The sequence below is a fragment of the Coturnix japonica genome, chromosome 2, assembly GCF_001577835.2.
Source record: "Coturnix japonica isolate 7356 chromosome 2, Coturnix japonica 2.1, whole genome shotgun sequence".
Taxonomy (NCBI): domain Eukaryota; kingdom Metazoa; phylum Chordata; class Aves; order Galliformes; family Phasianidae; genus Coturnix; species Coturnix japonica.
In genome coordinates this window covers 42,772,940-42,902,997 of record NC_029517.1, presented here as the reverse complement: position 1 = coordinate 42,902,997, position 130,058 = coordinate 42,772,940, and the positions used below count along the sequence as shown (strand labels likewise).

The 130,058-nt window shown below is 40.6% G+C and overlaps 2 protein-coding genes and 2 long non-coding RNA genes across 8 annotated transcripts; 3 read left to right on the top strand and 1 right to left on the bottom strand.

Moving 5' to 3' along the window:
* Positions 1-10,088: 10,088 nt before the first annotated feature.
* Positions 10,089-20,863, bottom strand: PDIA4 (protein disulfide isomerase family A member 4). Its single transcript, XM_015854211.2, has 10 exons — positions 20,652-20,863; positions 16,417-16,588; positions 14,432-14,637; positions 13,779-13,917; positions 13,385-13,590; positions 12,662-12,820; positions 12,055-12,206; positions 11,759-11,915; positions 11,435-11,668; positions 10,089-10,852 (listed from the first exon to the last, which is right to left on the bottom strand). The coding sequence occupies exons 1-10, from the start codon at positions 20,731-20,733 to the stop codon at positions 10,437-10,439; spliced, it is 1,923 nt and encodes a 640-aa protein (XP_015709697.1). The 5' UTR covers positions 20,734-20,863; the 3' UTR covers positions 10,089-10,436.
* Positions 20,864-21,013: 150 nt separating this feature from the next.
* Positions 21,014-57,169, top strand: LOC107309419. 2 transcript variants are annotated; one of them, XR_001553174.2, is made up of 3 exons: positions 21,014-21,250; positions 54,948-55,006; positions 56,193-57,169. It is a non-coding gene; the product is annotated as an uncharacterized LOC107309419 (long non-coding RNA). The 2 variants fall into 2 exon arrangements; XR_004306077.1 differs by lacking the exon at positions 21,014-21,250 and having other exon boundaries at positions 53,006-55,006.
* LOC107309420 lies at positions 29,052-30,497 on the top strand. Its single transcript, XR_001553175.2, has 2 exons — positions 29,052-29,196; positions 30,055-30,497. It is a non-coding gene; the product is annotated as an uncharacterized LOC107309420 (long non-coding RNA).
* A 10,449-nt stretch (positions 57,170-67,618) lies between the features above and the next one.
* RAMP3 (receptor activity modifying protein 3) lies at positions 67,619-107,016 on the top strand. 4 transcript variants are annotated; one of them, XM_015854239.2, is made up of 5 exons: positions 67,654-67,872; positions 83,565-83,809; positions 88,658-88,687; positions 90,803-90,935; positions 105,581-107,016. In XM_015854239.2, the coding sequence occupies exons 3-5, from the start codon at positions 88,669-88,671 to the stop codon at positions 105,834-105,836; spliced, it is 408 nt and encodes a 135-aa protein (XP_015709725.1). In that variant the 5' UTR covers positions 67,654-67,872; positions 83,565-83,809; positions 88,658-88,668; the 3' UTR covers positions 105,837-107,016. The 4 variants fall into 4 exon arrangements, with proteins under 4 accessions (XP_015709723.1, XP_015709724.1, XP_015709725.1 ...); XM_015854237.2 differs by lacking the exon at positions 83,565-83,809 and having other exon boundaries at positions 67,619-67,872; XM_015854240.2 differs by lacking the exons at positions 67,654-67,872; positions 83,565-83,809 and adding an exon at positions 85,288-87,049.
* Positions 107,017-130,058: the final 23,042 nt, after the last annotated feature.

The window sequence follows — 130,058 nt, the reverse complement described above, 5'->3', positions numbered from 1 at the left end:
CCCCACATTTAAGGACCCCCCCGTTATTTAAGGACCACCCTCCCCAACCTGCCTCCTCCAGGTCCTTTATGGCCATTGACTCCCCATTTACAGGCCACCCCCAATTTAAGGACCCCCCACATTTTATGGACCCCCCCATTTTAACAATCCCCACCATTATAGGGTCCCACATTTTAACCCCCCCTCCTTATTTAAGGACCCTCACCCCCATTTAAGACCCCTCCCCATTTTAAAGATCCCCACCCCCATTTTTAGGAACCACCGGCTACTGTGGTTGAAAGGGGATCTCTCAGCACAAACAACATACCCATTATTTTATTTTTGTTATTGACAATAAATCTTTTTCTTGCATTCACCTTAGTTACTGACACACTTGGCCTCATACATTCAACCTTGAAGGTTACCTACTGTCTCATTTCTTAGTACGCTTAGCATTGCAGCTTTTATTTCAAAACAAAAAGTCAAAGCATTGCTACTAATAACCTATTCAAAGAAAGAAGTATTTCACCCTCTCGCTATATATCTGCTCAAGAGATGGGTACTTTTAGTATTAAAGAAAAGAAAAAACATCTATCTTATGATTCCAGACCAACTACAGAAAAGGTAGCCTTTCTTCTTTATCACCTTCTGTGTTTCAGGTTTTGCTCCTGCTGAGAAAACAGAGCCCCTCAAAAATAAAGTGTATTTTGCCTACTGCCCAGCTCTCTTTCTGCTTAGGAGTTGAGGAGAGTTGCCTTTCCTGTCATAGTCAGTTTTGCCCATCTCATACTTCTGCTCAGAAATAAGTGCCACTCAACTGCTGAGGGGTCTGGAGCACAAGTCTTGTGAGGAGCAGCTGAGGGAGCTGGGATTGTTTAGCCTGGAGAAGAGGAGGCTCAGGGGAGACCTCATTGCACTCTACAGCTTCCTGAAAGCAGGCTGTGATGAGGAGGGGCTTGGCCTGTTCTCCCAGGCAAAAAACAGGACCCGAGGAAATGGCCACAAGTTGTACCAGATGAGGTTTAGATTAGACATAAGGAAAAACTTTTTCTCTCAGAGAGTGGTCAGGCACTGGAATGGCTGCCCAGGTGGTGGAGTCACCATCCCTGGCAGTGTTCAAGAGGCATCAAGATAGGGAGCTATGTATGAGATATGGTTTAGTGGCTTGTGGTAGCAATGGTAATGGGAGGATGGTTGGACTCGGTGATCTTGTAGGTCCTTTCCAACCTTATGACTCTATGAATCTATGTTTTGTTTTGTTTTTAATATACTATTTTTATTTATTTATTTTTAAATGAGTTTTTCTGGACTTATACTGCATTTATTTTCAAGTTATTTTCCATGGAGGACCACTAGAGGATTTTTAACAAGAAAAATAACATTTACAGTCAAAAAAACCCCACATAAACTACATTGCATTTATATGATCCAGGAAGCCATTTTTGTGGAAAAACTGCCCTGCTTGGATTAAAATTTGCCAGAGTTGATATTGCGAATAAAAAGGTCAAGTGAGAAAGGGTAACGAGGAACGAAGGGGCGCGGCCAGAAGCAGCGCTGCGCGCTGTCAGCGGCTGCACCCCCCGCGCCGCCAACCCGAGCAAAAAGCGCGGGAAGGCAGCTCTAGATTTGCATACTGGCTTCCCAGAGTGCAGCGCGGCAGCGGACAGCCCGGAATGGAGGGGTTTTTCTCCTGTGCTTACAAGAAATCGCGGATTTTATTCGAAGTAAGGGAATAGAAACATGGGCATTGCTAGTGAAGGAGCGGTGGAAAACAGGATGTATATTTATCAATAGCAAGGTAGCACCACCATTATATAAAAGTAGTAAAATGTATGAGCTACAAATACAAATGTGGTGAAGAGAGCCGTTTGGCTGGTCCGAAAGTAGTGGGGTCTCTCAATTGATTGTTCACAGTCAGTTACAGATTGATCTCCTTGTTCTCTCTTTCCCCCCTTCCCCCTACTACATTTGACTAGTCTTTTAGCCTCAGGTTGTAGTTTGATTGTTGTGCGTGTTGCAGGCGCTCTTGGTGCTTGCTAAAAAGCCCGCATCGCCAATGCAGACTCTTTAAATCTGTATTTAATGCGCCCATTACCTGCTTTCACTGTTTTGTGCGCTAGAAGAGCGTGTGCAGCACAGCCCGTTTGCCCCCGTGTGCAGGCAGGTTCTCCGTGATTGCTCATCCAGCATTTCCTGCACACTCCGTAGCACAGACAGCAAAGTGATAAGCAGGTGCTGCAGCTTTAAACGTGTCTGTCCTGCTGCCGGTGGCTGACACGGCCTCTGGGGCAAGACAGAAAGGGGGTCGTGAGTTTGACCCCACGGGGATAGAAGATCCCACCTCAGAAGCACAGTAGGTCTGCAGATGTCAGGACTTTTGTGGTGAGATGAAAAAAGAATGGATAAAGTGTCTTTGCAAACTAAAACCTGAGAGGAAGAAGTGGTTAAATAAATTATCTTATAGAAATGTGTCAGGAGATGCTGGCTTGCCAATTATTTCTAATTCTGCTTTCTTGACAGGACAAAGAGCTCTATCCACTACTTGCAAATCTTGCTTGCTTGATAGAACAGATGGGGGATAACTCTGGTTGGACAAAGCAACAAACTGAATCTGGATTACAAAGATCATATAAATGAAGGAAACAAACGTGGGTACCTACCAGGAGGGGGGAGTTCATGATAAGCAACTAAGAAGAATGCGAACCCTGAGTACCTTTGATATCATAAGATGGTCAATCAGGAACTTTAAGACTGAAGCTGGAGTGTTAGAAAGTACACATTCTTTGCTAGAGCTGGATGCATGGGAGCAATCCTCCTATCACGGATACCTTACACAAAAGTTCTTTAGTTCATACACATGTTATATATGCAGAAGCTTTCCAAGAGGTCTGTTACATATGCAGAAGTTTCCCAGAAGTATGTTACATATTCAGTGACTGATTCCAAGCAGGATCTCCTATTTCCTTGGTACAAAGACTCAGCAGAACTTCCTTATCTCTTTGGTTCAGAAGCACAGCTCTTTCTGTTATATAAACAAAAATTGCAGGGCAGGGGTATCCATCAATGAACACTAGCAAGCTTAACAATATTATTGTAACTTGTATCACCTTAGCCAATGAGAAAGGGGAAAGAGCTCACTAGCTTTGGGGTGCAGGGGTTCTGTCTATGAATACTTTGAGAGACCCCACAGGGGCATGTGCCAGTGGACTCTCCCTTTATTCAAATAAAGACCCAAACTCCTTTGTTTGATCATTTGAGTAAAATTTTCACAACAACTTGAGAGCTCCTTCAAAGTTTCCCCTTGTCCTGTCTCCACACACTGCTGAAAAGAGTCTGGCCTTACCTCTCTGCCCCACACACCTCAGATATTTATAGACATGAATCAGGTCCCCTCTCAGTCTTCTTTTCTCAAAGCTAAACAGACCCAGTTCACTTAGACTTTCTTCATAAGGTTAATACTCCAGGCCCTTCACCATCTTTGTGACCCTCCGCTGGACTCTTTCCAAGAGGTCCCTGTCCTTTTTGTACTGGGGAGCCCAGAACTGGACACAGTATTCCAGATGAGGCCTTACCAGGGCAGAGTAGAGGGGAAGGATCGCCTCCCTCAACCTGCTGGACATGCTCTTTTTTAATGCACCCCAGTATGCCATTGGCCTTTTTGGCCACGAGGGCACACTGCTGGCTCATGGCCAACCTGTTGTCCACCAGGACACACAGGTCCTTCTCTGCAGAGCTTCTCTCCAGCAGATCTTCCCCCAGCCTGTACTGGTGCATGCAATTATTCCTCTCTGGGTGCAAGACTCTACACTTGCTTTTGTTAAACCTCATCTGGTTCCTTACTGCCCAGCTCTCCAGCCTGTCCAGGTCTCGCTGAATGGCAGCACAGCATTCAGGCGTGTCAGCCAATCCTCCCAACTTCATATCACCAGCAAACTTGCTGAGGGTGGCCATTTTCCCCTCATCAAGATTATGATTATGAAGTTGAACAAGACTGGACCCAGCACCAACCCCTGTTGAACATCACTATTTACAGGTCTCCAACCAGACTGCACCACCAGTGACAACCCTGTGTGCTCTGCCAGTCATCCAGTTCTCAGCCCACATCACTGTCCAGTCATCTATCCCATGCTTCCTCATCTTTGTTATAAGGATGTCGTGGGAGACAGTATCAAATGTCTTGCTGAAATCAAGGTAGACAACATCCATCATCCTCCCCCCCACCCTCCCAGCCAGTGACAAGATCATAGAGGGCTACCAGGTTGGTCGAGCATGACCTCCCCCTGGTGAGCACATGCTGAGTACTCCTGATAACCTCCTTTTCTTCCAATTGTCTGGAGATGGCATCCAGCACAAGCTGTTCCATCACCTTTCCAGGGACAGAGGTGAGGCTGACTGGCCTGTAGTTTCCCAGATCTTCCTTCTTGCCCTTTTTGAAGACTGAAGTGACATTGGCTATCCTCCAGTCTTCAGGCACCTCCCCCATTCTCCAAGACCTCTCAGAGATGATAGAGAGTGGTTCAGCAATCACCTCTGCCAGCTCCCTCAGCACCCATGGATGCACCCCATCGGGTCCCATGGATTTATGAACATTGGTGTTGCCTAGTCGGTCACAGACCACCTCTTCCCTGACTAAAGGGAAGTCTTCCATTCCCCAGACCCTCTCACTAACCTCTGGGGTCTGGGATTCCTGAGGGAGAGCTTTTCCACTGAAGACAGAAGCAAAGAACATGTTCAGTATCTCTGCCTTCTTAGCATCCCCTGTTACCAGAACCCCCCACCAATTAGTAGGAGACCCACATTCTTCCAAGTCTTCCTTTTACTGTTAACATACTTTTAAAAAGCCTTTTTTATTATCTTTTATCACTTTTGCCAGATTCAATTCCAGGTGGGCTTTAGCATTCCTCATTGCATCTCTGCAGGCCCTGACTACATTTCTATATTCTTCCCAAGTGGTCAGACCTTTTTTCCACTTTTCATGGACCTTCTTCTTCCATTTGAATTTGCGCATGAGCTCCTTGCTCAACCACACAGGTGCCTGCTACCCTTTCCCAATTTCTTGCTCACAGGGACGCACTGATCCTGAACTTGGAAGAAGAGCTGTTTAAATGCTGACCAGCTCTCACAGGTCCCCTTACCTTCTAACGCCCTGGCCCACGGGATAGCTCCAAGTAGGTCCCAGAAGAGATCAAATTTGGCTGTCCTAAAGTCCAAGGTAGCAATCCTACTTTTTGCTTTGCTTATTCCACTCAAGACCTTGAAGTTCACCATCTCGTGGTCACTACAATCCAAGCTGCCCCTGACGTTAAGGAAGTAAAGAAGAGTTAAGAGTTAAGATAAGAGTTTTCTTTGTGTTAAATGAAGCTGTATGTCCTCCACTTCTTTTTAATTTTTAATATCAAGGACATACAGGTTGGGATTTGAATGAACAGCAAAGTGATTCTCCCACCTTGCTTATGCACAGATTTGTGGTAATTCATAGACAGACTCCTTCTACCTACCCGCAGGACTGAAACTGGAATGGCTGCATCCTTCCCAACCCATGTACTTCCCAACATGGGCAGTCCTACCCCAGCTCCCACCAAGAAGTTTGCCCCAGAAGCCACGCTAGGATGGCCATGTATATCAGCTGCTCATGGCACACTTAACTATTGATGTTGAAGTGACAGTAGTCTGTGGCTCTGGCCTCTGAAATTAGGCACAGCAGTGTCTACAGCAGTTGCTTCTGAGCCAAATGACCTCTTTAGTTGAACAAGCTGCCTTGCATGCTCTATGAGATCCTGGACACTGACAACAAGCAAGATTTTGCACGCCTGGTTTTTTCCTGCTTGTGTCTTTCTGCAGCCTACTACAGATTCAAGCAGCAGAGGGCACCAGGGAAACTCACTGATGTAAGGACCACTGAGATGTGCAGCAATTCATGCAACAGCCCACACGTCATGCTTATGTCCCAGAAATACCTGGTAGCTAGGGTAAGGTACTATAGCATTACAGTGCCAGCTAAGGTTGCTCACAGATCACTGCTCTGCACCAGAAAGGGAGATAAGGAGAAACTCACAATGGCTTCTGTCCTTTCCTGTGAGCTAGGGCTGAAATCAAACCTCTAGGCTAATGCTACTTTCTGAAGAGCCTTTGACCCTTTATCATACACACTAATTACACACTAATTCACATTCCACTTTTCAGGAGCCTGCTGCCTGAACACAGTCATATAAGAACAAAGACAGAGTTTGTGGACCAGTTTCCTGCTTTGCTCAGATCACTATAATGAACAGTTTAAAGTAACAAAATTATTTGAAATAGAAACCATATAACAACTTACTACAGAGACATATCCTACTGTAGTTCTCAGTACAAAAAAAGCTAGTATTTAACACATCAATATCCCAGGCCAGCATTTACTGTGGCCTTGACTGCTTTGCAGTTAGTATAGATACTAATACCTTATAAAGCACAGGCTATGCTGATGTTGCTGCTTACCCTTGTCCTTGTTCTTGCTCTGAATGCACAGCTCTACCTAAACTGTACTAGGTTATGGGTCAATTTCTATTTTCTCTAAGCTGACACTAGAATCACACACTAGAAGAGATTTATACAAGGCCAAGATCCTTGGAGCCCATCTGAGAACTGACTACTACTTGCTACTGAAGGATGAGAGAAGTAAAAGACTCCACAGTAAAAGAGAAAGGGATTTCACAGAAAGTAGGACAGGGGTAGTGAAGAGATAGTTTATGTAAAAGCTGTTAGAAGAATAGGGATTGAAGACACTGGACCTGGATTAACAAGGGGGATGGAGGCCATAAAGACAAGGATTTGAAAGACAGCTCTAGGTGCAAAAACAGTGTGGTGATTAGATGTCCACAGGGCAAACTGGAACTGGTTTGGGGGGGTACCCCTCCCACAGGGCTGAAAGTTTACAGTGAGGAAGACTATGAGCCTTCAGGAGGAAGATGATAAGCCTTCATCCCATGACCACACCCAGAACTCACTATGTACATGCAAACGGGGAGGGACTGCATACTATTGAGTCTCAGGAAAGTAATGAATTTGTATCCAAATTCCTGCAAACTATTGATTATGTATTAGTTCAGCCTTTATCTATAGCACGCTTTCTCCTAACAGTGTGCAAGTTAAGTGGAGCTATCACCCTTGCACCGGGGTATATGCGTATTGCTAATAATACATACCTGCTCTATATCCTTACAGGGTATGGGGTTTGATTTCCACACATTACTACAAAAACCTGTGCTGAGGCCTAAACAGTTGTTTGTAGCTCCACTTCTAACTACAAGCCAAGATGGCACAGCATGGTCATGTTGTCATGGGTAAGAGCAAATGAGCCCTGTTGACAGTCCCTCTTCCTTTTATTCACTGCTTTCATTTTTTCCCCCATTCTGTAGAACGGGAATGGTATGTAGGTAATACCTTACTGTAGGTAAGGAAACCATCCTAATGCACTAGAAAATTAAAAGCAGACAAGCATGACACATTTGATAAAAACTCCAAAAGATGGTATGACTTGCACTCCTTAAAAGACATGAAGCACATTAAATTATTATTATTAAAAAAACACCCTTCACAAAGATAGTTCTATGCAGCGGGGATCTGATAATGAAGCATCCCAGTGGGACCACTGGCACAGGACTGAGTATCACAAAGTCTGTTATTGACAGCAGAGGACACAATACTGGACTTGAGGAATTCAGTTTGCTTTCCAGTGTGGCTGTTCTCAAAGTCAAGGGCCAACACTATTCTCTAATTTAGTGAAAAGCACTCAAGATAAATATAACAGTTATGGGATGCAGATGCCAAGTTAGCACAGATAAACAGTTGTAGAAAATACAGCCAAATGATGCTAAAACAAGGAAAAGAATCCCTCATTCTCCCTGATACTTACAACCCATAACCCACTCATGGTAACAGTGCCTGCTCTTCCAGCTCACAGATGTGAAGAAATTAAATTAGTAATGTTATAAGCAGGTTTACTCCTCTGAGACACATAGTTAAGTTCTGCCACCCCAGAAAAAAAATTCAGGCCCTGAAGAAACTGTGACCCTCGACATTTCCACACGCAGAAGTTAGGGAAAGCATGAAGGAGCTCTGTGCCAGCACACTTTGTATTGCTGCAAAGACTTTCCGCAGGTTGGTGAACTTTGTTTCAACATATGGTGGCTTCTGCCCACACCACCTCCTGTGGGATGCAAAGATCTACAGCAGTAACATAGCACCAGCAGTACGTCCGCAGCTGAAAGAAGAGGTGGGAATTCGTCTGCTTTGACACAGCCCCAAGAAATTTGCATCAGCCCTAGCGGTAGTACTCATTACCAGTAAGGGACTTTTTCCCCTCCCTTCTGTATGTTCTTCATTTATCCATGCTCTTCTATTGGTCAGGTATCTATTTTGGAATAAATCTCTGCAAGCCTGTAACTAATCTATGGCAAGAACAAGTGCAATTTAGCTTCCTAAAGGCAAGGTATCTACTTCAAGACAAAAACTGAACCATGCTTCAAAAAGGTGTTTTTACTTCTTTGAAATATTGATAGCAACAAGTAGACATAGGACAGAACGTGTTATTTTACTTACAAATGTTCTTTGAAGCTGAAAAAATTGTCCCTAACATAAGTCAATGTTCAGCTAAGTCTGATCTCAGTCCTGTTGCCAACGCAAAAGAGACACTAATCAAAGATCATAGCTTTTGAAGGTTCTGCAGAAAAGCTGTAAACAGAAACAGCTGATCTTCAAAGAACCCTTCCAGATCTTAAGGATTCTGTGATTCCATGGCCCAAGATAAATGACTACACCACTTTAACACAGAGCAGTAATGAGGCCTAATCCTGAATAGGTGCTCAATGCTTCTCAGCTGCTAATAAACAACATAAGTCTAATAGCAATCTAACTGCAGCACTGTACAGAGACTTGATACCATCTCCTTCATTCATTATGTGTCAGTGAGCTGGAGTTTTAGTTTAGTTTTTAAGGAAGAGAAAGCCTTCAAGCAGTCCCAAACACCTCTGCAAGAACCACCCAGTCATGCTTTGCTGAGAAGTTTGTTAACAAGCAGTGAGAATGCAGCAAGCAGAGGATCTTCAATAGGGATGCAGAGTGAACCAGAACAAGACAAAGATTACAAGTTGCCTTGCCAGCCTCCTTGAACTTTCAGGCCATATGTTAATGGCTACATTCAGGAAATGTGTTTAGTCTTCCTACAGAGAAGATATCATCTCACCAAATGAAAAAAGACTGTGGTGTAGTATTTGATTTGCACATCCTCTGAGATGTTGGAAACTAATGGAAAAAGGACACAGTGAAGGAAGACTGATTATATTGGTCTTCTGTAAGACAGAAAAGAATGCTGCTAGGAGAAGAGAATTATCTCTGTATAATTGTGAAGTTAAATCTACAGCAAATTTGTTGCAGCTACACTCAAGTGGCACACACTTAGGTATCAGAGCTCTGGGAAACAATGGTCTGCCTCTGGGATGCAAGTCTGCCACCCCAATGTGACCTATAAACTCTTATGGACATATGTAGATGAGATATTTAACATCAAAATCCACTTTTAAATACATATGCCAAATTAAGTACGAAGTAGATGCTTCTATCCTTCATACATACAGTAGCTGTGACAGGAATAAAATATACAAAAAGGTCCCAGCCTGTTTTCTTTAAGAATCAGCAGTGAACACTTTCCTCCCTGAAAAAGGAGGCATCGATGCATAGAGATAGTAAAATCCAAGCACTATTTCTACTAGACATTATTTTGAGAAGACTACATTGGTTAATGTGAACTTGAAATTAGAATTCAATTAGGAAAAAAAAAATAAAAATGGTATTATAGCATCATCCTCTCTTCAGAGATGCACAAAAGTAGTCAAGGCCTAGAATGTATTTAGTTAGCAACTCACTTTGTCTTATCTAAGTAACATTTAATAGTTTATCCAGTATTAAAAAAAAACCAAAAAAAAAAAACAACCAACCAGCACCTTTTCTTAATCTCAGCACCTTATACAATAATAGGCACCTGAACAGATACACAAATACAGCAAAAGAACTCATCTGACTCGCACCCCTGCGAAGCCCACCAAAATAACCAGACCAAAATAAGACATCCATTCGGCAGAAGGACTTGGTTCTCTTTTTGGCAGTTTCTTTTAACTTCAAAACAAACAAACAAAAGAGGAAGAGCTGTATGGGAATCAAAGAATCAAGCTCAAGATAGTCACAAAAAATAAATGATGTATTTTTCCTCCATAGATCAAAACCATAACAAAAGCAAGACAATTGTATCAAAGTTCAGTGTCCAGACTTTTTTTTCTGTAATACAAAAAGAGATATTGCAACTACTTTACTGCTCAAGAACTTCCTTGTTCAAGCTGCTGAATTCTTCTCTCACTGAAGTTTTGTCAGTAACTTTCTTTAAACCACAACGTACAAAGAATTCTTTATCACCCTCCTCTTATCTAAAGCTCTTCTTTTGTTCTAGAACGTTTTGTTGCATGCTCCTCTATAAATTCACTCAAATGCTCTAAATCTCTATCACCGCCTTCAAATTTAATAGGATTGTTCTTCTTGTCCCTTGGAGCGAAGTAGATGGTAGGGAATCCTTCCACTTTGTAGTGATCATTTGTCACATCGTTGGCAGTAGCATCCATCTTGGCTATGACTAGATTTTTCTCATTCTTGTATTTTTTGCCTAGCTCAGTATACACTGGTTCTAGTTTCTTGCAGTGTCCACACCACGGGGCATAGAACTCTATGAGAACATCATTCTTTGGATCCATTACTATGGTATCAAAAGTTTTACCCACTACCACCTTCACAGGCCCTTTGTTATTTTTTGGCACTGGCTGTGACTTCACAATATGCTTCAGTTTTCCTAGGAGAAAGGATAACACACACCATTGTTAACTACAGTAAGAGCAATCCTTGTGTTTTCACTAAGAAAAAAAAAAGGTAGAAATACATCCTCACAACAAAGAAAAGCACTGCATTAGTAATCAATCTCAGCTCTGCAGGAAACACTGGCTAGCTTGCTGATGACATTTGATACCATAATCTTCTGAAAAAGGGTTAAGTTGCTTCACATTACCCTAGAAGCTTTCTCCCTCTGCTCATGAGTATCCAGCCATAATGTGATCAACAGTGATTTATGTATTACACTAGCCATGAATACAAACAATCACCTGACACTTCAAAGGTGAAAGAATGTTTTAGGCTTGCCACACACATTTGGTGTTAAAATACTGCTAAATGCCACAGCGCTGTTTAAACAGCAAACTTAATGAAGGTAAAGAAAAAAAAAAGGAGGGGAGATGAGGGAGGAAAAGAACATCCAGGAAGATTCAAGCCATAGAGCATTATAAGATTTCACATCAGCCGTAACATCAGAAGAATATGCACTGAAGGAAGAAGCAAAGCAAATGGTTTTTAGAAAAAGAAAATAAAAAAAATCCTTTACCTTTTTTGAATGCCAGCACAAACTGCCTGAGGACATCAGAGTCAAACTCTTCTGGCTCCATGGCATATTTCTTGCCACCTTCATCCAGAATGGCAACATTTACATCCTCTCCACTCTCAAGCAGACCTAGATCTTTTATTTCAGAAGAATAATCTTCCTCATCAGAAACAGCAAACACATATTCAGGGAAGTCCTTGGCTACTTCTAGGACTTTGCCTCTCCAGTACTGGGTAGCTGAAGAACCATAATGCAGCAGGATTAGTAAATTCTAGTTACTTATTTCTTGTTTCCTTCTAAAACAGAGGAACAGTAAACTTAACTTACCAACACGATAGTCAAAACTAAAGTCAACAGTATAATAGACCACCACTAGAGGACGCTTAGCATATCTTCTAGCATCATTGGAAGGCTTGCGATGACCAACTAGAGGTAAAGCATGTTTCACTACATGCTCTTTGATCTCCGATTCATCTGTAGAATGCTTTAAAACAACAAAAAACAAAAAAAGTGGGGACATCATGTAAGCAGTAATTCTGTTACACAGTACTGGAAACTACTATCGGTACATACATGAATAAGTAAGGGACAATAAGCAATGCCTGCATGATATTCTTACTCACTTTAATATCCAAAACATGCATCTTGGGCTCGTGCTTTGATTGAAACTTTTCCGGCTGCATGACAACCAGTTTTCCAGGAGATACTTTTAATAGTTTTGCAATCTCATTACTGAAGGTGTGATGGAACTTGTAATCTTCTCTTAGACTGTGAGCTAAAAGATTAAAATTAAGGAGAATTAAAAGTCACTAAGAACTGAATTGATGGCTTTCAACCAAAACCTTGGTGCTGCAAGGACAGTAACTCATGCAGGCACAGAACAATTCAGGGTCTTAGAGAACAGCTCTTGCCCCCAAACAGGGTGAGAAAACATAGTTTGAGAAATACTATTTGAATGCTACTCAACTGTGTACCTACTTAATGATTTAGAATTATTTAAATATTTATGTATATTATCTACTGTGACTTCAGTTACACATGCAAGATCTAGTAGAAGGGTATTTCCCCCCTGAGTAGAAATGGAAGATCACCCTTCAGTCTCTTTCTCTCTTTTCCCTTTTTAAAGCCTCCTTGCTGAATTCCGAGAATAAATAAAGGAACTTTCCATGCCCAAAGCTTTGAATAACAAGGCTCAACAAAACACACTTCTAATTTTAAACCATGCATTACCTGCTTCCTGATAGAGCTGATAAGCTTCATCAGTTTCTCCACTAAAAACACCAATGATAATGACATCATCTCCATCCTTCAGAAATTCCTGTACCTGTTTCGTAGCCTGAATCTGTTTAGATGGAGGACCAGCCTGTTCAATCATGTAGTCAACAATACCTGTTAGACAGAACAACACCCAAGAAGTTACTTAAATAATTATTGAACTGAAAGGTTTAGGCACTTCCTCTATAGAGAAGCTTAACAGTATTTTTCACATTGACACCTTCATTTTTGTGTAATCTTTTCAAAATAACCAACAAAGTTAACAAGAAAGTGGCCATAGTCTTCAAATGCTCCAGTTCTGGGTATTCTCTTTAAGGCTGGTTTCAAGAATTCTACATCTGTCAGCTGACCTTTCAAGTAACCCACCTTTCTGAAGTTTTAGACCCTTCACTGTCTCATAACCCTGCTATAAGACAGCATTCCACTTGGTTATTCATTATTTTTCTCTTATATTGCAAGCTAGTATTGAGCAATTCATCAATCCTTATGAGGCATTCAAGTGCAACTAACGAATGCCCGTTTACTCACACTGCCTGATTGCATATTTAAATTATTTTTATACTAAAGGGGCATAGGGTGATATTACAAAAATGAGAACTTTATACTGATGGCATATGTATACTCTATACAACTGTACATTTGAAATCAAGCCTTTAAAAAGATCAGGAGTCACAATACCGTATTTCTCTCGTGGACCACTGTAGTCGTAAGGTTTGCCTTTGCGAAAGATTTTCAGAGTTGGATAGCCAGTAACATCAAACTTCTTTGCAAGCTCAGTTTCAGCAGTGGCATCGACTTTAGCCAGAGGAATGGGAGGTGTGCGCTTGCTGAGCTCCTGGGCAGCCTTCTCATATTCTGGAGCAAGTCTTTTGCAGTGTCCACACCTAAGGAAGTAGGAGGGTGGAGGGCAGTTTTAGTAAGCCAGGTCCTGCTAGCTACCTTCTACCCCTGCAGTGGATGAGCTGCAAGTCTCTTCTGAAGATTCAGAAGAGGCATAATAGCAAAAAAGCTTCATCAATTGTATTCAGAACAGGTGCACTAGGAAAGCAGAGGCAACTGCCTTCTTGCTTACCATGGAGCATAGAATTCCACCAGAATTATGTCAGCATTATTCACAACATCATCAAAATTATCCTGGGTCAATACCAGAGTAGCTTCTGGTGGAGGGGTCCAATTGGGGTCAGAAATCTCCTTGACTTTGGCTACAATTGCTGAAAAACAGTTCAATAGCTCAGTTATGAAGTTTGATATACTACAGAAATGATAGTGCAAACACAACAATTTATATCAAATTATTAAACAAATTATTAGCAAATTACTACACAAATTCCATTCTAAGCAGACAGAAAAGGGAGTCTTTCTCACTGAAATGAAGCTGGACATATTCATTAAGTGAAAAATATGTGCTTTTATGTCCACTGACAATTTATAGATGTGGTGTTTCCTACAGTTCAATCCCTCAACAAGCACAATACCACCTCCTTTAATCAGGCCATTGTTCAGGAAGTCTTCCATGACTAAGAGCTACTTAGCTCTACTACCAACAAAACTGTGTCCTCTAGCACACAGGCTTTAGATGATCAGGCAAAATTTTAGCCTTCATAATATTATTCTACTTAAGATAACAGAACTTGAAGACGTAGCCCTTGATAATAATTTCCTCAAGCAGGAAGACCAGACATTTCTTTGCTTTGTTACAATGAACTGCAAAGCACCAGTGCTTACCGTCTTCTGTTCGAGAACCATCATAGTCAACAGGCTGGCCTTTTTTCAGGATTTTAATGGTTGGGTAACCACTGACATCAAAACGACTTGCTAGTGCAGTGGCCGCAGTAGCATCAATTTTGGCAACTGGAATAGGAGGGTCATTTTCCTTCAGGGTTTTGGCTATCTTTTCATACTCGGGAGCAAACTGCTTGCAATGCCCGCACCTGTCAAAGGAATACATACATAGAAATACAAATGCAAGACAGGCATGGAGGAATATTTTGCTACTCTGCATTTCCAGAAGGCCTTCTGCCAGATGTTCACATCAACAACCTGACACTATTTGTCCTGCTTTATTTTCAGATCTGGGAAGAAGTGGGGGCGGGAGGAAGAGGGGAAGGTCAGGGAGGGACAATGCTGGGCAAGAGAAACTATAGCCAGGTACTGTTTGCACAAATCCCAACCTTTTCTTTTTCCACTCCCCATTCAAAAGATTCTAAGTTTCAAAGCCAAAGTAAAAAAGTTTAGTAATTACTTTTACAAAGTTGCAAACCTTGTACTGTGCTTCTCCTCCCTTCCCCCAGATACCATGTCACTCACTTCAGCTTCTCCCTAGTCTGGGTTCATCTTCTCTACATGGTATCCTAAATTCAAACTAAAGAGAAAAGTGAACCAGAAGTTAATTGGGCCTTATTGAATTTCACCTCAAACCCATATTTGTATCAGAGGACCTGCTCTACTCAGAATTCTCTGGGAAGAACAGAAGCTACTGCTGAAGAAGCTGGCACAACAGGGGTATCAGCATACAAAAAAAATGAGTACAGTATGATAAACTAAAGACAAAGGAAAACAAAGATAGAAACTAGCATGTAGCAGCCTGTATTCTTTAGTCTCTCAACTGGGAGGAGGGAGCATAGAAGAAGAAAAAAAAAGATGCTAGTCTGTGGTGGTTACACATTCTTATGCTAAGTTTCACATTCAGTTTTCATGCTAGCAAACTACAACTACCAAACAGGGACAGTTTTAATTAATACCAGTCTCATCACTCAAAGCCTACTTCAAGCAACAACATATTCCTCCCCTCTTCCATTCCAACACTAGCACAAACTAATCACCTTGATTGCAAACATTTACTCTTGCTTTTCCCTTTAATACTCCTATTACTTTTGCCCATAAGAACACAAGAGAAAATGCATTCTGCCTAAAGGACTTTGTATCCATGATAGCACCCCATAGTACTCTGGTGTTATTCAGTGTACATCAGTACCACAGCAATACACAAGGCATTATTCAAACTAGTAATATGAAAGAGTGATGTCCTCACATCATAACATCCTTCGAACAAGGACACAGACACCAACTTCTGAAGGACAACTTCTAGCCAGGGAAGTTTTCTCCATTTATGCGAGCACAAGTTCTTGGTAGGCCAACAGGTCAAGATAGAACGCTGCCAAGCCACATCATATGACCTTTCTGGGGCTGACTGAGATCATCTCTGCTCTCCAACAGGTGCAGAGCAGAGATAGAGCCAGGATAGTGCTGCCCTTGGCACAGGAGCCCTCAGCACAAGTGATGCAAGTCTTTTCCAGCCTTGGTGATTCTATGACTCTGAATGATCTCTGTGACACTTGTGACAGACGTGTGCTCTTATGCTACAAAAGCAAAGGGACCTCCAGAACCATTTCCTGCCCTGGAAAACAGCACAGTACAGCACTATCCCCATAGTTTAAAACCAGTCACGATCCAAATACCTGCTTTTAACACAGCAGTTGACTTGTGAAAAAATGCCATCAAGTCTTTCTCACTCCTAAGAACCATTCCAATAAAGACAGCTGGGAAAAAAAAAAATTAAAAAAAATAGAAACAAACAAGCAACTACTTCTACCTCAAAATCAACAACCTCCCAAGCTCACTTTCTAGGATTGCATATTGACAAAGAAGCTCCTAGCACCCATCTCACTCTGCACTTAAGGAGGTATTGTGATACCTCCATGCAAACCCACCATGGTGCGTAGAACTCCAGGAGCACAGTGTCCTTGTCTGCAGTAAAGATGTCAAAGTTTGCATCATTCAAGACTAACACACCATTTTCTTCTTTAACTTCATAATTATCGTCATCATCATCATCTTCTTCTTCATCATCATCACCATCATCAACTTCTTGTATAACAGATTCTAGAAAAGTAAAATGTAAAAAAAAAAAAAATAAATCAGTATTGATTAGGTTGTGTTAAGTTTAATGTTAAAATAAGTCTATCAATTTAATAACAGATTAAGTACACCTTACCACTTGAAGTATAAAAACAGGTTAATTCATTCCTCCTTTACATAGGAGAGCTGCCCAAGTTTACAAAGTAACTGGACTCAGGTGTTTGACCTGCTCCATTCCATTTCCACAAAGGCTGTGTCAGCATTACCCAAGTCTCAGTACATACTTTGCTCTCCAAAGCAAGTTAGAAGAGACACAGGGAGAATTAACACATTCCAACCTATGCATCAACTGCTAATAAAGCATGTTGGTATTTTGCTGATACATAGGGAAGCAGGACACCAGATATGCTTCCTTGAGCAAGACTGCCACAGAGTTGATATCCAATTTCAGACTTGTTGAGTGAGTGCAAGATAACAACATCATCACAGAGCATCCCCAAAACTCCAACCCATCATGTGTGGAGATGTGAGGCACCCTCCTGAAATAAATGGAGTCAGAACTGCCTTCAAGAAATTCAGGGGAGGCCTCTGGCTTAGGACCTCCAATTCAAAACAGGTCTTTGGAGAAGACACTTGCTAAATTAGAAAAGCAGGGTTTACACATGAAATCTGGAGCCAAGACACATCAACCAGTTCAGTCTGCCTTGACTTGGAAGTTGAGACTGCTTCTCTAACATTTGATCGTTCACATCTTCTAAAGATTTTAGTCATAACTGCTATAATTCTAGTCAAATCTTACTGAGTGGCTTAAAGGAATTTCAGTCAGAGCAAAACTGATGAAAATACCTTATCCCTCATATAAATCACATGCCATTGAAACTAAGGACCTTCTTACCACTGGAAGCTCCAGCAATCAAAAAAAAAAAAAAAAAAACAATGAAAATTGAAGTTTCGTTCTTCAAAACAGCATACTATGTACATAAGTTTAGCTGGCTTTTGACTAAGTTGACTGCAGTAGGCAGTAGACAATGTACATGCAGTTCACTTGTTCAGGACAAGAATGCTGAAAATACTCCTCAGTTCACCTGGAATTTGAAATAAAAGAATTAGAAGTGTGTAATATCCAGTGGGAGGATACAAGCAATAAAAAGGAAGAATTCCCAGCCTATTCTTAGGACAAGTGCAAACCATAGACATTAAACATCTATATGGGAAACTGTTGATCACAGCCTGAACCTCTGATTAACCACCTGATGCAAGCAATGAGTCAGCTGCAGCGACACAGCTGAATTACCTTTTCAGCTGTGCTACCAGAAGGAGTGGAGCCTGGCTGCACCTCTCCTAGACCCCATTTAAGGGCTGACTACCACTAAGGTGGGATCTCTTTCTCTGGAGATTGCTCCTTTGTGGAGTTTACTGTGAACCTTCAACATCAGTGAGCATTTTCCATTTATCATAGATTATCTTTCTATCACAATAATCTTCTATATGAAACATCTGTTTAACATCTGTTTACCTATTGACTATACAATTGTACAATTGTATAACTGTACAACATCACATGCCATTAAACAGCAGCAATCATTTTTCCATGAGGAAAAAAAAAAAAGAAGTGCATAAGCTCTCACAAAACAATACACTCCTGCTAAAGATATGCTTAATTGGAATGCAACTTTGTATGATACTAAAATATTCAAGCCTGATGAGGTGAGAGATCACAGGAGATAATTTACCACACAACAAAAGTCACTTGGGATCAAGTTTCTCAGCAACTACTATTGCTTTATCTGATTGAAGCTAAACTTTACAACTGGACAACAGCTTCAGTGTTGCTGCCAGAACAGTTGCAGGGAAGTACTAAGCTTCCAGAGAGAACTACCAGGGCATTCATTTACACTAGGGAACACTATAGTGGGAAAGCCAGTTTTTCACAGAGCTCAGCAGTCAGAACTTCTAACAGTGCTCCGTAGTTCTGAGGGACATTTCACCACAGGATGTCCAAGGTTGGTCTGTGCCTGAACTCTCTCGCAGTGAGCTGTACCGTGCCTGTTGCTTTTCAAAGGAAAGCATGTCAGACTTGATTTGTACTGACAAAAAAATCTTAGCAAAATTTGTTAGTCAATTCTGCTCATGCAGCTCTGAACCTAACTATCAGGCTGCTACTCTTGCTTCTGCTCACAATGCTAACCTTCCTTCCTCAGTGAGAAGGCCTGGGCTGCCCTAACAGCAACACACTCAAGAGTCTGGAAAAGCAACAAAGATTCTGTACAAGTGAAGCACTAAACCACAAGATCAAACATATACCACTGAAGTAATTTTTCTATCTTTCACTGGAAGTAGCTGCATGCACGCCAACATGAAGCTTTTCTGACACGAATGTATTTAGGTCACTACACACAATACACACAAGCACTTCATCCTCCCAAAGGGGGGAAGTCATGAAACAGCTGGACTGCTGTCTGCCTCTTGCTGAAGCAGAGCACACATTTCTGGGAAGCCTACAAACTCATCCCCCTGGAATCCACAGCTTCACCAACACCTACCTACCTCTAATGCCAGTGCCAGGACTGAAGCTCTGCTTGAACTACTTGTCGTAAGGGACACTGAGACACCATTAAGAAATTTTACTCAGCATTAATGATATTTTAGGAGAACACTCATTGAATGAGGAACTGACACCTGATATGGCAGAAGTAGTAGTGCGCTAACACTCATTTTAAAACTTCACATATGTGGTGCTGACTGTCAGGCCTTTTTCAGGATGACAGGTTACTCTGAAACTAACCCACATGCTGGGCTTCACTGAACATGTGTATGCAAAGGGAGTAGCAGTCATGACCAGTCCACCATCAGCTCCAGCCTAGTCTTTCTGTAAGCAGGTTACTGCACTGCCCTAGTCAAAGTTCACACCCCAAGATTACAATGTAACAAGCTTGGCTGCATCTGAATTTTCAAACTCCTGAGAAATCAGTTCACATAAAGTTACTGCTTCACACAAAGTAAACGCGTTGTTGTCTCACACAAACCTGCGTTCCAAATGCAAACATCAGAACTGATAACCACGTGTTTTAACATCAAGACATTTAAAGTCCAGCTCAGGATTTGTACGCAACTGATACACAGCACAGAAATACAAAAACGACTCCAGTCGTGCAATGATTTGCGATCAGATTGAGCAAAGGAACGAATCCTCGCGCCTGCAATCCCTGGGGAGGGATTGTAGCCGGCTGGCAGCACGCAGGACAGCCCTGCCCGAGGAGCGGTGGCACTGGCCAGCGGCCCACTCTAACTGCGCAGGGCACAAAGGGACAGAAGAGCGGTGCAGCTTACAGGGAAGAAACAAGCACACAATTGATTCCGGAGAATAGCTTTTCTTGCTATAGTCCCAAGCCAGAAAGCTCAGCGCGCTGCTGCGGATGCAGTACCATGGACAAGCTTTTAGCCCTCATATACCAGGCTAGGCCTGGAAGCGCACCGCACAGGAGAGAAACCCGATACGAACGTTCTCCTGCAGGCTCCTGGCTGCCCGCTGACAACCGGCAGGAGAGCACAGCCCGGCCTTCCTACTGTGCTCACACTACGGCCGGCGCGGGAAGCACAGCGGAAATAAGCCCCTCACAGCTCATGGGAGGGATGCTTCATGCAAAACCCTCCTCCAAGTACGTCTCTTCCGCACACTGGCACTCAGCTAAAGCCGGAGGAGCTTCCTTTCAGCTAGTTTTGGGCAAGAAGAAACAAACCTCGGCGAAATCCAAAGACAACACGGAGAAACATAAAAACATCACTACCACACACCGACAGAAGAGCAAAGCCTTCTAGAGTGGCACAGAGCCGCTCTGCAAGGGGGTGAGACAGACGCTACTTCAGACGAGGCAACATGGACTAGCAGCCTGAACGTCCTGCACTCAGAGATGTGCAGGGCAGGCTGTGCGGCAAGGCCAGGCCGCACCCCGCCAGCATTAGCTCTTCCAAGGAAGGCAGCCAAGCGCTGGGCTACACCGAGTGATAGCGGCTCCGGCGCGCACGGCGGCCTCCGCCCTACGCAGCTCCCGGCTGGACCCCAGCGCCGCTCCCGCTGCTCGCTCACCTCCGCCGTCCTCCTGAGCCGCCAGCACAGCCAGCTGGGCTAACCCCAACAGCAGCAGCAGCCACAGCCCCTGCCGCCTCATATCGCCACACACAAAACAACACGACTCGGCTCCGCTCCGACCCTCCACAACTTTACGCACGCCGATTCACGGCAGGCTCCGCATAAAGACAAGCGCCTGCTCTGAGGTGCCTTCTCCTCATTGGCTGCCCGCGGACCTCCAACCACTGTCCGCCACGAGCAGCGGGCGCAGCCGCGCTCCAAGAGGCGACCGGGGAGGGGAGGGACTTCGCGGGGCCGGGACACAGCACCGATGCTCGGGATTGGCGAGTACTGCAAGGGGGTGGAAGCAAAGGGACAGGGGAGTGGAGAAGAGGAGAGTCAGCCAGTGAGGGTCCGCGGCGTGGGTGCTGCCTAAGGGAAGAAGGGTGGTGGAGCAGCTGGGTGATGGGTCGGTCAGTTTAGCAACGTGCTTGGACAAATCAGTGCTGTTTTGGAGTTATTATTTTCATTATCATAGCTTCTGATCCTTGAGCAGGTGGCGTAGGCTAAATTTGGTATGCAGCAGTTGTACTGTGAAGTAGTAATAGAATATTGTGGTAAGTAATTGTCTTCAACAGCTCAAAGTGCAGGCTTGTAAAATGAATGCTGTGATGTTAAGGATTGAGCAGATGTTGTGTTACTCTGAAGGATTACTGATGCATCTAGGTTGTCATTCAGCGTTTGTCTGTAGCAAACAGTTTGAGAAAAGACACTAATACCCTACTTTGTTCTCCATTAATCAGTTACAGTACAGGGGTCAGTTTTGACCCTCAACCCAGCGGCCAAACAAGTTTCTTCAGAAATACTGTAACTGATGCAAAAGCAACTTTTCAAATTACCAGTGAATTGCTACAGTCAGGAGGGGATCTTCTGTGAAACCTGGTCTGAAGAACTTGTTGATTTTATTTATTTAATTTAATATAGACATGCAGTGATATGATAGTCAGATTGGGCAATGTTTTGTTTAGGAAAAACTAAGATAATGGGAAGCCATTATTTAGAGGATGCTTACTGTTTGGTTAATGCAACCATTGAACTGAATGTTGTGTCTGTGTGTGAAATATTTATTGCCTTCTTCATCTGGGTTTGTAGGAAAAAGAGTGGCTATTGTAATCTGTTTATCCCAATGCAGTGGATGTTATCCACTGGGACAGTTGACCTGAGGTGTTCTGTCAGGCCTGATGTTGTTTAGACAGTCAGGAGACAAGTAAAAAAAGCTTGCAGAAAAGATGTGTGAACTGGAGAAGTGGTGATACTATCTCTTTAGACTGTTAGCATGTGAAATACAGGATTATAAAATATTTTAATTAGTTATAAATAGTTAAAAATAGTTTAACTTAAATAGCTAATAGTTATATTTCTTCTGTGATGGCTGAGTTTTACGGTGATTGCATTTTATCTCTATGCTTGTTAAACGAGTTGAAATATGAAATCAGTAAGTTTGCTGGACACTCAAGATGTGAAACACCATCATCCAGCTAGACAGTGAAAAAGGCAGTGCAGATAGTACAAATGTGGTGTTGGGGTTTGTTTGAACTGTATCTGCAAGACAGAAACCCTGTAACCCTTGTTCACATGAGGGCAGCCTGATTATCTGTCTGAGAGATTTGTGAAGATGTGGGTTAGTGTGTTACGGAAACTGGGATCTTGGGCAAGTCCTGTTAGATGAACAGGACCTTGGCAAAAAAGCACAATCTGATTGGTCTTCTAGGCTGGGGCAACAGAATTACACAGTGGGTCATAAGTAAGACACCAAGCAGAAACTTAATTATTCAGAGACCATCTGTGGTCTAGCTTGATGAAACTGTAAACTTTGTATAAGTGTACAGTACACTGAGCACTTGGAAAGAGTGTACTGGCTGTGTAGTTTTTCCAAAGGATACTTTTCTGTTCCCTAAAGGCTTGCATGCATGTAGGGGTGAGCAGAGGAGGCCAGAAATCCTGGACTAACTTGTACTGATCACAGCTCTGTGGCCTTTTGACAAGTACTTGTTCTTTGTCTGAATTAGCCACAAAACACAAACAAACAAACAAACAAAAAACAAACCCCAAACCCTCTTGTCAAGAGGGTCTCCAGGTGGAACAGATCCTTTAACAAGTGGGTAAGTACAAGGTGATCTATAGGTTAGGTGTGTGGATCATTGAATGGCACATGTCCACAGCATCATATCTGATGTGAGAAAATGGCCAAACTTGCAGGTCACTTCTGCTTCATACATCACTAGGGAACAAAGCACTGAAAATGTATGATCTCAGAATACCTATGGAGCAGTTCTGGATAAAATATATTTTTTTCTGATATAGTTGCTGTGCTGCAGAAAACTCCACATGTTAGCACACTTTGGCTATTTGAAAATGGACTACATTTTGTGATTATGTGTTTCTTATAACTTCTTAGTTTCTACCATTGCCAGACCAAGGTGATTCAGGATGAGACTGAATACTTCTAATCAATAATCTAAATTGTGTTAGCCTTCTTTTAGCCATTAGGGTTCAGAATAATCTGTATATCTGCCCCTAGCAAATAGCATTATAGATAGAGTTTACAGCAATGACATACTGAAGGGAGATACTTTGTTAATGCAAAACAGAAAAATATTATCTTGCAAGTTCATTTCAACATTGCAATGTTGAAAATCATAAGCAGGATCACTTTTGCATATGCTGTCAAGTTCCACAGAAATATGAGTTATTTCTGGATGTTTGGATGTTTTTCTCTTTCATTAACTGGAATAAATCAGTCTGCATAGATTTGTATCCTCAGAAACAAGCAGTCAGTCATACTCCTTAAACATATTTTCTTTAGGAATGTCTAGAGAGTGTCTTTCCTGTTGTTTTAAGTTGTCAATGTCTACCTTAAAATCTTCACAGAAGGTATCAGTGTTTTCCAGCACTAGTCAGTGGTGTACTGGCTTTATGCTGTACTGAAATTTTCCCCTTCAAAAGGCGATCTTGGAGCAAGTCACTGTGTGTACATTGTTCTGCAAATTCCATGGGGTGCTGTCATTGATATTTGTGGAAGAGATGTGCAGCAGTAAGTGACAAAGAAGAAAATGCCAGTATTCTTCTCCAGAAGTCATGAAAATTGACAAACTAATCTACATCAATCTAGCTTTTGCTATTAAACTCTATTACAATCTCAAAAATGGATTTGTACCTACTTGGCTTTTCACAGCCTAATAAATAAGAGTGGTGACTTACAAGGATACTGAGTAGTTACAGCAGTCCCATTTATGTGATAGCTGCTTTAAGTCATAATTCTTAATATCACAAAGTGATACTGATTGATACTGGCCTGAGTAGAGGTGCAAGAAATTAAGTTACTGTTTTCAAATATGAAGGCTGCTCTGAAGGTATTGCCTTCTATTTTATTATGTTGAACTACTACATCAGGGTGGAAGTTAGAGGCATGTCAGTAGAGGTTAAACCTTCCCACCAATATTCTGTTACATTTTGTTGCAGTGTGATAGATGACAGTAGAGAATCATTCTAACAAAATGATGTCTGATATGGAAGCATGTATGAAGCAAAAATGCTTGTGTTTCTTATTGTGGAAAAATGTCACACAGTGATATTTGTGGATGCTTTCTGAACATTTCTGGAGACCAGACAGTGAATATTAGCACAGTGAGGTAGTGGATGATGCATTTCAGCAGTAGCAAGAGTGGGTCACCTTTGCTGGTTCGCAAAGCACAGCATGCAGGCTCTTATTCGTTGCTGCTGAAAATGCATAGCTAATGGTGGTGACTTTGCTGAAAATAGTATTTTGTAAGCGAAAATTTGCTCTATCAAATATTGTTATTGTGCTCTTTGTATCTGTTATAGTTTCCATGTAAATAAATAGGAGGCATTACTTTTGGAGAGGCCTACATACAAATGTTATACTTTGGTGCTATAGTAAATATCTGATCATTCTTAAAGGATTGGAAAAATCCTTGTAATACAATATGTGCAACTGAAGTACTGTGTTGGACCGTGATGCACAGCATTTTCAGTAGGACTGGGGAAGTCCAGTTATTCTTCCTGTGCTTTATTTGAATAAAGTGTTTGTTCCTTACAGTGTGAGCTGAAGGTGCTGTTAATCCCACCCACTGGAAGTCTAAACTAGGGATCAAAATGCTACAAATGCACACCTGACATTGCAATATATGTATATTTCTGAATCATTTGAAGAGAATGCTCTTAAAACTTGTTTAAAACACACACACACACAAAGCAGGTTGAGTTGTGAAATCTCACTTATTTGATCATAGAATCATCGAATGGCTTGGGTTAGAAGGCACCTCAGAGGCTGTCTTGTTCCAAAGTGTGAGCAGGGTTGCCAGCTGACAGATCATGTTGCCCTGGGCATCATTCAACTTGGCCTGGCATGTTTCCAGGAATGGGGCATCACAGCCTCTTTGCACAGCCGGTTCCAGCAATTAACCATGCTCTTAATGAAAAATTTCCCCCAACATCTAATCTAAATCTCCTCTCCTTTAGTTTAAAACCATTCCCCCTTGTCCTATCACTATCTACCCATGTAACAAGTCGATTTCTTTCCTGTTTATAAGCTCCCAGCTTGTCTTTGTAGGAGAGATGCTCCAGTCCTGTGATAATCTTCATAGCCTTCCTCTGGACCCATTCTAGAAGCTTCTCATCTTGTGTTGGGGCCCCTTGACCTGGACGCAGTATTCCAAGGGGGTCTCACAAGGTTAGAATAGAGAGGGACAATCACCTCCCTTTCTCTGCTAGTCTCCCCTCTTTTAATGCAGCCTAGCAATACTGTTAGCCTTCTGGGCTGTAAGTGTGCAATGTTGGCTCATGTCACATTTTGCATCTAGCAGGACCCCTAAGTTCTTTTCTGCAGGGCTGCTCTCAATGACTTCTTCTCCCAGTCTGTGCATGTATGTGGGATTGCCCTGACCCAAGTACAGCACCTTGCTCTTGGTCTTATTGAACCTTATCATGTTCTTGTGGACTTGCTTGTCAGGTCTGTCCAGCCCCCTGTGGATGGCACACTTTCTATGATATCAACTGTACCACCCAGCTCGGTGTCATCCACAAACTGGCTGAGGCTGCAGTCAGTCCCTTGGTCTATGTCACTAATAAAGAAGCTCAAGTGTTCCCAAAGCCAACCCCTGAAGGACAGCACTGATCACTGGCTTCCACCTGAACACAGAGAAATTGACAACATCCAACCAATTCCTTATCCACTAAATAGTCCCTCTTACAAAGTCATATCACTCCAATTTAGAGATGAGGAGGTGTTGTGATACCACGTCAAAGGCCTTGCAGAAGTCCAGGTTCCCCTTTTTTTCTATTCTCCATCATAGAAGACCACCAGACTGGTCAGGTATGACCTTCCCTTGATGAAGCCAAGCCAGCTATCTCAGAGCACTTTCTTGTCCCTCAGGTACCTGATATACAATTGTAATCTCAAGTTGGAACAATAAATACTCTTCTGTTCCCTGCCCCTGAGAACTTCAAACCTGGAACCCAGAACATAATATGGCTATGGGAAGTATAAGTGAGGCCAAAATGGTGCAGCCTACTTGAACCATGGGGGATGATTATTAGAAGGGTGACAGATTGTAAACTATAAGCAATTGGAGCATAGTCATCAGAAATTGTAATACGCACCCTAACTTTCAATGTGAAGGAACTATAATAATATCTCTATGGCAGGTCAGAACCTCCCCTTTGGTGCCTGATAGAGTTACTCAAACTAACTGGGCCAAAGAGCATGGTATAAAATGCCTGGACGTGGCCCCACCCAAAGCAGAAATTTTGATGCAGAACAGGAATATGGCATGTATTTATCATGGAGGACAGACCTGCCTCTCTTAGTTCCAGTTGAACATCTATTCTACTCCCCTGAGACTTGTGACTCACGAGGATGATCAACAGAGGCAGAAGCAGAAAGAATTCCAGTGTTACTGAAGAATTACCATAGTATCTTGTTCTTCAGTGATATTTAATGACAGCCTTCTTGAACACCTCTTGCAAAATAAGCCAGAAGAATATATAATAGAAAACTATGAACTCTCTAGGTTGTGTACAATTTACACAAATGTTTAGTAAAAAAAATTATCACAACAGAAGAATAAATGGAAAATGCTCACCAATGTTGAAGGTTCACAGTAAACTCTACAAAAGAACAACCTCCAGAGAAAGAAAGCCTGCCCTAGAGGTGGACAGCCCTTAAATGAGTTCTGGGAAAGGTGAAGCCAAGCTCCACCCCTTCTGGTAGCACAGCTGAATTATCTTCACTGGTGCTCCCGCAGCTGACTCATTGCTTGCCTCAGATGGTTAATCAGAGGTTCAGGCTGTGATCAACGATTTCCTATACGGGTTGCAAAGTGAAAAGTTGTATCAACATCACATCAGAAAATAACATCAGCACAGCAGCAAATTTTATCTCCTTGCAACTGCAATTGTGAACAGACTGTAACAAATAGCTTGACTCCAATATTCTCAATCATTGGTTTACACTGTGAAGGGGTGGAGCATATGAGAACTGTTAGGTCATGGCCTGAATCTGTGATTGAGGATGTGGTGGCATGTAGCCAGGCCAGGGAGCACAGGTGGAAGCAATTCACTATGTGACTGGAAGGGAGAGGAGCTAGCTAAGGTCCCCTAACTTTATTTAAGGGCTGACAGCTACCTCCTCTGGAGTGTTTGGTTAGTCCTGATCCTGAGGAAGGGGTAAGCTATTCCTTCTTTCTTACAGGATGGTGACCTGCTTATCTTGAGTGATCTAAACTGGTTTAAAGCAGATGTATCCGCTTTCTCCTGTCTGCATATGCTAGTTTACTGTAGACTAGACTGAGGTAAGGAAGACAGATTATTTGTGATTTTCTTACTGAATTTAATGATCTCTAAATTTATAATATCTCTTCTCTTTGTAAAGTCAATCTTTGAGGTGTTTTTATCATTCTTATATCTGACTTTTGTTCTCCTACTTTATTCTATGTTAATCCTATATTTTTCTACATTGTTTGGTGTAAACATAATTTTCAGTTAAAAGGGTTGATAACAGAGCTTTTTAAAAAATTCAGTACATTTCTAGATCATATGAGTAACAGTAATGCAGTTATTAAGATATTACTGGAAGTAAATCACATTTAAAACTAAGGAATAGTTCTGTCTGATTAGACACCATATGATTATAACTTGTCTTCTAGAAGAACTGTCTAAAAAAGAAAAGTATATTATTTAGGCTTCAGAAACATGCCTCAGCAGTATTTATTTTCAGTCTGTTACTTCAATAACTGAAATAACAGAATTCATTGCATTTAAAGGTGCTGCCACACTTTCTGCCAATGGAATTTGTTAACTGGTTTGGAGTAGTCAAGTTTTACAGTTAGACCTGTTTCTAAGAGCTCAGTCGTTGAATTCATTAAATGAAATGATTGAGTTTAGATAAACTGAATTTGATGAAGTGTATTTGGATGGTCTAGTTGTAATGGAAACTAATAGAATGGCTTGCAAAATCAAGTATTTAAGAGAGCGTAAATGGGAAGACATGAGAAAAAATTATTTTTTTCCCCTTTAGGAAGATAAAGTGGATTATCTGTATGAGCTGGACCTGTGTGTCATACAACACACAATTACATGAGATAATGTTTTATATTCTGGCAGCTATGCAGGTTTTTATATCTAATGACTTAACTATTTAAAGTCAGGACCATTTTGAAAGTCCCTGTGCATAGAGATAGGAAGTTCTTGCCATAGCATTTATGTGATCACATGGGCGAAATTTGAATTTACAAAATCAATGTTGACAGAGACTCCTCCCTTGCGAAGAGTTTTTTTAAGGAAAATCTAATTGTAAGATGCTATTTGCATTTGCAAGCCCAAGACTGTAAGGAATTGGGTTAAGAAAAATGAAGTTTCTGTGGCATTTGGCTAAATCAAATTATTTTAGAAGCTCTATACGCTCTCATTCCTATATGTCAAAAGCAAATCAACCATAAGGGTACAAACTGTTGCTGTTTTCAATCTGAGAGTCCTCTACCTGATGCTTTAACATCAGGAGCTTAAGCACAACTTCAAATAATCTTTAAGACTCTTAACTCGGTTTGCCTTAATTTCTATTTTCTTTCCTTAAGCTGATATACGACTTGGTGTTCCTATGAGTACTTAATAACATTAGCCAGAGCTACAAGATTCTGAGTGTGTCACCTAGATATTTGGGTTGAGTTGATGAATAAATATAAGGCCAGGTATTCTGTCCTTTTGCAAAGTCTCCAGGCTTGGAGTAATAGGGAGCTACAACAAAGGTCTGCTGCTTTGCTAGTCTATTTCCTGAAGACTTCAAATATCATAGTAGCGCTCTGAATGGCTATTAGTTCTTATTTCCTACTATTTTCAGGAGAACGTTGGGCTTACTGATGTAGTCTGTGGTGATATATATTTTTTAACCAATCTTAAGTATGCTCTGACTTCTGGGTTCATGTGAATTAGACTTTCCAAGAGAAGTGGAAGGATTCTGAACTGCAGGAAACACTGATAATCAATAGTAAGTTTAAAAATCCACTAAAATGTTATGTCTTTTTATTTGCAGTTAACAAATCTTTACTTACACTAAGAATTGGGCAGTATGAAAAAGGTTAAGATGCTGCTTTTTTTTTCTCCTAGTCTGCTCTGTTTATTTGATAGAAAGTACCACCTGAGGCTTCTATTGAGAGAGCAAATAAACCACTTTTGGTAACTATTATAATATCCTTCCCACAAATCTTAACTATTTTACTTCTGAGAATGGGCTAAACTCAGCAATGAGATAACACTGACTGTCATGGGGTTATCCCTTGATATAGGTCAGTGATAGGGGGCACAGGCCCTGGGGAAAAAAAGGAGGGGGGGGGGGGGAAGAGGGAAGGTTTGTCACGTGACCCAGCCGACCCCAGGCCAAGCACTTTGGGAGAAGGTGAAGGGCAGAGAGTGAGCAGATCGTTTTAATGAAGAGCAAACACAGTGGCAACAATCTGAGGAGGAACGGGAGTTGACTAAGTGTAACCAAATCAAACACTTAACAATAGCACATTGTGGAATTCCAGACCTCAAACCTTCAGATAAGAAATGGGACCAATCAGCACAAAGGAAATCTTACTCAGAGTTGACTATACACTGTGTATGTCCAAGGAGTGAAAAAGGAGGAAGCATTCAAGGAATTAGTTAGCATAGGACAACCCACTGTCTAGAATGAGTTAGCAATACCTGCTTTGTGGAATCATGAGTGTGCATTTTGTGTGGTATAAATATGACTGCTTGAGAGACACCAGTTGTGCAGTTGGGGCAGCGCAAGCCCCCCAGTGTGCTGGTGTATACACCTTAAATAAACTACCTTACGTTCTGACTCTTGTGTGCTATTCCACAGGTCAAGTGAGATGAGTACCCAAAGTAGGAGTCAAACCATGGCAGTGTGAGGGGAGCACGTGTTTTTTTTCCACAGCAAGCTGAGACAGCCAGAGGCAGAGAGTGGCTGGGGTCTGGTCCAGCATCCCACCCCACTTCCTCTTTGCACCAAGTCCTCCAGGGATGACATCCCTCTCCTTTGGGAACCCAAAATGCACAAAAGGGTGGTGATATGGAACCAGAACATGAACTCTTTAACTGCCCACTGTTATGCATAATGTTCTGATGTGGGATGCTGACAACAAAAATCACAAAAACATGATGCAGGCCTTTCATTTCTCTTTGGGACTATCACTCCTTTCTAGCGACTCACAAGCTGGTATGTGAACAGAGGCAATAGCAAAGGATGAAGTACTTATTTCTTTTGAATGAAAACAATACATATGGTGTTATCAGAATGACAAATACAGTTTTGGTGAATCTGTGTTCTGACATTAACAGGCAAAAAAAGTGTGTGTGGGGGATTCAAGGTTTTTGTGTAATATAAAATTACCACCGGATGGTGTGGCTGACATAAAAGTACTGGTTCCTTCTGTAACTGCCTTCAGACAATGGGAAATATATGGACATACATACCAAAAAGATTGCTGTGCATTTCCTTCCCAAGTCATCATCTTATCAATAATGAATAGATTTGAATCTTGGGAGAGTGAAGAGAATATTATTTAACCCAGAATGTGCAAATGCAAATACACAAGATGTATTTTAAATCTATAGTACTTAGAATGGATATCTCTTTTTTCTCATATCTTTCATGGTGTGAATGTTTTTGGTACCTTCCTCCTTTTTGCTCCCATGGAGGCTGCCCAATCATCCTGTGGGAAGGGGCTCTCTGAATACCACAGTTGGTGATATGGGCAGGTGTACTGTGGCTAGGTTTGAGTCCTGTTCTCTGAGCCTGTGTTTAAAGTTAGCTCAGGTGGGGGATTTTACTTACTAACTAGCCAGTGACTAGGCAAAGGAAATGTGCAAGTTGTATTTATTTAAGAGAGTGCAAAGAGTTTTATATAGTTATATATAACTAGGCCTATTCAAACACAACCAACTACTCATTGCTGAAAATTAGATTACTCTGGATTATGCATGCATACTTTTCTTCTTGGGCATCACCTTATTCCAGCCTTTTCAGATGTATGTAACCAATCTGCAGCTCACAGAATCATGGAATCATGTAATTGCTTGAATTGGAGGAGACCACTGAGGTTTTGTTCAGTTTTTTTTGTTTTTTTGCAGTTCAGTGCTGTATAATTTGGCTTCCAGAAGATATAGTATCAGCTTTCATTTTTTTTCCCCAACTATTCCCTAATGGCTATAACTGTAGAACAACTGGGCTGCAAGCCTGTCGTCATCCCATGACACTGAAAAATCTTTTAAATGCTCCTTGATAGTTGTGCTGAAATACTTCATTTAATAGTGTGTATTATTTGTCACCTTACCCTCTGGTTCACAGCACTTAAGGTCAAAATTATTTGTTTCCATAGGGAAATAAGTACAGAAGGTTTAAGGATGAAACAGATTTTTCCAGTTCCATATTAAATAAAATAAAAATCATAATTCCTACTTGTAGACAGTTGGATTTTCTGTCACTGATTAACTCTTAAAACAAATGGAATTGCTAATTGGGCTGAGGCCGAAAGACTTGTCACAGAAAGTCTTGGGTTGGAAGGGAGCTCAAGGATCATGAAGCTCCAACCCCCTTGCCTGGCAGGGCCACCAAACCACCAAACTTCCACATTTACTAGATCAGGTTGCCCAGGGGCCCCATCCAACCTGGCCTTGAACACCTCCATGGACAGGGCATCCACAACCTCCCTGTGCAGCCTGTTCCAGGACCTCACTGCTCTCCTAGTAAAGAACTTCCCCCTAACATCCAACCTAAATTTCCCTCTTTTAACTTAAAACCATTTCCCCTAGTCCTGCTATTGTCAGCCCTTTCAAAGAGTTTACTCCCTTCCTGATTATAGGTTCCCTTCAGCTACTGAAAGGCTGCAATGAGATCTCCCTGCAGCCTTCTTTTCTCCAGGCTGAACAAGCCCAGCTCCCTTGGCCTGTCTTCATAGGGGAGGTGCTCCAGCACTCCCCTCTCTCCAGCACTCCACTCAGCTCCTTAGGTGCTCCTAATCAACTTTGTGGCCCTCCTCTGGACCCTTTCCAACAACTCTCTGTCTTTCTTGTACTTAGGGCTCCATACCTGGGCTCAGTACTCCAGATGGGGCCTCACAAGAGCAGAGTAGAGAGGGGACAATCACCTCCCTGTCCCTGCTGGCCACCCCTCCCCTGATGGAGCCCAGGATCCCATTTGCTTTCTGAGCTGCAAGAGCACGCTGCTGGCTCATGTTAAGTTTCTCAACCACCAGGACCCCCAGGTCCTTCTCTGCTGATCTGCTCTCAAGGACTGCTCCTCCCAGTCTGTACAGGAGCCTGGGGTTCTTCCAGCCCAAGTCCAAAACCTTGCACTTTGCCATGTTGAATCTCATTAGGTTCACCTGGGCCCATCTTTCAAGTCCGTCAAGGTCCCTCTGAATGGCTTCCCTTCCTTCCTCCATGTCAACTGCACCACTCAGCTTGGTGTCATCAGCAAACTTGCTGAGGGTGCACTTTATTCCCTCATTGATGTCATTGGTAAAGATGTTAAAGAGCACCAGTCCCAAGACTGATCCCTGGGGGACACTGCTCTTTACCGGCCTCCACCTGGACATAGAGCTATTGATCACTACCCTCTGTCTGCGGCCTTTCAACCAATTTCTTATTCATTGAGTGGTCCTCCCATCAAATCCACATCCCTCCAATTTGGAGATGAGGATGTGGTGGGGGACAATGTCAAAGGCCTTACTTGAATCCAGGTAAATGACCTCAGTCGCCTTCCCTTTGTCAACCAATGCCATCACTCCATCACAGAAGGCAATCATAACAAGATTGGTTAAGCATGACCTTCCCCTGGTGAAGCTGTGCTGGCTGTCTTGGATCGCATGCTCATTCCTCATGTGATCGAGCGTGTTGTCCAGTCATCCATTTTGTTTCTCTAGACGCTTCTTAAGCAAAGGAATCTCTGACATAAGCTAGAATGTCTTCCTTCTTAAAAGGTAGGACTTGGAATAGGTTCATTTCTGATACTGAGTGGGCCCCGGTGGCGCAAGTGGTAGGAATGCCGCCTTGCAACACTGGAGGCCCAGGTTCGAATCCCCCCCTGTCGCGCAAGTGGTAGAAGTGCCGCTCTGCTACACAGGAGGCTCGAATCCCGGGGGTTGGACTCGATGATCTCTAAGGTCCCATCCAACCTGCAGGAGACTGTGATACTGTGTGTGATACTTTGTTTGTTTTTTTTTTGTTGTTGTTTTTTATTTTTTCTGCTTTTCTGCTATATTTTGTTCCTGTGTTTCCAGTGTTTGATCACTTCCAAAAAAGTTTATCCTACAGTTCTGAACAATTGAGATTTGTTTCTAAGGATCACAAAATACTATAACTATTATCATAGACATTTAAGTTTGCCTTTCTCCTGCACTGAAATAAGTACTTTAGTGAGAGAATAGCATAAATCAGGGTTGTAAAGACTTATCTGTGGAACTGCATTGTCTCACAGTTGTGTTTTTCCCCTCCAAAACTGCTATGAAAATATTTCATCAAGATTTCATAATATTGGCTCTGTTCTGAGCCTATGCATCTCACGTGCAAGTGCTCTTGTTATAGCAAGTTCTCTGTATATAAATGTTTCAGCTTCCTCTGAATGTGACAAAGCTATTTTTATTTTCCATATTTGAATTATTAGTTTAAATTTTACTGTTATATTCCTTTTTCAAAAATCTGTTTATTGTAGATGAAAGATGGAAGTCAATCAGTCATATTTGAACTTCATTAAGTGCTGATGCATCAAATTAGCAAGAAAGAGGTCATTGTATTTATGTTAGAATTTGAAAGTGAGGATATTTGAGCATACTGCTACATTCTGTAGCTTGAATTTGTAAATACTCAGTACTATTCCTGTGAGCAACTGGTGTAGCAACTGACCTGAGCATCCTTTTCATGCTGTGGAGCCCAGAACTGCATGCAATATTCAAGGTGAGGCTGCACCAACACTAAGTATAGCAGGACAGTCTCCTTCTTTGACTGTCTGACTGTGCTGAGCTTAGTGCACCCCACAATGCAGTTTGCCCTCTTGCTTGACAGGGTGCACTGATGGCTCATGCTGAGCCTGTTGTCACCAGCAGCTCCAGACCTCTTGCTGCAGGGCAGTGCTCCAGTTATTTATCTCCCAGTTTGTACTGTGACTGGCATTATTCTGTCCCAGGTGCAGCACCCAGCCTTTACACTTCTGTTGAATTGTTCAGTGTTCCAATCTATCCATATCCCTCTACAAGGCCTCTTGTAGTTTCAGGGAGTCAACAGTACTTCCTGCTTTAGTGTCACATGGCAAACTTGCTGAGGATGCATTCAACTCCTGCATCCAGATCACTGATAAAAATGTTGAACTTACTGGCCCTAGAATTGAGCCTTTAGTGACTGCCAGATGGCCATATGTAATGCCACTCAATGGTAGGCCTTTTGAGGCCTATCATTCAGCTGGTTCATCACACAGTCAATGTGAACCTATTTTATCTCCCAGTTGGATGATTTATCTGAAAAAGGATGCTGTAAAGGATAGTATCAATGAAAGTACTGTAATCCGGAAAGATAAAATCCACCTCCTCTTAATCCATCAAGCAGGTTACTTTATTATAGAAGGGTATCTTCCCACCCAAGGTATTCAGCTGCTTTATAAATACTTAGAAAGATTATTTTAGTGGTGTCTAATGATGTCTGTGAGACTGTGCAATTGTGATTGCCCAATATTCCTATGCATCTATATCTCTCTGCAAGGTCTCTAATCTCTACAGGGTGTCAACAGCACCTCCCAGTTTAGTATCATCAGCAAACTTGCTGAGGATGCACTCCACTCCTGCATCCAGATCATTGATAAAAATGTTGAACAGAACTGGCCCTAGAATTGAGCCCTGGGGAACACTGCTAGTGACTGGCCAGTAGAACCCTGCTGCTGAGGAGGGCTCTGCTATTGAACTTGTTCATTACCCAGCACAGCATGAGCCGTTTTTTTTCTCCCAGTTGGACAATTTGGCCAGAAAGATACTGTGAAGGATGATATGAAAGGCTTTACTGAAATAAAAAAAATTACACCAACCACTTTCATGTACCGAGTGGATGACCTTATCGTGGAAGGAGATCAAATTATGAAGCCTTCACAAGCCTGTGTTAGCTATCCCTGATGGTTTCTTTGTTCTTTAAGTGCCATTTTGTATCCTCTAAGACAATATTCTCTGTAACTTTTCCAGGTCCTGAGTTTATTATACTGTACTTTCCTGGATCTTCTCTCATGCCCTTTTTGTAGATGGATATGATGCTGGCTAGCTTCCAGTCAGCATGGACTTCTCCAGACTCCCAAGAGCTTTGGTAAATTACTGAATAGGTCCACCTATAGTGTCCACTAAATCCTTCAGCACAAGAGTCTGAATCCTTCCTGGCCCCATGGATTTAGGAACAGTCAGTTGATACAACTATTCCCTTATGATTTTGGTGACTGAAGATGGAAAGTCTGACTTACTTGTGGCAGAACCTGGGACTGCCTGCTACTGGGCTTTTAAAAGATGGTTCTTGAAAAATGAAGGGCTTTAACGGACCTTTACACATTCTAGAGCAGTTTTTCAGAGGACACCACTTTTAAGGTCCCTGAGAAGCTTAAAATTTGCTTTCTTCAAACCCAGACTTAGTAGGAAAGAGTATGGATTCATGAAAAGGTTGTGCTTGACCAGCCTCATCTCCTTCTATGACTGGGTGACCAGACTGGTATATGAGGTAAAGGCTGTTGATGTAGTCTACTTAGACTTCAGCAAAGCCTTTGACATGGTCTCTTACAGTATTCTCCTGGGGAAACTGGCTGCCTGTGGCCTGGACAGGTATACCCTCCTTTGGGTAAGGAACTGGCTAGAGGGCTGCACCCAGCAGGCAGTGATTAATGGAGTTAAGTCCAGCTGGTGACCTGTTACAAGTGGTGTCCACCAGGGGTCGGTGCTGGGGCTTGTCCGCTTCAATATCTTCATTGATGACCTAAATGAGGGAATTGAGTGTACCCTCAGTAAGTTTGCAGATGACACCAAGCTGGGAGGTGGTGTTGATCTGCCTGAGGGTAGGGAGGCCCTTCAGAGGGATCTAGATAAGCTGGATCGCTGGGCTGAGGTGAATGGGATGAGTTCACCAAGGCCAAATGCTGGGTTCTGCACTTTGGTCACAATAACCCCATGCAGCACTATAGGCTTGGGGCTGAGTGGCTGGAGGACTATGAAGAATACAAGGGACATGGGGGTGTTGGTCAATGCTCAGCTGAATGTGTTCCAACAGTGTACCCAGGTGGCCAAGAGGGTCAATGGCATCCTTGCTTGCATTAGAAATAATGTGGCCAGCAGGAGCAGGGAGGTAATCATCCCCCTGTAGTCAGCCCTCGTGAGGCTGCATCTTGAGTACTGTGTTTAGTTTTGGGCCCTTCACTACAATTAAGACACTGAGGTCCTGGAATGTGTCCAGAGAAGGGAAGAAGAGAAGGAGAAGGGAGGTTGTGATGAGGAGGGGCTTGGCCTCTTCTCTCCCAGGCAACAAGCAGGACCTGAGCAAGTTGTACCAGGAGAGATTTAGACTGTACATAAGAAGAAACTTTTTCTCTCAGAGAGTGGTCAGGCACTGGAACGGCTGACCAGGGAAGTGGTGGAGTCGCTGTCCCTGGCAATGTTCAAGAGGCATCTGGATGAGGAGCTATGAGATGTGGTTTAGTGGCTTGTGGCAGCAACGGTAATGGGAGGATGATTGGACTAGATGATCTTGTAGGTCTTTCCAACCTTGTGATTCCATGATTCTAGCCTTCCCATCCACGTCAACTGTGTACTCCACAAACACTCCACTACTGTGCGTGCAGGTGCTTATCCAATTGGAGCCATGAGCTGTTCCTTTTGCTTTTCCTCTTTTTCTAGAGGTGTTTTTATTTTTTGCTTCACAGATGCTTCTCTGAATAATCTTTCTTGTATTCCCATAATTCCCCCTTTTTTGTTTGTTAGCAAACTATTGCCACACTATAGCATAATAATACTAATCATATTAATAATCATTGTAACTCAATCAAGGCCTCAGTTGATAACATGTTAAATGTAAGAAAAGAGACAAGGCAAACATAGCATAATGACAAGAAATGCTGTTAAACTCATTAAAAAGAACACACGTTTGCCTCATGATCCAAGTTTCTGCAACCTGGAAAAGAATCCCTGAGGGTCCCATTCTGTGTTTACCTGTAACTGGTTAGAGAGAATCTTCAACTTTCATATACTCTGATATGTTGATTTTGAATGATTGAATGATCACTAAAATTCACGCAACGCATGCTTTTAGAGTGCTCACAACCATGCCTTTGAACTAATAGAAAATCAAAGATCACACAACTTTGTAAAGTTGCACATCGGATAGAATCAGTATAGCGGAGCATCACTTTCCTCAGCTGGCTAACATCCTAACTTGGTGGGTGTGGCTAAAGCTGAGCTGTACTGTTTCAAGATACATTTGGATCTGAGAGACAGGATGTTACAGGAGTAGAGAGGCAAGAAAACTATGCATTCAGAGCAGCACAGAGGGTTATGAGTTTTAGTCAACATATGCACACTCACACACACACATAGGCATCTGTTTTAGACTATTACATAAGCCAGAAGCAGAAACTCCCTAAGCAAGTGCACTATTACTTACTGACCCTTGAGAGATGGCAAACTGCCAAAAGGAGAGAGAAGGAACATGCTGGCGGTGGATGCGATAGGCAGTGCCAGCAGGGCATCCCCTGCTTCAGAGTGCACTTTTCCTCTCTCACCCACCACAGATTCTCTTCTGCTTTTATTCTTCTCAGGGTCTGCAGGGTTTTTTTCCATTTGAATGCTGTGTCCCTGTGGCCAGTGTGTGATACAGAGCCCAAGTGGAACACCTGCTTATAAAACAAAATAAACTATTGAGGTTAGCTCTCTCTATAAAGCAAAGTATTAGTAGCTATAGTCACAAATACCAGTTCCCTTAAAACTGTCAGAATACACACAGTTGTTCTGCTGTGAGAAGCCTTTAGGTCCCTAATGTTGTTGAGTGTATTGGTGAACTGAAAAATCTGCTGGGCAGTATATCAGAATAGCAGGATCATATGCTGAATCAAAGTAAGATGGCATGTGCCTTTGTCTCTAGTGATGCATGGTCATATTTTTAAAATCCTGATTAGTGGGATGAAAGAGAGCCAATCATTTTACAGTACAGGGTCATCCCTCTGCCTGGGATTCCTTTCCAGGTTTTGTCTTCACAGATTAAGAAAAGGCTAATTGATAGGCAAATAGATTCATAACTGAGCATAAACTGAGTTATTCCCATAGATACCAGCACTGGTAACACCTAATCCTGTTCAATTCACATTTGATCTACTACTAAAATACAAGAATCACATAGCAACCAAGATAATACCTAGTAATTCTAATTCTCGAGACTGCATTGGTAGCACAGGAAAATCAGCTATTCTTTCATACCATTACTAGTGTTTTTATTTATGATACAAATTATAAAACAATACCAGGAATAAAGAAGCACACAATCCCAATGTGTGATCGAATACACATAATAAAATAGAGTACCGTGAAAGACAATACAAAGCTTGCTTGAGCTGTGCAAACAAAGCAGGGTTCTTCCTTAACTTCCTTAAGGTCCTTCAATTTGCTGAATATACCTGTAACATACAGAGCCAGTTATTATATTCAGCCTTTGTTCTGAAAAATTTGAAAAGCTCGGGCTACCGCAGAGTGTTCTGCAACTTGAGGTGATCCATCGACAACATATACATCTGAATGCCTGTAAGAGACTATTCTTTTATACCATTGACTCAAAGCTTGCTGAAGGACACAGATGAACAAGTCCAAGCAAGTCCTGGTCAAGGGTTGAGAAATCCTTTGTCTGAGGGACACGGATGGACTAGGCCAGGGGCAATGAGAAAAAGATATATCCGTTACACCTGTTGGAATGAGTCACGGTGCTGTCAGTCAGTATCACTGACTGACTGGGTGGTGACCAAAGCCATTCCTGTACTGCCGGCAGTGGCTGGTCTGTGTGATGGCCAGGCACTGGCCAGCCAATTCAGGAATGTATTTGTTGTCAAAGTGTGTGGTCTCATGCCCTTCTTGTTTCCTGGCAGATCGAAAGGCTGTGCAGCAACACGCAGTTTAGACTGGCATTCTCTTGACCAGTGTAGCCCTCTCCCACACCAGGGACAGGGTCGAGCTGGAATAGCACAATCATTTTTATTTACTCGTTAAGGCTTTTTGCAGTCCCTTTGTACATGACTGGGTTCCCAACAATTGTAAAACTTCATTTTTTGAGCTGCCCCTGCATCAAACTGGGCTGCCAATGTGTCTGCTAGCAAGTACATTTTATGACTTTCCATGCCTGCATCTTGACAAGCTTTAATCATGTCTGTAATGTTTCGATCTGCATTCTTTAAGGCTTGTCAAATCTTTCAATAATCCGCATTTGCATTTTCTCCTGCCAACTCCTTATGCAAAATATCCCAGGCAGCTTGATTTTCCACTTCTCTCTAGTGTGTTTTGTAAATGGTCAGGAAATTTAATGTAGGGCTCAGCAGCCTTAATTGATGTACATGAGGCACTACACGAATTAGTATCAGGTATCCGAAGGATAGCATGTAACACTAAAGTCTTGTTCAAAGCATTACCTATATCCATCTGTGCCCAGGTCTGAGGTGTTGCCCAGACCCCCCTTTCCCCCATGAATTCCTCCATGCCAGTAGTAATATTGCTTCTTTTCTGCACTGCTCTAAAGCACTGTAGTACACCGTAGAAAAATGCTTCCTCCCCGGCCCCTTCAAATTATTATCAGGAGGGAAAAGGTTCGGTTCGTCCTCCGGATCTACTGGACCAGGATCAAAAAGATCCTCTGGTTCCGGTCCGTCCCTGTCTTTAACCAGGTTACAAGCAGAGACCGAGCAGCAAGCGACACAGGCAGGGCTGAGGGCGCCAGCATCACAGAGAGGGACACGGGGCGGAGCGGAGCAGTGCGGGAGGGGATTGCTTTTTTTCTTCCCCCCCAGCCGGGGGTGGGGTTGGAGCCGCGGGTTGGGTGAGGGCGTGGTGTCAGCAAGCACGAAACAGTCTCTCGGTAGATCCGTCGGGTGGCGCTGCTGGGCCGGGCTTGTTCAGCCTCGGCTTGATTTGTTCCACAAGTCGGCGCTATTTACAGCATCTGATGTACGGACTCAGATGTGAAGGATTCAAATCGTTTATTACAAGTTCTCACATCACTTACATACATTCACAAGTTTCCTTTTCTAGCTTTCCCATCCACTCTTACAATTTTTCTATCCACCTTTACATGTCAGCAGAGCATTCTACAAACCCTCCATTGCTGTGCATGCAGGCATTTATCCCATCAGAGCCATGAGCCATTCCTTTTACTTTTTTTCTAGAGATGTCCTTGGTTTTCAGTGTTGCTTATCTTTCCTTACAGCTGCTGCTCTGAGTCTTTCTTGTATTCTGACATACACTGAATGCCCCTCCAGGTAAAAGCAAACTGTGGCCTACATTCTATGGCCAAAGGAAATGAGAAAAAGGCATTAGCAATGTTAGTGTTGGCATACCATTTGACTGCTTTTGACTCCAGTTCTCAGTGGAGTTCTAGCATGTCTGGTGCAGCAGCACTTAATTCAGGCCATGGTAGTCTACTGTCAGCATCCACATTCCACTGGCTGTATGCACTCATCATATGAACCTGTTAAAAGCTGAGTTTTGTTTATCACTCCCTGACTCTTTAGTTGACAAATTAACTTATGAATTGGGAGCAAGGATCCTTGTTAATGCATTACTCCCATCTGTGCACTGTTTCTGTAGCAACCAGTACCTGTTGCTCTTCCACTCTTAGCCACCCACAACAGATGGATCTTCTGACAGGCCAGGCAAAACAGATAGCTGGTTCACATCTTCTGTATCTAAAGCTGCTATTCCAAAGGCCCGTAGAAACCACTTGAGATCCTTAAAATACCCACTTCTGAGGTAATGGATGCCAAGTATACCTGGATCTCCTGGGCCAGTCACAATAGGATGCTTTTGCCAGTATTTATCAGTGAGGCTTATTTTAGCCTCCAACACAGTCAGCTCTTGGGAAACCCCAGTCACCCAAGAAATATAAATTTATCCTCTCCCTTTGTGACTGGAGGGCATTAGAGTGCATTGTGTTGCAAGCAGTGCTCCTCTACTTGTTACCTCTATCATTCTTCTTCCATGAGTCATGATCAGGATCCTTATAGCTTATGCTGTGTCCCACAGCAACTGGAGCAATCACCTTTTTGGAGGAATTTGCCTTGCAGTCAATCTGTTTTGCTATTCTCTTACTCATGCTTGTAGTGCAGGAGTGGGTTTTTTATGCCACTTCTTCATATCTTCTCCGTGTTCACCAACATACTTTTCTGTTGCAGTTCTTGTCACTTTCTGACATGTTGCATACACCTGACTCAGGATCATGCTTTTGGTGTGGATCATCAGGAGTGAACACTGGTTCATGTAAAATTTCCACCACTCTAAACTGTCTCAAATAATGGATGTCTTTTTTTCATAGTAGTCTATTTCTTTATTTTAGCCATCAAATTGTCCTTGAAGGGGTATTTTTCCTTTATATGGCTAATAGCATGCACTTCCAGAGGATGAAGGCCCATCCAGACATCTAATACCTCTGTCAATAGCTGAGTCCTTAGTGATTCTACCCAGTTGACAAGCTTCTCTGCTATCCAGCGACATACTGTTGGCCCCACTGTCCCATCACTGAAGTAACTAGATGACACCAAATTCATTTGGGTGCCATGCAAAATCTTTTCTCAAACCTTGAATTTCAGTCATCTTCAGAGGTCAAGTAGTGACTGTGACAATGTCTTCTCTTCTACTTTTTTCTGTTGCTTTCTTTGGTGTCGGTGACAGTGGTCTTGCTGAGAGCCCCTCCCCTGGGTTCTCTTCCTTTTCTTCCTTCTCATCTTCCTTCCATTCTAACTGATGTAACATCCTTACAGGGGCACCTGACATTGCCTCCTGTGATTGATCAGGTTGCACAGTTTCAATGCTCTTTCTCTCTAGTTTGACTTGGAGTCTGTCTCATTAAGCCTGGAGTCAGTCTCATCCATGGGTTCCTCTGCCTGATTAGTCATAGAATCAGGCAAAACCAGGCCTGAACTGCTGACAATTTTTGATGCATTGGCTGGAAAAGGGCATACTTTTTAAAAGCGAACCACTGTGTATTCTCAGAAAGCTCAGGGACTTGGTAGAGACTTTAGAGAGATGGGCATCACTGGTTTAATGGAACATGGAACAGGTTAGGCAGATCTGAAGTGGCACAAACTATTTGGGGACAGGCTTATGCCAACAGGGCCTTACTCAGTACTAATTCACAGGGGGTAGAGATTGTCTCTGAGCCAAAAGGGACAGTCTCCAGGAGATAGTATGAACTGAACGTTTCCAAGCTGAGAGGGAGAGTCTGGGAGAGAGTATAAACCAGACCAGAACCATGACATAACTGGATCAGGAAGACCGTACACTGCTCTGCATCCTTGGCCACCCCAGGTCAACCAGCAAATGTTGATAATCCTGCAGCCTTCTGCTGGGCTCCCTGAGTTTAAGAGCAACCACTGCACTTCTGTGCATTCCAGTGTCAATTAATTTAACTTACAGTAGGATTACAAATACTAGAGGAGTGATTGTAGAGAGAGAGACTACTGTACTTGTTAAGTGCAGCCATTCTGCTGTGCATTTATATTGAATTATGCTTCACTGTGTTTGCTTAAAAGGTAATTATTAAGATTGTTTTAAAAAAATGGAATGAATAAGACAGCTGTAAACTATAAAAGCTGTTTGTGCTTGTGCTTTTACATGTTGGAGACTATGATTTGCAGAATATTTACTTTTTTTTATAAAAGCAGGAAATTAAATGTAAGTCTTCACCATGCTAGTTGTTCCAGAATCAAATAGAATTTGTTGCAGTCTTGAAATGCTGATTGTTCTTACACAGAACGTGAAATGTATGACATTGCTTTTGTTTATGATAGACTGCATTTTTATGAAAAAGACATATAATAAGCCAATGTGGTGTCACATTTGCAAGTATTTTCATTGTGTCCATCAACAGTAAAAAATACCATCCTAGTAAAAACAGTTAAGAAAATAGGTGGTTTCTTCAATAAAATATACACAAGGTTTTTTCATTTGAAAATAATGTAATTGGAATAAGGAATGTAATGTATATTTTTTCCTTGTTAAATTAAAGGTACACTAGGAAATGTGAAATTTCTTAAGTGCTTTCCCTGGTAGAGGAGAGGATGAGTGCAAGCAGGACAGGACAATCTCCTGGGCGAACTATTTCAGCATTTCTTCAAATAATTGGCCAGAAGGCCTACCTTTGGCTAAGGCTGAGACTTACAGAGTTATTTTTCTTAGTGTAGCAGGTGTCTTATCTTCTCCTGAGTTTTAAATGCTCTGGGCTTCTGATTCTATTTTTACTGTTTTGAGCCATCTTTTTTTGTGTGTGTGTTTTGTTTTGTTTTGTTTTGTTTTGTTTCCTAATTCTATCTAAATTCATGCTGTCTTTTACTTTGGAACCTTGGATTATTGGATGATACCACTATCACACTATGTGTGATGACTTGAAAGCAGAAGGGTGTGCCAGGTGTGCTCAGTTCAACTGCAAATATTGGTTTGGCATAGAAGTGTTCATTAAGTGAACAAGCAGATGGAATAAGATACTGGTTCTTAGAGATAACAAGCCTGCTGGATGATTGAAGGTGCAGGGTTTGACAAGTATTCTGCTCTGGCTGAGCCTATGCCAACTGACTGGGTTACCTTAAGCAGCTGAAATAAGTATTTTCTATCTCAATTGTTTTTGGTTGCTTCTATAGAAGTTTTTTGTTGTTGTTGTTACTTGTTTGTTTGTTTTTTAGTCTAGACTTTTGAAGTGAATCTCCTGATTTTGTCTTCTAACTGGTCTTTAGTCCCCTCTGTGAAGCAATCACAGTGTGTGTGAATTGGACTGCGCTGGGAAGAACCAAAACTGAAAGATATGTTCCAGATGCATACCTCAGGAATTCAGGAAGACAGTCATCATTCTGTCCATGGAATCAGGCTACCACTAAGTGAAACTTCTGAAATGTGCATAGCCTGAGACATTATCGACTAACTACTTCATCCATTGGGCTGCATTACCTAATAACGCAGGCTTAATTTTGGAAGTATATGTATTTGGGAGAGCTTCAGCCTGCAGAGGTAGTTGAATGGTTGGTAATATCTACTGGGAAAAGAGAAGAACAGTTTATTTATGTTTATATAAGTGGGAATAAAGTACTTGCATAAGTTTTAAGCTTATAAGCAAAGGAATAATCTGCTTCATGTGCTTGGAGAGACAGGATTTTATGTACAAAACAACAGTAGAATTTCAAATTCATTTGTTTTCACATAAATTGCTATGACTATTGGATAACTCTTCCACATAACTGTGATGCCAGTCCTTCACTGGTGTGATGAATTTCCAATGACCCAAAAGCTCACCAGTATGCTTAGACTGGGGCTGCTTTATCCACTGCCAGGCAGCACCGGGAGACTACAACATGGGTGAGCTCCCCATTTGGCTGCTATCCACACAGGATCCAGGAGAAACTCCAGCAGCTGTCTGAGTAGCTTACTTTTCAGAAGCACCATTGTACTCAGATGTGGACAGAGTGAAAACTTAAGTCTTTAATGCCCTTCCTAGATAACACTTTTCTAGTTCATTTGAAGGGTAATACTGAAATTTTAGACTTGTCTAACTGTTAGTTGCTTCTTGCCAAATTACAATCATTTGCTGCATTTAGATTTCACTATTCCTAAGAAACTGTTACTTTAAAAAGGTGGAAATGAATGCAAATATGGCCTTAGAGTTGCTTATGTATGTGTATTCAGTTTAATTATCTTTGCATTTATGTCTGCTCATACTTCAGCGTGAAAAATTATTTTTCTTTTTCTTCTGGGTGGGGCGAGCAGAGACTGCCATTGTTTATTAAGTGTTGTCCAGTGTTTATTTTCATTTCATGTTCTTAACTTCCTCTGGCAAAGCCTACGACAAAAGTCATGAGAAAGGTCATGTATATGCCTCCTTGGCCTCAAAAAATCTGTCTGTGAGTGCTAAAGGGGACTGACTATATGTCAGTGCGAGTGCTTTTTTCAGCCAGCGCTACAGTTAAAATCTGAATTGCTTGTATTCTTTCTGACTCATGGAAACTGTTTCTGCAGCTCTGCTCTTCCTTACATGAGAATTACTCCGGACACATCAGCCAAGCAGATGAGAGTCACTTATTGTTCAACTTTGTGTGTGTGTATGTGTGTGTGTGCCTTCTCATTACTGTCACTACATCAATTTGTAATATTATGCTGTATTAATGTGTATGTAAACCTAATGCCAATTAGTGATAACTGAACATACCGTGATGTTAGGTTTCATTTTAATTAGGAACATATTAGGCTACTCTTTGCAAATCTTGTATCTGAATATATAATGAGTATGGCAGCCTACTCTAACTTCACTCTTCTCATCTAACTGAAGCTAAAACCTGAGCTAGAAACTACTATTACTTCTGTGGGTTAAACTTAAGAATGTGTAGGTGGACATTTTTAGTATCTCTCCTGCAGAGGTATAACACGTTTCTCTGAGGATTTCTGATGAAGTGCCAACTCCTGAACCCCAGGCACTGTAGAAGACAAAGCTTTTGGTTCTTTGTTCTATAATTGGTTAGGTCCAGTTAGGAACTGGAGCCTCTCTAGGAAGAGAAGCTAAAGGGCCTGTTCAGTCTGGAGAAGAGGTGAATTCAGGGGGTTTTACTAAAATCTATGGATAACTAGATGTATTTATGGTATGTGCAACCCCTGGCTCACACCGCAGCCCATTCACTGCTGCACAGCATCAGGGCAGCAGCTCTTCCCCACTGAGCAATCTATCCCAGACCCAGCACGTTGTTATCATTCAGGAACAACCAAACCACTAACACGCTTTTAATACTGTCTCAGCTGAAACTAGGATACAGGAAGGGTACAGAGTGGTGCTAACTCAAGTTATGACAAATAATTCAGTGCATTTTGGTACACTGACTTTACACAGTCCTCTTAACAGCAAAAAGTAGACAGCTTTGCTTTCTCTTTTGATACTAGAAATTGAGAATGGGTTTCAAAGTGGTAGGAATGCCACGTTGCAATACTGGAGGCCCTGGGTTCGAATCCCCCCTGTGGCGCAAGTGGTAGAAGTGCCGCTCTGCTACACAAAGGCTGGAATCACGGGGGGTTGGACTCGATGATCTCTAAGGTTCCAACCCGCACGAGACTATGATACTATGATACTATGAATTTTTTAATTTTTTTTTGTGTGTGTGTGTGTAATCACAACACTACTTTAGTCAACATAATGCACTATCTGCAAATTTTCAAATGGAATTTACAGTTCTACAATTAGATATTCAACCAAAAATTTTGATTGTGTCTCTTTACCAGACTTTTATAAGTCTTTTATAATATCTTATCAGAGAAAAATATCCTTTACTTCACAATCATGCCTTATTCATGTCATCACTTTTTGGCAATATGTACATTTGTGAGCAAATATTTCCAAGCGTGAAGTATAGGAAGAGTAAAATTTTGTTAAAAATCTCTGATGAGCATCTTGAGAACCCACTGATAATTGCAACCACTTCCATTGAACCAGACATTGATGCCTTTTTTATGATCTCCTTTTTTATGTTTTAATAAAAATATTTTAAAATATTTTATCATTTATATGTATTAACTGTATTGCATACAAGGGCTGCTCTGAAATTAATGCTTCCTGTTTTATCATGTTGCCCCAGTAAGCCAGAGGCAGATGTTGGTATGTAGAGGTTGAACCTTTCCACCAATGTTCTTTTAAGTTTTGCTGCCATTCATCAGGTGGCAGTAGAGAGGCAGTGTGATGAACAGCATCTGACATGATAGCGTGTATGAAGCTGGGATGTGGAATTTCATTTTTCCACATGGAAAGAACTTCACTCACTGACATTCATGAACACATGCTGAATGTTTATGGAGATCAAACAGTGGGTGTTAGCATTGTGAGGTGGTGTGTTTCAGCAGTGGCAACAGCAGGTCACCTCTGCTGGTGCAGATTTTTATGAGTGTGGCATTCAGGCTCTTGTTCATTGCTGGTGAAAATGCATAGCTAATGGTGGTGGCTATGCTGAGAAATAATATTTTGTAGCTCAGAATGTGCTCTATCAAATGGTGTTATTGTGCTCTTTGTAGATGCTGTATTTTCCCATGGAAGTAAAAAAGAAAGTGCTACTTTTGGAGTGATCTACATATTTTATATGCGTACAAAGATAATTCATATTCACTCATTGTGGCCCAGGCAAGCCAAAATGTTGGATGCCCATGACCTGAAGAGAAGATGTGAAAAAAATCGTGCTGAGCTCTATTCAGCTGTGCCCAATGCCAAGACAAGAGGCAGTGTGCACAAATTAGAATACAAGAGGTTCTTCTTAAACACCAGGAAGCACTTCTGTGCCATACAGGCTGCCCAGAGAGGCTGCAGATTCTCTTCCCTGGAGATCACTAGGACATGGGTGCAGGCACTGTGATCTGTGTGTCTCCGCTTGAGCAGGGTTTGAACCAAATGGAGCCAGAGATTCTTGGCATTCTCAGCTATGCTGTGAAATAAAACCCTCTCTCCAAGCTTCTTTTTAGAACCAAGAGTCCTTCACTAAGGCTGTCTCTTTTTACCTTCTGCCTCTTCTTCTCTGCTATTTTTTTTTCCTTTGCACACTTAACTCAAAATGATACAAAGCAGTAGCCATGGCAGAACATCATGAAAAAACTGCTGGGACTTTCAGCCACTCCTATTATGTAAAATAAGTGGAGGAAATAACTTCACTGATCCATGGCTCTGCTCTGTAGGTAAACACTGACAAACTGGATTATAAGCTTTTGTTGAATTGTGTTTATATTTTATAGCATAATTTTTATGTCTAGAAAGCCCAGTGTCCACATAAAGAGATTTCACTATTTCTTAAGAAACCTGAAAACCTTTCTCTGATTTCAAGAGTTCTTTCAAGGTTAAGATAAACTTTTCATATACATCATCTGAAAAAGAATTGGAAGTTCCATGGCTTTTCTAACAGTTTTCAACCATTTGTAGTGGCAGTAGATTATAGCAAGTTATCCTGCACTCTGTTTTCCCACAGGAAATTTTTGTATTATATCTGAATCCAGAAACAAAAATGAGCATTTTTAATTTTCAGCATGCAAAGAATTGGGAATGGTGACATATTCTATGAAGAATGTTTACAGTCTTAGTGAGTGAGACTTCAGTTTCCTTTACACCCCTATTTTTAACCCCTAACATTTTTAGTTTTTTTTTTTTTTTTTTTTTTTTTTTTTTTTTTTTTTTTTTTGCAGTTACATTTCAGTCTTCTGTCAGATTTGTGCCAGTCTTTCAAAAGATTCAGTATTCTTAATTTTGTCTCTCTTTACAGTAAATAAGTACAACAGTGTGAAAGCAAGAGGAAAACCAAATCTGTCTTAAGCTATAAGAGGATCACCCTCTGGCACCAAAACGTTGCACAGCCTTAGGTTCCTTCCTACAGGTTTTCACTAGTAGAATTTGCTTTCTAGTGAAAATAAAGTTAAAAGGCAGGATACTGATGAACAGAAGAAAAGAATGATGAACAGAAGAAGGGAAAGGAGAAAACAACAAGGGTAAAACCTAAGGAGAGGGGTTAAAAGATGCTGTAGAGATGGGGAACCTTAGCAGGGAGGAGGAATGTGATGTCTACAAGGGTCTACAGGTGAGGAGCTATTCACAGACCTTAATACCAAAGTGGGAGAAATTTTAATGGGCTTTTCTGTGAGACAGATGCTTAAAGAGGGTGCACTGTTTAATACATCACTCTATTAAATCCAAAATTATTCCTCTGCCAGATATGTTGTTTTCTTGTTTGCTTGATTTAAACTCATCTCTATTGTATTTCCATCTCTATTCTAGTGAAAATCTAGTTTCTATAAACTCTAAATGTTAAACTACTCTTAAGTATACTCATGCCTATGAGTATATACTTCAACTGTACTATTCATATATAGCCTGACATTTTCATTTTTAAAATAATACCTTATTATCTTGCAAAGGTATAATAATGTTATTAACAATGCAGTTCACAGATGATTGCTGTCTGTTGTTAGATTGTCTGGCTGTTACCTACTAACTTGTGCTGCACTATAACAATACAATGACGATTTTTTCCCCCCTGTTTACAGTACTTTTATTACTTGTAACAAACCCATATTTTATCACAGCTAATGGTGTGTAGATGGATGTAATCTCACTACTTTCCTATTTAAATCAGAAACAATAGATAAAAAAATAATTATGCTGATAGATGAGCAACTGAGAATCAGTTTTCAGTTATACTTCCACAGGTTCACAGAACGTGTTTATTTTTCTGTCTTATGACAAACTTTTCTGCAAAATATCAAGCATGTATAATTTCCTCATTCTCATAACAATTGTTCCAGTAACTTCAGTACTTTTTAAACCAACACTTCTGCAGTGCTTCATCCCATGTCTTGTGTTGCGAAGCCACTTTGAAAGGGAGCCAAGGGACTGTAGCTTCCTTAAGCAAGTTCATTGCCCTTGACTCTTTGGTTAAATGTCATAGTTCTAGGCAGATTACCTTGGAATACAGGCAGAGCAAACTCATGTCTGCCTGCAAGAAACTTATGTAGGCTTGGAGACTGACATGTTGGATCAAACCTCCCACAAAACAAAACATGGAATTTCTCAGAGTACTAGCTTTCAACCCAGACTTAAGTGCCCAACTCAGTTTCTGGAAAAGTACTTCGTAAAATAATGTATTACAACTACACCTTGGTGCCTCTTCTGTTACTTTTTAATCTTCCTATGCTTAAGGTAGTATTTCCTCCATCTTCTGAAAAGCTGGTCATTTCCAGGACTCCAAAACATCCAACAGTGCTGTTAAGTTCAAGATATACAATCAAATAACGGATTAAATGTAGTTTTCAGAGCTGACATATTGACCTACTAGCATATAGCTTCACATAAACAGTCAGATCTTCGTAAGGTCTTCCAACAGACTATTAATAATTTGAAGGAATAGATGCAGCTCCAGCTTCTGTTTTTCAATGAATTCCCCTTATCAACAATGGACAGCCTACAAAGTGATGAACTTAGATTGCAACAAAGTAAAATTCAGGTTAGATTTTGGGAAATTAACATTGTGAAGAATTGAAACAGATTGAGAAAGTTTTCCAGCTTTTCATTTAGGAGGGTTTTTGAGATATGTTAAGAAGAAAAACAGTCTGACTTTCCTTTTTCTTTCTTTTTTTCTTATCAGCTACTGTTTTTACAGAAGGAGGAAGGAAAGTGGTAAGATGGTGATAAGATGATATTTATTAGAAACAGATTAGTACTGTGAGTGATGCAGAAGAGTCTGGTAACTGCCCTGTTCTTACTGGAATTCAGACTGTGTTTAAGCAAATGACTTTCAAGAAATAGCTTAGAAAGAGGTGAGAGTTAACTACTGTACTGGTCACTGTTGACATACCACAGCTTCTTAAAACAATCTCTATGACTGCCTTGGGATGCAGAATTACTTGTCATCTGATCAGAGATGAGTTCTTCCATGGTTTTTGTTGTTGTTGTTGTTGTTTGTCTGGTTTTTTTTTCCTCCAGTGGGTGTATCTGTCAAAAAGCTCTGCAGCAATTTTCACCTCAGGTGGAAAGTCTGAATTCTTGGCAGGTAACCTAGAAATGCAGTGCTCCACTTGGTTTTCTTCCACAACAATAGAACTGGTCAGGACTAATAATTCTAAAGGGGAAATAATGATAACTTTAATTATGCCAGAGTTTAGTTTACACATTATTGGTGGCAAGTTTGAAATATATTATAAAACATTTGATATGTAGGATGAGAATAAAACCCCCCAAAAAGGGAAGGATAAGTTCTCTCTGGAGAGAGAACAACAACAAAAAGCAGAGAAATTATTTGTATCAGATTCTACATTTATGTGTAATATTAATGTATGTTGTCAGTAAAGGCATCACTTTTGAATATATGCTTGTATTTCTATATGGAGTTATGTCCTGATCTGTTCATTCATAATACTGTGAACAAACCTTTCTCACTTGGAATAAACAAGCTGTGTATAAAACTCTGGTGTTTCACGTGCAAGCCTCTGGTGAGTTACCCAAGATCTACAAATAAATCTTGACTTTTAGCCTTTGTTTTCTTTTGGCAAACCCTAGAAATCCCTTGGCATTGTGCCTTTTCCCTACCTGCTGGCTTATTAGTTTGGTTATTCAAACCATTCAAAGCACAGATCCAGGACTGGACTCCATTGTAACCCATGTTTCCAGAGATATAGAAAATATTTTCACAGAATCACAGAATCACCAAGGTTGGAACAGACCTACAAGATCACACAGCCCAACCACCCTCCTATCACCAACAGTTCTCACTAAACCATGTCCTTCAACACAACATCCATCCTTGAACACCTTGAGGGTTGGTGACTCCATCACGTCCCTGGGCAGCCTGCCCAGTCTTTCAGAGAAGTGCTATTTTCTAACATCCAGCCTGAACCTCCCCTGGCGCAGCATATGACATTGTTTCCTATTCATTACTTTTCAGTGCTATGTCTGTCTTGAAATATCGAAAGATAAAAAGGTGGTAATTCTTTTCTTTAGGGAATTATATTGGAATTTCATAGGTAGCCTGTCTTTATGACACGCCACTATTTCTTTCTGACATGGAAACTGCTTGCATACAGTATTTCTAAATATGTAAGAGTTGGAAAAAATCCTTTGCTAGTAAATTTTAAAATGCTCTTTCTTGACCTTTACAGTACAGTGTATGGGAAATTGGTAATCACAGCCTGAACCTCTGATTAATCAGCTGAGGCAAGTGTTGGGTCAGCTGCGGGAGCACAGGTGAGAGTAATTTAGCTGTGCTCCTGGAAGGGATGGAGCTTGACTCCACCTCCTCTAAGACCTCATTTAAGGGCTGACCACCACCGAGTCAGCATCTCTCAGAGATTCCTCCCTGGTGGAGATTGCCCCAGCTTTTCCAGCTAAGGCATCGCTATTGGTGAGTTTTCCTTTACAAATAACCTTTTGAATTATCTTTGTTACCATCTTCATATTATTCAACCTTACACATAGCTATGATTTTATGGTCGCACCTAAGGCATACAATGGATTCTTTGTAGGTTTGTCAGTATTTAGTGTTCTGCTTCAGTTTCTGATCTAAATTAATTGTGTTGTTGTTCATTACAGCTGATGTTCTACTCCACTGTGGAGGAAACTGGATTTTGGGTTACAGCACATTATCATCAATCTGAACTGACGTCATGAGAGCAAAAACCAAAAGTATACTAATTGTGCTATGTTTTGAGGTCTGTGACAGTCTGCAAGAAAATGCAAAAGTGCAGAGAAGATCAATTTATCCGGGGAGAAAAACCCCAGGAAGGAGAAAAAAACTTCACTCTGTATGCAATTTCTTCTCTAGTGTTTTCTCTAACATCAGAATTCTAGTCTCTAGAATTTATGAAACTGGCTGGATTCATCTCTGTCTTGAAAAATACCTTGCTCACAGCTGTCCTGGGGCTTTGCTTGCAGAATAACGTCACAGTGTAAGAAGTCCCCTTTCTGGGACACTGTGCACCCTTTAGTTGGATCAAGAAATGGAAGAATTGAAATGGAACAAAACAGGAAAAAAGTTTTAGCAAACTCTTGATTTTTTTATTAGGTAAACTATTAGTTTTCCTACCTTTTAAATGCTTTCTTTATCATTGTTATGCTTCAATCAGTCAAACAACAGAACACAGATGTTTAGCTTTTCACCTCTAACGCAATGATAGTCACTAACAGGGATCCTGAAATACTTTTATCTCTGTAGTACTACCTCAGTTTGAAAAGTTAATTTGCTACAGTAGTAAGCTGTAATTTTTTAACAGTGTACTAACGATTTTAAAAGAAAAGTGCACTGAGGTACATTAAATATAGTTTGTTGTCTGGGATACAACTGTATTGATACCAATTTGTTTTATCCAAGGAAACACATGCTTTGGAAATTCTACAAAAACAAAACAAAACAAAAAAAACTTACTAAAAATAATTCTTATTTCCAAATAAGATGTGGGGCCCTTATGCAATAATATCACAAGACTGTAAGTGGAGCACCATTGCTTATCTAGAACAAAAACTAATTATGTCTCTTTGGTTTAAAGATCCAAATCTCCACCTTGTTCCCAACTTTAAAATATTCTGGAACAGACTATATTTGTTTGCACATCTAGAACTACTGTTGTTTCTGAATCATTTTTAGATTAAATACTTTAGAACAGAAATTGTCTCTTTCTCCTAATGCCTCTGCTGTGGACTGTGGTAAATCATTTATTGAGCTACTGTCTTTTTCTCGTGTCGTCTTTGTTGGACTTTTGGGGCCTAAGACTGAGGTTCCAAATGTAACCCTTCTGAGCTCTTTGTAGGAATTTTTAAAACAGACTGAAAGAAAACCTAATCTATGCTTCTAGTATTTTTTTTTTTAAGTATCAGATAACCTGCACCTCCTGAAGTAATGTTCCATTAATGTTTGTTGAATGGATGTATTTGATTTATTTGTTTATTTATTTATTTGCAGAGGTTTGTACTTCATGATAATATCTATAGATATAGTTGTCCTCAACATGCCTATTGAAGCAAACTAATAATTATTTGCCTGAATGTTTTTCATATTATTTCCATAATGTTTCAAGATCTGTATACTTAAAGTTTATGTTTTAGTTCTTTCTTTTTGCAGAAGGATACAGGCAAAGGAAATTCTGGTATCCGAACATCTCATCAGCTTGAAAGACAAAAGCAACAAATGTTAATAAAAATGTGATAATTTATTATAATTTAATACAATATCTTCGTATTCCAGTGTACGGTATCAGCACAGCAAAGATGTTGGCAGAAGCTACTACAGAGCAGAACAGAAGTGGTTTATGTGGTCAGGAAATTAGGGGATACCTATATAAAAAAAAAAAAAAAAAAAGAAAAATCCAAACTTCCAGCCTATTTTGCAGAAATGCCTTTGAGTCCCTATTTTTGATATTTTCAGCTTGAGTTTGCATATTACAGTGATTCCTCATGGTGTATTATAAGGTTTCATGTATGTTCTTTAAAATGATTGTTGATAGTTGGGCTGAAATTAGAGCCCATTAGTGGTCATTCTAGCCAGTGCTAAAGGATACCAGTTTTTAATCTGTCAGACTCTGTACTGCACTTTCCTGATCTTGCAATGCATTTCTCTAACACAGAAAGTGAAGTGCATTCCATCTCCTCTTTTGCTGTGTGGCCTGGCTCTTCTCCTAGCTAGACAAGTCACTATTTCTTAATCTTTTACTTCTGGAATCCACACTTCCTTTTTGATACCAATGTGGGACACTGATTTATCAGCTATTAACCTTTATTGCACAGCATCTTTTGTTTCCTGTATCTGTGTATTAACATGTCTTACAACAATATTGCTTCTGCAGCCTCTTCCAGTTTGTCTCCCTTTATCCTGTCTGCAGGTATGCTGTTTCTAAGAGATGACTGTTTTTGCTTTGTACTATGAGTAGGCAGAAGTGATACTTGTATTTAATGTGAAAAATGATGTTTTCCCTAAAAGTACAGTTTGTTCAGACAAACACTAAATAATTCTTGTTTCAGATAGCAACCCAGCTGAAGCTATCTTCTCCAGCCTGCATAGCACCACAAGGAAAAACTCAGTAAGTTTCCTTTTTCCCCTTTTACACAACTCAACAAATAAAGTTTATGGAAGAAAGACCAGCAGTCTCTGCATTTCAAGGCTATGAACAAACTTGTTGGGGTGTTTTATTGCTAAGTATATATTCTGCCTCTGTCAGTTAATTGAATCTCTATCTTTTCTTTAAGTGATATTTAGCTGAGCTTTTAAAAATTATTCTACACTACTGAGTCATTTACTTGTTTTTCTTTGAGGGTTGCAGTGAAAATGTTCTCAGATCAGGATCAAAGCACTTCAGTGATCTGTCAACAACAAAAAATTAAGCAGCAATTGGTGAACTATTGCACTTCTTTTCAATATTAGTAATACAATAGAAAAACCCCCAAACTAGACACTGATTAATGTTAATAATTCTGATGAATTTCTAAACATCCTCTATTAAAAATGCAAAACAGGTTTTGTAAAAGCTACATGCCTTCCTAATCCCATGCTGGGGGAGATCTAGTGTCTGTTGCCCTTCATTCTGCTGTGCTGAGACCTCTAAGGTTCCCAGTGACTGTTTGTACTCCGTGTTCTTTGTGTCTGAGATAGATTGTTCCTTTACTCGCTGTTTGCCGATAGCAGATATTGATGCTCAAGATGACAAACAAACAAAAAAAAAGAGATGACAGGGCTGTTCAAGACTGGTTGTGTTCTGATGGTGACTTACATCCTGCATTTGTCTTCATGATGTCTGTGTGTACATCTTTCTCCACTGTGAACTGGCAACCATTGTATTATATGTAAACATTGTATTATATGTAAACTGTATTTTTTTTCTGAATGACTGTCTCTTGCCTTGAAGTCTTTTCAGTGAGGAAAAGAAAAGCTTCACTGACATTTCTTTTTGCAGTGGATGCCTTACAGTATGCTAAGTATTGTAGGCAAAGCATATTCATTTAAAACACTACAGATGTCCAATGTAATTCACTTTGCTCTTACTTTTTCTTTGTTTTTTTTTTTATTTTTTTAATTTTTTTTAAATTTTCTTTTAAATTTTGTGGCTGATATCATGCTTATGAGGCGCTGTATATCCTACAAGAGTATCCCATGAAGTGTTTTCTGGCTTTTGAATGCTTTTCTGTTAATGCCATATAAATGCCACTGTTAGTACTGTTAAATAAATTTATTAGAGACTCAATATGTGAAATTATGCTTTTTCTTTGCAGTTATTTGAAGAACACTCCTACTCAGAATTTATCACCTACAATGAAGAGTGCTCCAGAAGTAACACATCCTATTTTATTATATTGTCCCATGACATCAAAGGCAGATGCTTGTTGTAAGGCATTAGAGGATGAACCTTTCCACCATTTTTTCCATTACATTGTGTTGCAGTGTGGCAGATGGCAGCAGAGAAGCAGTCTAACAAACTGGCATCTGACGTGGAATTGCATATGAAGCAATGGTGCGGAACTGAATGCCTCCGAGCTGAAAAAATTGCATGAATTGACATTCATGGATGCTTGCTGAATGTTTCTGGAGACCAAACTGTATGTTAGCACAGTGAGGCAGTGGGTGGTATGTTTCAGCAGTGGTGACAGCGACAGATTGCAGATTTTTCCAAGCGCAGCATGCAGATTTTTGTTCATTAGTAATGAAAATGCATAGCTAATGGTGGTGTTGAAAAATAGTGTTTTGTAGCTGAGAATGTGCTCTATCAAATAGTATTATTGTATTCTCTGTATCTGTTGTAGTTTCCATGGAAATAAATAGAAGGCATTACTTTCAGGGTGACATACACCTGTTAAGAAAATGCAAACCTTTGTCCTTATTGGCTTGCTAATCTGGCTCACAAAAGTGACTGCATCATAGTGTGATATCAGCATCCAGTTTCTATATTCTGATCTGCATTATATTTGACTGTGCCACTTCAGGAGTATTCAGAGGCCATTGTGAGGCTTGAGTGGTTCATTTATTGGAATAGAACAAGTTATGAGTTTACTCATTGAACTCAAGGGAAAATGTGAAAGTAACTGGGTATTTTCGTACTGTTGGTGTTCACATATTTGCTTAAAGAATCAAGCTGATCCTTTAATGAGACTTGTATATAAGTGGTCTGTTTTCTATTTTTTGCTTTTTTATGTTTTGAAGATTAAATAACCTTTTTAGTTTCTTTACATTTTTCTTCATCTGTGTATTTTAATTGCTGTCAGACTGGTTTCTGTGCAATCTGAGATTGGGTCCATCAGAACTGCTGGTATAAAGGCAAGTGTACTTGCTCCTGAGCCTGTGTCTGTGAAAATCATCAAGACTAACCCATCATTCTCCCACATTTGTAGGATTAAACTATTTATGCCAAGCCTATTTTGATAAAACCAGCCAAGAGAGAAGCTGATGTTTAGTTCTACTGCTAGAACTGAAAGTATAAACAACTCTTATCTCTTATTTTCCCAGAGCTACAGACACCATGTATGTTCTAATAAATGTTCCTCAAGCAATGTTTATTTACAAGACATGCAGGAATGATCAGGAAGCTGTCAAAAGAATGAAAACCCAATTTTCTTCATTGTTGTTTCTGAGGAGCCTCTAAACATGCAGAGGAGTGCAGGGAGACATGCCTGCTCTGCAGAGGACGGAATTTCCTTCAGTTAGCTTGGCTGGATTTCCACTTCTTTCCTAATTGCAGTGAGAGGCCAGCTTAATCTGATGTTTCTTGGGTGTGTGGGATGGGTTGGCAGAGCAGGTTGAGGACAGTCCTTGCAACACAGGTTAGGTGTGCTGTACTGCATCTGACAAAAGCCAATGACTGCCATGGGTATGAGGGCCTGTGGCACTCTCTGAGGAATGTTGATTTCCTTTTGTCTTCTCTTTGAGGATTAGAGAAGTGTATGGGAATTGTGAGTGTATAAATGTGTCATCAAAAGATGGGGGGGGGGGGGGGGGGCACTTTGAAGAATCTTTGAAATGAAAACAAGTTTTTAACATTGGTTTAAGCTGCAGGATTTTCTTAACATGATGAGCTGGTGGCAGTGTTTGAACTCATGATTGAAGTTATTTTACACTGAACTAGTAGGAGTTATGATAGAACAAGGTCTTTAGTAGGAGTTATGATAGAACTAGTAGGAGTTATGATAGAACAAGGGCTTTAGCAGCATGAACAGACTGATCTCAGGTAATAGTAGAGAAAAGTATGAAAGAAAATCCAAAACTTTGATTTATGAACTTAAATTAGAGTATGGAGTCAAATGTATCAATGACTGGAGTATATGAAAGATGGAAAGGATGACGGTGCTCACCTAGGTGCCTTAGGGGACAAATGCCATGCTAGAGCAGCTCTGAGAAGATACGTCTTGACCAAGTCTGCTCTGAGCTGGCAGAGAAATGTCTCAAAAGAGACTTCAGCGTGATAGTGGAAGAGCAACATTGGACAGGGAGAGAGGGGGAGGGTTAAGCGTGAAGCTAACCATTGTAGATGGAATTGTCCTAAGACTTTGGGAAACAAAGGGATCCAAGAATAATGAGGACAGCGAAAAGGCCACTTAGAAGATAACAAAGTGCCACCTGAGAAACAGAAAAAGCACTGGACAATAGTCACAAACAGAGTTGTAAGGATCCCAGTCTCACTAACAGGCCTTAGTGACTCTGAGCAGCTTAACCAAGCAGGTGCCTCTGGGCATGTATGCACCCCAGGCTCAACTGGGTGCTTTGTCCTGCCCTGTGCCTGGCAGATGGTGGGTACAACCCAGCTTGACTTTAACCACTGACCCACTGACCTGGGTCTTTTGTCAGAGTCATGTGTGGGGAGTCATGCTATTTGGACAGTGAGGTGTGGCAGGGATAGCAGTGACAGAATGAGGAGTGACTGACAAAATAGTGGCAGCAACATTTTGGAAACATAAGCATTTGCTTTGCTATCAGATACTTGTTTTTTGGGTTTTTTTTGTTATGTGTATTTTTAGAACAGATCACTGTATCATCTATAGTAAAAATGCTAAGTCATGGCAGTGATTGAGCACCTGGTGGGAAGACAGGGACAACCCAGGGGAGCTCTGGTGCAAGCAATGCAACTGAGTGACCAGGTGTGGAGCAAGGATCCACAACTTCCCAGGCTTCATTTAAGATTTTGCAGTGGAAGCAGAAGTATCTCATCTGGAGATCCCTGTCTACCTGAGGACCTTACAGGCCTTCTAAAGGTAAGCAGCTTCTTTCCCTTATTTCTGTGCTTTCTGCTGTTCTATCTGAGTGAATTCTTGTTTGCTGAAGTCCGGGATCTTGCTATTTTGCTGTCTTGTTGCACTTTCCATTATGTTATGCTATCTATTATGCAATCATCACAAGCAATTCTGCTGTTTCTTTGTAAGTGACTGTGAGAGTGGTGACAGTTTCACTGTTAGTGCAGAATCTCTCAGTGGTGGTTTTTGATATCCTGTCTCGTGTGATCCATATTATCTCTGGTCTGATAATTACTTTCTCTTATTAGTCAAGATAATTCCCTTTGAAGGATTTTTCTGATTAAGCAAATCCATTAATATTATCTCTGAAAAATTAGATGTGCTTCTTTGCCTAAGTCATCTCAGTTACTTTTTGGGCAGCACAATTTTCTGTGGCCTACTAAGGAAGATAAGCAACTTTAGGCTATTGAGGGGAAGCCTTTCTACTGACTAGTACTTGATAGATTAAAGAATTAGTTGGAGGGAAAAAAAGGTAAATCTGTGGTATTACTGCTGGAAACATTTGTGCCTATCTCCTACACAGACTAACAATTTAAATGCATGAAACTGCTCACCTGAGGAACAACCTCACTTTTGGTCTTTTTTTAACTCATCTCACAGACTATCACAATGTTACCCAAAATGTTGATTTTGTACTGAACAAAGTATGTAAGAAGTAGTTTTCAGGAAGTTCTTAACTTTTTTTTTCTTTTTTCTTTTTTTCTTTTTAACATATTAATCACTTCGTCCAGGAAAGGAAGAGGTTTAAAACGAAATTCCATCCCCTAAGAGATGGAATGGCTCTTACAGTCTGTGAAAACAACTTTCCTTTTAAGATCAGTTGTAGATGTTTATTCATAGTTTGATTACCAGTGTTATGAAGAGTAGATGATAAACAGGGATGGTCTCAGTAGAGAAGAATTTAAGGTGTGTGCAGAAGATGGAATGACTTAAAATATTTAAGAGTAATACTACCTTAAAAATGAGTTGGTTAAAGTATGGTGAGTACTGGCATATGTCATCTTCATCAATGATGTATTCAGTGAGATTATGCGAACCCTCAAGTTTGTGTATTACACTGAGTTGTGTGGTGCAGCTAATATGACAGATAGGATGCTATCCAAAGGAATCTTCACAAGTTTGAGAAGTAGGCCAGAGTGGACCTAATGAGGTTCAACAAGGTGTTGCATTTGGGTCAGGGCAATCCCAGATACAGAGTATTGTGTTCAGATCTGGGGCCTGTGGCACAAAAAGACACATTACTGTTGGAGCAGGTCCAGAGGAAGGCTGCAAAGATGATCAGAGGGCTGAAGTATCCCTCCTATGGGGGAAAAAAATAAAGGTACAACTGCCTTAGCCTGTTCAGCCTGAAGAGAAGGCATGGAGGAGGCCTCCTTGTGGCCTTCTACTACCTGAGAAGAGCTGAAAAAAAGGAGGGAGACTGAGTTTTTTATGCAGTCTGATAATGATAAGACAAAGGTGACTGGTATTAAGCTAAAAGAGGGAAGAGTTAACTTAGATGTTAGGAAGAAATTTTTTCCAAGAGTGGTGAGGTGTTGGAATAGGTTGCTCAAAGAACATATGAATGCCCCTAAAATTATTCAAAGCCAGATTTAATGGGGGCTGGGGCAGTCTGATATAATGGGTGGCGATTCTGCACATGGTGGGGATTGGACCTAGATGTTCTTTAAGATCATCAGACAGTAAAAAAAAAAGGACTAGGGATAATGCAGGGTCCCTGCAGAAAGAGGAAGGTGTCCTGGTCTATAATCAACAAATATACAATGGTATGATTAGAGTGGTATCTACAGATTGTACAGCTAGAAAGATTATTATATTGGAAAGGGCTAATTGAAAATAAATGTGGCAGTTCACGGGCAGCTCACCTGTGTCCTAGGCTCACAGAAAAAAAGAGGAGCAATTTCCAGAAAGAGATCCTTCCTCAATGGCAGTCAGCCCTTAAATGGGGTCTAGGAGAGGTGCAGCCAAGCTCCACCCCTTCTGGTCACACTTCAAAAAGGGCAAGAAGGAGGATCCAGGGAACTATAGGCCAGTCAGTCTTACTGCTGACCCTGGAAGGTGATGGAACAGTTTGTTGTGGATGCCATCTCCAAGCAGTTGGAAGACAATGAGATTGTCAGGAGTAGTCAGCATGGATTCACCAAGGGGAAATCATGCTTGACTAACCTCATAACTTTCTATGATTTCATTGCTGGTGGGATAGATGTCATCTACCTTGATTCCAGCAAGTTTTTCAATACTGTCTGCCATGACATCTTTAAAATGAATCTGAGAAAATATGGGATAGATCAGTGGATGGTGATGTCAGTTGAGAACTGGCTGATTGACTGAACTCAGAGGGTGGTGATCAGTGGTGCAGAGTCCAGTTGGAGACCTGTAACTAGCAGTATTCCCCAGGGGTTGGTACTGTGTCTGGTCTCATTCAATATCTTCATTGATGACCTTGATGAAGGTATGGTGTCCACACTCAGCAAGTACACCAATGATACCAAACTGGGAGGAGTGGCTTACACACCACAAAGCTATTCATCAGGACCTGGACAGGCTGAAGAGTTGGGCAGAGAAGAACCAGGTGAGATTTAACAAAAGCAAGTGTAGAGTCTTGCACTTTGGGAGTAATAACTGTATACACCAGTACAGGTTGGAAGGATGACCTGCTGGAGAGGAGCTATGCAGAGAGGGATCTAGGGGTCTTTGTGCATGACAGATTGGCCATGAGCCAGCAGTGTGCGCTGGCGTCCAAGAAGGCCAATGGGATCCTGGGGTAGGCTAAAAAGAGTGTGGCCAGCAGGTCAAGGGAGCTGATCTTTCCCTGCTACTCTGCCCTGGTCATGCCTTACCTGGAGTACTGTATCCACTTCTGGGCACCCTGGTACAAAGAAGACAGGGATCCCCTAGAAAGAGCCCAGTGGAGGGCCACAAAGATGATAAAGGGCTTGGAGCATCCCCTATGAGCAAAGGGTGGGTGACCTCACTGGTGACAGGACGAGGGGGAATGGCCTCAAATTGTGCCAGGGTAAGTCTAGGCTGGATATCAAGAAAAACTTCTTTACAGAAAATGTTGTTATGTACTGGAATAGGCTCCCAAGGGAGGTGATTGAGTCACCATCACTGGATGTGTTTAAAAACTGTTTGGATGTGGTGCTCAGGGACATGATTTATTGGAGGGTTGTTTGAGTTAGGCTAGTATGGTTAGGTTGTGGATTGACTTGATGATCCTGAAGGTCTTTTCCAACCTGAGCAATTCTATGATTCTAAGACCTGGGTCTGTTCAGCCTTGAGAAATGAAGACTGAGTGGGCATCTTAGTAATGTTTATAGATATCTGAAGTGTGGGAGTCAAAGGGTAGTTTTCTTGAGCTTATCTTGTCCTTCTGTGATTGGAACTGACACTCTGCACTGCAAAGAAGACTGATAAAATGAAATGTGGTAAGGTGATCATTATGTCTGGACACTTTTGCTACTATGCATAGGAACTGTGGTGAGACAGTGGTATAAGTTATCTGTGATAAGCCATGGTTGCCTTGGGGCTGTGAAGACTGTGAGATTAAGATAGAATGATTTATTGCAATAGAAGCATAGCTGTGTGAATGTAATAGCTAGGTGAAGTTAGCCTTAATAAAATCTTTTTTTCTCAATCTTTCTTTAAAAGGAGAACTGCAATAGTTCTATTAGGAATGAGGAAAAAATAATAGTTAGGTCTTGCACATATTTGCGCTTCCAGATAGTCTTTTATTCGCTCTACCAGTTATTTTCTACTTGTTATAGAACTGCATTTTTTTTCTATACTCATTTTTGGAACTCTCCCCTCTTAGATGTGTTCTAGGATCTTATCTTGCTCAGCCTTAAAACCAGTTTTTCATTTGTCTGAGAAGGATAATTGGGCTGTTTTCATGTTAAGGAGATGTTGTTCACTTCCTAATTGAGGTGATTAGAGTTCATGCGTGGAGTCAAACTCAAGGTTCTGCCTGAGCTAAAGTAAGTTTCACTGCTTTCCATTGCTGGGAGGTTTATGTTGTTACCACGTGCTGTTTCACCCATCTCTGAATTTCAAGAGTTACAAGAGGATTCTCGAATATTCCTTCAGATTGCTGTGAAATTATTGATAACCTGAATCTTGTAATTTTTTTTTTCGTATAAGGAAAAATAATATTGTTATTTCTTGGAGGAGAGAAAAAAAAAGAAAAAAAAAAAAAGAAAAAAAAAGAAGATTTAAATGAGAAGGGATTTCTGTCTCTCTTCTTATACCTTTCTCTTTGATTTTCCAACCTGCAATCAACATGTTCCTTACTGGTATTTCCTAAGCTGTTCAGTCAGTAGGGGAAAAAAAAGCATTTCTGAGTAAAAATTCAGGGCATCTATTACATACTTTACAGTAAAGTGTTTTAAAAACCATAAATTATTTTTTGGCTTTTAGTTTGTAAGGAATAGAAAATTGTGTGTATTTATTAATGTTTACATTAAAAATGAAGACATTATTCCTTTTTCCTGTGCGTGAGCCAAATTACAAAGACTTCTATGCTGAAGCTCCTCCCTGAAGTACAACAAAGAATGGGAGTGTGCAACAGGAAGGAAAGATTGCAGTGTACAAAGCATGAACTTAAAAACAGACTTGTGATGTTCCTTTTCATAGGATTAGTGTGGCTGGAAATCAGTTTCACATCTCAGTTCTTGCAGACTAGATCTCCTTGAAGAAATCCTTTTATACTGCTGACAGAACAGGCACATTAGTTGGGATAAGGGTGAGAGAATATAAAGCTGGTAATCTATGCCTGCTGTAGCTGCTGTTTGTCCTATTTACTGTTCTAGGGACAGTGCACCAACTCCTTGGCATGGCGTGGACTATGGAAAGGAGCAGGCATGCTGATAGAGGTTTTGTTTGGATGTTTTGCCCTCCAGCAACAGTAGAGGTGTTAATGGCTGACCAGGGAAAGAATGCTGCCTGCCTGGTATGTGAAGTGCTTGCTCTTCAATGGAAAGACTGTACCTGGAGTCCTGGTTTCTCCTCCAGCTGGTACTGTCTGTAATTGTGTTAACATAAAGCACTACTTTAAAGGAGTCTTTCTTGTTTCCAAGAGAGCTGTTTGGACCAAGGGAGGTGAGAGGACAGGGAAATAATGGCCACTCTCTTTCACAAGAGATGTAAAAGCTACTTCAGTTATTTGTTTCTCCCTGGAAATAATATTTGATTTCCCCCATCTCCATCATATTAGTGTTATTACTTGTAGGCATTGGTGTTAATTGGTGTTAATTGGTGTTAATGGTGCTAGTAATCAAGTAGCTTGAAAGCTTTTTGCATGAAGCCAGTTTATTGTACTAGAAACTTACTAAAAGAATAAAGTTATAGTTATTATTTTAATAATAATAGATACATTAATTCTGATTTCTTCAGATCTGGTTCATGTTTTATGCCAGTGGGAAGGCTGTCATGTAACAGCTGGGCAAATAAAATAAAATGGTCTTAGATATTGCTCAGCACCTCTGAAATTGAGTGCCCATTGAAATATGTACTGACTAGTTCATTACTTAACTATGAACACAGGAGCCCTGCTTGGATCACAAAACACATTCACATGCATCTTAAAAACTGTAAAGTTTTAGAATGCTGGCAAAATGTGTTTTCCTAATCCATGTCTGCTCTTATGTAAAAACAACAAAACAAACAAACAAACAAAAATCCTCATGTGAAAAAATGCCCATTTTCCCCCCTTCAGTTCAGATCAGGCATGAGATTTTCAGCTCATCAAATTTGACTAACCTAAAATGAGTTTTGTTTTTCTGTGCAGTATGATGTTCAGATCATAGGAAGAAACCTCCTTTAACTATGTCTGTTAATGTTTAGTACATTTCCTACACTGGTGGTAAAGTAGAAAACATAGGCATGATATTATGGAAGCAGAATACAAGGGAAGAATACATCTGGTGCCTTTTATCTCAATTTTTTAATTTCTGGAATAAGGAAGGCATATTCGTAGGGGTGCTGAATGAAAGAGCATGGTGACCTACTTTAGTTGGAAAACCGAGATGAAGTGAAGCTACTTCTTCAGACCTCACAGGAGTGAGCAATTCTTTTCAAATATGGTTTTAAAAACTTAATGCAAAAATGTTGCATTAGGAAGAGGATAAGAAATCTTTCCAGCCCGTATCCAACAGGGCCTCTTTTTACACAAGCATGTAGGTGATCTATCTGGGCCATGACTGCAGGCTATGAGGAAAGGCAATTGAAGGGAAGAGTCTTAATGAAAACCTTACAACACCAGAAGCTGCTCTTACTGATGGCTCTAACCCTATGACAGTTTTGTTCATGGATTCATCTGCACATTCATGTTGTTGAAGGCATCACCTAGTGTATTGGTCAGTAGTTTACTACATTGTGATCATCTCTATATTAGTTAATTTACCCAAATTAGTTAATTTGCCTATATATTTTAGCTATTTTTCTACCTTGAAGATAATAATTGCACCTTGATACTGTTTACTGCAAGCATGAAACAGGAAGTGCCTATTGAACCTTGCCAGTTGAAAGCAGTGGCTTTCACACCTGAAATAGGTGAGGATAATGAATAGAGGTGAGAAAACTGGTGGCATTATCTCTGTGTAACAGAAATGTTGATTGTATACTGTGTGTTGTGAAATACATTTTTTAATGTGCATGTTAATCATGTGTTCTAGCACTTCTGAACATCAGTTCAAATTATTGAAAATACTAATGATAACGTCATGCAATATCTGAGGTTACAAAGGAAATCAAGCTGACATTGTTAGGAAGGATGCTATGTTAAGTATGCAGCATACGGAGCATGCCACTATTCTGTGTTCTGTAGTTCCCTCTGGCAGAAGTGGCTTGCAGACACTCTTGGAAAAGCAGAAGCAGCCCCTGTGCTGAATGATGACCTCCCTCAGCTATGGGATATTTATGGCTTACAGTATTGTACAACATTTCCTCTCCAGCTGAGAGGAAATGTCGACAGATAATAGAAAAAAAATCATTATAACTGACACGTGTCTGCAGAACTACTTCAACACTTGGGATTCACAGCCCTCTCAGTGGCTTCCCAAGTTCTGTCAGTCCAAATAACTGCATCTGTTGGAGAGTTGCTCTTGATGCCCTGAGTCACTTGCATTTGAATGCATGTAAGGTGTGGTGTACTTACGGAATGTAAGGTGTAGTTCTGCTGCACGAGGGTCACACTATCCAAATGAGCTTGAAAGTACTTTCTAGGCATTTGAAATCCATGGGAGCAAAACGACTGAAAAATAAAAGCATCTACAGTCTTGTTTATGGCATGGAAATCTTTTTGAAGTTTAGTTTCACAGTGTACTGTTACAATGATGTCTGTGATTTAATGTTTGACTGAAAGATAGTTACTGAGGTGAATTGTGGCTTTTTATTCTAGAGCAGTACAAATACTTCTAGCTTAGAAAAGGCTTCTTTAGCAGGTTCTCAGCCTGATGTTTCTTTGCAGAGATCCTTATTTCCCAGAGAGAGAAAGAACTCAAGTTCACAGCATTTAAGTATTTATAAAAATGAGGGTCTTACCATTCTCCCTGTGGGCAGGGCCAGACAGAGATGAAACAACACAAAAATAAATCAAGCATCTTTATGGAACTTGTGGCTGCTCTGTTCTGGGTATTAAGTTAGATTTCTGCACATGTTCAGCTCTGGATATTAGTGAGTTACTGTGTTGGTGCTGCAAGTGAGCTAGCACATGTAGCTCTCCAGACCTTCATGCCTTCAACCCACTGCTGGGTTGCAGAGGCAGGAGGTAGGGGCTGCTTCAACTGGAGCAGGTGAAGGGTTCCATTCTCCCCTCTTGGATGCTGGTAGCATGCATGTTTTCTGTGGGTGTGAGAGAGTGAAGCACCCCTTTTAGTTCAGTTTCTTGGGAGTGGTATCATGTTGCTTGCTTGCTGTGGCTTTTGGGGGGCCTGCTGGCATGGTTGCATGTGCATGTGGGCGTGCATATTGATGTATGTGCATAGGTGCACACATGAACCATACAGCTGCACACCCGTATGTATGGATGTACAAATGCTTGCAAATGGGTGCGCACATGCATGCACATGGATGTATATTCACTCACAGAATCACAGAATTGTAGGGGTTGGAAGGGACCTCTAGAGATCATCCGAGTCCAACCCCCCTGCCAAAGCAGGCTCCCTACACATACACTCATTCATGTGTATATGCATGTGTTCACATGGATGCATGCGTATGGATTTGCACAGGCATATGCATGGCTGTGCACATGAATGCACACACATGCACCCACATTCATGGACACAGGCACACTCCTGTACACCTGTCTGTGCAGTGTCGTACATAACCGCACACAAATGCACCCGCCCGCTACTCATGCTCACGGAAAGCGCACGCTCCTGGCGCACCCCCACCCGCATCCCCCGCTCGGATCCTCGCAGCCCGCCCTGCCCCGCCCCGGGAGCACCCCGAGGGCGGAGACGCTGCGCGCTCCCTCACCCGCCTCGCCGCCGCCCGGGGCCGCCCGCCGGGGCGTGAAGGAGAGCCTGCCCTGTGGGAGGGAGTGAGACGGCCGTGGCATTGCGCGGCTACGGATCATCACCCCATGTGGGCTCCGTCCTTCGCGGCCCCATCCGCGCTGGGATGGAGGCGTCCGTCCGTTGCCGGCGGCACCTTCCCGTCCTGCTGCTTTGGGGTAAGCGGGACGCCGGGCCAGGGCGAGGCGGGGTAGTGGGTAGCAGCTTGTCGTCCCTAGGCTTTCCGCCCTCGCAGGCGCGGGGCTGAGCGGCTGCAGGGCGGCTGCACTGCGGGTACGGCGCGGCTTCTGCCCCCGAGCAGCATCTCGCAGGGAGATCTGTTCGCTGCAGTACGGTATGGTATGTGCATCCCTCCCGAAACTGAACTGAGCAGCACTGCTTGCCGTTCTAGCTGGGAGCCCCAGTCCGGTGTCTGTGAAGCAGTTCCGAGTGCGTGAGAGGGGAAAATTTTCACTGGTAAAGGAAGGGTTATTTTGTGTTAGAGTGGCTGGGTTGCTCACGAGCAGTGGTAAAAGTGCAGATATCTTTCAGACCTTGCACTTAAGGAGAGATCAGCTCTATTTCCAGAACTACTTGAGTGGCTTGTTTATTTATTTATTTAATTATTCATCATCAGGTAGGTTGTCTTAGGACTCTGAGATACAGTATGTTGTGGTCAGTCAGAAGTTTGTGTCAGATGACAGCTCTGAACTTCACTCCACAGTAACCTCCAAGATGCAGCTAATGTGTCATGGATAGGAGAAAAGAAAATCAGCCTTGTAGATTTAGACTGAGTACTACTTAAACTTTGTTTGCTAGCTTCTTACTCTTTCCAAAATGTAAAGCTGGTAAACACTGGAAATACCAGTAACTATATTGACTGTTACACTGACAGTGTTAGGTAATGTTGTCTTGATCTCCCTGTCACAAGAATGTAATGCCAAATAAATAGAGTTTGGAATTCTCCATGTCTTGAGGACTGCTAAAGCCTTACCTTGATCATTTGGATTTTTTTTCCTTTTCCAGCTGTTGAGGAATAATAATAGTAAAAAAAGGCTAACACCTACCTTGGCACATGATAATTTGTGCAACCTTGAGCTTAGTGAATCAACCAGTAATTTTTCTGAGTGGGAAATCCTCCTGATGTTACTGTGACTCTTGCAATGTGAAATTACAGAAGATTTTGGAGAGCGTGTAATGAGGAGCAATGTTGCTGTGGTTCTGAAAACTAGCAGTTATTTTTCACCAGAAAGGAACAGGTAAATCAATTGTGCCAGGCAGTTTTTGACTGTGCTTGTTGCTTGCCTAATAGCACTAACTAAATGGTTTTAAGGATATCTGATGACTGATAATGTGTTACTGTTGCTATAAGTTAGGAAGGATAGATATATTCAAAAACTAGACTAAATCATAGACATTTCCTGGTAGAAAAGCCATTTGGGAGCCCTGAAAATTTTGAGACATGAAATCTTGTGTGTGTATTTCTCCCTTTTTTCTAATGGCTTCTTTTGATTAACCAGAGAGCCATAAACTCTCTGTAAGCTGAAGAGTTGTCCAAGACTGGTAAGGAGTATCTCAAGTCAACACTAGTCAATCAACATCACTTTGTGGATAGTTTTACATTTGACAGTGTTTCTTGGGAATGTTTTCCTTCGAATGGGAGGGCCCAGGAGTGTCTGTTGGCTGAAAACTTGTCCTGTGAGCAAAGGATTCCAGCTTGATACGGAAGACTGGGAAATGATACCACTGTACCCTGTGAAGATGATACAAGCTGACGTCTCCCTGCTTCCTCTTATCTCCTGATTTAAATTTACAAAGCATGGAAGACAGGAGCAAAGGAGTTCCTGCTGTGATCCTGAAGCCAGAAGCTGTCACTCTCTTGAGCAGGCTCGACCACTTTGGACTATAAGTAAGAGGTTGTACTGTTGTCCTACTTATCAGCTGAACAACACAACCTCCTGTGAACTACCACTACTAAAGATCAGAATCTGACACCAAGACGTCATTGGTTTGAAGAGTGGTGAACCTCTTTGCTTCGCAGTTTGTACATCTGTCCATCTGTGTCACTTTCCCCATTTTCTATCTTTTATCTTTACAATCTTTTGTTCCTTGTAGTAGCCGTTGCCTAATGTTTTCTTACCTATAATGCTCTTTTTTTTTTTTCCCTCTCTGAGTATTAGTTATCGTTAAGAAAGCTCTCAGTAATAAATTCGTGTATATTTTTCCTCCAAGTCTGGGATAGCTCCATTGCGGTAGTGACCCCTGCTGACTATGGGAGACGCGACACGTGAAATAGATTTACCTCTTGAAACCTGCGGAGTGGGACAGGAGTCCTCAGTGTTAGCGCTCTCTGAATGCTATAGGAAGCTTGTCTTGTAAGGGACTGGAACCTCACTTCTGCATACTCACACCACTGCCTTCTGCCTGTCTTTCTGTTTATGGCTTTTAAAATATTATCATTACGTAGAACCATCTGTTGTACTGTCCCTCTTTGCAAAGATGGCAAAAAGGCAGTTGTGTGTGTTTCCTGGAAGCACAGAAATTATAGAAGTTGGATTTGCTGTGACCTGTATGCACATCTGTTGGGATGAAGGAATCTGTGAGCTGAGGCAGCTGACACATAGGCACGTAACTGATACTGTTCCCATATGAAGTGTAGATGCTTAGAAGTTATCTACCAACTGTAGGGTAGGATCTAAGCAACTCAGAAGTAGTGATGCATCTACAATAACATCCTACTGGGTTCTTTTGTTCCACTTCTCTGTATGGAAACTGAGGCAAAGGCTTGACCAAGATATTGTAATAGTAATCAGGCTTTTTAAACAAGTGCTTGTTGCCTTGCTTTTGCTCCTTCATTGTTTGCAAGATGTCTGCATTCCAGTGATATTACTTGTGTAGAAGTAGAATGAATCTCTCAGTAAAGCTGGATATTTATCTAAATTCTAAAGAAGTCTGTCAGTATATGTATGAATGCCCATATTGAGAGGGGTCATGTGGTATTATCTGGAATGGTTACTCTGAAGACTTCAAAAATTGGATATAGTTGTTCATGTTTTGTAATCCCATTTCACTGAGGAAATCAGTGAAATTTCAAATTTCACTGGCTTTATGGCCAGAGGTGAAAAACCAGTCAAATGGAGAGCTAGGAAAAAAGCCTGGCTCCAGGCTCCCATTCTTACTATCTTTTTAAAAGACCATAAAGCATCATGAAAAAAATGCGTACTGAAATCTGAATTCTCTAAGTTCCTGTATTCCCCTAGCACTGAATACAGTGTCCATATATCCTGGGAAATTTGGACTCAGCTGAGGGGGAAAAAAAAGCAACAAATTGGAAATGAGATTGTTAACCAAACCAACATTATTATTATTATTGTGTGTGTTATTTCCTAATAAATCTATCACACTGTTCTGCATCTGCAAAGGGTACAAAAATTGAAAAACAGTGTGGAAAGCTGAATTTAAGAAATCCAGATGGGTCTGTGAGTAAAACAAACAAACCTTTTCAAGTCAGAACACCTGATTTCGAAACAGAACAGAAAATGATAGCAAAGATACTTCTCTAACAAAATGAATATGTTTCAAATTCTAAATATGTGTTTTTCAGCACCAAATGAATGGGAAAATAATTAGCAGATCTCATAAACATAGTTTCTGAAAGAGAAGCATCAAATGTAAATGCAATCTGTATTCCAACCTGATGCTATATCCAAATATGCTTCCCACTGTCCTTTGCTCTTTCTATGTCTCCTGATTCCTTTTTTGGAAGAAGGTGTTTCTCTTTCACTGAGGTCTGCCAAGGCCATAGAAAACGAGTTCATGCTATGTGCAGAGGACAAGGTGACCATCAGTATTTTACTGTTAGGGTTCAGTTAATCTGAAGTGGCTACAGGTGCTCTGTAGGTGGTAGCACAGAGCATCAAATGCCATTTCCAGCTTGTCTGGTCCTAGAAGCTGGCAGGGATGACATCTGCAGGGCTTGAAGGTTACTCCAGACTGAAGGTGGAAAGGAAGGTGGGCTTTCTGAATCTAATTTATGCCAACATAAGTGAGATCCAATCCTGAAAACTAGTTAGGCAGTAAACACTTCTCTTGATTTAGTAAGATTCTACTAGCTAAACAGTAGTTATTTTTCTAAATATTCCTAAGGTCTGAGGTCCTAGCTTTTAAGCTAGGTTTAGCCATCTCTGCAAGGCAAACTATGGGAGCCTGTGGGTCTAAGTTAGAAGTCTTTACTGAGGTAGTCAGGTAGTGCTGTAGGGATGGACATTCATAAGCAGTGAGATTTTTAACAAAAGGCTCTCAAGGAAGACTGAATTGTATCAAGGGGAAATGTGTGTGGCTTTGCCTCAGGAGATTTTTTTATTTAACCGTTGCAGCGATAGTTTTGTATAGCTTAAGTTTTTTTTCAACGTTTACTACCATCTGTGCATTGTTGTTGAAGTTCATACTTGAGAGAGAGATGGGAAGAAGGCAAACTGTATTTTCATTTAAGGCTCATTAAAATTTGTCACAAACGCGACAAAGCCTATTTTAATTCACATCTTTTTATTTTAGCAAAAGCTGTAGCATGAATCATCTTATTTCAGAATAGAGATGCACTATTTTGTGCTTTATGAAAACAGTCTGTGCTTTTTCTCTTAAAATGTGGGTCCCTTCATGGATTTCCATATTTTCCATATTATCTCAAGATGGGCCTGATGAAAAAAAAACAATTTTTACTGTGACAATACATGTAGAACAATGTAAAAAGGTGCTTGATGAACTTCTGGGTCATTTAGGAGGAAGATGTGTGGGTATGAGGAAAGAAAGTAGCAGAAAGCAGAATAGAATTAAACCTTCATTTCTAGTAATTTTCAGGCTTGATCTCTGTTCATATTTACACTTCCCTGGAACCACATTGAAGAGAGGAAACAGTTATTTCCTCTCTGAGTACATTAAAAGACAGTGAGATAGTGCAGTTTAAAATGACCTGAAAGTTAGAGAGGATTCCCGATTTTATCATCAGAGCATCTTGACATGAACTACTGTACTGGCTTCAGCAAGAAGTCTGCATAGGAGCTATGGGCCTATTTTTAGCACTAGAATAGAGAATTTTGTTGTGTGAAACAGATGGTCAAACTCATGGCATTTTGCAGAAAAGATTCTTCTTTGTTCAACCTCTGCTCCAAGTGAGACTTTGATCTGAAGATGATAATGTGATGGGCTCTGCTGTGGCTGTAGCACAGCACTGAACTGACAAAGGCACATCTTGTTCACATCTAGCAAGATAAAGCTGAATAAGCAAAAGACTGTGCAGAAGCACCACACCCTACATTAAAGCAACTGTTTTGTTACTTTCACATCCTAATAAATGCAACTAATTTGCCTTTATTTTGGAGAACATGATTTGGGGGAAGATTCTGCAGGCAGTGCAAGAGGAAATACTGTAATTCACATTAGCCAAAGTTCTGTTTCTAGATGCTTTAAGTAATCAATTTCTTTTACAACCCTTGGTGTGCAGAGAGATTATAGTCTTTAACATGAATTTTTAAAATATCCTTGCATTTCAGTGTCTCAAAAATACAGAGTTCTAGATGCAACAGGATACACTGCCCTCCTGTTTCATTATTATTATAATAAGAGAGTTCACAGCCATCAGTTGTTGTGAATAGGTAGGGAGATAATAAAAAATAACACTTTGTGAAGTCATTCAACCCTACCAACAGGACATATAATCTAGGTATCTTCCAAGACTTTAGCTCAGAGAGTACTGAGACAGAAGAGGCTTAGACACTGTTGGATTTGGTTCACAGTCCTTTGTTTTGTTCTCTCCCTGTTTCTGCCTCTGTGTACTGAAGAATATTCTAAAACCTGTGTGAAGATGTCCTCATAGATGTGGTTGCTCATCAAGGTCACGTGGGTGCTCACAGACTAATTGAAAAGGCTCAGCTGTCAGGCATTCTACAGTTTAGAAGAGAAAGGGATCTTCTTTTGGAGGGTATCTCAGCCTTGCCATCTGGGCTTTTCTACCTGGCAGCCACATAGGGCTGTGTTACAAATTTCTTCTTTATGTTTGCTTTTGGGGCGTCACTGCAAGTGTTGAACAGACCTTTTACATCTCATCAGTTTGTGAGCTATTCCAATGGATATTCACATATCAAGAGCATAACTTGTCCAATTTAATATTCAGAGTTATTTAGTTTTTAGCAGTGTGTCATCCATGTTTATTATGTACATCATTAAGTTTATATCTTCAAGTAAAAAATGAAAAAAACATTTTTGAATTGCTTTCAGTTCTGGGGAACTCAAAACTGGTATTTCCATGGAGTCATTGATTTTAATGCAGCATGTATGAAATCTCCTATATTCCTGTTTTGCTTTCAGTTCTGGAGCACTCAAAACTGGCATTTCCATGGAGTCATTGATTTTAATGCAGCATGTATGAAATCTCCTATATTCCTGTTTTGTTTTTGTAAAAACACATCAATATATAGTTGTGGGGGGGTTTTTTTTTGTTTTTTTTTTTTTTTTTAAATAAGCTAAGTTCTTAACACAAAATAACTCAAACTTAAGCACTTACTGTATCATATTTTAAAAAAGTCATTGAAATCTCTTTTCTTGTTTTTAATCAGTGGACCTTGACTGGATTTGCATTCAGGCAAGACATCCTTTGTGATTAGGTTAATGTTGCTGCTGAATGTATTTCCAGGAATATGTTTGGTGTGGGAATTGTTATGCAATAAAATACTTAGTAATGCACAATGAGATTAAACTACTATTGCTGGAGTAACTGTGGGTCCAGTTTCTTTCTAACTAGCTCTCATAAACCAGAAATACCAAGGAAGTCAGAGCAGTGTGAACAAAAGTTTAATGTTTGTGTTTTCTTCATATTTTAAGATTTTGGAAAGAAATACTAATGCTCTCCTAGAAATAAATTATATTTTTAATGGGAAAAATATCCTCAGACTTCAGGGAAAAAGCAAAACAAACAGTGGTTCAGCCCCGGATGATATCAAAGCCATGGAAAATTTCAGCTTGAGTAGAGTGCATCAGAGACCATTAAAGCAGACAGATTTAGACAAGCTATTTTGCAGCTTCACTGATGCACTCTTCACTTGTGCTAAACAATAGGGAATAACAAATATTGGTCTGATTATCCTGTTATTTATTTATTTGTTTGTTTGTTTGTTTGTTTGTTTGTTGAAAAATAAGGTCTGAATACATAGCAAAGGGACCGGAAGTGTATGAAGCACACTTTTCTCTAAGCAAAAATGAATTAAAGCACTTCACTTACTCCCCAGTGCATAAAAAGGGAGTTGTAGTGATGCTTCTACACCACTGCAGTGTATTTGCACTAGTTTTATGCAAGATTAAGAAGTCAGCCCCAGTGTCACTAATGAAGTCCAAATTATTAAACTGAAATCTAAACTGAGGAGACAGTCACATGATGCTTTTTTTGAATAGGAAGACACTTTTTTTTTTTTTTTTTTTTTAGCACTGCATTTATATAGATGGTTATTTATGCACCCTCCCAAAAAGGAGCCTTTATTTTATTCTTAAAATTCTGAAGAAGTTTATAGTATTAATAATGTGTTTGAGGGGAAAACAAACAAACAAACAAACAAAAACCAGAAAAAGTGAAAAAGATTTGGATAGTGTAACAATAGGATTGCTGTGCAGTAGGAAACTCTGATGATGTATCAGTCATTACAGAGCTCAGAAAATCTTTGGATCTGAGAATCTTCTCAGGAGCCTGCTGCTTGGGGTCAGTTATGTTGAGTAATTCAACCTGACTCCACAGAGTGGAGCAGTGAATCTGCACTCCCTCAGTGTTCTTTTAGTTCAGGGGATCCAGGGGATGCATTGTACCATTTTTCCATACAATGTTTACTTTCCACATAGCTGTTTCCTAGAGATAGCACCCTAAGACCTGCATGAGCTGTGTCAGGGGAGGGTCAGTTTGGGTATTAGGGAGGGTGGTAGCTAGGAGGGTTGTCAGTTGTTGGAACAGGCTCCCCAGGGCAGCAGTCACAGCACCAAGCTGCTGGAGTTCAAGGAGCATTTGGACAGTGCTCTCAGACACTGGGTTTGAATTTTGGGTGGTCCTGTGTAGAGCCAGGAGCTGGACTCAGTGATCCCTGTGGATCCTTTCCAGCTCAGGATGTTCTATGATTCTAGGATTCAACTCTAGAGCGCTCATAGATGACTTTGATTACTTAAAAAAAAGCAACCTTGTGCTTCAGTAGTCAACCCAATTTACTCTTTCATGGTAGGCTTAGAGATCACTGAAAAAATGACTCAGTTAAAATTACACTGATAAAATAATGCAACATGGTAAGTAACAACATTAGGAGAGGAGAACTAAATGTTGCATCAAAAGAAGGTGGATATACAAGAAAGGGATGTCTTCAAGTGTTCCATAGTTTCCATGGAAGACTTCCTCAGGAGGCAGTGTTTTGTATGACCCTTGACTGTGAAACTTTCATGGGTTGTTTCCCCTTCTCAAGGTTATTTGAAGGGAAAGAAAATATCATGTAAGCTCAGGCTGCTATTCAGGAGCTGATCAGTGGTGTTATTTGCCTTGAATGACTGGTAATTCACAGGTGGATAGGCACTAAGTCAGTATTGTGCTGACCTTACGTTTCCTTATTACAGAGAGTCTTTATCATCATCATGTTTTCTTTTGTATTTTCCTGTCTCTTAACTAATTTCTGGCAGCTGAGTTATAATAATAAGCACCCATTACATCATATAAATGCTTCCAGGTAAGCAGATGCTAGAGTGCCGGACAGGACCTGGGTATGAACACAACATCTGGTAGATAACAATGTTCTCAAGTAGACTGGGAGAGTCTCCGTTGCAATTGCAAGCTGAAAGGCTCTTTTGGGTGAATAGATTTGAACTGCGTTGCCTCATTTATTGATGCCTCTTCTGCAATTAGGAGACACATTTCACATCTGTGTTACAGGCAGAGAGAGGTTGTCATGTAATACGTTTTCTCTGGCAACATTATTTGAGGAAAGGGTGCAAGTGTGTGTCAGTTCTCATACAGGACTACTGTACTCAGAGTGGTGTTGATTTCACAGAATCACAGAATGACCCGGGTTGGAAGGGACCTCAAGGATCATGTAGTTCCAACCCCCCTGCCTAGCAGGGGCACCAAACATACACATTTACTAGATCAGGTTGCCCAGGGCCCATCCAATCTGGTCTTAGAAACACCTCCAAGAACGGGGGGGCACCACAACCTCCTGGGCAGCTGCGTTCCAGGGCCTAACCACTCTCCTAGTGAAGAACTTCCCCTCTAACATCCAACCTAAATCTTTCCCTCTTTTAACTTAAAACCATTTCCCTAGTCCTGCTATTGCAGCCCTTCGAAGAGTTACTCCCTTCCTGGGTGTAAGTTCCCTTCAGGTATTGAAAGCGCTGCAATGAGGTCACCCCGCAATCTTCTCTTCTCTAGGCTGAACAAGCAACTCCTCAGCCTGTCTCATAGGGGAGGTGCTCCAGCCCCTGATCATCTTGTGGCCCTCCTCTGGACCCTTGACAAAATTTCTATGTCTTTTTTGTACTGAGGGCTTGTCACGGGCTACTTAGATTTACTATGCCCGTGACAGGGAAGCACCCCATCCCCCCCCCCCCCCGGGGCCCGGAAAGGAGGGGGAAAAGGGGAATGGGATAAAAAACAGCAGCAATCTAAGGAGGAAAAAACTATTTTTACTAATATGATATCGAAATACAAGATAACAACAATATAATATAATTGAGAGCTAAAAAAATCGAACAAACAGAGAGAGAGAGAGAGTCCCCGAAAACCGAGAGGCCTACTGTGACTCTAGCGACATTGGCTGGAATGCTTCCACTCTCGAGAAGTTCGAGAGAAGAAGGAGGGCACTCCAGCCTGGGAACGAGATTATATAGCGTCTGGTCCCGTGACGTATCATTACCCCTGTTGTTCTCTGGGATATGTAGTCTTCTTCTGTGGACTTCACATTCAATAGAAGTATCCATACTTACATTATGTTATGATGTGGAATACTGATAGCAAAATTACAAAAATTACAAAAACCATGACAGGGCTCCCACACCTGGACACGGTTCTCCAGATGGGGCCTCACAAGAGCCAAGTAGAGAGGGACAATCACCTCCCTATCCCTGCTGACCACCCCTCTCCTGATGGAGCCCAGGATCCCAATTTGCTTTCTGGGCTGCCAGAGCGCACTTCTGGCTCATATTGAGTCTTTCATCCATCAGGACCCCCAAGTCCTTCTCTGCCGAGCTGCTCTCAAGGACCACTCCTCCCAGCCTGTACAGGTGCCTGGGATTCTTCCAGACCCATTTATTTATGGTTGCATCCTTATTTCCATAATTGATGTGAAATGGAGGCTGCAGTAGCAGTACTTCACAAGGCCATAATGAGCCTGAAGTAGAACAGATGTACAGGGGAAAGAAAAAACAAGCTTTTCACCTCCTCTTGCTAGTAGCATATTTATGTGTAATCGTTAATGATTAAAAGCTATGATCTGGTTGGTGTAGAGATTAGAAATCTGTGTGATTCTTACTGTTTCCTGAGATCTCAAGGACCAGGTCTCAGGGTGGAATTTTAGATGAAAATGAGCACAATTTTGCAAGACCTGTAGATATATCCTAAATGTGTTCCCTTCCTGAATTCCCTGGGAACAGAGACAGAAATAATTTCAATCAGTTGCAGCTTGGATTTGTTTGTGTAGTGGAATTCCAGGGTCACAGCCTGAACCAATGGGTGAGCTGGGAGAGTATGTGAGTGCCTGGAGCGGCGGGGGGGTCTGGAGCCACCCTACTTCTGTGCAATCTGAGTCTGTGTGGGTTCCCCCCTTCCACCCTCCCTTTTCTCCTGTGGCACGACTGTATGAATGGGGGAGGGTCACATTCCTCATCTCGTCCCTTTCTCCAAGCTGGAGGGGTGAGTTCATTCCTTCTGGTATCTTTTCCTCTAGCACCTATTTCTCAAGTAAAGTCTTTGCCACTGCCCTCATTTGCCCTATGTTTTGGCGAGCCAGGCAGCCAAATATCTTTAAAGGTACCCAATTATAAGCCTCCTAAAATAATTACCATGACATTTTTGAACAGTATCATGGGATGGTTTGCATGGGAAAAGACTAGCCCTATGAGTGAAGTTTTGCCAGGGCACATCCTGGGATTCCTAGGATCCCCATATCATGGGATTGCTTGTATCACTGAAAAATGGGGCCCCCTGTGGGATGGAGGAAATGTTCAGGAGTCCCCAGCCCGCCTGGCTGAGTATTTCAATAGTCTAAACAAAAATGTACTCACTACTCGAGAACAACAGTTAGCTGCCTCCATGATGGCGTGGCCACTGCTGATGGCCTCGAACCAGATAAATATAACTGAAGTAGCTCTTACTTACAAAAATCAACTATTGTGTGACCGTACTGAAGAACTAGAAAGTAATTTTGAGAGGGAAAGTACCTAATCCTGTAATTCCCCTACAAAAAAATCAGGAATATCTTTCTAGAAATTACTGGGGACCCTGCACAGGAGAATCCACAGAATCTGGACTCTATAAATGAAAGCACATTGGATATTAGGAAACACTTCTTTACAGAAAGGGTAGTTAAACATTGGAATAGGCTCCCCAGGGAGGTGGTTGAGTTGCTGTCCTTGGATGTGTTTAAGAGTCGTTTGGATGTGGTGCTCAGAGATATGATTTAGCAGAGGGTTGTTAGAGTTAGGGTACTATGGTTAGGCTGCGGTTGGACTTGTTGATCTTTGAGGTCTTTTCCAACCTGAGTAATTCTATGGTTCTATGCTTCTATGATTCTAAAAGGTTGGGTCTTGAGGCCCCTCTAGAGCTGGATTTTTGATTTGAGATTCGACCAGTTGTAACTCCAAAAATGAAAAACAAAAAACATAGGAAAGACCAGCAGGGCTGTTCCCTGACCAGTGGCCCCCTGCCCAGAGCACACTGCATGTAACAGCTTGCCCATACACGGCAGCTGAATTAATGGATTTAGTTCAGTGGTTTAGAGGAAAACCAAGAGAGAGGATGCCAGCATGGATGCTGCAATTGTATGATATGGGGGCAGAGAGCGTTGTGGTGAATGGACCAGAAATTTCAAAACTGGCATCCATTACCACTCACCCTGAGCTCAGGCAAAGACTATATGCAGCCATCCAACATAATGAAGAAAATCATTCCTTGATTACATGGTTAATGGCTGCATGTCGTGCAACATGGACAAACAAGAGTGATATACCATTAAATACGGGCCTATGGTCCTCTATGGAGGACTTGCAAAACTACATTCGAGAATTAGGCATGAAGGAGGCAATCTATGAGGAGGATTTTGAGAGCCTGGACATTTCAGCAGGAATGAGGGATGTCATCCTGCAGCAAGCTCTGCCACATCAGTATGGTACTTTGGTATCCACAATGAATTCCCTAGTGGCCTCAGAGGCCATAATACAACAGGCTGCCCAACTAGTGGCAGATCTGGGGGAGACAGAGTGCCTGTGGGCCAGGTGCAATGTCCAAATGGTGGTGGAAAACTCACAGATCCATCCACCACCACGACATAGGAGACCTACCCTTAAGGTAATTCAATCTGGATCCATCAGGGTCTGAAGAAAACAAATGTTCAGTGACACGATTAGAGCGGGAGTTCAGTTTCAAAATATTGATGGACAGCCTAATCAGGTCTTATTACAACTATGGAAACAGTTACCAAACAGTCAGAGATTCCAACATTCACCCAAAAGGGAAGGAATTAGACCCATAGAGTGGATTCCACAAAACACATGGAATCTAGAAGACTTCATAGTCCCATCAAAAAAACATAAACCTCCTCAGGTGGCCTGGACAGCTTCAGTTGAGCCATCAGAGGAAAATGACTTGGGGATTGTTGATGGTGAGACAGAGAAGCCACAATTCCCAAAGAGCAGGGTCTCTAGAGGGGACTGGAGACCCTATGTTGAACTAACGATTCATTGGTCCTGAAAAAATGTGTGGCAGGTTATGGCAGTAGTAGATACTGGGGTAGAAACATCAGTTATATATCATGACCAAAAGCAATTTTCAGGCACAAAGGCACAATGATAGGTGGGTTTAGGGAGCAGGTGATCCCCGTAACCCAAAACATGGTTGAAACTGGGGGTTGGGCATCTATACCCTGGGAGTACAAGATGTCTATTGCCCCAGTTCCAGAGTACATATTGGGGACAGACATCCTGTTGGGTCTGACTCTCCAAACCGCTGTGGGAGAGTTCAGATTAAGGGAAAGATATATCAGTATCTTGGTGGTGCAGGCAACCATAAAGGATCAGTGAAATTTGAACCTATTTGTTTGCCACAGCCATGCCGGATCACAAATACAAAGCAGTATAGACTCCTGGGTGGGCAAGAAGAAATTACCAAGACTGTGCAGGAACTGGAGAGAGTAGGGATCATTAGACCTGCACACAGCCCATACAACTCCCCCATATGGCCAGTCAGGAAGTCAGATGGTACGTGGTGAATGATAGTAGACTACAGAGAACTAAATAAAGTCACGCCACTGATCCATGCAGCCGTACCCAACATCGTCTTCTTCATGGATACATTGAGTAGAGGCTCTGGCAAATGCATTTTTCAGCATTCCAATTGCTAAGGAATCCCAAGACCAGTTTGCATTCACATGGGAGGGCAGGCAGTGGACTTTTCAAGTCCTACCTCAGGGGTATGTGCATTCACCTACTTCTTGTCATAATTTGGTGGCACGTGACTTGGCAAGTTGGAACAAACCATCTACTGTCAAAATGTACCACCACATCGATGATTTGATGCTAACATCTGACTCAATTGAGGCATTAGAGAAGACAGTACCATCATTAATTACTTATTTACAGGAAAAAGGATGGGCTGTAAATCCACAAAAAGTACAAGGACCAGGGCTATCAGTTAAATTCCTGGGTGCTGTCTCACCAGGTAAGACTAAGGTGTTACCCAGTGCAATCATAGATAAGATCCAAGCATTCCCAGTTCCCACAAAACTGAAGCAGTTGCAGGATACTGGCAATCCTTTATGCCCCACTTAGTACAACTGCTAAAACCTTTATATCGATTTACAAAAAAAGGCCAAGTATGGGTCTGGGGTAGAACAGAACAAGAAGCCTTCCAGCAAGCAATAGCTGCTAAACAGGCCTGGGAGCTGGGTATATTTGATCCAACCCTTCCAGCTGAACTAGATGTGCATGTAACCCAAGAGGGGTTTGGCTGGGGGCTGTGGCAGCACCAGAGTTCTGTTTGAATCCTAATTGGGTTTTGGTCACAGATTTGGCATGGAGCAGAAGAGAGATACAGCATGGTTGACAAGCAGTTATTGGCTACCCATTCTGCATTGCAGGCGGTAGAACCAATAACTCAGACTGCAGAGGTTGTTGTTAAAACAACAAGAAGGGGATGGACAAAGTAGCCAGTGGGCTGAGCTATGAGCTGTGTGGATGGTGATAACTCAAGAGCCTGGTAACGGTGCACTGAACATCTGCACAGATAGTTGGGCAGTCTACTGAGGGCTCATGCTCTGGATAGCACAGTGGGCCACTCAGGATTGGACTATCTATGCCCGACCTATCTGGGACAAAGATATGTGGGCTGATATATGGAGCGTGCTTAGGCACGGAACTGTACGAGCATACCACGTCTCTGGACACCAACCCTTGCAGTCACCAGGCAACGATGAAGCTGACACACTGGCTTGAGTCCAGTGGTTAGGAAGTACATCAGCAGAAGACATAGCCCACTGGCTGCATCGGAAACTCCAACATGCAGGACAGAAAACCATGTGGACACTGGCTAGAGCTTGGGGGCTGCCCATACAGTTATCAGTTATTGTCCAGGCATGTCAGGACTGTGACACTTGCTCACGAATGAGACCAAGACCTCTGCTGGAAACTATGGCCCATCTCGCTAGAGGACACAACCCATTACAATGATAGCAAATTGATTATATAGATCCCCTTGTTCTGAGCGGGCCACATATGCCCTAACTTGTGTCAATACAGCAAGTGGATTGATGCAAGCCTATCCTGTATCAAAGTCAAACCAAGCCTATACCATCAAAGCTCTAACTTGGTTGATGGCATTGTACAGGACTCCTGAGGTCACTGAAAGCGATCAAGGTACACGTTTCACAGGTGCAACTGTGCAGAAGTGGGCTGAAGACAACAACATCAAATGGCGGTTTCACCTGCCCTATAATCCAACAGGAGCAGGCCTAATAGAAAGATATAATGGGATCCTGAAGGCTGCTCTGAAGGCAGATTCACAGTCCTTGCAGGGGTGGACCAAGAGGCTTTATGAAACCCTGCAAGACTTGAATGAGAGACCAAGAGATGGCAGACCCAGTGCTTTAAGAATGTTGCAGACAACTTGGGCCTCCCTGCTTAGGATACAAATTACAGGCAAGGACACCTCACTCAAGCCACAAGTTGGCACCATGAATCATCTGCTCCCTGCCCCTGAGGACCTAGAGCCCAGGAAACACAAGGTAAAATGGCCTTGGAAGGTGCAAGCAGGACCAAAATGGTGTGGTCTCCTTGCACCTTGGGGGAGATTGCTAGAGGTTGGGGGATTAGTAAACCCTTCAGTAATCAGTGCATGACCAGCAGAGGTAGTAGCTGACACCCCTGTTTTCATTGCAAAGGGGACTTTAATCATGTCCATGTGGCACATTAGAACCTGATATAATGATTCAGCCACAGACATCAGGCCAGAGGGTGTGGTATTGAAGACCAGGATGTGCCCCAATACAGGCAGAGGTGTTGACTCGAGAGCAAAATACAGCCTGTATCTTATCATGGAGGGCAGACCGATCCCTCCTTGTACCTATTAAACATCTGTTTTACTCCTCTTAAGATCCTAAGTTCACAGGATAGCCTGCAGGAGCATCATCACTCCAGGATGTTCCAGTGTCCATGAGGAAACATCATGACACCCTGTAATACAGTGCTGAACTTTTGGGAACTGGCGAGCATGAATCAGAACTGCTACTGGTCCTTGAAGAAGATATGCCTCAAGAAAGAACATCAAGTGCTGGCCCAACAGAACCACAGAAAAGAATGTCAATAATTGCCTTTATTGTCTCAACATTCTACATTGTGGTGGGTATTGTATATGCTTCGCCATGTACATTGTATTTTAAGACACCAAGTTGCAGGAGCTCAACCTCTACCTGCTCAGTCATTGGTTCATGCTGTGAAGGGGTGGAGTATAGTGGAATTCCAGGGTCAGAGACTGAACCAATGGGTGAGCTGGGAGAGTATGTGAGTGCCTGGAGTGGCAGGGAGGTCTGGAGCCACTCTACTTCTGCGCAATCTGAGTCTGTGTGGGTTTTCCCCTTCTGCCCTTCCTTTTCTCCTGCAACATGACTGTACGAACGGGGGAGGGTCACATTCCTCACCTCATCCCTTTCTCCAAGCTGTTACCATTAATTCCTTCTGATATCTTTTCCTCTAGCACCTATTTCTTAAAGTCACTGCCCTCATTTGCCCTACAGTTTGGGAAGCTGTTCTTACATTTCTGCCTGGCTATAGGCTATAGCGTTTCCTGAGGAGCACTGTCCTCTGGAATTCAGTTCTCTTTCAGAAGCCACCTTAAATTAGGTTCTGGCCCCTATACTTTTGTTGAGTGTAATCTCTAAACAGTTTCTAGTACCATGAATTAATTATTCTTTCTCAGTTTTCTTCTCTGGAAAGATCTTGGGCTGGGATTTTCATTAAGGAGCATATTTGTCCATACCACACTTTCTTCACTTCTAGAGTTGTCAAACAAATGGTTCTGCTCCTGAAATATTTAGTTCATCCACTGTCTGAAAACCAACGGTTGTAAAAATACTATTTTATATATCAGTATATATCAGTTTGGTGTGCTTCAACAAAAATATAGTAGAACAGAAGAACATTGAAGAAAGTATTATCTGACATTTCAGATTGAGCCACACGACTTCCATATAATATAGATCTAAATATTTGATTCCTAAGTCTTTTGTTGAACTGGTATGCTTTATTTGAATTTAAGTACGACTTGTTGATTAGATACTTCTTTAATAAAGCACTCTGGTTTCAAACAAAGTAGTACAAAACCCATCTGGCAACTCTGGAAGCATGCAGAGGCTGTTCAGACAGTGTCAAGTATTATGCTGGCAGCAGTGCTTTAAGCACTTTACAAGGGAATACATAAAATAAATTTATTTGTATTTCTGCTCTGAAAAAGTCACAGTCGAAGTATGAATTCACAATAAATGGCATACTTCTGAACAGTTGATGCCCTCACTAATGCTTCCAGTTGATTTGCACTGATGAAATGAAAAAGCTTAAATTGCTTCCTTTCATGCTTTTCTTACTCTGAAGAGTGAAGACCCAATTTAAAATTTTGGACATAAAAGACAATTTTATGTCCAAAATTGTTAACTGACTGGAATTATCTTACCAGTTCAAAAGCAGCAACATTATATTTCCCTCTGTGATGACGCACAGTTCAGTTCTCTACTTTTAGTTTTAAGTATTAAGAGTATTAAAAAGTATTAAAAAGATTTCAGCATCAGAACAAGAGATAATGCAAAACTGACTTCTGTGTTAGGCTTCATTTTCAAATAATCTCTTGGTCATAAAGAAACCACTTTAAATTTACAGGTTATACTCTTGCGAAAACCAGATGTATCAGTTACCTGTATCTATTCTGCCTGCATTCCTTTAATGGAACACATAAACTGTTTGTCTTGATTAAAAATACTATCAACAACAATAAATAAACATCCACTAACAAGAACTATTTTTCCTACACAACATCTCCCACCTGCTGTCAGCACTGAGAAAATCTATCTGCATTCCCTTTGAGGTCAGCCCAGGAAAAATCAATTTTACAAGTGCCACACTGTATGCTCACATCTCGTGATGTGTAGGCAGACCACTGCTCCTTTCCAAACCCAGGTTGCTTTGTTGTATATTACTGTTATTCAGCAGGGGTTGTGGAGAGCAGGGTTGGTACTATACTTTACTGATGCAGCAATATATAAATCCATCCAATTGTTCACCTTGCTCCTGTGTGATACATGCATGATTCCTTTTGGGACAATTTTGAACACAAGTGTAGTGTGTTTTTTCAAGTACTATATTTATTGCAAGTTTCTGTTTATTCCTAGCATCCTTCTTTTGGGTTGAATTCTTGTTGTTACTTGGCCCTGTGAACTTCATTTCCTCTGCTGCTTTCACACTATATGGTTATGTCCCACTATCCATCCACCCTCCTTGTTCTACTCTTCTTATAAACAGAAGCATTAAAGAGACAGTTAGTAATTGAGAACAAAAGGTGACCTTTTGAGCCATATGTACTGTAGTGAGTATTATTTAAAAATTGGCAGGTTAGACGTTACTTTTTTTTACCAAGTGTTATTTTTATTTTTTTGCAATTTACAGCAGTTTCTAGACTTGAAACAAAGCAGGCATTGATGTTAGTTTTCTCTTTGAAGTTAGGCTGCCTGAGAAGATGTGTTTCATTTACCCCATAAGTATACACTAACATTTCATTGCATAGCAGGTAAAGAGCATGCAGCTGGACCCATTTTTGATAGTGGTAGAAAAATAAGTGAGCAGGTTTGCCTGCAGTGCTTTGTATGGGCAGACAAGCCATAGCAAAAAGTTGTGGCGGGGTCAGGGGTGAGATAAATTCCAAGTGAATCTGAGGTTATCTCAGATGTGAACTTATTCCCTCTGTCAGCCAGACAGTGGCCAAGAGGGCTCAGTCATGGGCTTTCCCATCAAGTTTCAGGATTGCTCAGCATTGTCATCATCTGAGGTGTCTTGGCTGCATACATTTGAAATCTCCCATGTGGGGATTTTAAAGAAATCTTTGGAAGAGACAGCCACGTGACACAGATGTTCGCTCATTTTTTCTTCTGTACTTACACAGATTCTACTGCAGTGGGGCTCTTCAGCTTGTAAAAGCCCAGGACAAAGGATAATAAAGAAATCCTACCTCAACTGCATTCCACACATAAAAATCTGCACCGGTGGAGGTGACCTACTGTTGCTACTGCCAAAACACATCATCCACTGACTCACTGCACTTACATCCACTGTTTGTTCTCCAGAAATGTTCAGCGAGTGTCCTTTAATGTCAGTGGTCACATTTTTTTCTGCATGGAGTAATTTCATTACACATAATTGCTTCATATGCACTTCCATGTCAGACTCCATTTTGTCACACTGTCTTTCTGTTGCTATCTGTCGCATGGCAACGAAACAGAATACATGTCAGTCTCTACTGTCATGCCACCAACATCTGCCTCTGACTTAGCAGGCCAACATATTACAATGGGAGGCATTACTTTCAGAGCAGCACTTGTATGTAATATAGTTAATGTAGATAAGCAACAAAACTTACTTTTTATTTTTATTGAAATGTAAAGAAAGCAACAAAGACATGAAACTAATGGGCTATTTGATCTTATTTTTGTCAGCCTAATGTGTCAATGTCTGGTTCTATGGAAGTGGTTGCAATTTCTAGTGACTTCTCAAGGTGTTCCTCAGAGATTTTTAATGAAATTTTACTCTTCCTGTACTTCACCCTTGAAATCAGTTGTTCATAAATGTAGGTACCTACAAAAGCAATGACATGAATAAGACATGATGGTGAATTAAGGGATGTTTTTCTCTGGTAAGCTAGGTCTAATGAAAATTTTTGGGTTGAATATCTGATTGCAACTCAATACATTTCATTTAAAAATTCGCAGAAAATGTATTTATGTTAACTAAAATGGAGCAGCAAATACACAAAAAGCCAAGATTTTTCCATCAATCTTGAAAGCTATTCTCAAATTTCTGTATAAAAATACACAAGGCTGCACATTCTTCTTTGTTCACTGGTCTGTGTTTAGTCAGTGCAATCAAAATGATTGCCATAACTTGAGTTAACTGCACGGCACCCTCTCCAATGTCCTGGTTTCAGCCTAGACAGTGCCAGTCACACACTGATGTTGGGTGGTTACTGAGTCATTCATATGTGCCCAGATCCAGTGCTGATACCACTCAGTGGGGAAGAACTGCCACTGTAATTGTGCAGAGCAGGAGGTGGGCCGCAGTGGGAATGCAAGAACTATCTACGTGAAATTACTCATTTCATTTCTGATGCAAAGTTAATGCTATAAAGATTTGCCAGCACTTTTTTATTTATTTATTTATTTATTTATTTATTTATTTATCTATTTATTTATTTTTCAGTAGGAGGGCAGGATTAACTAAAGCCACATCCCTCTTAGTAAAATCCAAAATGTGACTAGAGCTGTGCTAACACTTTGGGTTCTTGTTAATTTCATCCACCTGGTTGTACTCCAGATTGCTGATGAGAAGACTCCTTCTGTTGGCATATTTCTGTTTGGATGCTTATCTGTATAAGAAAGTTATGAATTTTCAACTTGTGTTTTTTCAAAATGTGTGGTGAACAGTGGTATCTGAAACATAGGATTACATTTCCAAATGAATAGAGAACTCATTATTTATGATTCTGTGCTTTCTTAATTTTAGTAGCAAAAGGATTTTTTTTTCTTTGCACTTTAGAATGTGCAGTAGATCTGCATTTCAAGTGGATGTGTTAACTCTCCAGTGCTTTTATGTCAGCACTTTAAAGAAGCTAAAAAAAATTTTTTTAAATTGCTATCCTCACTCTTTCCTGTAGTTTCCATCTTAAAGGAGTACTATAGGCAGACCTGTGGTAAAACTGTATGGCTTACCCATTTAAAGGATAGAAAAAAAGCAATTTAAAACATAACATTCTCCAGATTTTCCTTTTCAATATTTTTCTTTCAGATGTATTCTTATATTGTGTTCAAATGAACATTTTGAATACTCTGTTGAGTCAAGAATTATACTTAAGTCTGCTTATATCTGCACTAAATCTTGTATATGATAGAATGAAGATATCTAACTCATCTTTCTCTTTTTTCGTCCCACTAGTTAACGCTCTAATGATGCTTGGATTAGCAGGTGAGCTTTACTTCTAAAATTCAGACTCACAAATTTCTGTTTTGTTAACGCCAGCCATTTGAGAAGCCCTTTCATTCTACCTCATTTCAACATTTCAAAATTATCTAACTTTCCTGCTTTTTTTTTTTTTTAAGTTTTAGTATTTTGTAAATTTGAATCTCAATAGAAATGGTAAAACTGTAGAACTGTGCATAATTTTGAACTCATTTAGCCAGGGATTTGAATAGTAACAATATGATGACACACTAGTCTCTATCAGATGTCTCTATCAGAATTTCTTTCACAACCTATAAAATACTGAAGTTCTAACAAGAAACAACCAAATACACCAAGGCAGTAGGAAATCCATTTTAAACACCTCACTGAGAAACAGCTGGAACAAATTTTCAGTGCAAATTATGTAATGAAAAAACTTGTATTCCATTGGATTATGAATCAAGTGGTAGCTTAGATTACCCTTCCAGAGAAGTCAAATTTGCCTAATTTTTGTCTAAACATCAGTATGAGACTTACATTGATGGGTCTACAACTTGTATATCCAGTTTTGGATTCTGCCCAGATTTAATATTCATTTACACATCTAATTTTGGAAAGTATAACTGCTGCAGCTACCAGATGAATTAAATAGAAAGATTCATAGTATCGTGCTAAGTTTTGGAGGACAAAATTACTGTGCCCTTATTTAATAATTCTCACCATATTTTTCAGTGGTGATTAATGAGCACTGCCATCGAGTATAATGTAGAAGGTATGGTCAGATGTGAGGGGTTTATTCTGTTGGTCTCGATTAGCTGTACACATGGAGAAGTTTGCAGCCAATATGAGACAGTAGGGTTAAATGTAGCATAGACTATCCAGTTATGGGCCTGTTGCTGTTTGAATGCATCTTTTCATGCTTCCAATGGTTGTAATAGCTGTCTCTCACTTGACACATGGTGTTAGTGAGCCAGTGATGAAGCCCTAGCTGAAGTAATTTGCCCGAACATATGGAAGTCAGAAGGCAACAAATCCATAATATATAGAGAGTGTGGTAGGGTAAGCCAGTCAAGACCAACAATGTACTCCACAGTCTTCAAACTGTGATGGCACCAAATGTTATTGTGTTGCACGAGAAAGGTTGTCTTCTTCACTGGCTTGATCCCGGAACTACAAATCTCTAGCTTAGTCAGCATTGTGATGTAGCAGTCAGAGTTGGCCTGGTTTGTCTGTGTTCCAGTATATTCAGAAGGATCATCCCTTTCCTATCCCACATGACAGCATGCATCACTTTACCGCTGGGAGCTGTGTCTTGAACTTTTATTTGATGGGGTGTTCACATCATCACTCCATGTATTGCTGTTTTGGCTCTGGCTTGTAGTGGCTTATCTTTCATTTTGCTGTTGTCACTGTGGAAGTGTACCACTCACCACCTCACTGTGTTAACGTTCATTGTTTGGTCAACAAAGATATGCAGCAAGTGTCAAAGAATGTCAATGGGCTGAATTTTTTCTGCATGGAGGTATTCAATTCCACACCTTTGCTTCAGACACAACTTAGCCAGACTACTGCTCTGCTTCTGTCTGTTACATGGCTAAAGAATATAATTTAATATTGGAGAGAAGGTTCAACCTCTATTGCCATACCACCAATATCTGCATCTGCTGTTATAGGCAAACAGAATAAAACAGGAAGCATTATTTTCAGAGCAGCATTCATTCAATGGCTATACTAAGGGAAAATCTTAGTGACAATGAGATTCCAATCAGAGGTGATCAGATGTTTCTTGCAAATATTTCTAGCTCAGTGGGACACATCTGTATAAGCTTAGAAAGTACTTTCTACCCTACAAATAAACTGCAGTTAGCTTTAAATTACAAGTGCAGATGGGTTTAGTACGTTAGTAAAAAGAGAAGTTAAGATGTCATGAGTACCTAGGCAGATTTCTCTGTATTAGATCTAATGGATAACACTTTAGATAGTCATGTACTGAGTGACATTTCATATACATTTAAGTAAGTTTTATCTAAAATCATTCAGAAACTTGAATGTTATGTCTACAACATTAATTGTCAAACAGGAGGAGTTTGCAAATCATGCATTCATGCTTCTCCCATTTCAATACTTGATTTTATGTAGGTGTGCATCAACAGATTAATCTCTGCAATGAATCTCTCATGCTAGAAAAGTTGCCTGCCTGTGGAAAGTTCTTTGAAGAGAAGATGAAAAAAGTGGACTCCAAAAAATGGTGCAACCTGACAGAATTTATCATGTAAGTTTTACTTTTGGTTTAATACCTTTCACTGTACAGTGATGTTTGTTCTTAAAAAAAACAACAACAACAACAACAACAAAAAAACCACACAAACCTGCTGACCTCAAATATCTTGAAAACACCTACTAAAAATGTGCATGTTCATTAAAATAGAATAGGTTGGACATCTCTATTTTATGCCTCAAATATCACTGGCTAGGTTTGATAACATAGGAACATAGGAATTTCCCTACGATTATGAGGAAAAAACTTATTTACTTTACTTTGAGGGTAACAGTGCTAAAATAAGCTGCTCAGAGAGTCTATGGAGTCTCCTTCTTCAGAGATATTCAAACCCACCTGGACATTTTCCTGTGTAACTTACTCTAAAAGAATTCTTTAGCAGGGGGGTTGGACTGGGTGATCTCCAAAGGTCCTTTCCAACCTTTATGATTCTGTGATATGGTGACATTTTGGCAATATTGAGGAAAAAATTCTGATTTATTTTATTTAAAATATCTTGAAATCAGTGGAGGATTTTGCTTTAGCCTTGCACCTGCCTTTGTATTATCATTCAATTATGACAGCAGTGAAAATTCATGATAGTACTTCACGAAAGAATAATTCCACTAACACTAGTTTCTTCTGTTTTGTTTTTCCCATTTCACAAAACTTTTGTTTGCTGCTGGCTCTCTTTTTCACCACATGGAATCATCTGTGTTCCAAATATATTGAAATCTTCCTGTATTTGTTTTGAAGTTGCAAAGTGCAAAGCTGTAGCTCTTAAGTCTCCACAATATGGTCACATACATACAGATCAACCAATTTTATGAGTGCATATTAGAGAAATCAATGAATACTAACCAGAATGTTAATCAGCACTGGAATTGTTTATACCCTAGACAGTTGTTCTTATATATAACTTGAATTTCAGTACATTTTAGACAAAGGTTACTTCCCATTTTTCTTGAAATCACTAAAGCAAGAATCATCCTGGTCTGTACTCTCTGTTGGCAGTTGTGCAGTCCTCTCAGTTTCAGAAATCCACCTCTTCCATGAAATCATCCTGTCCAAATGTGAAACCATGTGTTGTGTTGAAACTGCTGCTGTTTGTTTCTGTGCCTGCCAGATAGTGTGGGGAGAGTGGGCACAACCTGTTTTGTTTGAATGACTGCAGTACTGCAAGAGTGGCAGCAGTGAGAGTAAAATTAGTGCTTTCTTATCTCTATTTCTGTTTCGTATTTGCTGGAGGTATTTAAACATATCTCTACAAAGCTCCATACTTCAAAATCTGCTCTAGGAGAAACCCACAGGACTTGTATAATTTGTGGTACTTTTGGCTTTATGCATCATCAACCTCTTCAGAGCATGTATACTCATGAGGAACGCATAGTTTCTGAAAGCACTGAGTACCATTCACAGCAGTTGAAATCAGGAGAAACTGCAGATGTTCAGCATGTTGGAAAACTAGACTCAAGTTAATTAGCTTTCTTGTGATATGAGCCAGCCTGAATCAGAATATCTTCCTGGAAAAGAAACTTTTTTGCATATTACTCTTGGGGTGGAGTGGTCACAAGCTAGTTATCACCATATCCATTACAGCAGCTTAATTTAACCCCAACTATGTTCTTTTCTCATATAATCTATGATCTTCTCTCCTATTTAGTATCACCTCATGTGCATTATGCAAGATTTTAACCAATTTGTCCCCAGTACATATAGTAATGAAATGTTGCACTGATTTGCTTTGTGCAGTTCCCTGTGTTTCTCTATTGCTGACAACCATGTTGACATGTCCCTCCTACTGATAACATTTCATAATTTTATCTGGTCAGTTTAGATGCTATTCCCTCTTACCACATTTATTTGCGTACCCTAGATGACTTTACAAATCTACAGCCTTTTAAAACATACAGTCATTAAGCTCTTGCATTGGAGTGAAATATGCATTCACAAATTTCTTTTCCAACTGTAGGAAAGAGCAAGACGAGGTAAACCCTTCTTACCCAGCTGGATTAACTGCTCTAAAAACAGACAAAAAAATGTTTATTCAAAGTCTTGCAATTCAGATACTGCTAGATTTATAAATCTCCAGTTAATTAATGCTCTAGTTATGGAGCAGTAATTTTCATTTTACAACTCATAGTGTCATAGAATGATTAGCATTGTACTCATCTAAGTAGTTCGACATTTTCAGAGCATCACTGTAGCTTTGCCTCAGTTAATCTACATGCAATTATATTACAATTGTGTTATATCAAAGAACTGTATTTTTTGTTATCTTTTCCATAATAACTACCCTCAGCTAACAGGATTATCTGCAGTAGGAAAGGGTACCTAATGGAGCAAAGTGTTAGAATGTTTTGTTGTTAATGCAGGTGAAAAAGCATAATCTTCTGCTCCCTGCCCCTGAGAATTTAGAACCAGGAATCCATAAGATAAATTGGCCCTGGAAGGTGCAGGTAGGACCCAAGTGGTGTGGCCTACTTGCACCTTGGTGGAGATTATTGGAGGTGGGAGGTTCAGTAACCCCCTTGGTGATAGGTACGTGGCCTACTGACATCATGGTCAATACTCCGATCTTCATTGCTAAAGGGACACCTATCACGTCCTTATGGCAAATGAAGACTCCTCCTCTGGTGCCAGATATAGTTATACAGCCACAGATATCTGGCCAAAGGGTGTGGTATTGGCGGCCAAGGTATAATCCAGTACAAGCAGAAGTATTGACCCAAGATAAGAATACAGCCTGTATCTTGCCTTGGAGGGCAGACCTTCCCCTCCTAGTACCCTTGAAACATTTGTATTACTCTCCCTAAGACTCTAAGCCTCTAGGACCATCACAGGACAATTTGTTTGGACTGATGAAACGCAGATAGACTTGCACCTTAAGATGGCTTGTCTCCAGTAACATCTATCAAGCACTGGTCCACAGAAGATTATGAACACCCATCAAATCATCACTCAAATTATATCAACATTTATGGTGATGGGAAAATTGTACCAGCGTCGCGTTGGGTCTCTGTAATAGGGCAAACTCACCTAATCATTGGTTCACACTGTGAATGGGTGGAGTTTATGGGAAATCACAGCTTGAATCTCTGATTAATCAGCTGAGGCAAGTGTTGGGTCAGCTGCGGGAGCACAGGTGAGAGTAATCTAGCTGTGCTCCCAGAAGGGGTAGACCTCGACTCCATCTCCTCTGAGACCTCATTTAAGGGCTGACCACCACTGAGGCAGCATCTCTTGGAGATCGCTCCCCAGTGGAGACTGCCTCAGCTTTCTGGTCAAGGCATTGACATTGGTGAGTTTTCCTTTGCTAATAACCTTTGACTATTTACCACCATCTCGGTTAACATCTTTATATTAGCCACCCTTACAACAGGCCCACTTCTCCAGCCTGTCTATGTTCCTCCAAATGGCTTCCCTTCCTTCCAATGTATAAATGGCACCACTCAACTTGGTATCATCTGCAAACTTGCTGAAGGTGCACTCGATGCCATTGTCTGTGTCACTGATGAAGATGTTGAAGAGCACTGGTCCCAAGACTGACCCCTGAGGGACACCACTTGTGACCAGCCTCCACCCTGACACAGAACCATTAATCACAACTCTTTGGCTGTGTCCAGCCAGCCAATTCCTAATCCATCAAACAGTCCATCCTTCAAATCCACTACTCTCCAATTTAGAGAGAAGGATGTAGTGAGGGATCATATCAAAGGCTTTGCAGAAGTTCAGGTAGATGACATTCATCATCCTTCCCCCATCCACCAAAACTATCACTCCATCATAGAAGTCCACCAGACTGGTCAGGCAAGATCTGCCCTTGGTGAAGCCATGCTGGCTGTCTTGAATCACCTTTTTGTCTTGTATGTGCCTTAGTGTAGCTTCTAGCAGGATCTGCTCCATGATCTTCTCAGGCACAGAGGTGATGCCCACCAGCCTGTAGTTCCCCGGGTCTTCCTTTCTCCCTTTCTTAAAAATGGGAGTAATATTTCCCTTTTTCCAGTCTCTGGGGACTTCACCAGACAGCCACGATTTTTCAGATATGATGGAGAGCGGCTTGGCAACCACATCAGCCATCTCTTTCAGAACCCTAGGATGGATATCATCCAGTCCCATGGACTTATACACATTCAATTTCATGAGGAGGACTTGGACTTGTTCCACAATTACAGTGGGACAGAAGCCTGACCACTGGTGAAGACTGAGACAAAACACTCAGTGTGCACCTCAGCTTTTTCTATGTCTGATGAAGCCAGCTCTCCACTGCTTTTTATCAGAGGGGGAACACTCTCCTTGGCCTGTCTCCTCCTGCCTATGTACCTGTAGAACCCCTTCTTGTTATCTTTCACATCCCTCACCAAGTTCAGCTCCATCTGTGCCTTGGCTTTCCTATTCTCATCTCTGCACACACAGACAACAGCCCTGTATTCCTCCCAGGCTACACAACCCTGCTTCCACTTCCTGTACATTTCCCTCTTTTCCCTCAGTTTAAGCTGCAGGTCCTTGCACAGCCATGATGGTCGCCTGCCTCCCCTGCTCAACTTCTTTTGCTGGGGGATGGAGAGCCATTGCGCTCTCAAAAGGGTGTCCTTAAAGAGCTGCCAGCTCTGTTAGTGGGGGTCAGCCCTTAAATGAGGTCTAGAGGAGGTGGAGTCGAGCTCCACCCCTTCCGGGAGCACAGCTAAATTACTCTCACCTGTGCTTCCACAGCTGACCCAACACTTGCCTCAGCCAATTAATCAGAAGTTCAGGCTGTGATTACCAATTTCCCATACACCTACTCCATCCCTTTGTACTCCACCCTCTTTGCCCATCAAGTTTGGTACAAGGCCTTGAACTACCTGCTCAACCCCAGAGGCCCTCATTTTGTCCCCTTCCCCCTTCATACCTAGTTTAAAGACCTTTCAATGAGTCCTGCCAGTTCCTTGGCTAGGATCCTCTTACCCCTTGGAGACAGGCTACTTCCATCTGCAGCCATTATGCCAGGTGCAGACTGAATTGCCCCACTGTCAGAAAAAAAAAAACAAAATTCCTGTGTTTGCACCAGCCTTTAAGCCATTTATTTACAAGGTGGGCTTTTTTGATCCTCTCAATGTCCTTCCCTGCCAATGAAGATATAGAAGAAAAAACAACCTGTACGCCTGTTCCATCAACTACCCGTCCCAGTTCTCTGAAGTCTTTCTTGATAGTCTTCAGGCTTTTCTCAGCAACTTCAGTACTGCCAGTCTGAACTATCAATAGGGGGTAATAATCGTAAGGGTGAATTAGTCCAGGAAGTATCCTAGAAATGTCCCTGACCCATGCCCCAGAGAGGCAGCACACCTCCCTACAGTAGGGTTAGGCCAACATATAGGGCCTTCTGTTCCCCACAGAAGGGAGTCACCCATGACAACCACCCTTCTGTTCTTCTGGGTGGAGGCAGTCTTGAGGTGTGGGGCCAGGGGCTTCACCTGAGACAGCCTAATAGGTGGGCCTCCCTCCACACCTCCACTCACTTCTCCCTTGAGTTCCAGGGCCTCAAACCTATTTTGCAGAGGCACCTGGGGAACCGAGGATGGTCAGGATGGGGAATGCCCACTTTGCACGGTACCCATTTCCACTCCTCCTCATCTCTCAAATTGCCTTGCTCTGCTCAGTGACAGCAGGGCAGGGGGTCCACTACTGTCCAGTGAATATCATCTTGATGCCTTTCAGAGAGAGAGTTAGACTAGTTTTGCCACTGCCTCACTCACTGTAACCCCCCCACCATTGTTGCTAGGGGGAAGTTCCTGTATGACTGTGACTGGGCAGATGGTCTTTTCTAGGGGTACCCCCCAGGCATTCTTCCCTTCAGCACACCAGCCAGTCACCAATCAATCTCCCTTTCACACTCCCTGATGGCCCTTAGCCTTTCCACTTCCTCCTTGAGCTCCACCACCAGGCTGTGCAGCTCATCCACCTGCTCATACGTCACACAGGTGGAATCCATTCTGAGGCTTTTCTCATTTTTTTTCCCTTATTCAGTACTGGAAGAAGAATTCCAGCCTCTTCTAAATGTAACAAGAAAAGAATTTCAAAGTAGACATTGTGATCTGACATTATGTATAATAAGCTTATAGGCTGATTTCTTCCAGCTCACCAAAGGAACTGAAGGAACTGAGGTACCTCTTTATTTAGTATTCTTCTGGTAAACTAATGAAAAATGGTGTTTTCAGCCATAGTTATATAAAATTCAGGTTTTAAAATCTTGTATCACTGGTTTACCCTGATATTTTGTCTAGCATCCAACAGTAAATATTACTCTACCTGGATCAGATAGTGGGTTAAAACTTTGAGTTTTGTGTAGAGGAATTTATTTTGTTATGCAGTAATTCCTGCATGGCACTTTTCACTTACAAGTATCTTAAAAATTTCACTAAGTCTAGTGGGAAATTTGGCAATGTTTTTGTGAAAATAACACAGCAGTCTGGTTTGATAGAAGTAGCTGAAATTTTTAGTGAGCTCTCATGATATTCATTAGAGATTTTTGATGAAATTTTACTCTTCTTGTACTGTATCTTTGACAATAATGGTAAAAGGTGTTGTGACAGAAGCTTAATTAACAGGGATTTCACAAAGTAAGAGCTGTTTTCAGTGCTTCAGTTACTGTTACCAGAGAAGAATTCAAGTTCAGTTTTCATTAAACAGTCATCAGAAATCTTAACCATCTGGGGCTTCACAGTTTCCTTGTGTACCTTTTAAAAGTGGCAGTAAATAAGTGACAGTAAATAACAGCATCTTCATGAGTGTTGTCTCTCATATTAGTAACATCAAACAGCATGAGGTAGGCTGAATGTCATGGTATCTGGGGTTACTTCTGAGAGTGCTCTGCAAAATTATCTGTACTTTGCCGTAGCTCTGAAGTCTTTTATGCTTGCTTTTCTGCAGTCTTAACTGCTTCCATGTATTTTGGGCATGTAGAAAACCTATTCTGATGTTGAAATCTGAGAATGGGCTTCAAAATTGAGTGGAAGATGATGATGCTATATTCCTTTCGCCCCCCACCCCCCCTCCCCTTATTGAACTAGACACGGATTAGTCTGGGAGAATACAGTTTTTAGTCCCTCAGACATGCATGGTTTGTGTTCTTGCGCTTGTGAGAAATGCTTGTGTTTAATAATCTAGGCTCAGGCAGAATTTGTGATGAATCACAGTTTATTTAACACTTTTGTAGAGTGTCTTTCTGGATGTAGGCACCAGCACGCTGGAGAGATACAGCAGTTTATATTCCCTGTGACCTGACTACAAGTGAGCCCTTTCCCCATTGGCTATGGTATTTGGGGTTCACATTCTTCCTGTTCCATCTATCTTGGCTCATCCCCCCACAGTAGCTTCCCTTGGTTTCCTTTGTTCATACATTCTTTGTAATCAGGATTCAGAGTTTGTTGCTTTGACCAACTAGAGTTATCTCTGTATCTTGTTTGACAAAGTCCATCCCCCACTGTCCTGTCAAGTGGGAAATATTCTGCCTATTTCTGTCTTGCCAAGGCAGCAAGATTTGTGAGTAGTTGCCAAGCTGGTTTGTTTAACCAATTCTTCTCAGTTTTTATTTTGCAAGGACAACTTATTCTTTCCTTTTTTAATCTCAATTTCCCATTTTCCTTTTTGCCATCTAATTGTTAACACACATAATCTTTGGGCCTAAGCGCAAGCAGAAACTAGTTTGAGGCATATCCCTTTGGTTTCACAACACTCTATTGCTATGCAAAACCATTTATTCCCCTACATACCATGTGGGAAGTCCTTGCTTCATCCTTGCCTGTTTCAGAGTGTGACTCCCTGTGAAGAATTAACCAGTAACAGAAGCAGTTTCACTAGTTTAAGTAGATATAGCCTCTGTTAATTACACAGTTACTGAGTTGTGTTTGTGCACTTTATGCTCTTTGGATTTTTTGAGTCTTCATAAGTTTCATGGGTTGTATCTAGACAAGTTATGTGCCATAATCTGGTGGCATGTGACTTGGCAAATTGGAACAAACTTAGTGTCAAAATGTGCCACCATATAAACTATCTGACTTAATGAAGGTATTAGAGAAGGCAGTAACTTCACTAACTGCCTATTTACAGGAGAAAGAGCGGGTTATAAATCCACAGGATGTACTAGGATCAGGGCTATCATTCCTGGTCCCCACAACACTGAAGCAGCTGCAGGAGCTTTTGAGTGTATTAGGATACTGGCAATCTTTTATTCTTCAGTTAGCCCAACTGCTAAAACCTCTATATTGACTAATAAAAAATGTCAAGGTGTGGGATTGGGGTAGAACAGAAAAAGAACCCTTCCAACAGGCAAAAATAGGTGTTAAACAGACCCAGGCACTGAGTATATTTGATCCAAACTTTCAGCTGAATTAGATGCACATGTAACTCAAGAAGGGTTTGGCTGGGGGTTGTGGCAGAGCAAGAGTTCCATTTGAAACCCAGCTGAGTTCTGATCGCAGGTTTGGAGCAGAAGAAAGGTACATTAAGTTTGAGAAACAGTTATTGGCTACTTGTCCTGCACTGCAGGCAGTAGAACCAATAACTCAGACTGCAGAGGTTATTGTTAAAACAACTTTGCCAGTCCAGGGATTGGTAAAAGATGTAACCCACATTACTAAAATGGGGTGGCCCAATCACAAATAGTGGCATGCTGGCTTGCTTACCTTAATCAGAGAAGCTGCCTGTCACCATGGGAACCAGTACTTGAAGGGAACATATAAACAGCAGGGGGAATGGCTGTTTATGAGGGTGGATAGTGATAGGACAAGGGGAAATAGTTTTAAACTACGATGGGAGATTTAGACTAGATATTAGGAGGAAGTTTTTCAATCAGAGGGTGGTAAAGCACTGGAACAGGTTGCCCAAGGAGGTTGTGGAAGCCCCATCCCTGGAGGCATTCAGGACCAGGCTGGATGTGTCTCTGGACAGCCGGATCTAGTGGTTGGCAGTACTGGAAGGCCACAAGGAGGTCTCCCCAGAGCCTTCTCTTCTCTAAGCTAAACAAGCCCAGTTCCTTCTACCTTTCTTCATAGGAGAGGTACTCCTATTTCAAAAAATTCTACTTTTAAAACTAAGCAGTAGTTTAAAAGCAATGAGCCAGAAATGACCTTGTCTTTACGGTGAAAAAAAGTTCAATCATAAGACTTAAATCCAGTGTCCAATGTGCATGTGAATTAATTGAGCAGATTAGTATACGTTGTGTCAAACTTGTGAAAAGATTTGCCTCAACTTGGCAAATTCCAATTCTATGTTTACTACAGTGATCACTGCCATTAATATTTACAAAAATCAAGAAGTGCTTTTCCTACAATATGTGGTGGAATACTGTTTAGTTTTCCATGACCCCTGAGGATCAGCTATATGCACACATGTATTTATGCATTCAGAAAAACTCACTGCCAGCAGTATTTTATTGCAATGGACATGAAAATGATACATTTTTTGTTCCTTCTGTAAATATTGTGCACAAACATATTTTTCCTTTAAAAGCTAGATAGCTTTTAAGCCTTCTTCGTTTTAGGCCTTGTCCTTGAGGAGTCTGTGGTTAAGTAATGTGTTCTGACATATCTCGTTCATGTGACAGCATAATAAATAAAGGTTTAGGCAAATTATGTTTAAGCTCTAGTTCAGGCACGTACAACCTGCTGCCTGTGGACTGCATGCAAACCAGAGTGACTTGCAATACAGCCCACTCCCTTGCCATGACTTAAAGGTGGCAGTTCTTCCCATGGAGTGCCCCTGGGCACGCATCCATTACTCAGCAAGAACTAAATTGTTAGTGTGCTATCAACAGGGTCAGCTGAAACCAAGGGCATGGCAAAGGCAGTCATATCAAATAATTGTATGTATTTTGATACATTCACTAAAAACAGGGCTCTGAACAGCAAAGAATACACAGCTGTGCTTTCCATTTTGATAAAGGAATTTGAAAATAGAATCATAGAATCATAGAATCCTTAGAGTTGGAAAAGACCTTTAACAGTCATCTGGTCCAACTCCCCTGCAATGAACAGTGACATCCATTGCTTCAGCAGGAGCTCAGAGCTTCCTCCAGACAGGCCCTGAATGTCTCGAGAGATAGGGCATCCATCACATCTCAGGGCAGTTTGTTCCTGTGCCTCACCACCTACACTTTTCCTTATATCCAGCCTAAATCTCTACTCTTTACATCTGAAATCACTTCACCTTGTCCTTTCACTACTGACCAGGATAAAGAGTCTGTGCTCTCCTTTCTTATAGCCCCTCCTTAGATATTAAAAAAACACTACCAAGTCTCCATGGAGTCTTCTCCAGTCTCAACAGCCCCAGCTCTCTCAGCCTGTACTTGTAGGGGAGGTGTTTGGCAACACTGTGCTCAAACCTTTCCTCTCCCAGCTTGTGTTGGTAGTGGGGGTTGCCTCAACCCAAGTGCAATATCTTGATCAAAATGATGTAGCTATTTTCCTTTCACAGTGCCTGTAATCTGTAAGCATTTGTGTTGAAGTACTTCCAGGCAGAGGCCAGAATTTCTTTGTCATGGTTTCCTTTCAGTTTAAAAAATGAAAATGAGTCCTTGTTTTAGCTAGCTTTTACAATTTGAATTAAGGGAATTAAGCATAGGTGAGTTGATTTTGCATTATTTATTAATCTTCACCTCCCCTTAAAAAGCAATAACAAATTAAAAAAGAACTTTTGCAAAACAATCAAATACTGAATGCACATGCCATTGTAATTAGAACTCTGTTGTTCCCTTCTAAAGCAGTCATTATGCAGTACCATGCGGAGGACTTTTTTCTGTTGTTAAAATGTGAGATATTTGGTGCAGTGCATAAGCTGTGAGTTGTTAAACTGAGTCAGTATTTGAGTGAACTGAGCTTTCCTGTCAGACACATAGTTCTCATTTGAGTTTTTTCTCTTACCTTCTTACAGTTCCATGGGAAAAGTAGCTAACTTCTTTGTTTTGATAGAAAGGATAGAGGGGAAAGTTATGGGAATTCAAACTCTTTGGATAACATACTGTATTTTGATTCAGTTTTCCAATACAATATAACTCTCTAATTTTCTTTATATCACCTTCTGGTACAATTTAACCAGATTTTTCTGGCTATGTTTGGATATGAAATGCAAAATTGGTGGGAAATATTTTGGTTATACCTTCTAACATTACGTAAAAAAACCTAACAACTCTTGAAGGAGTAGTGGTTACTGTAGGACCTTATAATTTGTACTCTGCACAAGCAGATAGGCAAACTGAGGTGGCAGCAAAGAGCTGAAGTAACATTAGTGGGACAGCTTGCTCACCAGAGTGTGGCACAGAGTAGGGCTGGAGCAGGGTCTGGCTCACTCTGGAGCCCTATCTGGTGTCTGTTCTAGACAGAGCACTGACCTCTTTGGGCAGCTCAGTGCTACCTCTGGCACCTCAGCATTGTAGTCTGTTGACCTCGGTAAACATGCCCTCATATGTATTTTTCTTCTGATCCTCTGGGACTGTCTCTCCCACACCCAGCTAGACAGCTTTAGAATCTAATTTAGTCCAAGGACAAAGAGAATGAATGCTATGGGGTTACATGGAAGAATGGCACTATAACTACAGCAGACAGTTAGCATTCATGTATTATTTTAAGCTGATTTCCTGTTTTTGACTGGCCACTGACCTTGTCACAAAAACTTCCTTCCTCATTGCTTTGCTTAAAATATACACACATTGTTTGTGTATGCATCTGTGTGACAGAACATCTAAGAGTGGACTTGTGAGATCATTCTGGTATCAGCTCAAAACTCACTAAGAATGAGAAATGCAATAATGTTGCAGAAGGAACTTTCTGTGATGCCTTTTCATCTTCTGAGAACAAATCTCTAAGAATATTATGCAGCCTGTATTCCCAACCCATTCTCTCGTAGCATGGAGAAGCATGTTGCCTTGCAACACCAGGGCCCGGGGTTCGAATCCCCCCTGTGGCGCAAGTGGTAGAAGTGCTGCTCTGCAGCACAGAGGCTCGAATCCCGGGAGTTGGACTCGATGATCTCTAAGGTCCCTTCCAACCCGCACGGGACTATTACTATTACATTTCTCATGATAGGCGTGAGACAGACTTCAGACTTGACCCAGACACTGAATATCTCTTCTTTACTACTTCATAACAAGGAATTGAATCTGCATTTGTCCTCTGTGGTATATAGTGAAAAAAAATGTCATTAATCAGAAGTTTATTTCCGTTTGAAGTGAGTTTCAATCACAGAGAACAGAAAGATATATATAAAATGCAAGAGAATAATCATCTTCCTATTTCTTCCCCTATTTGTGAACTGACCAGAAACTTTGCTGTCTCAATTTCCGATCTCCTCCCTGGTAATTCATTTACTTCCTGAGTTTGCCTTTTCTGATCCCTGGACAAATGAATTTCGTTACAAGCTATATTGAAAAAAGGTTTTCATCATTATTGGGGCTCCCAGTTTTCAATGACTATTGAGAACATTTGTAGATAGGAAAGGCTTTCTTTCCTTTTCTGCATTTACTGGAATTGAGAAGGTTAACAAAGATTAAGGTTGTCAAAAGTGGACTTCTTGGACATCATTACTGTTGCCAAAAACCTCGTGTTCAGTGGTGGATGTGGTATTAATTATCCATATTTTCCTCAAAATATCTCATTCATGCTCCATTTGTGTTCACGTCTTTATATGATACCCTAGAGGTCCACTGTGGGAGTCCTCATTCTGCAAAACTTAAATAGTGTTGGGAGGCCCTGGTATCATGGTTTTGTAATTTTGCTATCAGTATTCCACATCATAACATCATGTAAAGCATGGATACTTTTATCAAATGTGCTGTCCACAGAAGAAGACTACATATCCCAGAGAACATCACGGTCAGGGATAAGTCACGGGATCAGGACGCTATATAATCGTTCTCAGGCTGGAGTGCTCTCTCTCTCGGACTTCTCGGAGAGTGGGAAGCGTTCCAGCCGCGTCGCCTAGAGTTCACAGTAGGCCTCTCGGTTTTCGGGGACTCTCTCTCTCTCTCTGTTCAATTTATTAGCCTCAATTATATTATATTGTGTTATCTTGTATTCTGATATCATATTTAGTAAAATAAGTTTTTCCTCCTTAGATTGCCGCTGTTTTTATCCCATTTCTCTTTTCCCCCTCCTTTCCGGGCCCTGGGGGCCCTACAGGGTGGCTCCCCCCTGTCACGGGCATAGGTAAATCTAAGTAACCCATGACACCTGGTCATAGCAATAGTATTCAAGAGACAAAGTTTTGACTGCTGTCTGTCCTGGTTCTCTGGATTTCAGATGAAATTTCTTGGTTATATAAATACAAATCAGTTCTCCATCTGACTTACTATGTTTGATACCTCCAGCTTCTGTTGAAGTTTCTTCATCAGTACATTAAATTTTATAGATTACATATTGTTATGTATTATAATTACAAAGATTGGCACAGATGGGATTGTGCTACAATCAGAAAGATTAACGCAAATAAACTGACATTACAAAAGGAAAGGTGCTCACCCATCTCCAAAGATCTAGGCTCACAGGAAGGACTCCACAAAGGAGGGATCTCCAACCAGAGATCCTTCCACAGTGGCAGTCAGCCCTTAAATGGGGTCTAATATTGGTAGAACCAGGCTCCACCCCTTTCAGTCACACCTGTGTTCTCAGGGCTGACCTGGTTCTTTCCCCAGGTGATCAATCAGTGATTCAGGCTGTGACTCAACATTTCTCATATGTTATGGTTTTATGATTTTTTGTTATTGGTATTCCACTTCAGAACATCATGTAGTGCTCTGAGAGTTAAAGAGTTAAATCTCCAGTTCTGTGAGCTATTGATATTTCCGATTATTTCCGATTATTTGCTTCTGAGAAGAGAAGAACTACATACCCCAGGGGACTTTGTGTTTCTGTTTTCCATTCAGAGGGAAAGATAAAAACTGTTTGCAGATCATGAGACATCCCTTTTTCCCTTTCTGGTCATCCCAGCACTGCCTGTGATCATCTTGCTTTTGGCACTAGAGTTAGACCTTTGGTTTTTGGACATTTTCCCTCATTTTATTTGATTTATTAGCTTCAATTCCAATTAAATTACTGTAGTGGAATCCCAGGTTCACAGCCTGAACCAATGGATGAGCTGGGGGTGTGGGGGGATACGTAAGTGCCTGGAGCAGCGGGGGGTCTGGAGCCACCCTACTTCCATGCAAGGAAGGGTTCTCCCCTTCCGCCCTCCCTTTTCTCCTGCGGCGCGACTGTACAAATAGGGGAGGGTCACATTCCTCAGCTCATCCCTTTCTCCAAGCTGTTACCAGGAGGGGTGAGTTAATTCCTTCTGATATCTTTTCTTATACTCCCTTTTTCTCAAACAAAGGCTCTATCATTGCAGTTATTTGCCCTACAATTGCATTATATTGTATAATATTGTGTTATCTTCCATTTACGTATATTTTCTAGTAAATTAGCTTTCCTCCTCAGATTGTTGCCACTGTTTTGTTTTTAGGCCCATCTCTCTACCCTTTCCCTTTTTCCCCTTTTTCCTTTTCTCAAAGCATGGGTTCCCCTGCCCCATTAGTCACAGAACTGGGCTGAACCAGCCTGTAAAACATTGACATATATAGCACTCATTTTTTATTTCTTTGTATGTAACATAAATACGTGTTCAATTGAAACTTCATTTTCTTCTTCTCCTAGGTATTATAATAATTTCACCCAGTGCACAGAACGTGAAGCCAACAATGCAAGTTGCTTCTGGCCAAACCCTCTTGCAGAGAGCTTTATCACTGGAATTCATAAACAGTTCTTTTCAAACTGTACTTTGGACAGCGTTCACTGGGAAGATCCGCCAAATGAAATTCTCATAACTCTGATCTTTGTTCCAGTCATGTTAACATGTGCCATGATAATGCTGGTAGTATGGTGCAGTAAAAGAAGTGATATCCTAGTGTAAGTTGTTTCCAGTGTCTTTGTTTTTAGCATCTCCTTCTTCAAGAAAAAAAAACAAAACCAACCAACCAACCAAACAAACAAACAAAAAAAACCAACAAGCAAAGAAAGAAGGATAAAAAAAGAAACTTCATGTGAAAATGTTGTATCTGCAGAAATGGAACCTATGAGATGCTGTGACAGAGATGATGCTTCTGTGAACAAACAGCTGCTTGCTTCTGCCAAAAGTCAGTGCTTCTGAGGTTGGTCATCGGTGTTCCTGGTGCAAAGCTTTTCACTGTCGTTGGGTCTCATAGTCATAGAATTCACAGGCATTTCTCAGAATTAAGGTAGTCCTGAGACAAGTGGGCCCCTCGGCTGCAAGAGAGGTGAAGTTACTTTCCCATAGGTAAAGTTGGTTGGTAAACCCAGTTTTGGAAAACTGCATGTAAGTGTATATATGCACAGTGCAGCATTAACTGTGAGAAAGGTGTTATCACTTGAGTTTCTGTGCAGCACTCATGTGGTTTTCATCTGTGAACCTTGTTAACACAGATGTAAGACCATCAGCAAAGAAACTGAACATGGATGTGCAACCAAGTGACCACTTCTTATGAAAGTTAGAGCAAAACATCATTATCAAGAACTTGGCAAAAGGAACAATTAATGTGTCCAGTACAACATGGGAAAAGATCCTGCTGCATTATAAAATAGGTTAGGAAATACCTTTGAGCATAGTTGGGATTGTATGGCTTACAAACAAACTCTGGAAGGAATACAGACCTTACTTTACAGAAAATCCGTGAGAGGAAAAGGATTGATTATAAGGGAAGAAACTTTCATATACCAGACTATTTATTTTTGTCTTTTGTAATTATTATACTTGATGACTTGAGTTCACTGTATACTCTCTGCTCTCACTTCAATTTGTGCAAGTGACATCCTTCAAATAAATATAAAGATGTGATGTTGATTGAGGTGCCTTTTAGAGAGTAATTTTGTACATAATTTGTTTTTCATCCTTTGAAGAATGTGGGAAATAAGTACGGATATCAAGGAGGTATGAACATAGCTTGGAACAGACATAGGAGGAAAGTGAAAAAAAATCTACTCAGAAGTCTTTTTCTATAAAGCTATCCTAATGTTACAATTTAAATAAACTTCATATGTCCAAAATAAAACAAATTCCTTGTTTGTATTATAAATATATGTATTTGTTTTTCATTTCACAAAATACATAATCAAAAGCCCTTCCATTATAAGCAAATAAAGTCTGTTTACAGTAATTGATCATTTTACTATAAAGTATACAGACTTGAATGTCAAATAGCTTGAATGTCAAAGTAATGATTTTACATATCTATTCTAGTTAGATACTCTCTTTTAAGATTCTAGGCTGTTGTTTAATGACCAGGACTGAAACAAATTGGAAGCACTCCCTAAATTAAAAATGTTTATGTGTAGATACATAAACAACAAGTGTAGACACACTGTTTGCGTTCACATCCTTTCACAACAGGTAGAAACATTGGCTTTTTTAAAAATTACATTATTTGTTATAATTATTAATTTTATTAGTTCCTATATGTTTTTCCAAAGATATTCTTTCATTCTCTGGATGCTAATGGAAAATCACTCTTTGAAAAAGAAGTGTGAAATTTGTTCTAAGGATTTCTATATTAAAATGTTTTGACCCTCAAAAACCTGTGATAAACAAAACCAATCAGAAATAGAAGAGCTTTAATTTGAACAAAGAGATATATCAGATTCATCAACCCATTTTGTGTGGCCCAAATAAAATAATTTTCCAACTATTAATATTATACATAAAGTTTTCTCCTTGTTTTATTTCAAATGTAAAAGCAAAACATTTATTTGAAAACTTCATTAAAAAAAAAAGTCCTGCTTTTTCACAAACATATTCTTTAACTGCTATTGCTGGATTTTCTGAAAGTTTTTGACACTTGTTTGAACTGAAGTTCAACTGATCAACTAGCCACCTTAAAGGAACAAGCCATCCAAAGGCTGGCTTCGGAAATAAATGGAGAAGAAACTTTCACACCAATTACATCATACTACTAGTTGTGCACTTTGAGTTTTTTTTTAAAAAATGTTATATTTAAATGGATTCTGTTCAACCTGAAAATAAAATCTAGTGTGAACTTTTCAAAGAGCATAAGAAATGTAAGACTCTAAGATTAGTGGATTTTCTTGCATGAACTTTGGGGTAGGTTGTAGATTAATCTCTTTGTGCATTTGTGCGTCTTATCCCTGTGGAGTGGGATACTGCATTTTTAAAAAAATACATTTGATAAAAGGCAGATAGTTTGAAACTGTGTGCGCAAAAAGATTTCACAAATTTAATGCATTTAACTGTATGTCTTCAGAAACACTTCTAGCATTCATAATGAAAACAGAAGCCACAGTGCCCAGCTTTTATCTGCTCTTTGCTTTAACAGGGAGTCAGAATGGTACCTGTTGGATCTTTGACATCACCTGTACTTTATGTTAGTGGAATTTAGTAGTTATTTAATACTGTATGAATCTACTTTTTCCCAATAGTTTGCTTTGCCAAGAAAATCATACCTAGGACTAAGAATCTAGCTTATTTTGTATTTGTTGTTTAATTTTCTATTATGATACAGTTTCAAAGGAAAACAGGCAGAGATAAAGATAGAAAGAAAATAACTGGTCCATATCCTTCCTAGAATTAGAATACTGATTGAAAACTGGTGATATGATTCTATGATACTTAGGTTGGAAGAGAATTGATGACCTTCCTAAGCATCGAGCAAAGTCTTCAGTAGTATGTGGGATTTTTTTGCATTCAGGAAGAATTGCAAAAACACGTAGTTCCATGGGACATAAGAGTATGACCAAGGAGTTTCACCAGACTGTATCCGACAGCCCCATTCTTGGAGACAAAGGACTGGGGTTTGAATCCGTGATCCTTCTAAGACTAAAAAGATATTTGAAAATACTTTTCATTTAGCCTTCACATAGCTTTCCCATTTGAATTGAGCAGACTCTCTATGTTTCAGGCTGGCCTGGCTTACAGATTTCAATATGTTGATCACAGCAGAGATCTCCGTAGGATTTCCTGAGAAATCCTGGAACGTGTCCAGAGATGGGCAATGAAACTGGTGAGGGGTCTGGAGCACAAGTCTTATGAGGAGCAGCTCAGGGAACTGGGATTGTTTAGCCTGGAGAAGAGGAGGCTCAGGGGACACCTCATCACACTCTACAACTTCCTGAAGGGAGGTTGTGATGAGGAAGGGCTTGACCTCTTCTCCCAAGCAACAAACAGGACCCGAGGAAATGGTCGCAAGTTGTACCAGAAGAGGTTTAGATTGCACATAAGAAAGAACTTTTTCTCTCAGAGAGTGATCAGGCACTGGAATGGCTGCCCAGGGAGGTGGTGGAGTTGCTGTTCCTGGCAGTGTTCAAGAGGTGTCTGGATGAGGAACTCTGAGATATGGTTTAGTGGTTTGCTGTAGCTACAGTAATGGGAGGACAGTTGGACTAGATGATCTTGTAGGTCCTTTCCAACCCCATGATTCTATGCTTCTATGTATATAAATACAAGACTACTGGGCACATGAGTATGTTGTTTGGGAAGCTCAAAGTCCAGCAGGGATATAACTGGAATTATTCCACATTAGATTTGCCATTCAGAGGTATCTTAATTCTAAACAAATCCTGTTCCAAGTACCAAGGACCTGTTCCAAGAGCTCTGCATCTTTCTTGTACTGGAGGCCCCAGGCTTGAACACAGTACTCCAGATGGGGCCTCACAAGGGCTGAGTAGAGGAGGAAAACCACTCCCCTCTCCCTGGCCACTCCTGTTTTAATGCAGCCCAGGATATAGTTGGCCTTCTGGGTTGCAAGAGCACGCTGCTGGCTCATATCCAGCTTCTCATCCACCAAGTCTTTATCCAGAAGGCTGCTCTCAAGGAGATCTTCCCTCAGTTTGTTTGAATACCTGGGACTGCCATTTTCATCTCAGTCTAAAGGAGATACCTCATTAGGCTAGATTAATAGTTAGAAATTCTCTCTAGAATCCATCAATTGGATCTTAGTAGTAGTCACACTACTCAGCCTCAGATACAAAGTAAAGGAAATTAATGCTCACAAGTGACATGAACTTTTTATTGGAAAGCTCACTAAAGGGACTGAATACTGCATATAAATACAGACAGTGAGTAGAATTTCACAGATAATTCCACTGGCACAATTTCTAAATTGTTCACTTCGTGAAACTGCAATACATTAAATGCTCACCTCATATAAACATATTACCTTAATCATTCAAAAACAAGCAAAGGAAACCTAATGATCTCCATCATGTACTTCGGAGGCTCTTGTTTCTTCCTTCCATTTAACAAGACTGTAATAGAGCTGCATATTGATATTGTCCAGCTGGGCTAATAGTTTATGCATATTCAATGGAGACTCCATTGTGCAATCATTTGTATCTGATAGTGTCACGGTTTGAACGAAAAATCCACCTGCGTCCGTGACAAGGGCCGTGGGCCCCGCAGGGGCCCTAGGCTGAAAGGAAAAAGTTAATTAGGAAAAGAAAATAGCGGCAACGATCTAAGGAGGCACAATTATTTACTAAATACTATATCGAAATACAGGATAACACAATAGAATACAATATAATTGAAAATTGAGCTAACAAATCAAGCAAAATAGGAGAGAGAATGAGTCCCGTAACCGAGAGGCCTACTGTGAAATCTAGGCGAGACAGCTGAAGGCTCCCACACACTCCCCTGAACGCCAGAACTCGAAAGAGATCAGTCTGTTCTGCGACAGAGTTAATATAGAGTCCAGGTCCCGTGACCTATCGTGTTGTTCTCTGGGAGATGTAGTCTTCTTCTATAAGTTGCAGATTCAGTAAAATTATTCATGCTTTATATGATGTTATGATGTGGAATACTGATAGCAAAATTACAAAATTATTAAACCATGATAGATAGTGTGTGAATGGTATATCTACTCAATATTTGATGCACAAGTACACAAATTTATCCAGATCATAAACCCATTGGATGCTCATATTTTACTTCAGCAAGTTTCAGCTATCTTCAAGAACACAGCATCTGAATCAAAATACTGTTGGTTCAGTGATTAATAATAGTGATTAAAAATGTTTGTCTGGTCATACTTTTGTAATGATACTGTATACAGATCTAGTCAGATAGGGTTGGAGAGGGCTTTCAGGTATTTTATATTTGGTTAACTGCTGTGAAAATAAATTTGTATACTACCTCAGAATTGAACAAACTAGTATTTTTTCTATTTTGCATGGGAATTTGAATGTGAACTAGTTTTAAAAAGATATACAATGTGTAAAGGACTGAACTGTTTTTCTTTTATTGTCTCAAAGCTTGCTTCGTGAGGCCTTTCTGATGATAAGACTCTGACTGGCGACTGCTAACTATCTAGGAGGGTGAATGGTGGGTGTTGTTGTGCCACAGTAACTCTGCTTATGATTGCAAAGATAAGCAGAAGCAGGACAAGCAGTCTTCTTCAGGGGTGCTGCTCGAAGGAGCTGACCACTGCAGAAGGCGATAATGCTTGTGTCTGGCAACAGAGCCCCCCCCCCCCTCTTTGCTGGCTTATCTGTGGGCCAGGAATGTCACAAAAGCTGGTTTAAAACCCTATTACAAAGTGTGTTTACCTGCTTGTTTGGAAGTTCAGTGTTTGCTCGAGATACGTTCCTGAAAATGCTGAGTCAAACTTCAAAGAAGAAGAAGAACCCCCACCGAAATGGGGGATAAAAGGCCCTCACTAAACTGGGGACTTTGGAGACAAACTCCCAAGGACACCTTTGACGGAGAATTCCCTGAGGGGAAAACTTTGTCGGAAGAACCCCCGGGACCGGCTTGCTGCGAAGCTCCCTGGCTGTCTCCCATCCCCTGCGGTGATCAGACAAGTTCCTGAGATCGACGGACCTACTGTGTACCTCGCTGGACCCACGGTGGTGACTGTATCTCTTTCGCTCTCTGCAAAGACTCCTTGCTTATATTTCCTACTTTCCCTATCGCCTACCTTCCCTTCCCCGTCTCCCTAAAAACGGCTAGGACTTTAATAATAAACTGGTTGGACCAACATTTGAACCGTTGTTTCTTAATCTCACGCCTGGTATACACATATCAAAGAACCTTGCCTCCCTCCTACAAATTGGAGCGAGACACAATGTCACATGAAATTATTCCAAATGAATAGAGATAGGCTTCGATTTCAGACAGCTGTAGCCATTTAGTTCAAGTAAATACCCACATTTGAATGAAATGATACATGTCAAGTTTCATTATAATTTTTCAGTGAATCATTCACTATTTGAGTAAATGTTAACCTCAATTAAGAGAGAAAAGAAGAATGAGAAAAATACGACAACTTATTTATTTGCTTATTTAGGCTTTGGTTTGCTCCATAATGTAGACTTGGTATAAAACTACACCACTTTCTGCAGGATCAAGCATGTGTTCTTTCTCTAAATCATGAAGCTGTTAACCCAGACAACTTTACATGTATGTAGATGCCTTGCTTTCTCTTTCCTTAAACAGAGAGATATTACTATTTGTTGATTATTAGACTTATAGGACATATCTAGAACAAAATGTTGGAGATGGTTGTAACAGGGTCACAGTCTCTGAGCCAGCAGAACTGAAGGAACAGCTGGGACAAATTTTAAAGGGAATCATTACTTGTAATGGGTCTCTAATATAGGAATGTTTTATTTAGTTCAGGGCTACCTGGAATCAGCCTGCAGGTTTTAAAGTCACACTTGGGAAGACTTGAGTTTGATTTTGACAACCATTTCTAAAGGTAACTATTAATAATAAGAGTCATAGTTTTCTGAGATCTTATAGAATCTGCATCAAACAGAACCTATGTAACTTTGCAGGACTGAGACTGAGTGACTTTCTATGTGATTAAAACTCTGAAGAAGAAAGATTTGTTTTGAGTACAATATTTATGAGGTAATTGCAATTAATTTTCTGTCAGAGGTGAATGAATCTCAATTTTTCTGGACTCCCTAATGTTTCCCATGTTATTTTAAAGTGAAAAACATTGTCAGTAATTTTTATTCTTTTTAGGAACTGATCTGAGCAACGAAGCTACTTTATAAAGCCTTTGGTTAAATACCAGAACTTTACAGTCATGCTGACAGTATATTTGCTGAATTTCTTCACCCTCTCCCCCTCCCCCCCCATCTTTCAACAATTTATTTATTTGTTCATTTATTGCTAGCTAAAAATAGATTGTAAAATAGTTACTCTTCTTTAGCAGAGTAGAAGTACTGGCAGTAAAATCTTGAAAACACATTGAAATAACTATAATACTTTAAGCAAATGCTCCAATAACTCTACTTTATAAATAATTATTATCACTAGCTAAACATAAGAATGTCAAAATTATTCACATAATTTTTCATGCTTCTATTATTGTCATTAATTAGTAGTTCTTCTCCATCTGCATGAACCTGAAATAATGAATAATTTTGGTTTAATAGCACAAGGAGGGAAAATGTCTCTGGATATATACAGTGTATTCAATAGATTATGAGACTGAACAATCCAGTTATATAGCTCACGATATTGTCAGTTTATGCTGCAGTTTAGAAATCAAGGACAGTAATAGGTAACAAATATTTCTGATACTAGAAAAGTACTAGTAAAACTGCGGGGTTTTCATTAGGGGGAAAAAAATAAAGTATGCGACAATGTTTTACAAAGGATAAAATATGCAAATTAAGACTTTAAAAAAAAAAACACAAAAAAACAAAACCCTAAAATAATAAAGAAATCTCTAGCAATGAGCAAGAAAACACTTATGTGAATATTTGTAAGAGTACAGTTGTAGATTTGTATTAGCTTCTAACACGTCTATTCGATTCTGACAAAAGTTTTTGGCATACTATGTCTTTAATAGTCCTGGTAACCAGAAATTTTAGGAACATTAAACATGAGAGAGCAAATAAAGCCAATTAAGTAAAATCAAAATAAAACAAAAGGAGTGCAGCTTAGTCACTTTGTTTCCAGAATCCACATGCAATTAATTCTGCATTTTAAAAAGCCATGCTGCACTTTTTTTCCCTTCCCAATATTCCCACTCACAGTTTCCTAATTAGCTTCTGAATGTCTGTTGATTTGGATGTGTGATATGAAAACCAAATAATCTGATTCTAGCTTGAAATAATTCATAAAGGGACAAAATTATGACAGACTATGTGCAGCAACTGCTCTGAAAGTAATGCATCCAATTTTATTACATTGGCCCACTACATCAGAGGTGGATGTTAGTGGTATGACAGTAAAGGTTGAACCTTCCAAAAACAATCCACTACATTTTGTTGCTGTGCAACAGATGGCAGCAGATGGACAATCTGACCAAATTACATCTAATGTGGAAGTGCACATGAAGCAAAGGCATGTGATTGAATGCTCCCACAAGGAAATAAATGGTACTATTGATATTCACGCATGCTTGCAGAGTATTTATGGAAACTTCCCCCCTTCCCTCCCCCCCCCCCCCAAAAAAAAAAAAAAAAAAAAAAAAAAAAAAAGGATTAAAGCATGGTGAAGGCAGTGAATTTCAGCAGGTTCAACAGTGGGTCACCTCTACTGGTATACAGACTCTTGTTCATCACTGGTGAAAATACATAGCTAATGCTGGTGACTGTATTGAAAAGTAATGTTTTGTAGTTGAGAATGTGCTCTGTCACGTATTGTCATTGTGCTCTTCATTTGTGTAGGGGAACTATTATGTCATGACTTGAACTGGGAATTGAACACCTGGTGATAGCCGGCACAGGGAACACAGGCAAAGTGGAACCACGGTGGAGCCACTTATTAATTAATGAAAGTATACTGTAATGGGTGTAACTTGTTTTCCTCAGTGTATTAAATACTGTGCCGAGGTTTCATATCACAAGCAGAAACAAGTAGGATGAATTGGTCAAACTCAACATATACGGCTGTGCCCAAAGCTATCATTAAAATCAAAGCGTTCAGAGAAGAAAGGCCAATTGCATTAACTAACTGGAACATCTAGCTCACAGACAAAAATAAAAGCAGCATTCTCTTTGTTGAATGTGTACTCACAACGATAATAAATTGGAAGGGAAAACACAGCTGTTGATTTTCTAAATATTTCTTTTAAATTAAATGCCTTACTTCTTTTCCCCTTGGGAAATAATATAGAGGGGAAAAAAAAAAAAGTACTGTTACTGGAATTTTTTATGAAGCATTTGTTTCAGAATTCAAGGATGCTGCCAGTGAAATAAATGTCTAACCGGGTTTTGTGGAGTTTACAAGTGGCCAGCCACACAGTATGGTGAGCTTCCACCGTGGCATTATTTTACCGTTTAACAATACATTTTATTGACATGGAGAATGAATTTGTAACTTATGGTAGATTATTATCATTTTCAATTAATAAGTTGGGATTTCCAAGTCATTTTTTATAGATGGCTTCTATTCATTGAGACAATGAAAAATTGATTCATCACTAACTTGCTCCAGTTTTATGCTGCTCAATTCTACTGACTCAACAGAGTAACTCTGAAGCTTGATAGTAACATACTATAGTTTTGTTATTTATTATAGATATTTTACACAAGTATAAGAGAATAATACCATTTACTCCCCACTGTATAGATGTAATTATACAAATGTACAGTTCAATTACAAAGTTAATGGATAGCCAAAGGATATATAAGAAAGAGGCTCACAGTCAAGATGGATGCTCACCAACATTGAGGCTTGCCACAAAAACTCCACACAGGAGCAATCTCCAGAAAAAGATACTACCTTAGTGGTGGTCAGCCCTTAAATGTGATCTAGGAGAGGTGGAGTCAGGCTCCACCCCTTCTGGGAGCACAGCTGAATTACCTTCACCTGTGCTCCCACAGCTGACCCATCACTTGCCTCAGATGGTTAATCAGAGGTTCAGGCTGTGATTAATAGTTTCCCATACACCCACAGTTTCTTGAATAATCAAAATTGGCAGCAGTTAAAAGAAAAGTATTAAGGTGTTGAGAGTTAAACTGGGTAGACAGGTTAGAGAATTATTTTCTTTACAGTACTGTTGTTGACATTCTTGCTTCACTCAAAACCTCTTCGGAAATTTCATTTGGAAAAAGGCACAGAAAGAGGTAGGGAAGTGCCTTATAGTTAAATGAACTCAGAGCTGTAACTTGAGTGCATTTCATTCCGATAGACAAAGAAGGATCCTCCAAAATCTAACACTATGGTCATTGATTTTCTATTACCCTAAATTGTCCTGCTTCTTAGACTTTGAATGTTTGTTGCTTCCTAAAACTATGGTCCCTTAAGGGTAATGGTGGAGTCAAGCCCCCAAGCCTTATTCCATTGCTATATTCTCCAGACCACCTTCCACACAGTGCTTATTGTGTTTTCCAACAAATCTTTTAACTTTGTTAATTTTCCCCTCTTCTTCTTTTAGTGCATTCCTTCTTGCCTGAATATGGACAGGTTCTTTATGTTTTAATTCAGCTTCCTCCTGATAATTAGTTTTTAATTTTGCAAGCAGACTTCAGGCCATTTAGTCTCACTATGATTATGTTTCTAATAACTGCTACACTCTTTTGGCTTCTACTTTACTTACCCAAAAACCACACTGTGATTTTGTATGCTTGTCTACTGAGGTGGTTCACTAAGTGAGAACAGTTTTATTTACTAAGTGGACATATGGATTTGTGCACTTATGAAAGGTTCACAAAACTTCTCTTAGAGTGTCCACAACCAGTGCCATAAACTTCGACATTATAAAAAACATATGTAATGTTAACGACAAAGTTATGACAACTGAACTCAAACTAGTAGTGCTAGATAGAATAGTCATGCACAGCCTGAAAGCTTATGAGTGACAGTTAGACACCAGGGCAGCAAAGGGAGCCTTGTGGTTGCCACTGCAGGCCACTTGATCAAGCAGAGGCTGTCAATGCCTTCTACCTCCAGCTACAGGAGGCATTGTGATCACAAGTACTTGTCCTGCTGGGGAACTTCAACCACCCAGACATCTGCTGGAAAAGTAGCACAGTGAGCTGTAGGCAATCCAGGAGGCTCCTGGAATGCATTGAGGATAACTTCCTGAGTCAAGTAATAGATGGCCCCACCAGGGTAGATGCAATACTGGACCTGTTGCTCACCAGTGCAAATGAACTGATTGGTGACATCAGGATTGGAGGCTGCCTGGGCTGCATGTTATGTTACCATGCCATGTTTGAGTTCATATTCTAGAAGGATATGAGACAGGAAAGAACAAAATTAGGATGCTAAATTTAAGGAAAGCTAACTTCCACCTCTTCAGGGAGTTCATCAACAAAACACCCTGGGAAACTGTTGCCATGGACAAGGATGCAGAGCAGAGCTAGCAGTTCTTTAAGGAAGCTCTCCTTAGTACTCAAGAGCTCTCCATCCCTAAGTGTGGCAAATCAGGAAAGTAAAGCAAGAGATCAGAATGGCTGAACCAGGACCTGCTGGTTAAACAGAAAAGTGAGAAGAAAATGCACAGGCAGTGGAAACAGGAGCAGGCATTGTGGGAAGATTACAATGAAGCTGCTAGGCAGCAGCAGGTCAGGAAAACCATGGCCCAGCTTGAACTAAGCTTGGAAAGGGATGTCAAGAAGAGCAATAAAAGCTTCTACAGGTGCCTCAACTAGGAAAGGAAAGTCCAGGAGAGTGTAGCCTCACTAGCGAGTGACACAGCCAAGTTGTTAACAACAGACAAGGAGAAGGCTGAGATACTTGCCTCTATATTCCCTGATAGCTGCTCATCGCACAGCTTTCAAATGTTTAGTCTGGTAGGACACTTTGATAGAGAAAAATCCCAGTTGCAAAACACCATTTTTCAACATAGTCACCACATTAAATTTGCATTTCCACCAATGATAAGAGCTGGCATGTTCCATGCTCATAAAATTCTGCAGCAGTAGAGGTGAAACACTGTTGCTGTTACCACTGTGGAAACACACCTTCCAAAGTCTAACATCCACTGTTTGGTCTCCATAAACGTCCGATAAGAGGCAATGACTATCAGCGGTTGCATTTTTTTTTTTTTCCACATGGAGGAATTCAGTTCCTCAGATTTGCTTCATATGCACTTCCTTATCAGATGCAATTTTGCCAGGCTGCTCCTCTGCTGCCATCTGTTATATGGCAACAAAACATAATGGCATATTGGTGGTAATGTTCAACCTCTACTGCTGTACCACCAGCATATGCCTCTATCACAGTACAACAAAATAAAACAGAAGGCATTACTTTCAGAGCAGCCCTTGAATGATAAGCACATGACATAAATTTTTCACTGTTATTCCATTGTGTTCCACCACAGAGGTATTATGGGTCTCCAAACACATATTGGAGAGTTCAGGGTACAAATCAGAAGTATTAGTATCCAGGCAGTACAGTTAATTTTGCAGGAGTATGTGAAACATGAACCAAGTAGATCGCCCCAGCTGTGCTAGATCACTAATATGAAGTAATACAGACTCCCAGGAGAACAGGCAGAAATCACCAGAACAGTTCAAGAACTGGAAAAGGTGGGGATTATAAGACCTGTGCATGCCCTTACAACCCTCCTAGATTTTCTCCAGAAATCTGATGATACCTGCCTGGCAAATCACAGAATTGGGACTACGTATATATTGGCCTTCATACCTGAGCCAGCTGAGGAAAAAGAACTTCTGACTGCACAGTTAGTTGCATGATAGGGGATGTCAACCATCCTGTATTGAGGGACCCCAAATGGGACTAGAGGCCCTGTGTTGAACTTCCTATTTTTAGGTCCCAGAAAAACATACAGCAAGTGATGACATTAGTAGACATGGGTGCAGAAATCTTGTTTATTTATGATGTTCCAACTAAATTCCATAGAGAAAGGGCAATGATTGGTGAGATCAAGGGACAGACTATGTCCGACATTTGGGGGCTGGGTGTTCCTCACCTAGAGTTTACAAGGTGTCTATTTGCCTCAGTCCCAGAGTATATATTGGGCATAAATATATAGGGGTCTGACTCTCCAGATGACCGTGGAAGAGTTCAGACTGAGTTAGGGATGTATTAGTAGCTGGGTGGTGCAGGCAATATTAAGAGGCCCTTATGAAAACTGAGTCTATTTGCCTGCAAGAGCTGTGCTTGTTTACTAATACTAAACAGTATAGACTACTGAAGCAGCAAGTGGAAATCTCAGTAATTGTGCAGGAACTGGAAAAAGTAGGAATCATAAGATCTGCACATAACCTATTTAATTTCCCCACATGGCCAGTACAAAAGGTACAAAAGTCAAATGGCACAGGGAGAATGACAGAGAATTAAATAAGGTTAAATATGTCCATTCATGCAGCTGTACCCAATGTTGCCTCCCTGATGGACACATTGAGTAGGGAGATAGAAACCTACCATTGTGTCCTAGACTTGGCAAATGCATTCTTCAGTATTCCCATTTATGAAGAATTCCAATTCCTGCCTCAAGGATATTTGCAGTCACCTACATAACTAGTAACCTAGTGGTGCATGATGTAGAAGACTGGAATAACCCCAGAACATAAAAACTATACCATTATATTGATGCAGCATCTGATGCACAGACTCAAATGTGAACAATCCAAATTGTTTATTACAAGTTCTCACATCACCTATCCAACTTTACAACTTTACATGTCAGAGTATTCTACAAACATTCCTTAATCATGCACATGGACACTTATCCAATCAGAGCCATAAGCTGTTCTTTTTGCTTTTTCTCTTCTAGAGTTGTCCTTGGTTCTCATGCTGCTTATTTTGCTTCACAGCAGGCTGCTTTGAAGTTTTTCTTTTATTCCTATTATTCTATTATTTATATATATTTTATTATATAAATCATATTTTATATGATCTTATGCTGATATCTGACTCATTGGAAGCATTAGGAAAGGCAATATATTTATTGACTACCTAAAAGAGAAAGGGTGGGCTATAAACCCACAGAAAGTGCAAGGACCTGTCAGTGAAATTCCTGACTGCAGTTTGGGCAGGAAAGACCAGACTACTAACCAGTGCAATAATAGACAAGGTTCAGGTGTTCCCAGTCCCTGCCGTGCCAAGGCAGCTGCAAGAATTTTTGAGTAAATTGGGATACAGGCATTCCTTTATATCCCACCTAGAGCGGCTTCTGAGGCCTTTAAACAAACTCACAAATAGAGGCCAAATATGGGACTCCAGGAGAACAGAACAAGAGATCTTCTAGCAATCAAAACTAGCTGTTAAACAGGCCCAAGTGCTGGATACATTAGATCTCACACTTTCAGCTGTGTAACTCGGGATGGGTTTGGCTGAGGCCTATGGCAGTGCCAGAATTCTATTTGAACCACAGCTGGGTTCTAGTCTTAGGTCTGGCACAGAACAGAAAGGAAGTATAGTATGATTGGAAAACAGTTATTGGCTGCCTACTCTGCATTATAGGCAGTAGAGCCAATAACCCAAAGAGACAAGGTTATGGTTAAAATGACCATATCAGTTCATGACTGGGTAAAAGATCTGACCCACCTTCCTGAGACAGGAGTGGCCCAAGCACAGACAGTGACACAATGAGTTTCCTGTTTCAGCTAGAGGAATAGTCTGTCTTTGTCACCACTGAAAGAAGAGCATCAGAAGATCCTAGGCTCAGTGACATATTACAGTGATGCACCAGAAGAGACAGTGGTTGCTCTATCAGAGAAGAGTCCCATTCAGGAAGGGAAATATTCCATTCCTTTAGATGCCTGGTTTACGGATGAGTCCAGCAAGGGTAACCGGGTAGGTGGAGAGCAGTAGCACATCATTCCTCCACTGAAACAATCTGTTTTGAAGAGGGGGATGGTCAGAGTAGCCAATGGGCAGAACTGCAAGCCATGTGGATGGTTATAACCAAAAAATTTGGTGATGGTATCCTGAATCAGAATGGCCTAGGATCATACTGAAAATGTAATTTGGCTGCTCTGAAAGTGCCTCCTATTTTATTTTGGTGGCCTACACCATCAGAGGCAGGTGTTGGCAATATGGCAGTAGAGGCTGAAGCTTCCAACTAATATTCCATTACATTTTGCTACCATGAGACAGATGGCAGCAGAGGAGCAGACTAACATGTCTGACATGGAAGTGCGTATGAAGCAAAGGTGTGTAACTCCTCCATGTGGAGAAAATTGCATTAGTTGATATTCATTAACACTTGCTGTATGCTTACGGAGATCAAACAGTGGATGTTATCATGGTGAGGCAGTGAGTAGTTAGTTTAAGATGTGGCAACAGCGAAGTGAAAGACAAGCTACTTTCCAGACAGCCATGCAGATTTTTACAAGTGTGGCATGCAGGCTCTTGTTCATGACTGGAAAAAATACATAGCTAATGGTGGTGACTATGCTGAAAAAAAAAAGTGTTTTGTAGCTAAAAATTCTATCTAGTATAGTTACTGTGCTCTTTTTCATCATTTCCATATAAATAAATAGGAGGAATTAGTTTTGGAGTGACTTAACTGTTAAGGTTTCCCTTCAGAAAAGTAAAAAAAAAGAAGCCTATCAATGTTTACATTAGTTCTTCTTATTAAAAATGAATAGTGGTTTGACATGAAACCTGATATACTTATGAAGTGAATAATATCATTGTCTGGAGTACAGTCCACTACTGCCGTGCTACTGTAAACAGATCCATGAATCTTAGAACTCATGGGCATAAAACAGGTAATAAGTTACATGCATGGTAAGTAAATCACTGATATAAACGGGAAGATTTCCAGACTTTCCCAAATGTTCGTAAGCTGACTCCTGAAAAAATAGAAGAGACAAATGCTATATGGAATTTCACACAGATGAGTAGCCATTTGTAGTTGAATCCAACTCCTTTTGAGCCTTTTGAATTCAGTTCACTGATTCCTCTGAATTATTTATTTATTTATTTTGCACCTTATTGCAGGCCTAGGAAGATGCTGTAGCTGTGCTTGATGTTCTCTCCTTAAAGCATGCATTGCCAAGACTTTTCTGTAGGATTTCTAGAGACCTACCCAGTTCTTACAACTCTTAAAAGTGGGCAAATCTGAAGAAAATGCTCCCACAGGCACTGACATATTTTAATCCAAATATATATTTTCCTATGCTGGCTAGGTTGTACAGTGAACATAATTCAGAGCTCCATGCATTTAGTAAGTGGATATATGTACAAATACACTAAGTGAATATATTACATCACACAACAGTATAAATGCAGACAACAAATGAATAACCCCTGGTGTGTATGCTGCCTGTTGATATGGTGATTACATCTTAAGGGTCTCAGTGGATCTCAATTAAGACCATTTAGGTTCTGTAGCTCTCCTGTTTCATCTGCTTTGATTTTGTAGATTCTTTCTGGAACAAGGAGATTGTTTTCGTCAGCTGATTGTGTTTACATCAGAAATACAGAAAACTGGCTTTCAAATGGAGAAAGAGGGGAAGTATCTGTGTCTCTATTTTCTACTAATGAACTAAACAGAATAAGAAAGACTTGTTCTTGTGGTACAGTCTTAATGTGGTACAGTTTTAATGTGATATTCTGTGAAATCAAGCTGTGAGAGTATTGCAGTTCCACAGCTTGTGACTTAGCTAGTGTAGTTGTATTTGCCTTCCCATTACCTATTCAAAATTCATCTGCACTTTAACAAGGAATTATAATTTAAATGTCTTCTTGCATCAATGCACAGCAGGTAATACTGAAACACTGATGAGGTAGAAGAGTAGAAACAAAATACATCCTTCACAATCTTTATATAACTCTTCTAACCAGAACAGTTTGTACTGTGCTGTCTGATTTCTTGAGCTGCTAGATTACCTCTGACATTTTGTACTTTTAGAAAAGAAAGGGTAGAACTGGGAAAAAAATCTATGAACTTCTCCATGCAGACTCACTTCAGATTTTTCCATCTCAAAAGCTGTACACCATCATCCTAAGAGTGGAAGTATGCTTCGTTCTCATATTTTCAAAATGAGTTTAGTGTGAGATTTTCATAAGTAGTCTTAAAAGAACACAAACTCCTATAAAACTAACTAAAGTTGTGCATGGTGCAGTTTATGTAACAGCATTTCTTTTCTTTAGGACCTTTTTATAGTTTCCCTAACAAAAATGGAGTCAAATCTGAATAGCAACTAAAAACAACTGTATATGCTCCTTGTACTCTTTCTTCCCTGAAATCAAGCAATTCACATCTACAGATATATCCATTTGTTGGTGATATACTGCTCTAGGCTGTTTGTGTTTTATACCTTCAATACTCCATGCAGTTTTCCTCATCATTTGCCTCTTTACTGCCCTCTGTTATTTTTTTGGTTTTGTTATCTTAGTGGATTGGTATAAAGGAAGAACAAGTACTGAAATAAATCGCTTGCACTTGTATATAATTTGTATTTGTTTGTTTGTTTTACATAAACAATTCTTCTGTAATCAGCCGCTAATCAAGATTAGAGATTAACCGTTGATGGAAGTTCAGTGTTCAATATTTTAAATTTCACTGACTATAAAATCTGTGGGTTTTTTTTTTGTTGTTGTTGTTGTTTTGTTTTGTTTTGCTAACTACCAAAGGTATAAACGTTACTAGATTAATAACTAAATTTAGCCATCATAAATCCTTAAAAATGATTGGGCCATATGCATAAGCTACTATAAGTAGCCAATAATTTTTTAAAAGTTAATTTTGTTTTACTGGAGGAAAGAGTAGATGGCAACCTTAGTGCTCCTGCACTTCTCATTGCCAAGAGATAATGGTACCCTTTTTTAACACAGCTGAGCAGGATTGTTATTAAGTATGTAGATAGCACTAAATACAGCTCCATGTTTATCAGGCACATCTATTAATCGTGGTATTCTGTTGTATGGGAAATACTAGGACATGGTCTTGTGACTGAAGGCGAAGGAGTGTGGCCAGCACTGAGAACACAGGTGCAAACAATTCTACTGTGTAATCCTGCATCCATACCTACTAACCTAATTTAAGGGCTGGCAGCTGCAAGGGAAGCATCTCTACTTGAAGGCTGCTTCCTTTGAGGGTTTGCTGTGGTCCCTTAACCTGGGAAACAGATAAGCTATTTCTTCTTTATTACTGAGTTGTGAGTACTACCTTTCTTGGATGATTCAAACTGGCTAAAGGCTACTACATCTATCATTATATATATATATAATATATAATGGTATATGTCTTTACTATCTGATTTCTTACATTACTACTTCTGAAATGGTGTTTTCTTTTTGTAGATATTTGTATCCCAGAACCATCTTGGTTGTGAAAGATGCTTAAGATCTTGAAATTTAGCATTAGTCTGACCTGTTACTGAATGATGTCCCTTAGTGCTCTGCCCATATGTCTCTTAACTATTTCTGGGGTTGGGGTTAATTTGGTACCTTTGATTTTAGTTCAGATTAACAATTAAGAGTTGGTGATAAACACAGTCAATATTAGTCTTATTTGAAAATGAAGTATAAAATGTGGAAATTTATCTTCATACTCAAGTAGATAAAGTGCCATTTTAAATATATTTTCATGAACGGATATTTTCAAAGTTGCTCTTATTCTTATTTATCTCTCATTGAAAGTCTTCTTTATCTTTGCCTTTGATTTCTACTTATATGAGGTTATTCTAGCCCTATAACAATTTTCCTTATTTGTGAACTCTTTCCACTATTAAGTGAGTCTGTATTACTGCAATGCTGTTATCAGGTACTAGCTGTACAGCCGGGTACCAATCTGTACTATTCACTTACATGAAACCTAGTTTCTATTTACAAATTTAGCCATTTTCTGCAGTCAGCAGTACTGATTAGAACTGTGAAGTCTGTGGTTTGGTTGGAATTAAGAGCACTAGAAAAAAAAACAAAAGTCTGGGACTGTAATTTGATGTGTGTTCTCCATCAAATAGATAAAATTTATGTTATGCTGTCCCTCTCCATGTGTAGTGTTTCTTCAGTTGCTACATTCTGAGAATCTCCCTTTGTCCTGTGTCTGTAAATTGATTAATTTGAACTCCGTTGAATCAGCTATCCAGTAGCTTTCTGACAGATTTCCTAGGAGCTTTGTCCTGAGGTAAGCATCAACAGTAATCTATAATAGTAGGGGAGAACTGCTGTAAGAAGGGACTACGCATAGACTCTGATCATGTAGGCTTTGGTCATAAAGAATCTTTTGCTTCACTGAATCTTTTTCATGTAAGTATGGTTTGCTAGATCAGAATGATATATGGAGATTTACATGCTATTATGTCAGCTGATATAGCTTTCCTTGTCTTTTATAAGCTGAACACCTGTTTGTATTAACCAGATGATTATTAATTTTTCTAATCCTTTGTGACTGATTAACCCAGCAGGCAGTTCAGTCCCACATAGTTACTCACTCACTAACTAAGGTGAGATGGGAGAAGAGTATCAGGATGGTAAAAATGTGAGAACTCCTGGGTTGCTACAAAGATGAATCTTTTACCAGGTAAAATGAAAGTAAAAGGAGGAATTCATTTGCTCCTTCCCATTAGCAGGCAATCTCTGGCAAAGCAGGGATCATCTCTCTCTCTTCCTACTTCTTTGTCCCTGCTTTTTATGTTGAGCATGATGTTATATGGTTATGTGACATTCTTTTTGCCAATTTGGGTTGATTGTCTTGATTCTGTTATCTCCCAGCTGCATGTATGCCCTTAGCTTTTCATTGGCAGAGCAACACAAGATGCTGTAGTCTTTAACTTAGTTGTTGCAAAACTGTACTTTTACTAAAACATTAGCATATTGTTTTCACCACAAATCACGTTTTGTGTGTGTTATTATATAATTACTCTTATTATTGTTTCTTCTTTTTCTGCCCTATTAAACTGTTTTTATCTCAACCCATGAATCATTTTTTCTTTTTCTAATTTTCTTCCTAATTACTCATGGACTAGAAGTGAGCATGTAGTTGTGTTGTATTGAGCTGTCTGCCAGGTTAAACCACAAGCAGCTACCTCTCTTAACCTTAAGGTGAGGATATGTGGAGTGTATTGGGTACTTATAATTGTTTGTGAAATGAAATATTTAATGATGCATTTGGTAGAATTCACCATGGACTCTGGAACTTGTAATAAAGACTGCTGTGGCTAAGGGGTTTTCTGCATATCATTTTCAAAGCAGGACATGCATCAGTTTTGTAAAAAGCTCCTTTTCTGGAGCTGACGCTGCACAGGCGCTACCCCAACTTTTTACTGCAGTCAAATTATGGTCCCTCTTTCAGGTAGGAGAAAAAAAACCAAAACATTTGTATGTTGGTGACTCCTATTTATTTACATGGAAAATACAACAGATAAAAGAGCACAATAACACTATTTGATAAACCACAGTCTCAGCTAAGAAACACTGTTTTTCAACATAGCCATCACTGTTGACTGTGTGTTTTCACCAGCAGTGGACAAAAGCCTGCATGCTGTGCTCATAAAATTCTGCAGCAGTTGAGGTGACCCATTGTTAACTCTGCTGGAATGTACTACTGACCACTTCACTGCATTTACACCCACTGTTTGATCTTCCTAAATGTTCGGCAAGCAATGACAAATGTCAATGGTCAGACTTTCTTCTGCATGGAGGAATTCAGTTCCACACCTTTGCTTCATATGCACTTCCATGTCAAATACTATTTTGTCAGACTGTCTCTCTGCTGCCATTTGTCACACAGCAACAAAATGTAATGGAATATTTGTGGGAAGGTTCATTTTCTACTGCCTTATCACCAGCACCTGCCTCTGATGCAATGATCAACAACAATAAGTATAGTTATAAATATATTTTCTAAACATATTTTCTTTTTTTTTAATATATGTTAATAATAAAGTCATAAAATAGGAGGTATTACTTGCAGGGATGTTCTTACGTATGTTGTGCTGGGAGGAACTTAGTCTTAAAACTTTCCATCTTACTGGTACAGATGAAGGTGTGCCTTTGAGCAGATGAAGAACATAAAGTGGAAGTTGCTGTGCTTGTGAGTCTTTTGAAAGAGAACAAAAAGTCTCATTGACCAAGGTGAGGTAAACTGCTCACAATTTCTTATGTCCTTAAATGATGCCCAGAGGTCCTGATAAATTAGATTAGACCTTATCCACAGAAGTACTGAAGGCCTGGGTAATTTTGAGGAAACTACTCAAGTACTAATGTTATCTAAATAGAACAACTCAAAAAATAAAAATAAAAATAAATGTGTAGCTGTTGTGGTTTCCAGACAAAATAATTGAATGTCCAAAACATCTTTTTCTTAAAAAAAGATGAGCGATGCAAGTCAATTCATTTTTTCAAATTAAAGTAACTATTTGGTAAAGCAAATAGAAAACATCTAACATTGTTTTCAAAGCAGGAGATTGAAGAATTTTTAGGTGAGAGAAAATTAGAGTTAAATTATCTATTCCTCATGGTAATCGATGCAGTTATTTGACTGCTGTTCCTATTCTACCTAAAGGCTTAGAATTATATTCAGCTTATTAATAATGGAATTTTGCATTCTTGAAACAATCTCATCTAAATGTAAAACCTTTTGACCTGCAAAAAATCTAAATTTTTAGTAATAGTTCACTGTATGTATTCCTTTAAATTTCATGTGGATTAAATCACTAAAGTCATCTGTGAAACAAAGACTGCAAACAAATATGTCAACACTTCAAGTTAAGAAAGTCTCTCCTCTGATTCAACAATGTAAGTTAATGGATATAGAATGATTAAGATTGGGAAAGATTAAGATCATACAGTTCAACTGCCATCTGGTCAGTACTATGTCCCTTAGTGCTTTCTCTGCACATTTCTTAAACACCTCCAGGGACAGTGGCTCAACCACTTTTCTTGACAGCCTGTTCCAGTGGTTGACCCTTCATTCATAGAAGAATTTTTTTCCAATATCTAACCTGAATGTCCTCTGGCACAACTTGAAGCAATTACTTCTTGTGCAATTGCTAGTTACCTGGGAGAAGAGATCAGCCCCCACCTCCCTGCAGCCTCCTTTCAGGCAGTTGTAGGGAGTGATAAGGTGTCTAGCTTGAATGATTGCAGTTCCCTCAGCTGCTCCTTGTGATGCTTGTGCTCCAGTCTCTTAACTGTCTTTCCTGCCCCTCTTTGGGTGTGCCTCAATATCTTTCATGTACTGAGAGGCTCAAAATTGAACACAGTGTTTAAGGTGCAGCATCACAAGTGCCTAAGCACAGGAGTATGATTACTTCTTTAGCCCTACTGACTATACTATTTCTTATACAAGCCAGGCTGCCATGTCTTGTGATCTGCTGGACATTGACTGATACCCCCCCAGATCCTTTTCTGCAGCTTTCTAGTTGCTCTGCTTCAAGCCTGTGGCATTTAACAGAGTTGTGACCAAAGTGCAGGACTCAGCACTTGGTCTTGTAACTGGCCTTGGTCCGTTGATCCAGCCTACCTAGAGCCCTCTGAAAAGCCTTCAAACTCTCAAATGGATTGATGCTTCCTCTCAGCTTGGTGTCATCTGCAAACTTACTCTATCCTCTTGTTCAGATTACTAATAAAGACATTTTACAGGACTGGGCCCAGTACTGGGGTACACCACCAATGACTGGCCAGTCATCAGCTGGATTTAGCTCTACTAACCACCATTACCTGGGCTTGGCCATCCAGCCAGTTTTTTTTACCCAGTGAACAATGAACTTTTTCAATCCAAGCACTTTTCGAAAAGAATGCTGTGTGAGACTGTGTTAAGGCTTTACTAAAGTCTAGGTTGGCTACATCTACAGTCTTTCATTCATTCACTAAGCAGGTCACTTGATCATAGAAGATGATAAGGGTAACCTACCTTTCATGAACCTATGCTGCTTAGGCCTGATTTCCTGATTATCTTGCATGTGCTGTGTGATTATGCTAAAGATGATCTTCTCCTTACTTCCCCAATACTAAAGTCAGGCTGTAGTTCCCCAGATGGTCCTTCTGAACTTTCTGTAGATGCTCATCATGTTAGCTAGTTTCCAGTCTTCTGGGATCTCCACAGTTGAACAGAATTGGCAGTAAATGATGGAAAGCAGCTGATTAATAACTTCTGCCTCGGTACCCTCAGGTGGATCCCATCTGGCCCCATAGATTTGTGATGGACTAGGTAGAGCAGCGAGTTATTGTTTCCCTCTGAATTATGGGGAATTTATTCTGTTTCCCATCCCTATCTTTCAGCTCAGGGAGTGTGGTACTTTGGTGATAATTGATCTGGCTATTAAAAAAAGGAATAAGGAAGGCATTGAGTTCCTCAGTCTTTTCCTCTACTTCAGTGCTTGTGTTCCTCACTGTATGCAATAAAGGATGGAGATTCTCCTTTGCTCTTGCCCAGCTGAGAGATTCTAGTAAACTAGTTCACTTGAAAAGACCTAGCCACCTGTGATGTCTAAGTAGTCAGTGGCTAAGAAAACATGGAAAACAGAACATGTCATCTAAATCGGGCATATGAGTCCAATCCAATAATATTACATTTTTATTGCCTCCTTTTTACATCTTAGAATAATAAAATATATATTTTTAATTTATGTACGTCATTATGTATTTTGATATGTGACCTAAGACATTCACTGAATGCAGCCCAGGAAAGCCAAGAATTGGACACTCATGATTGTTAATGGGAGACCAGAGTATTTTGTAGCTCCAGCATGCTCTCATCACCTGAATAGAGCTTATTCCTTTCATGTTTATGAAAAAAAGATGAAATATATGTGTGTACATATACTTAAAATAAAAAATATAACCTACAAATCCTGTTCCTAGGTCAAAAAGACACAGTGCTCAATACAGACCTAGGGGCGTGCGGAGCATCAGCTGAAGGCATAGTTTTCAACAGTGCTACCTGTGCTGGTACTATCAGAGTACCAAAGTATCAGGTGTTCTGGCCAGTGCAGCATGGAGGAAAAAAAAAAAAAAAAAAAAAAAAAAAAAAAAAAAGGTGAAATTACACCTGCAAAATAGTCTGCTGATCTCTGAATGGTGATGAGAAGACCTGATTATGCTAATAATGCAAATCAGTCAAAACTACAAAAAACAAACAAATAAACAAAAAAAAACCAACACAGTAAAAACAATGAATCTCAGAGGGAACAAATGAAATTATGAGTAAAACTATTTTATAAAGTCAGTAGAGCATAAAACTTCTTAGCTGAACTCAGCAGTTAGGTCATTTTAAGAAAAGTTTGTGTCCAGTGTGAGATTTGAGTGAGCTGCTTTGAACTCATTTTAGTTAAG

What these genes read in the sequence shown, in the direction of transcription:
- PDIA4 (XM_015854211.2), bottom strand. Translation starts at nt 20,733, where the DNA reads ATGAGGCGGCAGGGGCTGTGGCTGCTGCTGCTGTTGGGGTTAGCCCAG. An exon ending in CTGGAGTTCTACGCACCATG is followed by an intron (nt 14,638 to 16,416) that starts GTGGGTTTGCAT and finishes TTCCTTTGACAG; the next exon opens with GTGCGGGCATTGCAAGCAGT. An exon ending in TGCATGTTTTGGATATTAAA is followed by an intron (nt 11,916 to 12,054) that starts GTGAGTAAGAAT and finishes GTTGTTTTAAAG; the next exon opens with CATTCTACAGATGAATCGGA.
- RAMP3 (XM_015854237.2), top strand. Translation starts at nt 67,821, where the DNA reads ATGGAGGCGTCCGTCCGTTGCCGGCGGCACCTTCCCGTCCTGCTGCTT. An exon ending in TCCCGTCCTGCTGCTTTGGG is followed by an intron (nt 67,873 to 88,657) that starts GTAAGCGGGACG and finishes TCGTCCCACTAG; the next exon opens with TTAACGCTCTAATGATGCTT. An exon ending in AATGATGCTTGGATTAGCAG is followed by an intron (nt 88,688 to 90,802) that starts GTGAGCTTTACT and finishes GATTTTATGTAG; the next exon opens with GTGTGCATCAACAGATTAAT.